Source organism: Trachypithecus francoisi, unplaced genomic scaffold, assembly GCF_009764315.1.
Source record: "Trachypithecus francoisi isolate TF-2019V2 unplaced genomic scaffold, Tfra_2.0 Lachesis_group17, whole genome shotgun sequence".
NCBI lineage: Eukaryota > Metazoa > Chordata > Mammalia > Primates > Cercopithecidae > Trachypithecus > Trachypithecus francoisi.
In genome coordinates this window covers 61,091,340-61,203,457 of record NW_022681462.1, presented here as the reverse complement: position 1 = coordinate 61,203,457, position 112,118 = coordinate 61,091,340, and the positions used below count along the sequence as shown (strand labels likewise).

At 41.1% G+C, this 112,118-nt stretch overlaps 3 protein-coding genes across 6 annotated transcripts; 2 read left to right on the top strand and 1 right to left on the bottom strand.

Moving 5' to 3' along the window:
* The first annotated feature begins 21,962 nt into the window (after positions 1-21,962).
* On the top strand, positions 21,963-63,326 carry RHOQ (ras homolog family member Q). Of its 2 annotated transcripts, XM_033175809.1 has the most exons (6): positions 21,963-22,526; positions 23,091-23,149; positions 56,344-56,508; positions 56,814-56,909; positions 60,574-60,673; positions 61,151-61,285. In XM_033175809.1, the coding sequence occupies exons 1-5, from the start codon at positions 22,385-22,387 to the stop codon at positions 60,616-60,618; spliced, it is 507 nt and encodes a 168-aa protein (XP_033031700.1). In that variant the 5' UTR covers positions 21,963-22,384; the 3' UTR covers positions 60,619-60,673; positions 61,151-61,285. The 2 variants fall into 2 exon arrangements, with proteins under 2 accessions (XP_033031700.1, XP_033031699.1); XM_033175808.1 differs by lacking the exon at positions 60,574-60,673 and having other exon boundaries at positions 21,975-22,526; positions 61,151-63,326.
* PIGF (phosphatidylinositol glycan anchor biosynthesis class F) lies at positions 61,508-98,501 on the bottom strand. Of its 3 annotated transcripts, none has more exons than XM_033175806.1 (7): positions 98,357-98,501; positions 96,323-96,571; positions 95,088-95,179; positions 93,657-93,773; positions 73,626-73,734; positions 68,893-68,997; positions 61,508-61,814 (listed from the first exon to the last, which is right to left on the bottom strand). In XM_033175806.1, the coding sequence occupies exons 2-6, from the start codon at positions 96,548-96,550 to the stop codon at positions 68,914-68,916; spliced, it is 630 nt and encodes a 209-aa protein (XP_033031697.1). In that variant the 5' UTR covers positions 96,551-96,571; positions 98,357-98,501; the 3' UTR covers positions 61,508-61,814; positions 68,893-68,913. The 3 variants fall into 3 exon arrangements, with proteins under 3 accessions (XP_033031697.1, XP_033031695.1, XP_033031696.1); XM_033175804.1 differs by lacking the exon at positions 68,893-68,997 and adding an exon at positions 63,037-63,119; XM_033175805.1 differs by lacking the exon at positions 68,893-68,997.
* Positions 98,502-98,564: 63 nt separating this feature from the next.
* Positions 98,565-106,736, top strand: CRIPT (CXXC repeat containing interactor of PDZ3 domain). Its single transcript, XM_033175810.1, has 5 exons — positions 98,565-98,719; positions 100,193-100,258; positions 101,357-101,411; positions 105,347-105,450; positions 105,736-106,736. The coding sequence occupies exons 1-5, from the start codon at positions 98,704-98,706 to the stop codon at positions 105,798-105,800; spliced, it is 306 nt and encodes a 101-aa protein (XP_033031701.1). The 5' UTR covers positions 98,565-98,703; the 3' UTR covers positions 105,801-106,736.
* The last annotated feature ends 5,382 nt before the right edge of the window (positions 106,737-112,118 follow it).

Genomic DNA, 112,118 nt, shown 5'->3' with positions numbered 1-112,118 from the left:
AAACTCCTGGCTCAAGCAATCTTCCCACTTCAGCCTCCTGAGTAGCTAGGACTACAGGTGCACACCACCATGTCCGACTAATTTTTTTTTTTTGAGACGGAGTCTCGCTTTGTCGCCCAGGCTGGAGTGCAGTGGCGCGATCTTGGCTCACTGCAAGCTCCGCCTCCCGGATCCACACCATTCTCCTGCCTCAGCCTCCCGAGTAGCTGGGACTACAGGCGCCTGCCACCATGCCCGGCTAATTTTTTGTATTTTTAGTAGAGACAGGGTTTCACCGTGTTAGCCAGGATGGTCGTGATCTCCTGACCTTGTGATCCACCCACCTTGGCCTCCCAAAGTGCTGGGATTACAGGCGTGAGCCACTGCGCCCAGCCAGTCCAACTAATTTTTAAATTTTTTTGTAGAGGAAGAAGTCTCACTTTGTTGCCCAGGCTGGTCTTGAACTCTTGGCCTCAAGTGATCCTTTCCCTTAGCCTCCCGAGGTGCTGGGATTACAGGTGTGAGCCACCATGCCTGGTCCTGGGTTTGCTGTTGTTGTTGTTGTTTTAAATAATAGCCATCCTAATGGATATGAAATTACCCATTGTGGTACCATTGTGGTTTTGATTTGCATTTCCCTAATGATAAGTGATACTAAGCGTCTTTTCATGTGCTTATTGGCCATTTGCTTATCTTCTTTGGAAACTGTCTACTCAAGTTCTTTGCCCATTTTTAAAATCAGGCTGTTTGTTTTTTTGTTGTTGTTGAGTTACAGAGGTTCCATCCCTCTGTGGTCCTGAGCACTCACCTCCAGCCACAAGCCAGTGCACTCAGTCAGCAGAGACCTGCATTGGAGTGTCTCCAGGTATGGACCGTGACCCTCTGGTGGACTGTGAAATCATTTAGTAGGTCATCACTGAATAAAAAGAAATGAAACCAAATGGAATAAAAAATCCAGAATTCATTACAGGTGATAAGGTTAAGTATTGTTATATCAAACCTTTTGTTATATGTATAGATATATGTGCACACACACACAAACAATTATGTATGTGAATGTATTCCAGTTCACAATGAAAAATGTATTTGTTACTGCAATTTGCAGGACAAGATTTTTGAGAAACACTGCACTACAAGTTAAATAAATTCACCCTTCTTAGAAAGCAGTGAAGCAACCATCTGTTGTTACTTAAGACGATCTTGGAGGGTCTCATGTACCCACTCAATCCACTTGTCAAAGTATTCACCCCCCGAAATAGCCCTCTTTGAAGGTGGGAACGGGGTGGTGGCAGTGATCTGAGAGTCTGGCTGCATGGCATATAAGCAGTCTATATGGCTAATAGTGGGCATGCCCCATGTGCTGTGTAGACACGGGGCATCACAGGATGGTGACTCCTCCGGGGCAGGACTCCCTTCTCCCACTTCATGAGGGTGGAAACCAGGCTGACCCTGGAACAGGAGGTCTCCCTCTGCCTTGGAGGCTCCATGGGCAGCATCTTGGTGTCACAAGATGCATCCGGGACTGGGCATCAGAGGCTCAGACCCCAGTCCTGATGCCACTCACAGGCTGGGCAATCTGGATAAAGGCTGACAATCTGCTTGAATTCACCTAGAGACACAAAACTACTTCTGTAAAACCAGGATGTTGATGAGGAGTCCTGTTTCCCTCACGGTGGAGCTGAGAAGGCCAAATAGTGGAAGAAGCAAATAAACTTTGTAAAGTGAGGGAGAAATATCAGATGCTGTCATTTACAAATCACCACTTCCCTGCCCATGGGCTCCCAGAGCTCCTCATTCTGCCCTTCCTTGAACCATACTCCTAGAGCTGCCTATGGAGAAGTTGACCCAGGCTGGAGGTCAGAGCCCCAGGAAGCCTCCAGAGGGGCTGAGGCTAGGTATGAAGTCAGCAAGGAACCCTGGGAAATAGCCCTTCAAAGGCAGCTGGCTGCCCAGGCCTCTAACCTGGAAGTCGTGGGTAGGGATAGCCCCAAGAGGGAGGGCAGGAACACCAGAAGCAGTTTCTACTAGTCCTCAGCCTCGAGTTACACATTCAGATGCCCAACACTGCTTTGATACTGACTTGATTCTCACCATGACAAGTCCTGGCTAGCCTCATGTTTGCTGTTAGACACAGCTCAACCTAATGCAGGGAAGGTACTGGTTTGCAAGGAAGAGACTGTACCCATTCAATGCTGTCCCTCACCACGCCTGGGGGCTTCCTCGGTGATCTTCTTGGGAAGAGGACTATTTCTGACCCACTCTGCACTCATCTCAACACTGCCCACAGAGTCTAGTACATAGCAGTAGCTTAATAATAATGATTTGACTGGGTGTGGTGGCTCATGCCTGTAATCCCAGTGCTTTGGAAGGCCAAGGCAGGAGGATTGCTTGAGGCCAGGAGTTTGAGACCAGCCTGGGAAATGTAGTAAGACCCCATCTCTACAAAAAATTTTTAAAATGAGCTAGGCATGGTGGTGTGCACCTATGGTCTCAGCTACTCAGGAGGCTGAGGCAGGAGGATCACTAGAGCCCAGGCGTTTGAGGCTGCAGTGAGCCGTGATTGTGCCACTGCACTCCAGCCTGGGCAACAGAGTGACACCTGTCTTTAATAATGATGATGATGATGATAATAATAATAATTTATTGAACCCATGGATGAATGGGTGGGTGGTGAGGAAGTCGTCTCCCCAGTAGACTCTCAACAATCTTAGGAATTTGCAACCTTCTTTGAGTTGAAGGAGAGAGGGGTACAAAGATGATGAACGTGAGGGTGATGCAGTGGCCTGATCAGGGCTTTCAGGGAGCTCAGGGCAGGAAATGTTTTTAAACCAGAAAGAAATTATTTCAGTATATTTATAACCTGTCCTCTTACATTGTTGCAAAGGGGGTTGGAGGATATCCCTGACTGTATGGCATCTGCTGGAAATTCCCACCTTTAATTGAAGGTCTCAGGATCACTCAGTTCAGGCCACAGCTGCACCTCTCCAGAATGCAGCTCGGTCTCCTACCACCTACATACAGAGCCCTCTCCTCTTCCAGCCCCAGGATTCCCTGGTCCCTACAGATCTTATGTGAGAGATCAGGGTGGCTCCAGGAGAGAAGCACTGGGCTGAACAGAAGCCAAGAAGAGGTTCAGGTCTGTGCACAGTAACGGGATGGTGCTGGTGGGTGGGGTGGTCATGCCCCCAATTCTGCCACTATCTCAGGGTAGGTCAGGCAATCCAACTTTCAGGAACCAAGAACCATCACCCTCCTCCCTTCTCTAATACTCATTTCAGAGGTCAAACAGTTTGTCATTTAGGTCTTCAAACACAAAGATTCTCATTATTACCTGCTTTCTCTGGCCACCTGCCCTGCACTCTCCCCAAGTGTTATTATATATGATACAATTATCAGTATGGTTGGATTTAAGTCTTTTATCTTGCTATTTATTTTCCATTTTAACCAGCTATTCTTTCTTCCTTTTTTTCCTCTTTTCCTGATGTATCAGTTTGTTCTCACATTGCTAATAAAGACATACCCAGGACTGGGTAATATATAAAGGAAAGAGATTTAATTGACTCACAGTTCAGCATGCCTGGGGAGGCCTTACAATCATGGCAGAAAGCAAAGGGGAAGCAAGACACGTCTTACATGGCAGCAGGCAAGAGAAAGCTTGTACAGGGAACTCCCCTTTGTAAAACCATCAGATTTCACGAGACTTATTCACTAGCACAAGAACAGCACAGGAAAGACCCGAGCCCATGTTTCAATTACTTCCTACCGGGCCCCTCCCATGGCACATGGGAACTATGGGAGCTACAATTCAAGATGAGATTTGGGTGAGGACACAGCCAAACCATATTACCTGACTTTTTTTTCTCTTGGTTGGTGGATACATTTTTTGAAATTGAGGTGAATTTAAAGTGAATATTTCAGTGGCATTTATTACATTCACAAAGTTGTGCAACTATTGCCTCTATCTAGTTTCAAAACACTTTTATCGAGGCGGAGCAAGATGGCCAAATAGGAACAGCTCCAGTCTCCAGCTCCCAGCGCAAGCGACACAGAAGACAGGTGATTTCTGCATTTTAAACTGAGGTACTGGGTTCATCTCACTAGGGAGTGCTGGACAATCAGTGCTGGTCAGCTGCTGCAGCCTGACCAGCGAGAGCTGAAGCAGGGCCAGGCATCGCCTCACCTGGGAAGCGCAAGGGGGAAGGGAATCCCTTTTTCTAGCCAGGGGAACTAAGACACACAACACCTGGAAAATAGGGTAACTCCCACCCCAATACTGCATTCTACCAAGGGTCTTAGCAAACGGGCACACCAGGAGATTATATCCCACACCTGGCCGGGAGGGTCCCACGCCCGCCCACGAAGCCTCCCTCATTGCTAGCACAGCAGTCTGCGATCTAACTGCAAGGCCACAGCAAGGCTGGGGGAGGGGCACCCGCCATTGCTGAGGCTTAAGTAGGTAAACAAAGCCGCTGGGAAGCTCGAACTGGGTGGAGCTCACAGCAGCTCAAGGAGCCCTGCCTGTCTCTGTAGACTTCACCTCTGGTGACAGGACACAGCTAATCAACAACAACAACAACAACAAAGCAGCAGAAACCTCTGCAGATGCAAACGACTCTGTCTGACAGCTTTGAAGAGAGCAGTGGATCTCCCAACACGGAGGTTGAGATCTGAGAACGGACAGACTGCCTGCTCAAGTGGGTCCCTGACCCCTGAGTAGCCTAACTGGGAGACATCCCCCACTAGGGGCAAACCAACACCCCACACCTCACACGGTGGAGTACAGCCCTGAGAGGAAGTTTCCAAAGCAAGAATCAGACAGGTACACTCACTGTTCAGCAATATTCAATCTTCTGCAGCCTCTGCTGCTGATACCCAGGCAAACAGGGTCTGGAGTGGACCTCAAGCAATCTCCAACAGACCTACAGCTGAGGGTCCTGACTGGTAGAAGGAAAACTAACAAACAGAAGGACACCCACACCAAAACCCCATCAGTACGTCACCATCATCAAAGACCAGAGGCAGATAAAACCACAAAGATGGGGAAAAAGCAGGGCAGAAAAGCTGGAAATTCAAAAAATAAGAGCACATCTCCTCCTGCAAAGGAATGCAGCTCATCACCAGCAACAGATCAAAGCTGGACGGAGAATGACTTTAAGGAGATGAGAGAAGAAGGCTTCAGTCCATCAAACTTCTCAGAGCTAAAGGAGGAATTACGTACCCAGCGCAAAGAAACTAAAAATCTTGAAAAAAGAGTGGAAGAATTGATAACTAGAATAATTAATGCAGAGAAAGCCATAAACGAACTGACAGAGATGAAAACCATGACACGAGAAATACGTGACAAATGCACAAGCTTCAGTACCCGACTCGATCAACTGGAAGAAAGAGTATCAGCGATTGAGGATCAAATGAATGAAATGAAGCGAGAAGAGAAATCTAAAGAAAAAAGAAGAAAAAGAAATGAACAAAGCCTGCAAGAAGTATGGGATTATGTAAAAAGACCAAATCTATGTCTGATTGGGGTGCCTGAAAGTGAGGGGGAAAATGGAACCAAGTTGGAAAACACTCTTCAGGATATCATCCAGGAGAACTTCCCCAACCTAGCAGGGCAGGCCAACATTCAAATTCAGGAAATACAGAGAACGTCACAGAGATACTCCTAGAGAAGAGCAACTCCAAGACACATAATTGCCAGATTCACCAAAGTTGAAATGAAGGAAAAAATCTTAAGGGCAGCCAGAGAGAAAAGTCGGGTTACCCACAAAGGGAAGCCCATCAGACTAACAGCAGATCTCTTGGCAGAAACTCTACAAGCCAGAAGAGAGTGGGGGCCAATATTCAACATTCTTAAAGAAAAGAATTTTAAACCCAGAATTTCATATCCAGCCAAATTAAGTTTCATAACTGAAGGAGAAATAAAATCCTTTACAGATCAGCAAATACTTAGAGATTTTGTCACCACCAGGCCTGCCCTACAAGAGATCCTGAAGGAAACACTAGACATGGAAAGGAACAACCGGTACCAGCCATTGCAAAAACATGCCAAAATGTAAAGACCATTGAGGCTAGGAAGAAACTGCATCAACTAACGAGCAAAATAACCAGTTAATATCATAATGGCAGGATCAAGTTCACACATAACAATATTAACCTTAAATGTAAATGGACCAAATGGTCCAATTAAAAGACACAGACTGGCAAACTGGATAAACAGTCAGGACCCATCAGTTTGCTGTATTCAGGAGACCCATCTCACATGCAGAGACATACATAGGCTCAAAATAAAGGGATGGAGGAAGATCTACCAAGCAAATGGAGAACCAAAAAAAGCAGGGGTTGCAATCCTAGTCTCTGATAAAAAAGACTTTAAACCATCAAAGATCAAAAGAGACAAAGAAGGCCATTACATAATGGTAAAGGAATCAATTCAACAGGAAGAGCTAACTGTCCTAAATATATATGCACCCAATACAGGAGCACCCAGATTCATAAAGCAAGTCCTTAGAGACTTACAAAGAGACTTAGACTCCCATACAATAATAATGGGAGACTTCAACACCCCACTGTCAACATTAGACAGATCGACGAGACAGAAAGTTAACAAGGATATCCAGGAATTGAACTCATCTCTGCACCAAGCAGACCTAATAGACATCTACAGAACTCTCCACCCCAAATCAACAGAATATACATTCTTCTCAGCACCACATCACACTTATTCCAAAATTGATCACATAATTGGAAGTAAAGCACTCCTCAGCAAATGTACAAGAACAGAAATTATAACAAACTGTCTCTCAGACCACAGTGCAATCAAAGTAGAACTCAGGACTAAGAAACTCAATCAAAACCACTCAACTACATGGAAACTCAATAACCTGCTCCTGAATGACTACTGGGTACATAATGAAATGAAGGCAGAAATAAAGATGTTCTTTGAAACCAATGAGAACAAAGATACAACATACCAGAATCTCTGGGACACATTTAAAGCAGTGTGTAGAGGGAAATTTATAGCACTAAATGCCCACAAGAGAAAGCTGGAAAGATCTAAAATTGACACTCTAACATCACAATTAAAAGAACTAGAGAAGCAAGAGCAAAAACATTCAAAAGCTAGCAGAAGGCAAGAAATAACTAAGATCAGAGCAGAACTGAAGGAGATAGAGACACAAAAAACCCTCCAAAAAATCAATGAATCTAGGAGTTGGTTTTTTGAAAAGATCAACAAAATTGATAGACCGCTAGCAAGACTAATAAAGAAGAAAAGAGAGCAGAATCAAATAGATGCAATAAAAAATGATAAAGGGGATATCACCACCGACCCCACAGAAATACAAACTACCATCAGAGAATACTATAAACACCTCTATGCAAATCAACTAGAAAATCTAGAAGAAATGGATAATTTCATGGACACTTACACTCTCCCAAGACTAACCCAGGAAGAAGTTGAATCCCTGAATAGACCAATAGCAGGCTCTGAAATTGAGGCAATAATTAATAGCCTACCAACGAAAAAAAAGTCCAGGACCAGATGGATTCACAGCTGAATTCTACCAGAGGTACAAGGAGGAGCTGGTACCATTCCTTCTGAAACTATTCCAATCAATAGAAAAAGAGGGAATCCTCCCTAACTCATTTTATGAGGCCAACATCATCTTGATACCAAAGCCTGGCAGAGACACAACAAAAAAAGAGAATTTTAAACCAATATCCCTGATGAACATCGATGCAACAATCCTCAACAAAATACTGGCAAATCGGATCCAGCAGCACATCAAAAAGCTTATCCACCATGATCAAGTGGGCTTCATCCCTGGGATGCAAGGCTGGTTCAACATACATAAATCAATAAACGTAATCCAGCATATAAACAGAACCAAAGACAAAAACCACATGATTATCTCAATAGATGCAGAAAAGGCCTTTGACAAAATTCAACAGCCCTTCATGCTAAAAATGCTCAATAAATTCGGTATTGATGGAACATATCTCAATATAGTAATAGCTATTTATGACAAACCCACAGCCAATATCATACTGACTGGGCAAAAACTGGAAAAATTCCCTTTAAAAACTGGCACAAGACAGGGATGCCCTCTCTCACCACTCCTATTCAACATAGTGTTGGAGGTTCTGGCTAGGGCAATCAGGCAAGAGAAAGAAATAAAGGGTATTCAATTAGGAAAAGAAGAAGTCAAATTGTCCCTGTTTGCAGATGACATGATTGTATATTTAGAAAACCCCATCGTCTCAGCCCAAAATCTCCTTAAGCTGATAAGAAACTTCAGCAAAGTCTCAGGATACAAAATTAATGTGCAAAAATCACAAGCATTCTTATACACCAGTAACAGACAAACAGAAAGCCAAATCATGAATGAACTTCCATTCACAATTGCTTCAAAGAGAATAAAATACCTAGGAATCCAACTTACAAGGGATGTCAAGGACCTCTTCAAGGAGAACTACAAACCACTGCTCAGTGAAATAAAAGAGGACACAAACAAATGGAAGAGCATACCATGCTCATGGATAGGAAGAATCAATATCATGAAAATGGCCAGGCCGGGCGCGGTGGCTCAAGCCTGTAATCCCAGCACTTTGGGAGGCCGAGACGGGTGGATCACGAGGTCAGGAGATCGAGACCATCCTGGCTAACACGGTGAAACCCCGTCTCTACTAAAAACACAAAAAAACTAGCCGGGCGAGGTGGCGGGCGCCTGTAGTCCCAGCTACTCGGGAGGCTGAGGCAGGAGAATGGCGTAAACCCAGGAGGCGGAGCTTGCAGTGAGCTGAGATCCGGCCACTGCACTCCAGCTTGGCGACAGAGCGAGACTCCGCCTCAAAAAAAAAAAAAAAAAAAAAAAAAAAAAAAAAAAAAAAAAAAAAAAGAAAATGGCCATACTGCCCAAGGTAATTTATAGATTCAATGCCATCCCCATCAAGCTACCAATGACTTTCTTCACAGAATTGGAAAAAACGGCTTTAAAGTTCATATGGAACCAAAAAAGAGCCCGCATTGCCAAGTCAATCCTAAGTCAAAAGAACAAAGCTGGAGGCATCACGCTACCTGACTTCAAACTATACTACAAGGCTACAGTAACCAAAACAGCATGGTACTGGTACCAAAACAGAGATATAGACCAATGGAATAGAACAGAGTCCTCAGAAATAATACCACACATCTACAGCCATCTGATCTTTGACAAACCTGAGAGAAACAAGAAATGGGGAAAGGATTCCCTATTTAATAAATGGTGCTGGGAAAATTGGCTAGCCATAAGTAGAAAGCTGAAACTGGATCCTTTCCTTACTCCTATACGAAGATTAATTCAAGATGGATTAGAGACTTAAATGTTAGACCTAATACCATAAAAACCCTAGAAGAAAACCTAGGTAACACCATTCAGGACACAGGCATGGGTAAGGACCTCATGTCTAAAACATTAAAAGCAACGGCAACAAAAGCCAAAATTGACAAATGGGATCTAATTAAACTAAAGAGCTTCTACACAGCAAAAGAAACTAGCATCAGAGTGAACAGGCAACCTACAGAATGGGAGAAAATTTTTGCAATCTATTCATCTGACAAAGGGCTAATATCCAGAACCTACAAAGAACTCAAACAAATTACAAGAAAAAAACAAACAACCCCATCAAAAAGTGGGCAAAGGATATGAACAGACATTTCTCAAAAGAAGACATTCATACAGCCAACAGATACATGAAAAAATGCTCATCATCACTCGCCATCAGAGAAATGCAAATCAAAACCACAATGAGATACCATCTCACACCAGTTAGAATGGCAATCATTAAAAAGTCAGGAAATAACAGGTGCTGGAGAGGATGTGGAGAAATAGGGACACTTTTACACTGTTGGTGGGATTGTAAACTAGTTCAACCATTATGGAAAAGAGTATGGCGATTCCTCAAGGATCTAGAACTAGAAGTACCATATGACCCAGCCATCCCATTACTGGGTATATACCCAAAGGATTATAAATCATGCTGCTATAAAGACACATGCACACATATGTTTACTGAGGCACTATTCACAATAGCAAAGACTTGGAATCAACCCAAATGTCCATCAGTGACAGACTGGATTAAGAAAATGTGGCACATATACACCATGGAATACTATGCAGCCATAAAAAAAGATGAGTTTGTGTCCTTTGTAGGGACATTGATGCAGCTGGAAACCATCATACTCAGCAAACTATCACAAGAACAGAAAACCAAACACCGCATGTTCTCACTCATAGGTGGGAATTGAACAATGAGATCACTTGGACTCGGGAAGGGGAACATCACACACGGGGGCCTATCACGGGGAGGGGGGAGGAGGGAGGGATTGCATTGGGAGTTATACCTGATGTAAATGACGAGTTGATGGGTGCTGACGAGTTGATGGGTGCAGCACACCAACATGGCACAAGTATACATATGTAACAAACCTGCACGTTATGCACATGTACCCTAGAACTTAAAGTATAATAATAATAAAAACAAACAAAAAAACACTTTTACCACTCCAGAAAGAAACCTCATATACATTAAGCAGTTGCTCCTCATTTTCCCTTCAAACCCTACCATCCCCAGCCCATAGCAACCACCAACCTACATTCTGTCTATGAATTTACCTGTTCTGGATATTTCATGTAAATGGAAACATACAACATATAGCGTTTTGTGTCTGGCTACTTTCACTTAGCATAACGTTTTTGAGGTTCATCCATATTGTAGCAAGTATCAGCACTTCATTACTTTTTACGGCTTAATAATATTCCACTGTATCAATATACCACAATTTATCCATTCACCAATTGATAAACATTTGAGCTGTCTTCACCTTTTGGCTACTGGGAATAGTGCCATGTGAACATGGTATGCACATGTATTTATTTGAGGACCTGTTTTCAATTCTTTTGGATATATACCTAGCTCTAGAATTGCTGGGTCTTATTGTAATTCTATAATTAACTTTTTCAAGAACCTTCTAACTGTTTTCCAGAGGTTGAACCATTTTACATTCCCACTAGCAATGAACAGGGTTCCAATTTCTTCACATCTTCACCAACACTTATTTCCCTTCCCCTACCCCTAATTATAGCCATCCTAGTGGGTGTAAAGGGGTACCTCATTGAGGTTTTTATTTACACTTACCTAATGACTAACTACTAATGATGTCGCATACCTTTTCATGTGCTTGTTGGTGATTTATATCTTGTTTGGAGAAATGTCTGTTCAAGTCTTTTGCCCCTTTAAAAAATAAATTATTTGTCATTTTATTGTTGAATGATAAGATAACTTTATACATTCTGGATGCTAGAGTCTTATGAGCTATTTGATTTTTAAGTATTTTCTCTCATTACGTATGTTGCCTTTTCACTTTCTTGATAATGTCCTTTGATGCAGAAAAGTTTTGTTAATTTTTATGAAGTCCAGTTTTCGTTTTGCTTTTGTTGTTATGCTTTTGACATCATATATAAGAAACTGTTGATCTATCCCCAGGTTTTCTCCTAAAAGTTTATGGTCTTAGCTCATATCTTTTGCTTGTCAATTCATTTTGAGTAGATGTTTGTATATGTTGAGAGGGAAGGATCCGGATTCATTCTTTTGCATGTGGATATCTAGTTTGTCTAATCACCATTTTTTGAAGAGACTACTCTTTTCCTAAGACCACTGAATGATCGTGGCATCCTCCTGACTTTCTTTTTAATTTTTTTTTTTGGGGGGTATTCCACTTTGTCTTTACTGTTGGCTTATTAGAAATACCTCTTTGCTTGCTTTATTTATTTATTTATTTATTTATAGTGATTGCTCTAGGTTTTACAACATGCATCTTTAATTTTTCTTAGTCTACCTTTGTTAGAGTTTGAATGTATGTATCCTTCCAAAATGTATGTTGGAACTTAAACCCCAAGGTGATGGTATTAAAAGGTGGAAACTTTGGGAGGTAATTTGGAAGTGGAGAGCCCTCATGGATGGGATTAGTGCCCTTATAAAAGGGCTTAAGAGAGTTTTTTGTTGTTTGTTTTAACCCCCTTTTCCCTTCTACCACATGAGGTCATAGTGTTTGTTCCTTTCCCTCTGGAGCATGCAGCAACAAAATGCCATCTTGGAAGCAGAGAGTGAGCCCTCACCAGATGCCAAATCTGCTGATTCCTTGATCTTAGGCTTCCCAGCCTCTAGAAGTATGAGAAATGAATTTTTATTATTTATGAATGACCCAGCCTATGGTAGATTGCTATGACAGCAGGAAGAGACTAAGACAACCTGCAGATGATACTCTACCACTTAATGTGCAATGTAAGGATTTTATAAGAATATAGTTCTATTTCTGTTTTTCTATCCCTTTTGTTATTATTTTTATAGGTTTTATTTCTACATGTTATAAACCATGTAATATACTGCTATTAGTTTTGCTTTAGATGGTCAATTGTGGTTTTTATTTTTAATTATATATATCTAATGTTATATATCTAACATTATATTATAGATCTAATATCATATTATATATCTCACATATTATATATCTAACATTATATATAATGTTATATCATATATATAGTATGTGTGTATATATATGCATATATATATATATATATAAAAATAGTTTGGGTTTTGTTTTATTTTTTTGAGACATGGTCTGGCTCTATCGCCCCGACTGGAGTGCAGTGGCATCATCTCAGCTCATGCAGCCTTGACCTCCTGGGCTCAAGTGATCATTCCACCTCAGCCACCTGAGTAGCTGGGACAACAGGAGTGTGCCACCGCACCCAGCTATATTTTTGTATTTTTTGTAGAGATAGGGTTTTGCCATGTTGCCTAGGCTGGTCTTAAACTCTCGGGCTCAAGCAATATACCTGCCTCAGCCTCCAGAAGTGCTGGGATTACAGGTGTGAGCCATCATACCCGGCCAAGATCAATTATGTTTTAAAGGAATTTTTTAACAGAGAAAGGAATGTCTCATATTTACCCATATATTTACCATTTCTTGTGCTCTTCATTTCTTTGTGTAGGCCAGTGGTTTCATCTGGTACCATGTTCTTTCTGCCTCAGAAACTTTATTTCATATTTCTTGTATTGAAGATCTTCTGGTTTAAAAAAAAAACTTTAAGCCTTTTGTTGTCTGACAAACATTTATTTTACCTTCAATTTTAAAGAATATTTCTGGTGGATATAGAATTCTAGATTGACAGTGCTTTCTTTTCCTTTTATCACTTTAAAGACACGATTTCATTAAGTTCTAGTTTGCATTATTTCTGAAGAGAAGTCTGCAATTATATCTGTCTTTGTTCCCTGTATAAAATGTGTCTTTTTTTCTCTCTGCTGTTAATTTTCTCCTACTTATTACCGGTCTTCAGTGATTTAATTACGAAGTGCCTCGCTTGATATGGTTTGCTTTGTTCTTATCCTACTTCGGATTTGTTGAGCTTCTTGGATCTATATGTTTATAGTTTTCATTGAATTTGGGACTTTTTGGCCTTATGTCTTCAAATCACCACCCTTAATCCCTTTCGAGGACTCTAGTTATGCGTGTACACTAAATCATTTAATATCATCTTAAGGTGATTGAGGCTCTGTGTTTCCATGTTTCTTTTGTTTCCTTTCTCTCTGCTTTAGTTTGGATAGCTTCTACTGTTATGTCTTCAGTGTCACAGATACTTCATTCCACAATGTCTAATCTACTGTTAAGCTCAGCCACTGAATTATTCATTACAGGTGTTGTATTTTTTAGCTCCACAAGTTCCATTTGGTTATTTTCTATGTCTTCCAGGTTTTTCTTCACTATGTTCATGTTTTCCTTTAAATCGTTGTGTTTATTTTAATTTTTTAAGTCCTTGTCTGCTATCATTATTATCTCTGTCATTTTGGGGTTTGTTTCTATTACATGATTTATCTCCTGATTTTGGGTTCTATTTCCCTACATATTTGCATATCTAGTATTTTTAACATTCTGAATTTAATGTTGTTAAATATCTGTATTTTGTTGTGGCTTTAAAAATGGTAAAATTTGTTTTGGCTGGCAGTTATGGTAGTAGTGGATGAACTTCCTCTTTTTGAGGCTGCTTTCTAAACCTTATTGGAGGAAGTCTAGAGTTACCTCTACTTTTCGGCTGAGTTAGCCCTTCTACTAATGCCTTACCCTTTGGGATTTCTGTTGAATTCCCTGGACAGTCAGCAAGGTTTCTTCACATCGGCGAGTTGAAACTCAAACACTGCCCAGTGAGCCCTAGGAACCAATCAGCTCACAGCTCCATGGTAGTTCTTTGGCTAGCACTGTGAAGTTTCACCATATGCATGTGCAGCTTAGTATTCAGCAACGGATTCAAAGGGATCCCAGGAGACTTTTTTGCTGTTATATTCTGTCCTCTCTGATACTCTGCCTTGAAAAGTCTGCTCAAGTATCTCCTCAACTCGGCAAGACCACTATGCTCTGCTTGGGTTCCCCCTCATTGTGCTACAATCTAGAGAGCATTTTCAGCAGAAAGTTAGAGTAATAGTAGGGTTTGCCCCATTTGTTCCCTGCTTTCAGGAATCACAGTCCTGTGCTACATGCTGTTCAATGTTTGAAAAGAGAGGTTTCATATATTCTGTTCAATTTTAAAGTTGCTCACATTAGAAAGGTATGTCTAGTACCAGCTATTTGGGTATAGTGGAGGTGGAAATCTCTACTCTCTCTACCTGAAGCACATCAATAAAGTGATCTGCTTCTCCAGTCCCTTCTCAGGAGCCTGGGTTGCAAGCAACAGAAGCTGTTTGTGGCCGATTAAACAGAAAAGAAATCTTAAAAGGATCACAGGCAGGTCACAGGATTGTAGAAAGGCTAGAGAAGCTGCTCAAGATAGAAACAGTGTCCAACACATGACTCAGGAACTAATTTGATGAGAAAACCACTTTCAACACCATTGCTTTCACCAAACCCTAGACATCCCATGTGTACGGTTGTCACTTCTGAACCAGGAACTCAATTATACCACAACCAACATCACCGCCTGCCCTAACGTGCCACTTCCTGGGTCAGGAACTGAATTGTGTACCCACCACTAAAGCTGCAGTCTCCAGAGACAATGTGCCCTGTATTTAACTCTAGCTACACTAGCTTTTAAGTCTGACAAGGAAAGCAAGAGTCTGTAATTTCAGCTTCTATAAGGAAGGGATATTCTTTTCTTCCCACCAAGGCTCACCATGTAGAAGATTCTTCAAACTCAAAATGTGGTTCTGATGTCCAGTGGCCAAAACATCCACTATGAGGAACAACCCTATGTGAGTCTTGGGATGGTTTTCTGGCACTCTTGGTACTGAAACACAAAATAAAATCACTAATTTCATTTTTGGAGGAGGGATCTGTGATCTAGCCTCCTTTGGAGCCTATGAGAGGAGACCACTCCTGAATCATATGATTATTCCATACCAGCAACCTGTAAGGAAATGTCCTTTGCTATAGTTCAGCAATGGGTGGTGATGCCATCAGTAATAATGAGTAGTCTCTTGAACTTAGGTTTTGGCAGAAAACAGTTAGAAATGAAAATGGCAAAACATTAATAGTGCTTGAGCCGAAGTTCTCAGAGGCTGGGCCATATTTCTGAGTTTCTGGTATGTGATGAACTAGAAAAAGAGATCTATGTACATTCTAACTGGGAATGAAAACCAGGCAAACCAATCCTACTGGGTTTATTTATCAGCCTGATCATTAGGAACCAGTGACCTTTAAAAAATTGCTGTGGTGTTTAAGTCATTAATACCTTAGCTCAGAATATTGTGCAGTATACATACACTGGAGCGCTAAGAGAAGAGGGTGCCAATGGAAGGTTTTAGTGGTAGGGAGAAAAATAGGGATAGGGATAGGTAGAGCATGTGGCAGGATGCTGTAGGGAAGGCCAATAGGCACCCTGGGGAGTGAAGAGGCTGCATTGTGAGGATTCTGGGCATTGTGGTGGGAAGAAGTGTTAAAGAATGACCATCATTTTATCTCCTTACCAGTGACTTCTGAAAAGATGGTTCAGAGAGGAAGAAGAATACAGGCCAAAATTAGGGATTCAGAGTCAGTATGGACTCCTGTATTGACAATCCACCTGAAATTTGGAACAAATCACAGATTTGATTTGGAGTCTTCTCACCTTCCTCTCCTCTTAACATTTGCCTCTCTCCTAAACTTCTTTTTTATTTTTTTTGAGACAGAGTCTTGCTCTGGCTCCCAGGCTAGCGTGCAGTGGCACCATCTCAGCCCATTGCAACCTCTGTTTCCTATTTCAAGCCTCCTGAGTAGCTGGGATTACAGGCGCCCGCCACCACACCTGGCTAATGTTTCTATTTTTAGTGGAGACGGAGTTTCACCATGTTGGCCAGACTGGTCTTGAACTCCTGACCTCAACTGATCCTCCCACCTCGGCCTCCCAAAGTGCTGGGATTACAGGTATAAGCCACCGTGCCTGGCCTCTCCTAAAATTCTTTTTTTCCAGTGTAGCCAGGGGAAGTCCTAGGAACTTTGACCCTTAAGCAACAATGTAGATGTATATTGCTGGTTGCCTTCTTAGCATGCATTCCCCCAAACTTGTCACCCACTGTACAGAAACCATAGAACCTGGGTAGGTGTGAAACCCCAGCCCCTGTGGGGGCAGGGCTGATAGGCCCAATTAGGATAGTCCCAACTCCTTGCTGCAGTGATGGTTTTAGGGATGGACAGTAGCCCAGGCCTAAGGCAACAGTCACCTGACAGTTTACTACTCACCATGATTGGTTCAGGGATGAACTAAGTTGAGCTAATCAGAAGAAGTCCAAGACTTTGTTTAATGAGTGGGTCAAGAGAAGCTCTCTTTCATTCTGGGAAACATGGTATATGGATGGTGATGCCTGGACTTGGTGCAACCATTTTGCTTCCAGGAAAGAAGGTATGCTAAGTAGAAAGTTGACCCATAGAGAAGAAGAAAAACTGAGAGATGTGCAGAAAAAAAAAGAGAGAGAGTTCTGATCAATTCATTCCTGAAGCTTGGACTACTTATGGATTTTTCCATAACAGAAGTCCATATACTTCCCTCATTGCTGAAGCTGGTTCGAGTTGAATTTTCTATGACTTGCAACCTAAAGCATCCTAGCCACAACACCAAATGATCCCTTGGAGTCCATTTTTCCATTTCCTAAGCAGACATGAGGGAACACACAAAATGATGCAAATGAATGTGTTTTAGAACATACTGTCCTCTAGAGTTCTAATCTCAGCTTGATTTAGACAGTCAGTTGCGTGGTTAGGAAACAATTGGAGATGGAAAGGCTTAAAAAACGAGGAAGAAGTCCAAAGAAGAAGTGGGAAGATAACAACAGAGGACATTAAAAAGAAAAAAAAAAAAGAAAGAAAGTAGATGAAATCATAATGTGGATGCCTCAAAGGTATTGTAAAAACCTTGTTCTCTCTCGCCTCCTCTGTCATCCCCACACTGCTAACAAGCCCTGTGATTCCATCATCCGAATCTCCCTGAAACCCACTGCCTCCTCTTCATGTTTACTCCCATGCTTGGGTCAGGCTGTTGTGATCTGTCTCCTCCTAGCTCTTTCTACCTTCACCCTTATCCTTTCCAAATCCATTTTCTATGAGTCCCAGAATGACCTTCTCAAATGACAGGTCTAAGCTTGTCATATTTTTACTCAAAAATGTTTGATACCTTGTCAATATGAAATATGGCAAATGCATGAGCTCTGAAGACAGATGATTTTGAAACCTAGCTCTGCCACTTACCAGCTGTGTGATTTGGGGCAAGCTTCTTTATCTCATCATCTATCTGAACTATAGTTATAATATTGTAATAGGATTCCTTTGGTTACTAGTTACAGAAAACTAAGCCCTACTCACTGGGTAAAAAAAGGGGAAGATTTATTAACTCAACTGACCAACTGGAGAACAGTTGTGCAACAGGATCTCGGGGATAATGTAAATCAGTCACTCACAGATGGCCTGTTTCCTCTCTGCCCTTTTTGATGGGGGAGTAGGGGTGGTGGTGGTGGTAGTGGTGGTGGTGTTCTCTCTCTATCTTTGCTTCTCTCTGCACTTTAGCTACATTTCCTTGTATTGGCTACTTTGTGAATGGCTGAAACATGAACGGCCTACAGCTTCCAGCCTCACATTGCCCAGTTCAGTTAGCAAAAGAGGAGAAACTCCTGCTGTGAATCCCAAATTCAAAATTCTCAGGCAAGGCTTGGTGGCTCATGCCTATAATCCCAGCTTCTTGGGAGGCTGAGGTGAGAGGACTGCTTGAACCTGGAAGGTTGATGCTACAGTGAGCCAAGACTGCATCGCTGCATTCCAGCCTGGGAGACAGAGTGAGACTCTGTCTCAAAATTCAGGAAACAGTTCTAATTTCTAATTGTCCCATCTTGAATCAGGTGTCCACCTAGGGCTCAACAGGTACCAGGGTCAGGATGTATAAGAAGATGGCAGCTTCCATTTAAACCACATGATTACAGAGATTACATTATAAAAACATTTAGCAGAAGCAAATGGTGCTGTTCTGGATAGACAAACCAATAGATGCTCTCTACAAAGTTTACAAGGTGGTTTGGGAGATGAAATAAGATGTCCTATATGAATAAGCACCAAATACCCGGGACCATAAGTGGATAAGGTATACAGCAGATGCTCTAGAAATTTGTGTTTATTCCCTTCATTACATTCTTGCTCCCAGAACCACTGCTTGCCTAGACAGTGCCTTCATCTTTTGCTACATAGTCCAAGGTTCCCCTCTGAGTGGATACACCCCTATGGGCACAGGGTTTGACAAACAGAAGTCATATCTGTGACAAGAAAAAAGTGCCCTTCTTGCAATGAACACAGCTTTGAGCTGGGGCCATGCCTTTGTAGTAAGCGTGTGGACCATATTTCTTCCTCAGTGGCCCTGTTGGTCCTGGCCTTTGGCCTTTGGACAGTGGAGACTGCCCAACCCATGCCAGACCCTGCATTCTTCTCTGTCTTTCAGAAGCTCATGGACTGCCTGCATTATATGGTTCCCAATTAAATACAAACTAGTTCCCCAGCACCACTAATCATACACTCTGTCCACCTTACACGCCTCACCATTCCCAGAAAGTTGTGTACTGTTCCTTCTTGCTTTGATGCAGGGCTCTTGGCCTTTCCCAGGCATTCTTACCTCACTCCCATTAGACTCTTAAGCCCCAGGTTAATTACATCACTTCTGCAAATCCTTGCTCAGCACACCCGGAGCTATGTACTAACTGCCTCCTCTGCACCTCCAGAAGCCTATTCTCTATTCTCTAGCACAGCATTGCTCACACTATATAGAGTGCTTGCCTGTTTGCTAATAAGTTCCTTGAATGCTTTAGCTAGAAGTGACTGTGGCTTTCCAGCTCTTTGTCCCCTGCCCAGGAATAAAATCTGGCATCTAACAGACCTCAATAAATGCTTGTTAATTGAAATATGGAATGAATTAAGTAGGGGAGGAAGGAGGGAGTAGAGGAAAAAGAGTAAGAGAAGGCTAATTAGGAATTTCACTGTTCTCAGCCAGGTGCAGTGACCTGTAAGCCCAGAACTTTGGGAGGCCAAGGCAGGCAGATCACCTTGAGCTCAGGAGTTCGAGACTAGCCTGGGCAACATGGCGAAACCCCACTCTACAAAAAAATACAAAAATTAGCCGAGCATGGTGGCACATGCCTGTAATCCCAGTTACTTGGAGGCTGAGGCTGGAAAATCACTTGAACCAGGGAGGCAGAGGTTGCAGTGAGCCAAGATCAAGCCTTTGCACTCCAGCTTGAGCGACAGAATGAGACCCTGTCTCAAAAAAAAAAAAAAAGAAAAAAAGAAATTTCGCTGTTCTCACACAGACCTGTGTCTGTTTCAACATTTGCACAAATAAAAGGAGAGAAGCAAGCAGACAGCCTATGGGACATTAAGAAACAAAGTCCTTTCTGTCTCCAATCCCTGAAATTTGAGAGCTTTTTCTTTAACCTTTCTTTTTTTTTTTTTTTTTAACCACTTGGACATTATCTTCTTTGCTCATGGGAAAATGAGGTTTCTGTTGAGGTCTGATTGGTGCTTCCAGCTAAGGCATTCATGGGCTGACGGGGGCATTCTGGATAGCCCCCCTCCCCATCCCACATACACACCAAGTGGGATCAGCCCCAGAGCTCTAAGGATTCCTGGCAGTCAGTTTAGGCATCTCTGTGGGCCAAAAGAATGAGGTCACTGTCACCAATGAAGTCACCACTGCATGATTCATCGGACATCAGTTCCCCACTTGGAGTGCTATGACATTCCCAGAGCTTCTCCTACTCTTAGTTCACATTTATAGATGAGAAAACGGAGGCCCAGAGAAAGGAAGTGACATGCTCAAGGTAACACTGCTAACCAGGGTCAGAGCTGGGACCAAACTCACCTCTCCTGGCTGAGTGCTCTCCTTCTCAATCTCCTGGATAGACCCTCCTTTCGGAATACGAGTCCCTGCAAATGCTGCCTGAACAAATGGTCCTGCAAGCGAAGAACGGGGTAGGCCCTGCTCTCTTTACCGCTAAGAACAAGTGGCAGAGGCCGGTCTTGAACCAGGAACTGACCTGAAGGCACTGTTCTGCCTTCCTCAACCTGTTATTCAGTCCATACAAAATATCTTCCAAGTTCATTGCATCGAAAGCAGCTAGCAATGCGCATTCCTACTCGCAGACACACAGGGCCAAAGGGTGGGGCCTGGGGAGAGGCTCAGTGACAATCTGCAAGGAACTTTCCGTTATTTCCGTAGCCTTCCTGGGAGAGTGGAAATCAGATTCGGAGTTTGAGAGTTCAGGCCTCCTGAAAAGTGAGGAATGGGAATACAACAGTGAGAATCTCCCCAAGTGTGCTCCGAGTCCTTGAGTACTGGGAGCAGCTGGAAGCCTTTGGGACAACCGCTTCACCTTTCTAGGTCTCAGTTTTCTTTCCTGCAACCTAAGGGTGATGGTCCAGTTGACCTCCGCGCTGCCTCTCAACGCTGCATTTTTCTAACGCTGTGAATCGATGAAAGGAAGCGATTATTCCTGGTCAGCAAGTTAAGGGGTGGGGTGCGGTGTCAGCGTGGAGTGCACCCCCGCCCCAGTGCCCCATGTTCATGCTACACTCTTGGCCAGTGAACAGGACCTGGCCAGACGGGTGTGTTCAAGCGTCGCCAGGCAGAGGGGCAGGGGTTGCCGCCTCGAGCACAGGCCAAGTTTCAGAGCACTAGAGTGTATCAGTTATCCGGGATTGCAACGGAATACCTGAGGGACACTGGGGACCGAAAGGGGACCTCGGAGAATGTGGCCTCCAGGGGGAGCCGAGGTACATTTGCCAGGTCCAGAGCCGACGGGGTATCCCTTTTCTTGCTGGTGTGTGTGGGGGGGCGTGCTTCAGTGGTTCAATACGCTGTATCTCCCTTAGTCACCGGTTTCATAGTAAATGATTCAAGCTCGTGCTACGGAAGGCGTGCGGTGGGGGTGGGGGTGGGGGTGGTGGTGGTGGGGGAACCACGCAGTAAGCCAGGGTCTCAGCTTTCCAGCTCAAGGACCCCCACCACCCCACGCGCCTTAAATTTTTTTTTAACCCTTTTGGTCTCTCTTCCTTGATTTCTAGTTTCGTTGTGCACTTAGAGGCCGAGAGGATGGCTCTGGCCTGCCGGGTGGAGGTGAAATATACATGTATAATTTGGCATGACTATTGCGTCATCGTGGAAGTGGTCCTGGTTCCCCGAGAGGCCTCCACATATTCTCCCAGCATTGGGGCCTTTGGACGCTTCCGGGCGCTGCGGGCACTTGCGCGAGGAGCCCTCGGCTTCCCAGCGCGGCTCCCCTACTCTCCTCCTCCCCTCCGCGGTCCACGGCTCCTCCTCCTCCTGCGCGCCCCTCCGCGCGGCCCTCGCGGGGAGTGAGGCTCGGGTGCGCCGGCTGGGCCGCGCGGCGGTGGCGGGCGGGGGCGCGGGGCGAGGGCCACGCTCCGGGAGGCGCCTGGGCCCGCCCTCCTCCGGGGCGCCGCGGGAGGGGCCCGGGCCGGCGCGGGGCGGAGAGAGACTCCTGGCCCCTCCCCTCCGCCACCCTCCCCAAAGTTGCCGTCTCCCCCGGGGCCGGCCGGTCTTATGATCCGGCGGATCCTCCTGGGGAGACCGGGCCGGGGAGAGGGCGCGGGCGCCGAGTGGCGGGGGCAGCAGGCGGGCGCGGCGACAGGGGCCGGGGCGGGGATCCGGGCGGCGACCGCGGCGGCGGCAGCGCCCCGGGCCCGCCGCCCCCTCCCCTCCGGCAAGGGGAGCCGCTGCATGGGGCCGGGGGGGCGGCCCTGCGGCGCGGAGCGGCGGCGACGGCGGCGGACCCCCCAGGCGGGCTGGGGCTGAGCCCGGGGCCGGGGCGGGGGCTCCGGGGGGACCATGCCCGGAGGCCGGCCGGCCGCAGCATGGCTCACGGGCCCGGCGCGCTGATGCTCAAGTGCGTGGTGGTCGGCGACGGGGCGGTGGGCAAGACGTGCCTACTCATGAGCTATGCCAACGACGCCTTCCCGGAGGAGTACGTGCCCACCGTCTTCGACCACTACGCAGGTAAGCCTCGGAACTGCTGACTAAGGGGCCGCTCCCCGGGCCGGGAACTTTGGAGCAACTTTGGCGGAGCCCCCTCGCCGCCTCCCCCGAGCGCGCTCCTCTCCCCTCCCCCGCCGCACCCTCTGCCAGGCGGCCGGCCCCACTCCCGAAGCTTCGCTCCTGGCGACCCCTCGCCCGCTGATCCACCCCCTCTCCCGAACTCGCCCCCCAAGCGGCCCCTGCTCCCCGCACTTCCTGCCCTTCGGCGCCCCGGGCCGTCCTCCTTGACCTTCCCACATCCCCTTTCTTACTGCCCCAAGGCCCCAGGGGAAACATTCGAGGGGACCGGGCGAGACGTGTCTACGGGACTTGGGAGAAGGGGTGGACGGCTGGGGACCACATCACACCCCGGCCCCTTGCCGGTTCACAGTGAGCCGGGCGCACGGAAAAGGGATGACATCTCGCGGGGAGCGCCCCCATGCCTCTAGCTGGGTTGGGAGAGGAGGGTCCGGGTGGGGAGCGAAATTGCCCCAGAGCCCAGGTCATTGTGAGCTTCTCTCCCCACCCCCACTTCTGTCCTTGCAGTCAGCGTCACCGTGGGGGGCAAGCAGTACCTCCTAGGACTCTATGACACGGCCGGACAGGTGAGTGTCTTGGCCTCTGGCCGACGCCCCCATCCTGTTCCCCAGTTCTTTGTGGCTGCGAAGGGCCTTTGGAAACCGAGGTGTCTAGGTGGGAGGGTGTGTCTGCGAGGGGCTCCCCCTGGATTAGGTCTTTATTTCTTGTATCAAGTCAGCAAATTAGGAAAACAAACAAAACAAACAGACCCGGATCAGCCCACCCATGTGAGCCCCTGGGCTGTGAAAGTTTTTGCCTGTGTGGGTCGTTCTGTGTGGCGCCTGGTGTGTGGGTCCCAACTCCTGTTGCAAAGTGGCAGCAGCCAATCATGAAGCGCCCTTATTTTTAGTTGCAGATGACCAGGTCTCCCCCCCACAGCCTCTGTCTGGTCCCTCATTGGTGAGTGGTCTGCCTGCCCAAGGAGCCTGATTGGTGGGAAATGGCATCATCTAATATGATGGGAAGGCATTTGGTCCTGGTTATGTTTATTACAACATCATTGCACTCTGGGACTCCAGTCCCTGAAAACGTAATTTGTGGTGTTACCGAAGGACCACAGGGAAAAAAGAAAAGAAACAACAGCCATCTAGCCACTCCCTGGGGCGGGGACGAAGGCATAGAGTTCGGTGTGAATCTTGGAGGAGGAGAGGTTCCCCCCGGCCCTACTTCAGAAGGACCAGGTGACTTTGTCTGGGTTTTCTTTGGGAGAGATTAATTGTGCAGAAAGAAGATGCACACTTTGCCCTGCAGCCTCTGGCCAGTGTTTGCAAATCAGAGGTGGCCAGGCTGTGCTTCTAAAGGACTAAGGTCTTCTCTCTGTCTCCCTGTCCCAGCTTCAGCCTCTTCTCAAACCCACTTTTGCTCTGGGGCTAAGCTGATTGTGTGTGATGAATTTTGTAGAATCCAGCACTATCATTAGAGTTGAAGACTGGCAGAAGTTTCCACATGTCATACAGACTTACGTCCTTGAGAACATAGGAGCAGCTGAAAGTCTTAGAGAATGTCTTTGGGGGAAGTCCAGTAGTAGAATTTCCTTATCTGCCAAATGGGGTTAAAAAAAATAAGATGATCCCCTTGTGCAGCTATTGTATGGCAAATGTTTAGCATTGAACCTGGCACATACTGTGTGCTCAATAGTGCTGTTCTTTGAAGCTTGTCTAGATTTGGATTTCAGAACTGTGATTAGAGTTTGGGTTAGATTCTGAAACATGCCTTGTTGAGGGGAGTGCCTTGATGTGACCTCTCATTTCTAAACTATTAGAGGAAGGTCTGAAGATAGAGAACTGCTGGCAGTTCAAGGTGCCTGAGGCCACCCCCTTTCACCAAAATGGCCCAGGTCAGTACAGCCAGTTCTCAGCTCTCCCGGGCCCCCTTGGGTTGCCTGCCCTATAGTCGTTATTCCTTCTACCTTCATTGAAGGATGTGGAGGGCAAGGGGCAGAGCTTGCTCAATCAACTAAGACTGACTTTTAAGTCGTGTTATTGATAAATAAGAGGTTGACTTTATTGGTTGAAAAGAGGAAGGTTTTTAAAAAATCGCCTCTAATTTGAACTTCTCACTACCTTCCTTTCTCTTATCTCCTTTACTTGTGACCATGATAATTTTTGACCGCACTCCCTGTTCAACAGGATGTGTATAGTCAGAGCTGTTCTAAGCACTTTTAACCCTACTAGTATTTCCTGGGTTTTTTCCTACATAATGGGCCAGGGGCAGCCACATGCAAATATTACGTTATTTAGTCTATAAAACAACCCCATGAGATAGGTGGTATTCCATTTTTGCGGTGAGGAGACAGGCTCAGAGAAGCTAGGTTGCTTGCCTGAGGTCACACAGCTACTGAGGGGTGTTGCTAGGATTGGGAAGGGGTCTGAATCTGCTCCAATTTGAAGTAGTTATACACACAGGACACCATGGGAATGCTGAGATGCCACAGGGTTGATTGGGTTGTTTGCGCATCCATAGATGTGGTACCTGTAGTCTTCACAGCCATTCTCTGAGTGGGTGATGGATGGCACCTCTACAGAGGAGAAAACTTAGATCCAGAGTCACTTGAAGTTGACCCCACTTACAAAACCAGGGCTTTCCATATATTGCCATAATTACTCTTTCCAGTGGAGGATCATAAGATATAGACCAAACAGGATGAACATATTAGTGAGGCTCAAATACTACTGTTCTCACCCAGTGGTGGGACACCTACTCTGTTGGCCAAGATGTGTGTGAGGCCCCATTGGTGTTTCTCCCAGTGTCTAGACTTTTGTTTTTGCATCAAAGCTAGCAATATTTCATCTCCCAGCATTGGAGGGTTTATTACTAATAAGCAACTTAGCAATGATGAGACCACATGGCAAGTGCCTGCTGTGTACGTGGTACTATGTCCAGGTACTTTTGCACCTGAGGAGTTCAAAGGAATGAATTTAAAATGGGGATCTACCACGGCTGATATCAGCATAGGGAGAAATGTCTGTCTCAGGTCTCTGTTCATGTGTTAGGTAGGAGATTTCTACATTGTACTTGGTCATTAAGACCTCAGGCTTCTAGGAATGTGTATCAGATTCATCTTACAATAATAATAAAAAATAAACATGTAAATAAAAAATAAAAAACATTAAGGATTTGTATATATATGTATCCATATACATATGTATGTATCTATATACATATATACACACACACACACACACACACACACACACAAATCCTTAAGCCTAGTGGGCAGCAGAAAAAGGTCCATGGGCTTTGGAACAAAACAGGCTTGGGCTCAGATCTCCACCTTAGCTAGTCATGTGATTCTAGCTAAATTATTTACCTTTGTGATCTAGTAAAAACGTGGATAATTAGAATCTACATTGCAAGGTTATAGGCTGGCTTTAACTCTTTAACATATTTAAAGAGTTAAATATGTTAACTTTATTAACATATTTAATATGAGGGAAGGAGGGAAGAGGGAAGGACTGAAGCCCAGTTTATACAGGTCCCAGAATATCCACACCCAGGAGGATGTGTGTTGAGGGTGAGTTTGGGATCCCTAGAGTTCCAGATTTAACCACTGTCTCAGTGTGTGGAAGTCCATTTAACATATTTAAAAGCAACTGATACTTTGTGCATAGTGGGTGAGTGACAAATAGTACAGGAAATTATTGTATTCTACTGTGGCAGTTTTGTGGGGTAAATGTTCACAGAGTGGAAGAGAACAGTGTATTGTGCCTGGAGTTGATAGAAATTCCACTAGAATGCCAGATCCTAGAACCTTTTCAACAGAGGTGTGGAGCAGCTTTGCACGTTATCACTCCCATAGTCCCCATTATGGGATCCATGGTTCCAAGCCCAGTGCTCCCTGCCATAGATGCCCTGTTGTATCAGATGGTTTTCTGTCTTAAGCAGAGCCCGTATCCCCATTGATGGAAGAGAAATAGCTTAGAGTTCTGTGCAGAATTTGACAAACAAGTAGGGTATATAGCCTTCAGCTGGTTCTACTTTCAGAGAGTTAAGATGGAATGAGGCAGCTCATGGCACTACAGGTCAGTTGTCTTCTCTCCAAAATGTTCACTCATGCATGTGGGCACTCATTGTATTTGAATAACAGCAACAAGTACCTCCCTCAGTTTGGAACCTCTAGTCCACTTGCTCACTCATGGTCCCTGCCTTAACCCCAGTCAAGTTCAAATCGAGCATCATTTGCCCGATTGACATATTAGGGAATCTACCAATCAAAGGGTGATTGTTGTAGATGACCTTTGGCTTTTTAGAGCAGGCTGCTTTCCACTTGACCTCTGCTGCTATTAGCAGACAGAGAGAATGGGAGAGAGAGTGTATTGGACTTCAGTCCCCATCATGTGCTCTGCCTGGGGACATCCCAGCACACTCAGAGCATCACTGCCAAAGGGCAGGTTTCCCTTCTGTTGGCCAAGCCCATGGGTGGTCTAGGAGCAGCTGTGACATTTTGACTGCCAAGCATTTTGGAGTGGAAGTTGACCGAGGCATCTTCCTTCTCACTGGGGGCCTTGCGTGTGTGTTGGGGGTGAGGTGTTGGCTTCCTGCCTGGACCTCTGTGGAGCTTCTCCTTTCTTGCCCAGCCTTCAGGACTTCGGTGTAGGCTCTGCAGCAACCCCAGTGTCTGCTCAGGGAGGGACTGGAGAGATGGGATTTTCCTTCCTGCCACTGCACTGTTTGGAGTGATGGGAAGTGGAAAGAGCTCTCCCTCTCTGTCCAGACAGGCCAGCGGGGAGCTGCCTGGCAAGCTGCTCTCTAGCTGTGGGCTCCAGGCTGATCTCTTAATCCTTGGCAGGAAGTCAGAACTTGATACTCGGGAGAGGGAAGGACTGAAGCCCAGTTTATACAGGTCCCAGAATATCCACACCCAGGAGGATGTGTGTTGAGGGTGAGTTTGGGATCCCTAGAGTTCCAGATTTAACCACTGTCTCAGTGTGTGGAAGTCCATTTGTGTGCTTTGGGATGTATTGTTTCTATGTCTGTTAACTTCAACACGCAAGTTCAGGGATGTGTCCATGACAGCTATAAATATCTTTTACTCTGTGTCCACTGGTGTTGCTTTTTCAATGACAAGTGAGATTTGTTTTCACTTGACATGACCCAGCAGCTGTGACTCCCCTGCATGCCCTCTGGGTGCCCACAAGGCACTTCCCCTACAGAAGGGAATCTCCACCGGAGGCAGGCTTGGCATGCCCCACCTTCTGCATTTCAGCAGAAGGGCCTGGCATGATGAGAAAGGGGAAGGAGAAACGGCCATGGGATCACCACTCACCAGGCTCCTCCTACCTCCAGGCAGGGCATCGTCACAACACCCTTCAAGGTAGACTTCTGCCAGGTGAGGAAACTGGGAACAAGTGGGCTTATGGGAAGCAGATAGAGATGTGATTAGGAAAAAGGTTTTCCTACTTTGGAGAAGGCCTGCAGGGAACATTAGTAGGGTTTAGGAAATGCCACTCACAACACCAGACTCTGGGTCCTTGTAGCCCCGTGTTCCGTCCTTGCTCAGCCCGGTGAGCAGAGCCTGGGTGGAATCCCAGCGTTCCTTCCAGGCATTAGCTGCAACAGGTGAGATGCTGGCACTGAGCATCCTGGTTTCCCTTAGTAACCTACTGTAGATTTGTCATCTGTGCATTTTGCTAACCTTTTTAGAAGCTATTTATATCTCCAGCCTGCACCGCATCACATGGGAATGCTGTTTCCTCCTCTGTGTTGGGAAGGTGGATAGCCTTTGTTGACTCCAAAGCCTTTGCCGTTTCTGAATGTCCTGTGTTCCCCTCCTTGGGACTCTGATGTGGGTTTGGGTTATGCCAGCTTACACTGTGGGCTGGCAGGCAAGGACCTTAGGGTGGGGGCAGTCCCCACCAGCTCTGGTTGGTCTCTGATTATGCCTCATAATCAGGCACATAATCTGTGCCCTATCCCCGTCCTGGACCTTTGATCTGTTTGGCTTCTCCACTTCCATCATGATTCTCCTGAGGTTTGGTGACATTCCCATGCTTTGAACGAAAGCTTCCCCGCAGGTATCTCAGGCATGAGTGTTACAGGTGTGCTGAGATGCCAAGCTCTCATCTTTGAGGGGCCGGGGGAGTGACAGCCTAAGGGGGTTGAGCATGTATTGTCAGTTGCTGTGGGTGCTGTGATGTGAAAAAGGTGGGAAGCATTGCTTTAAGCCCCTCAGGGTCAGAGACCTCATGGAGGATTGGGCTTTTGCGATTTTGTTGTGGAATTTGGGGTTTCAAGAGATGAGATCTAATGGTATGAAAACAAAGCAGCTCTCCCAAGATGAGATCTAATGGTATGAAAACAAAGCAGCTCTCCATGGGGGTGTTGGTTTCCAGAAAGGGCACATGTATTGGCAGCTGTGGGTGCTACAGAGGCCTCAGACACAACAGCAATGCTTCAGGAGGAGAGGGACGCAGTTACAAAGAAACAAGACGGAAGACCATGTGTGGCTCTTAAAAATTAAAATTCCTGACTCTCAGCTGAATTTCCTTTCTCTCTGACAGACTTGGCTTTGCCCTAATTTGGCACACTTGGGTCAGAGAGCAGCTTTCCTTGCCCTCAGCAATTTGCCATTCCTCTTTTAGTTTCTGACCACAGCGGCTTTGCATGTACGGAGGCCGGGCCGTCTGAGCTCTCAGGGGTCCCCCGGCTCCCTGGGTAGAACCCTCTCCGGCCTGCTGCCTGCCGGGACCTCTTGGATGCGTTCTTGCTCTCTTCAAGGGCAGTGTCTTTCTCTACCATGTTGCAGTGCTCAGCCCGGTGCCTGGTACCTTGTAGGCATGCAACAAATATGTCTTAAAATAAGGCGATTCTTGGCCAGGCAGGGTGGCATGTTCTTGTCTGTAATCTCAGTACTTTGGGAGGCCAAGGCGGCAGGATCATTTGAGGTCAGGAGTTCAAGACCAGCCTGGACAACACAGCAAGACCCCCACCTCTACAAAATTTTTTTTTTTTTTTTTAATTAACCAGATGTGGTGGTGCTTGCCTCTGTAGTCCAGCTACTCAGGAGGCTGAGGTGGGGGGATCACTTGAGTGCGGGAATTCAAAGCTGCAGTGAGCTACAATACACAGCTCTGTTGCACTCCAGCCTAGGCAACAGAGCGAGACTATGCTTATTTAAAAAAAAAAAAAAAAAAAAAAGAATTGATTCTCATTTGACTGTCAGCTTGTTTCTGCTAAAAGGTTAACCAAGGACTAAAGTCATACCTGCTAAATAATAGCATCAGCACAACCCCTTTCCTAGGAAAGCTTTGCTAATACAGTAGAAGTCTCCAAGGTTCAAAGGAGAAGCAGGCACGTAGGTATGGGACAGGCCACCAGTTTTGTCTTTCCACAGGCCCAGGGGCCTTAGTGATCACCAGTAGGGCTGTCTGTCCCCCAGCACTTTCTCAGACTCCAGCCTTTGCATATTTCCTGAGACCTCTTGCTCCCAGATCCCCTGAGGAGGAGACAGGTTGGCAGTGGAAAGAGTGTGGGTTTTGCAGCCACCAGATGAACTTCGAATCCTAGCTCTACCTCTTTGTAGCTGTGAGACCGTTGGCCAGCTGGCTCACTTGTGAGCCTCTCTTCCTTCTGTATGAAGTGACGAGATAATTTCTACCCTGCAGCATAGCTGTAAGGATTAGAAACGATGTATGTAGTTACCCCATAGGGCTTGGTGCTGCGAGTGCGGACCCAGCTAGCTTTGGGGGCTCCACACTGGCCCAGTTCGGTTGGTGTTGATTCAATGCCTGGTGTGTGCTCCCACCTTCCATGGGAGAAGGTGGGGGATCGGGCCACAGAAAGGTCCACTACACAGCTGGGCAAGTTCATCGTGTGAAATTGAGTGCTGCAGGCTCCCACACAGGAAGAGGTGACGGGGAGGAGCTTTTTGGAAGATCTAGGCTTACAGGAAGAGGTGGAGGCCAGTAGAGAACTGGTTGCCAGTGTGGACCCCCACATTGGACTGCCAGGGCCCAACTTCAGCTCTGCCGCTTCCCAGCAAGGGGCTTAACCTTCAGAAACCTGTTTCCTTATCTGTAAAATGGAGATTATAATAGTACCTCCGTGTGGGATTGTTAGATATGTCGGAGCTTCCCAGCTCCCAGATAAGGGATTTCCTCAGCCCTCAGGGCAGCTGGGTAGGGCCTGGGACAAGCCAGGGCTCAGGTTGTCCTACCGTGAGCAGTCTCACCTCAGGCATGCAGCAGTGGCTCTCCTGCCCCACCCCATGTGTGCTGAACACATGATCTCATTTTCTCTGTGTGCCATGAAGTGAAGTTTTGGGAAACATTGACCTAAATGAGTTCCAGCAGGCAGAGGGGTGTGGAGAGCTCATATCCTGAGTGGGAAGAGCAGTGCAGGGAGGAACAGCAGAGGGGGTGACCCTAACATGTCTTTTTATGGACCCCAGATCCCTGCTATCCGTGTCAACATGTGGAGCAGGGTTGATAACTAAATGATGGCTTTTCACCTGGTGACTGACAACTTGGTAATTAAAGAGATATTAATCTGGTGCTGTGTTGCTTGTTGATTTTAATAGAAAGAAAAGAAAGTGGGGGAAGGGGTCTTTATTGCTGTCACTGTTCCTTTTTGAGTGAATGGTGGGAGCACTGAAGCAGCCGCCTCTCCAGATCCCTAGATTTTCCTGCTCTACCCAGGCTCAGGGGAGACTGAATGGCTTAAAAGTGGCAGACTCATCATCAAATGACATTTTTACAGCACATAAAGCATGTTGCACCTGGTACCACCTTGAGTTCCCTCACCCTGCTCTGTGAGTAAAGGAAGCCAGTGGTGGCTGTCTCATTTTGCAGGTTTGGGGAGGTTAAATGACTCGCTCCAGGCCACACAGTTGGTAAAAGGCAAAGCCAAGATCACCAAGCAGGCTGTCGGACTTGAAGCCCTGGGTTCTTGATGTTAAGTTACTCTCCCTAATCATCTGGCCCACGTTAAAGGCCTCTTTTTTATCACACGCACTCTGTTGTTCAGCGTTTCGTGTAAAAGGTACATTCCAAGCATATCGCTTTTCTAGATAGAAGAGTTGGTGGAACATTGTGTATAGATGGAACACGTAAGGATTGCTGCTAAAACGGCTCCTACAAAAACTTCTTTCCCAGGTGACGTTAACGGGTGTTTTGTCAATGTGTCCCTAAACCACCATGCTTCCTCAAAAAGGAGCAGGCCTGAAGTGGCGTCAATGGCCCCATTGCTGATGCATGTGTGCAAGAAGCTCATGCCATTTGCCTAAAGCTGTGGCCCCTTCCCAGAAGAGAGGAACCGCGGAATGCTGTGTGGGGGGCTGTCAGGCAGGCCAGCTTTAGCCTGCAAAGGACAGGTGTCGTTTCTGTCCCATGGGGGCTACCTCAGGCCTTTCTTTTCTCCCTTCAAGGATTTCGTTATTCAGGGGAAGCCTACCTCTTCAAATCTGTTTGTCCCTCTTTTATCTGAATAGTCTCTGAATATGGCACAAAACTTCCTCTGCCACCTGCTGCTCATATTGTTTGCCCTCTTGGGCCATCCCCATTGCCACCACCTCTGCATGGGCTCCCAAATCCTGCCCGGCTGTTTCCTGTGGTGGTTGGCAAGCCTAAAAGAGAACATTCATCCAGTCAGTCAACATACATTTACTAAGCACCAGATCTGGGCCAGGGGCAGGTGTTAGAAGATCTATCAGGCACAGGCCCAGCCCCCAGAGGCACAGTGCTTTGAAGGGTAGGTCAACCATGAGTGGTGGGAGGGCAGTGGGGCCTATTTATTGGGGGCACAGAGGAGCAAGGCTTATCCTTCCAAGGAGGTGAAATGCTAGTAAGAGTTAAGTTGAGTAAGGTTGTTTCCACGAAAGTTGTTTTTTAACTGGAGAAAGTGATCAGTTTGGATTCTTACATGTACTAGATGCTCAGCAAGGCTTTGAATGGTGGCACTGGTTCTCAAAGTGTGATCCTCAAGCCAACATGGATTTCCTGGGAACTTGTTAGACATCCAAATTCTTAGGCTTTACCCCAAACCCTCTGACTGAAAAACTCTAAGAAATCTCTTTTATAAAAGCCCTTCAGGTGATTCTTATGCAGGCTAAAATGTCAGAGCCACTGAATTAAGGACTGTACGCTTCTGTACCTGCTCTTTGCAACCCACCTCCACCCCCTGCCCCCTGCCCCCTGCCCTCCGTAGCACATCCACCCCTGTCTTACATACACGCTGTCCCTGGAGTGCAGGGAACGTGAGTTATTTTATTCTTTTTTTTATTTTTTCAATTTTTAAAACAATGTTGTGGGTGTATAGTAGGTGTACACATTTGTGGACCATGTGAGATGTTTTGATACCGGCATGCAATGTGAAATCAGCACCTCATGCAGAATGGGGGATCCATCCCCTCAAGCAGTTATCCTTTGTGCTACAAACAATCCAATTACACTCTTTGAGTTATTTTTAAATGTACAATTGCGTTATTATTGACTATAGTCACCCTGTTGTGCCATCAAATAGTGTCATGTTTTTTTCTAACTTTTTTTTTTTTTTTTTGAGATAGAGTCTTGCTCTGTCACCCAGGCTGGAGTGCAGTGGCACAGTCTTGGCTCACTGCAACCTCCACCTCCTGGGTTCAAGCAATTCTCCTGCCTCAGCCTTCCAAATAGCTGGGACTACAGGTGCCTGCCACCATGCCCAGCTAATTTTGGTATTTTTGGTAGAGACAGGGTTTCACCATATTGGCCAGGCTGTTGCCAAACTTCTGACCTTGTGATCTGCCCACCTCAGCCTCCCGAAGTGCTGGGATCACAGGCGTGAGCCACCATGCCTGGCCCTACCTATTTTTTTGTACCCATTAGCCATCCCCACCTCCCACCAAGCCCCCAGCTCCACATCCCAGCCTCTGTGCCCATCCTTCTACTCCCTATGTCCATGAGTTCAATTGTTTTGATTTTTAAGATCCTACAAATATGAGTTTGTGTCCTTTGTAGGGACATGGATGCAGCTGGAAACCATCATTCTCAGCAAACTATCGCAAGAACAGAAAACCAAACACCGCATGTTCTCACTCATAGGTGGGAACTGAACAATGAGATCACTTGGACTCGGGAAGGGGAACATCACACACTGGGGCCTATCATGGCGGGGGGGATGGGGGAGGGATTGCATTGGGAGTTATACCTGATGTAAATGACGGGTTGATGGGTGCTGACGAGTTGATGGGTGCAGCACACCAACATGGCACAAGTATACATATGTAACAAACCTGCACGTTATGCACATGTACCCTAGAACTTAAAGTATTATGATAATAATAATAATAATATAATAATAAAGGATCCTACAAATAAGTGAGAACACGCGATATTTGTCTTTCTGTTGCTGGCTTGTTTTACTTAACAAAATGATCTCCAGTTCTATCCATGTTATTGCAAATGACAGGTTCTCATTGTGTTGTTTTTTTTAATTTATAAATTTTTAAACCCCCACCCCCACAAAACACACCCCGATACACCCTCATTTCTAATTCTTTACACATGGTTGAGATTCTCTGTAGTTACTGGAATGAGTTGAATGATTCAGCCATGGGTGCTGCCTACCCAGTTCACCTGGTGGAGAAGGGCCGCAGTGCTATCAGGAGAAAAAAAAATGGAAGCAGAGTTTTGTGGGGTACCTTGGCTCCATTAGTGTGCTGTGGCCCAGGGGTGTGTGCCCAGTAGGCTCTGCAGGTATTTCTTGATGAGGTCTAAACACCAAGCTATTTCTCTCCCGCATATTAAGGCACTTGATAGACAGGACGCCTGGACAGGGCTCTGTTCATTGTGGCTGAGGTTAGCACTCCTCTGGGTGGTGACAGACCCTGTCCCTTAGAAGGGTGGCAGCTTGGTCTGTGCTAAATTAGTTCCAAAGCATCAGATGGGCAATGACGTCCTTTTTGTGTTAACACTCCCCAGGCGGGTCACAAGGAGTGACTGGAGGGAGAGGAAGGGCTGTGTTACTCAAACACCCATCTTGCCAGTAATTACTTCTTTCCTGGCTGACCTCTGCTTCCTGCGCAAGTGTCCTCCCCTCCCGTTATTCTCCTGCCCTCCTCTTTCACATTTTTTTTCTCTCTTTTCCTTTCTTTTCTTTCCTTCCTTCCTTCCTTCCTTCCTTCCTTCCTTTCTCTCTCTCTCTTTTTCTTTCTTTCTTTCTTTTTCTTTCTTTTCTTTTCTTTCTTTCTTTTTTTTTTCAAATTTGTTCCAATCTAGAAAACCCATCCTCTTTCAAATGACATAATGATTGGGATTATAAATGAGTTGGCTCAAAGTGTGCCCCCTCTAGGAGCTGCCACTGAGAGAGCATTTCATTTGGAGCGTCCAGTTCAATTAAAATTCCATTTAATCCAGCTTACTTTTCACATGGTTGTCTTCCCCAGTGAGCTGATTACCCGGAGGTGTTTCTAGCAGCCTCCTCAGCCCTGGAGGAATGGGGAAGGGACTGGACATGAGGAGGGACAGAGCAGGGAGATGCTTCCTTCGGACAGGGACTTCGTCCAACAGGTGAGAGCTTTGGGAATTCATCCACTGTGGAAAGTGAGAAGTCCAACTGAGGCTGAGGCACTCTGTGACCTCCTCACCTCTGACTCCAGCCCTCTAGAAGTGAGTCCCTCCTTAGAATTTCTACTAAGTGAATTGTCTCCAGGCTGCACTCTAGCATTTGGTTTTATTCATGTGTAAATCTTTGCTCCCCATGCAGATTGTAAACTCTTCCCCTTCCTGTCCCTGCAGGACTGCATGTAGCACATAGCACTTTGCACAAGTGTTGGGGGCCCCAGTAGGAACTAGGTGTGTGTTAAATTTAGGGGGGTCTGGTGGTAAGATTATATGGAAAGAACCTTTCCCATGACTTTATATCATCTCCATATTGGCTTTCCTATCAGCTCATTTGAGAGGGGATTCTGACCTGTCCGGACATTACTAAGTGACTTTAAAGCAGGTTATAGGTGGCGATTTGAATGCATTGACCATTTAAGGAAAGCGGGACTCACTTCTGGACTCACGAAGCTCATTAACAGACAGGCCGTCAGGTCTGTTTGAATGAAATACTGGCACATGGCCTGTGACCCTCTGTGACAAGTTGGAGGAGGGGGACATGGTGAGGATGCTGACCTGCTCCCTTGTGTCTTGACCGGAAGGGAGACCCAAATGCCTCCTGTTGTCTGAACAAGGTAGTATGGAAGTATCAGCATCTAGGCAAGCTGGTATTAAGAAGAAAGTAATTAATCAGAGAAATTGCTGTTTTATCAAACTGCTTCATATGTAAGTTTCCTCCTCTTTCCTTTGTTTTCTTTTTTGAGACATAATTCAGAGAACACTTTCAAAACCCCATACCCACTGACAGTCGCTCCCCACTATTCCTCCTTTCCCATCTCCTGGCAACCACTAATCTGTCTTTCTATTTCTATGGATTTACCTATTCTGGACATTTCATATTAATGGAATCCTTCAATGTTTGCCCTTTGTGTCTGACTTCTTTCACTTTTAACATTTTCTAAGGTTTACCCATGTTGTAGAAGGTATCAACATTCCATTCCTTTTTATGGCTCTGTGATCCTTCTCTTTACGTTTTGTTCCTTTTTTCAGTGGTTCTTCCATGTCCATTCTTTCCCAGGCTGTGGGGACTATTTTCAGGGCTTCAAGGTAAAAAGTGAAGTTCTGCTAGTTGTGCACTTGTGGTGCTGCCTTTGCTCTTAGGCTCAGGTAGAGGCAAGGGCTGATCTCTTCTCTACCCTTCTGATATTCTTTTTCTTAAAAAAATTTTTTTAATTTACTTTTTTTGTGCCTTTTAATGCTTGGGTCTGGAGCTTCCAGTGTTCTTGTTTTCTCTGTGCCTCTGTTCATATTCTCTCCCACCCCAACCACACCCTAATAGCTTTACTTATCAAATATATGAGTATCCATTAAACATAAGAGTGAGGTGAGGAACACAAAATTCCATCAGATCGGGTTCTTTCCCCGTAGGAGTTTACAGTCCAGTTGGAAGAGAAGATGAATAGAGCTGGCCAGAATGCAAGTAGAAAATGGGACATGCATATAAATCATGAAATGTGAGTGAGGAGTGTTACAAAGGTGCCCGACTACTGGCCTGTTTGACCTGAGCCTCCCAGAAAGGCAAGGTTTCTGTGGGGCCATTTAGATTCAGAAACGATTTTATTGGGGCTTTCAAGGATCATCAGGTACCTGGGTCTGGTTTATGTTAACTCATAAGAGATCAGCATATAAATGAGGTTGCCAAAGAGTTAATCTACCATGTATCCCCAGCGGAAAAATGGACAAGACATAAACCAATAGCTCACAGGAGAAGAAAAACAAATAGCCAATGAAAACACACTCTGTAAAGACATGGGAATAAAAACTTTGTTTTTCAACCTATCAAGTTGAAAAGGAGAAAGGAAAGTAAATACTCTCTGCCCCGTTTTTTGGGAATGAAAACTGAAACAACCAGTTTGGAAGTTAATTTGCCAAAGACTCTTTAATTTGCAGTGATCTGATTTTATGAATTTATGCCTAGAAAACATTCAGCGTACCCAGAGATTTACATAAAATGATATTCTTCACAGTGTTATTTATAATAGTGATAAATTATAAACACATTGATGTGTAGTAAAAAGGGAGTTGCTAAATCACAGAATGATTTATATTGGAATAATCACAGCCATTAAAAACTGCCTTCAACAGATATTTAAAGAAATGTGAAAAGGCTAATGATGTGTTAAGTGTGAAAAAGCAGGAATCAAAACCATATATAAATATATGTATAGTATGATTAAAACTTTAAAGAAAATGCACATGTATAATATGCAGAGGAAAAATCAGAACAAAATAGTCAAAATGTTAAAGTGATTGGTTCTAGGTGGTGATAATGAATAATTTTAGAAACTTACTTCTTTATACTTTATTATGATCCCCAATTTTTAAAAAAAAGTCATTTTATTTTTATCAAACTTATATATGCAGATGGTTTAAAGAGTCAGCAGTTCTGGAAGGACTTATTATGAAGAAATAAAATATTCCTTTTTACTTCTCCTGCGGAAAAGACATTTCCCACTACCCTGAGACAACCACTTTCAACTCTCTGCTGTTTATTTTGATAACAATTATTCTCTATTGAATTCACATGATGACTGATGATGCCTTAGCTCCCTTTCACACATATCTTCCACTTCCTATCCACCTTTCTCCAGGAGCTATATTGTAATTTCAGTTTGACCACTGATCAGTGTTTATATTTTTATGACTATTCACAGCTGAGCCATGTAGTGTACTATGACTATATTTTTCTTCTTGTACCACTTTCTGTTTCTCAAGTGAACAATTATCTTGTTGCTTCCCTTACTTGGTTTTCACTGTATGTCTCAGCTATTTCATGCAAAACTCACCCTCCCATGCAGTCAGACATATCAAGTATTCTGTCAGTTTCTTCTTTTGCAGCCATTCCTCCTGAGCCTTCTAACCTGCTCTAGCTGGGCTGGTGCCTCTTGCCTGCTGCACAGCTGTTATCCTGGGATTTCCCTTCATGTTTATTAGGATTCTCTTTGCCTCTATCTCTTGTATTAGATCCCCGTTTCCAGGATCTCAGGTCTTAGTGGCTTATTTCCTCACTTTGGTGGAATGTATATTTTATTAGTTTCCTGAGAAAAGAGTCATTGTAGGCAACTTTTGGGATACCAGTATGTTTGAAAATGTTTTTATTTCCTTTATACCTGATTGATACTTTGAAAATAGACTGTATTTTTTTCCCCCTTTGGAATTTTTAAGGCATTGTTCCATTGTCTTTCAGCTTCTATTTAAGTTGTTTAGAAGTCCCATGCCAACCTGATCCCTGATCCGTTGTCAGGAACCCATTTTTCCTCTCTGAAAGTTAGGATGTGCCATTTTAACCTCCTGAAATTTCACAATCATAGGCTTTGGGGTAGGGCCTGACTGGCTACCCACAATCTGGAAACTCATATCTTCCAGTTCTAACAAATTTTCTTGGATTATTTCTTTGGTTTCTTTAGTTTCAGTCAGTCTCCTCTGTTACCCTGGAACTTCTACTATTTAGATGCTGGAGTTGCAGGAATGATCCTCTAATTGTCTTATAATTCCTTTCTATCTTTTTTCTTTATTTTGGGGAGAAACAGAAACTTCCTCAAGTTTATCATCTACCCCTTCTATTGTGTTTTTGAAATGTGATTCTATTTTTAATTTTAAAGTGCCTTTTCCTGTTCTCTGGATGTTCTTCTTTTTTCCTTTAGCATCTTCTAAGTGGTTTGGGGTTGTTTTGTGTGTGTGTGTGTGTGTGTGTGTGTGTGTGTGTTTTGACAGGCTGTCACTCTGTTGCCCAGGCTGAAATGCAGTGGTGTGATCTCGGCTTATTGCAACCTCCGCGTCCCAGGTTCAAGTGATCCTCCCACCTCAGCCTCCTGAGTAACTGGGACTACAGGTGCATGCCACCACTTCTGGCTAGTTTTTTGTTTGTTTGTTTGTTTGCTTTTTTATGGTAGAGAGGAAGTTTTGCCATGTTGTCCAAGCTGGTCTTGAACTCCTGTGCTCAAGTGATCCACCTGCCTTGGCCTCTCAAAGTTTTGGAATTACAGGCATGAGCCACTGCGCCTGGCTAGTTTGTTTTTTGATGGTATATCATCTTTAATTTATCTGAGGATATTAATGATAGTATTTCAAAGTTTTTGTCTCTCTGTGTAGTCTCTAATTTTGATCTCTTTCAGGTAGTTCTCAAATGTCTATTTGTGTTTACAAGAGTGGCACTGAGCACATGAGAAACCATGTACGGGCAAGGCTGGTTGACTCTGAGCTTCTTTTAGGTCAGGGTTTCTCAGCTTCAGTACTGTTGACATTGGGGGCTGGATTGTTTGTTGTGGGGGGCTGTCTTGTGCACTGTATGTTGTTTAGCAGCATCCCCAGCCTCTTCCCCCTAGATGCCAGCAGCATCCCTCCTCCATTGATGGCAATCAGAAATGTCTCCAGATATTGCCAAATGTTTTCCTGGGGCAACACCAGTCCTCACTCACCCCACCCCCAGTTGAGAACCACTGTTGTAGGGTGATCTGTTGGGGCCTTTTATTGGGGAACTATAGTGTTAGCAGGTATTGGTCTTCCCCCTTGGGCTAGTCATATAAACCAGGAAAGAATCTTCTACTCTTCTGCCTGAGGAGTTCATCCTGGGAGGCAAGTGAAAGAAGCAGGGTGTTGGAGGGGGGGGTCTCAATTTTCTTTGTGTACCACCGTGGCCTTGTGTGCTTCGACTGGGCTTTGTGTCTTCCATTTGGGGAGCCCTAATTCTGCCCTTACCAGAGAATAAGTATCATCTGCCTTTCACCAGGGTCTGGGAACATTTACCATGACAGGGAAGGGGATAAGGTATTAAAAAGCAAACTTGTTCCACCCTCTTGCCTGTAGCTCCGCGTTCAGTCCAGCTGCAAAAGCAGGCGCTCTTCCAGTTCCCATACGTTCAGACCCTCAGGGAGGTCTGCCGTGCAGTCCAGTGTTGATAACTGGCATCTCATTGCTGGCTCCAAATTTGGCTCCCTGGGCCTATTAAGTCAGTTCCACTTGTTTTTTTGTTTTTTTTTGCCTTTTAGCTTCTAAATTTTGTTGCTGTTATTTCTTTTCCTATTTGTTTTGTCCTTGTGGCTTTATGTTTTTTAAAATAATTACTGTACATGTTAAAGGATTTTAGAGAGGTCCAAGATAAATGCATGTGTTCAGTTGGCTGGGATTTAACCGAAGTCTTCTCTTTTTTTATAGTTAGAAACGTAAATATGAAGAACAAAGTTACAGTGGTGGATATTCTGTTCAGGGCCAGGCTCCTGATGAATTCATAAAGAAGTTGCTTGGCATACAGGCTTTGGAGCAAAACGAGTTGGATTTCTGGGAGGAGATTTCTGTTTCATCCAGGTCCAGGGGACACGTGATCACGTTTTCTTTCCATACAAGAGCATGACTTTCTAGCGGCCAGGATCTGTTGTGTCCACTAGCTCCACCATCCGCTGTCTTACTGTTGGACAGAGGTGGATGGACACTAATATGATCATTATGCAATTTCTACTTTGCTAGACTCTGTGTAGAGTCTGTATAGACCATGGCTTTTCAGTTAACATATTTTTCAGATAGGCCAAAACATACTCTATTAGATTTTAGCTTTCTTTAGTTACATTGCAGTCACCTTGATTAGATTTGGGTGTTTTCAAGTGTCTCAGTCATCTGAATATAAACCATATTACAGATGACTAATAACTATTACAAATTGATTTTCATTAACTTAATTTTCAAAATGTAGCCCTATCTCAAATGAGAGTGTCCTACTATAGACCCCATACACACACACAGACACACACACACAAAAAACCCTGTATATATATATCTCTAATATATAATATGTATTATTATAGATATATTAGATATATATATGTATATACAGGTGTGTGTGTGTGCGCACATTTATATGTATATATATACACATATGTGTGTGTATATATATATACACCTTTGATATATGTATGTGTATATATGTGTGTGTATATGTATATATGTATATATACCTTTGATACAGGTATCAAAGACATTGACCAGGCAGGAAAGAGTATGTCCAGCTCTAGGGATGGTGGGGGAGGGTCTGGACAGTTTTCTTAAGTGAATAGCTGGTATGTGTGTATGTTTTGGGGTGGGAAGGGGGCCCAGGCAAGACAGAGTATTCCAGGCCAAGAAAAGAGCACAGAAAGAGGCATGTGGGAGAGGCGGGTGGACGGGGAGGTGCGGGAGCAGCCTATGTTCATTCCAGCTACAGATTAGTTGTTCATTGGAGAAGCCATTAAATCTAAGGTGGGAAGAGGAGTTTGATGACTGCATGGCCAGTCTTGAACTCTGAGCTAAATAGTTTGAACTTCTAAAGGGCATAGTCTTCTGAAGATGGGTGCCTTGTTGGAGAGATTAACAGAGAACATCCAATAATACCTATTTTTCCACATAGCCTTTTCTGTCAGTCAAGGGCAGATGTATTCTCTCCACTCTGAATCCCTGTGGCACTTAGCATCAATGGCTCTTGGCTCTTGTATTCATCTGTGCCTACATTTGAGGCTTCCTTGAACCCATTTATCCCATTTGGCCCTAACAATGACATTAAAGAGGTAGGTCATACTGTCTACTCCTCCCTCTGCACCCCCCTTTTTTAGTGGATGAGGAAATAGGGTCAGAGACAGGGAAATGACTTGAACGAGATTACATACATGGCCAGTGAGAGGCCGCCCTGGACCTCGGGCCAGGCCCTCTGACTCCAGATCTGCATTCCGCTGTTCTCGTGACATCCCCTTGCTGCCAGTGTCTCACTGGTTGCTTAACTAAGCCAGTGACTCTTTGAAGGGAGACTCACACGATTTGATTTTCCAGGCAGCACATAACACAGGCCCAAGCAATGGAGCACAGGCTCTGACAAGACTCACTTATTGGCAACACAGGGTGGGGATAGGAACAGGGACCTAGCAGATTCCTATTGCAATTTCACCAGACTGTAGGGTCCACACCTCTTACGTTTGAAACTCCTTGACTCCCACCGCTGCCAGCCCAACTGCTCCAGTGATAGTTCCCACCACTTCACCTAGAGCCTGGCTGGGCTCAGCTGCTGCCCTCACTGCCCTGGAGAAAGAGAGAAATGATACCACCTGTCGCATTGCTGACTCTAAGGCTTTTATGAGAATACACAAAAGAGAATAGATACTTGAAACCACTGAATGACAGTGTATCTGGTGATTCTCTTATGAAGTTTTATTGTTGCTAGTTTCCTCCTCTGTCTGTACTGTTGCTTCTCTTTGATTTTGTCTCACTGGCTCTTGCTTTGCTTCAGAAATGGCACGCTTCCCTAGCTAGGTCCTTTCGAGTAGGAAATCAAGAAGTTGAGCTGCTAGATTGTCTGAACTTCTTGGAACAGAGAGGATGCTAGTGTAGACATGTGTGCATTATTGTACAGGGAGCCACTGAAACCTGCCTGCTGTGTGCAAAATGGGCCGAGAGGACTCCATGGCCACATCAAAGTCCATGTGCATTTGACTCTTTTCCCTTCCCAGGTCTTAGTAGCCATTGATTTTTTTTTTAAAAAACGTATTTGAGATATATCAGTTTAGCTATTTTCTCAGTATTTTCATAAAATACCTGACTTTAGTCCTTGCCTGCCATGTAAACATACACACTTATTTAAACCAGCAAAATTTCTCAGTGTGTTTGTTCTGAAGTTAATTTCACATTCAGTTCTCATTTTCTGCCTGTTTATTACTCTGCCCCAAATCTGCTGAAACTGAACGGAAAAGGAACACTACTCGGTGGACATGGTTATAAATTAGCAGCCAGCACATGTATTAAGTGCCTTTCATACCCTAGCTCATTTGTTTTCCCAGCATTTAAGAGAAGGCTCCATTAGTAGTCCATTTTATAGATAAAAGAAACAGAAAAGGTAAGTAACTTGCCCAGGGCCACACAGCTAGGAAGCCTGACTCAGAGACTCAGGAGGTCTGTGTCTGAAACCCATGATAGACTACCTGGTTGAAACAAAGAGGGGGTGTGTGGGAGAGGGTCCTACACTCATTGTTAGGAGAATTGCATTCCCACTTCATTCCTACCCACCTCTCCGTGTGCCTCTGGACGGGTGGTGAGCTTCTTTGATCCTATTTTCTCATCAGTGAGGTGGCAGCTGACCTATCTCCTAGGCTGACGGTGAAGACCCAGTGGGTAGCATGGGTTGCTGTGAAAGCATGAGCAGGCACTCTTCTGGGCTGGGAAGTTACATAGGCTGTAGTAATGTGGTGAGACTATTTGTTTTGTGATAGGCTGGGAAGAGCCCCACGGGGAACTGTCTGTAGTATAAAAGGGCCAGAGCTGGTGGGAAGAAGATAAAGGGAAGTAATACAGAACAGGCAGGGGGAGGGGGAGGGCATCAAACCCGTGCAAGGAAGATAAGCTGTGCTCAGTGGTGATGAATGCATATTGTGAAGAGTTGATGTCAACACATCAACTCTTGGCCTCCAGGGACTTCTTGCAGGGTAATTCTGCAAGAATTTTCTGAATTTTCAAAGAAATCTAGGTGAGTGTGTATGTGTGCATACACGCGCACATGTGTGTGGGTACCTGCAAAGCAAGATCATATCTTTGCACACTTGTGGACCTGTGTGTATTTCTTTCCTCTTTTTTTTCTCTTTTTCTTAATAGAGACAGGGTCTCCCTATGTTGCCTAGGCTGGTCTCACACTCCTGGGCTCAAGGAATCCTCCAGCTTTGGCTTCCCAAAGTGCTAGGATTGTAGGCGTTAGCCGCCGCACCCAGCCCCTGTGTGTATGTTTTTAAAATTGAGGTGAAATTTACACAACATAAATTTAACCATTTTTAAGTATATAATCAGGCTGGATGTGGTAGTTCGTGCCTATAATCCTAGCACTTTGGGAGGCCAAGGCGGGAGGATTGCTTAAGCTTAGGAGTTCAAGACCAGCCTAGGCAACACAGTGAGACCCCCATCTCTACAAAAAGTAAAAAATTGGCCAGATGTGGCAGCACGTACCTGTAGTCCCAGCTACTTGGAAGACTGAGACAGGAAGATTGCTTAAGCCCGGAAGTTTGACTCTGTAGTGAGCCATGATTGCACCACTGCACTCCAGCCTGGGTGACAGAGTGAGATCCTGTCTCCTGTCTCTAAAAGAAAAATTAAAAAATAAAGTATACAATCCAGTGGCATTTAGTACATTCACAGTGTTGTCCAACCACCAGCTCTGCCAGTTCCGAAACATTTTCATCTACCCCTCAGAAAGTGTGTGTGTTTTTGCAAGGGCCTGTTCTGTTCATGCGTGACTAGGAGGACATCCTGATTTCTCCTGCTGGGAAGCCATCCTCGTCCTCAGATGGCAGATTGCACTGTATGCATTTGTTTGGCCAGCAGAGGGGGGCTCAAGTATTCACATGCCACATGGGTTTGCTGGTCATGGCTTAACTCCTCTGTGCACTCTGGCTGCCTCATCTGGACAGAGGAAAGCAGCACTGCAGCCTTCATCTGAGTGTAGTTACCGGGGTCTTCTCTTTGCTGCTTGGCTGCTTATCGCTTTTGTCTATTATAAGAATATGTGCAAGTATGTATGTCAACGGGGGACTTCAGCCTCTGTAGGCCAAGTGTTGAAAAGGGTGAGAGGGCTGCTCTGGTAGAGGTGTCAGACCTGGGATGTCTGTACGCCTCCCTCTCCATAGCTAGTGCTGGAGATAAGTAAGTGGGGTTCTGGGACTCAGCTGTCGCATAGACCCCGGTGGTGATAACAGAAAACACGGCAATGGCCTATGTAGAGGGGGCCCTGAATAATCTCCATGAGCTGTCGAGATAGGGCCACTGAGTGGTAAATCCTTTTATACTATGGGCGAGAGGAGGTGGCGAGCAGCTGCAGAAGCAGGAGGCGGGGCAGGAGCTACCTTGGACAAGCCAGTGAATACTTTGCTCTGATTGGACAACCCAGGTCATGTGCCCACCAAAACCCAGTGACTTAGTGGGAGGGGCAGGAGTGGGGAATGAAACTCAATGATTGGCTTAATCCAACCAGGGACTCTCGATATAGCTAAGTATGGGGCCAGGGTCCCCAGGGGCATGTGTCTGAGTAGAGAAGGGGTGGGGGTCCTGAACTGAATCAGAGTTTTGGAAAGAAGGAGGAAGTAGAAGAATGCTGGATAGACAGTCAGCTGTATTCTCCATACCTAGATAAGACAAATGTCAAGACAATGCAGAAAAAGTTGTGGTGAAAAGCAGCAGCAGGAACTAAAATGCTTAAAGCATCACTCAGTCTAAGGCTCTTCTATTAAGAGCTCACATTATTCAGGGAGGTGGATTGGACCCATTGGTGTGCCACAGAAAAATGGCCCTGCTCACGGGAGGCAATTTGATATCTGGCCGAAACTGATGTCAGCAGCCAGATAAATTAATCTGTTACTGGAGAGAATTCAGGTATTTGATCCACTTTCTCAAGCTTTGTAGCTGGTGAAGGAGGTGCAGCTAGCACTGTGCAAGCTACCTGCACGATGACTGCAGCTGACTTTTCTCACTTCACCTTCCCATGAGCTACCATCATTCATTCAGCAGGAATGTAATAAGCTGCTACCATAAGCCAGGTCTTGAGCAATAGTCCCCTGCCCTCAGGGAGTCCTGATGCAGAAGGGGAAGATGCAGATCAGAAAAGAGGCAATTGTATTACAGTGTAAACAAACAGGATGACAGGAGAAGCTCCTGGTGCCACAGAAGTGTGGAGCGTTGGGATGCTTAAGCTGAATTGGGGGTTCAGAGAAGATCTGCTGGACGAAGTGATTTCCAGACTCAAGCCTAGAAGACGAGTAGGAGCTCCCAGGTGAAGAAATACGGAGAGAGAAGAAACAGGGAGACTCGCTGGGCAGGTGACTGCTTTGGTATGTTTGTGTTAGGGGTTGATCCTGAGAACTTTCAGGTTTCTGGCTTGTGCACCCTGATTGAGTGGTGATATCTTTTAGTGAGATGGTGAACACAGGAGGAGTTGCAGTTTTGACTGGGAAGAAGTGAATTTAGTTCAGAAATGTTGAATTTGAGATGCTTCTGGTTCAGCTAAAAGGAGGTACATAGTAATAAGCTAGTTCTGGAACTCAGAGGCAGAGACCGCTCTGACCACCTGCTTGACATCTCAAGCTTAACATATCCCAAACTGTCCTCTTGAGTTCTCTCCCTATGGTGCTTCTCTACCCTCAGTCTTCCTCGTCCCTCTAAAAGATGTCACATCATCTAGATATATCCGGAATGTATCTAGAATCCACCATTTCTCCAGCTGTCAACTGCTATCCCTTAGTCTAAGCTTCCATCTTCTCTCAGCTGAATTACTATAATAATCTCTCCCCTTATAAGCCTGCCTGCCTCCAATTCATTCTCCTTGAAGTAGCCTGGATTGTCTTTTTCAAATTTTGTGACTTTTTTGCGGGGGTTGTGGGGGAGGTGAGGGGGGACTCACCTTTTAATGACTTTCCATTGCAGGTGGGCCCTGGTGGTCCAAGCTGACTCCCTCTCTCCAGCCCCACCTGTCACCCTGGCCTTTCCCTATGGTCTTCAGTATGTCAGGGCTTTTCTGCCTTGGGACGTTTGCGTACACTGTCTTGTCTGTCTCCTTAAGTGGTCCCTCAGGTCTCAGGTTCAATGTCATCCCTGCAGAGAGGTCTTTCTTGCCTGCCCAGATTGAAACTCATCTTCCTGGTTATTCTCTCTCCCAGAACCTGGCTCTTTTCCTTCATAGCACCTGCCCCAATTTGCATTTATAGTCATTTTTGTCCCAATTTGTTAAATGTCTGATTTGATACCTCAATTTTATCAGATCCATCTCCCATTTTTTTTTTTTTTGAGATGGAGTCTCGCTCTGTTGCCCGGGCTGGAGTGCTGTGGCCAGATAGCTCACTGCAAGCTCCGCCTCCCGGGTTCCCGCCATTCTCCTGCCTCAGCCTCCCGAGTAGCTGGGACTACAGGCGCCCACCACCGCACCCGGCTAGTTTTTTGTATTTTTAGTAGAGACGGGGTTTCACCATGTTAGCCAGGATGGTCTCGATCTCCTGACCTCATGATCCGCCCGTCTCGGCCTCCCAAAGTGCTGGGATTACAGGCTTGAGCCACCGCGCCCGGCCTCCATCTCCCATTTTTATAACAAATACTTCCTTTTTACTTATCCTCAAATGAAATCTGTAGATAATATAACCTCCCTATACATGGAATTTTAAATCAGTATAACGTCCTGGCAGTGATATGGAGGAGAAATAAAAAGGAAAGTAATTCATCATAAAACTATTTATTTCAGTATTAAATTCCTAAACTCCCAAGGCTGACTACTCCAGAAATCATAATAAAGTAATCAGGCCTGCACCTATTAGGTAAAATGACCATGAATGCAACAGTTAAAAATATTGGCTGACATAGTTATGTTTTTATTGGTGACTCAGATGCTGAGAGCAGTGTTGCCAGTGGCATGTGATTTTCTGTGATGGTAAGTAACTCCTGTGATGTTTGTTTTTTCTTTTTCTTCTTCTTCTTCTTTTTTTTTTTTCTTTGAGACAGGGTCTTATTCTATCACCCAGGCTGGAGTGCAGTGGCATGATCTCAGCTCACTGCAACCTCGGTGTCCCAGGCTCAAGTGATCCTCCCACCTCAGCCTGTCAAGTAGCTGGGACTATAGGCACACACCACCACACTTGGCTCATTTTTGTATTTTTGTAGAGATGGGGTTTTGCTATGCTGCCCACACTGGCCTTGAACTCCTGGACTCAAGCCATCCACCTGTCTCAGCCTCCCAGAGTGCTGTGATTACAGGTATAAGCCGCTGCACCCAGCCTCCTGTGATGTTTCAAATAAAATAAAGTACAATCTTTCTCCTTCAATGTGGACTGAAATTACCTTCCTAGAAAATTCATTAAAGTCTGAGGGCCATGGCTCATGCCTGTAATCCCAACATTTTAGGGGGCTGAGGCAGGATAATTGCTTGAGCCCAGGAGTTCGATACTAGCCCAGGCAACAGAGCAAGACCCCAGTCTCTACAAAAAAAAATAAAATAAAAAATATTTCTGACTAGCTGGGCATGGTGGCACACACCTGTAGTATCAACTACTCAGGAGGCTGAGGTGGAGGCTAGAGCCCAGGAGGTCAAGGCTGTAGCAGTCTGTGATCACGCCACTGCACTCCAGCCTGGGTGACAGAGTAAAACCCTGCTCCAAAAAAAAAAAAGAAAAGAAAGAAAAGAAAAGAAAAAGTTTAAAAAATGCACTAAAGTTATGCCAAAAAAATTTATTTTTATATATGCAGCAGAATCAGGTCCTAGATGCATGCAATTATAAAAGGTGTTCCATGGCGAGCAGGTCTATGCAAACCTGCCTTCAAAGGCCGAGGGAGCTGAGAGGCTGAAGAAAGAGGCTGACAAATCCAGTTTCTCAGAAAGAAATATTTAATACAGACTTAGAAACAGAAATGATGTCTAGGTAGGCCAAGAGATGGTGGATTCTCACAACCAACCTCTAGAAAGTATCCTTTATATACTCTGCTTTTAAGGTAAAGACACAGGAAGCTCATCATCCCTCAGACTTCCTTTAGAAACTCATGACCACTGGGGAGGTTATGAGGGCTTATCTATGCTACTGGAACACCTTGAATTGTAGGCATCAAACATTGGTCATCATGGCAGTTTTACTTCAAGGTGGCCTCACTCTTGCTATGCAACAGGCTGTTTTCCCACAAAGGAGTTTTTCATATTTATGAATGTCTAGCAGTACGCTCACTACTCATGCGGGCCTGGGGCTGTTTTTCCTCATACAGGTCATGTAGCACCACGGCTCCCACCCTTAAATGCTAGCAGAGCTGCCCCATTCATTTTGACAATTGACAGCGCCTCCCAAATGTCTGAAATGCCTCCCCACCAGACATAGGGTGGTACTGCCCTAGCTGAGAGCCCTGTGCCTACTCCTCTGCTGTACTCTACACGGCATGAGGGCAGGGTTTGTGTTGTGTTCACTCGTCTATATACAGCACTCAGCACCTACTTGCCAGATATTTGTGGAGTGAATGAATGACTATTCTATCAACATGAAATTTGTACCAAAAAGTTACGAAAGGAATATACCACATGGAAATGTGACCAGACATTTACCTTCTTTCTGCATGCTTTAGGCCAGCTGACCTCTGTTTTAGTGCAAGAGACTTGTAATTATAGCTCCAGACAATATGGAATTTCAGCTCTAAATCCTCTACAACTGGGGAAGTCACCTCACCATGCACAGAAGAAATAGCACTGGCTCCGAAGTTGTGGTTTGTCTTTTTTTGGAAAGTCAGGCTTGTCTGCCGAAGAGCTCGAAACACTTGACCAGCTCTCTCATTTATCTTAACATGTGTATGCTATATTTATTCTCCCTTCACAGATGGGGAAGTGAAGCTTGCCTGAGGGCCATATTTAGCTTAAGTCTTGATCCTCTGCCTTGTGGTGGTCAGCTTAGATAAAATGGAATCCTAAAACTTGATTTTTATCCCGTAGTGTGAACCTCCTCCCACATTAAATCTGCTACTAGGGCTGCTCACAAGGGTAAGAAGTGTTCGTTGGAGTGTTTTTCATCATCTGACGTGGCGATCTTCTAGTTCAGTGCCCTGCTTTTAGAGATGAGGAAGTGCCGGTTCATCACAACACAGTTAGATAATGACAAGGCCAGTCCTCTAGCTGGTTTCTTTCTGCCCACCACATGTAAATTTTCTCTCCGTTTCCTCCAGCCAACCTAAACAGGAGTTACGATCAGTCAGGTGGCCAGAAGGAAAGCACAATGGAAAAGAAGCCCAAGATCTGGTTCCCTAGCTCCTAAATAATTGGTACATTCATTAGGAGGCTGACTTAGTATAAATCAAAATATATGAAGATGACAGTAGCTAAAAGTAAAAAGCTAAACCTTTAATTTCAAGGATTCTTTTAGTAAGTGCTAATCAGGCCAGTGACATATAAATACCATTTCACAACTGAACCGAAAATTAAAAAAGAAAACACCAAATGTTTGCAAAGTTTTTGAAAAACAGTGACCTCTTAATAATTTATAGCACCTAAAAAAAACCTTTCTCTTCCCCAAATTTTCTTTAGTCCAAGAGTCCTGGGAGGTAGTAGGAAGTGGTAGGCAAATTCAGTAAACTCATCACTGGTAAGTTTTGAACCAAACTTACCAAAGTGTTTTCAAAAGGGACCCAACCCAGCTTCCTTGAAAAACAGAGTTATTTTTAAGGAGGTAAAAACTGATATTTTCATTTCACAAAGTTAAAATGAACTCAAAAGTATCAAAATGACTACACAATAGAAATGAGGTTTCAGGCCAGGCGCCGTGGCTCATGCCTGTAATCCCAGCACTTTGGGAGGCCGAGGTGGGCGGATCACGCGGTCAGGAGATTGAGACCATCCTGGCTAACATGGTGAACACCCATCTCTACTGAAAGTACAAAAAATTAGCTGGGCGTGGTAGCAGGCACCTGTAATCCCAGCTACTCAGGAGGCTGAGGCAGGAGAATTGCTTGAACCCAGAAAGTGGAGGTTGCAGTGAGCCAAGATCGTGCCAGTGCACTCCAGCCTGGGCTACAAGAGTGAGACTCCGTCTCAAAAACAAAAAAAAAAAAAGACAAGAAAAGAAATGAGGTTTCATAGGCTACTCTGACCAAGCATTACCATAGACACATGATATATAAGTTAGATAGAGGAGAAAACAGTTTGCATTCTCAGAAGCTGGCTTCATGACATGTGTCCTCTGGGCTTCTGTGTAGCACCCTTTGAAGGGCTGAGGGTTTCAAGAGCCTGATGCCTGTTTTGGACTTCTTGCTAGAAACAGATGTTATCTATCAAGATTACTACTGTGTGCCTTGGAAGTGACACAGAGAATTGCTACTGCACGGACCACAAAGCCACCACTTTTCAGGGATATTCTTGCTTAGTTGTCATACGTTTTATATCTTTCTTCAAGTAGTTAGAAGCTGCTTTAGATTTTGGAAGGCTGGGACTTATCATTCTAGGTTGTTTCTCATTCTAGGTTGTTACAGAGGAAAACTGTAGTAGGTTTTGATAAATGACTATTTCCTACATCACAGTACTATCCTGCATTATTTGGGGTTGCAGTACATTCCTATAGTACTTTATGGTCTTCAAAGCATTTGTCGCTGACAGTCTCCCATTTTTCAGACAGAGAAACTAAGGCCCTAAGGAATAAGGGACTGGGCCAAAGTCACATCGCTAGCACATTGGATACATTCAAGTTCTCTCTCTTCTGTAAGGACCAACTCAAGTACCTCTTCCAAGAAGTCTTTAGTGTCCTCTCATTACTATTCTAACTTGTACTATCATGTTCATATACATCTTGTCTATCTTACCATGAACTTCCTAAGAGCGAAAGCCGTTATGCATTTGTGTGTATCTCCTCACCTATCAGAGTTATTCCTCTTGGGTGCTAACCTGACGCATGTTCCCACACCAGCCTACAGTTTCCTTTTCTGGGCTGTGGCTTTGAGGTCTGCAAGGCGCTGGAGTGGTGTCCAGGCACATTGTGGGCACTACTGCACATTCGAGTGCATTGCCTTATTTTTAACATACAGATACTTAATGAGAAAGCTTTGTAAATGTTTACAAGGTGTTTTGCAAATAGATGTTATTTGAATCTCATCCTTCCCTCCTTTATTTATTGCAGTTAGCACTGTTCTGGGCACGCAGTAAGTGCTTAGTGATGTTTCTTAAATTAAGCGTTTCTGTATTCACTTGTTCCAGCTTACACTTTTATTCCCTCCTATTGTTGTATATGACTGTCTTTTTATATGTTTATGTCTTGAATTCCCAACTAAACTGCAAGCTCCAGAGGGCTATAGTCTCAGTAAATCTTTACTGATTGCTTTTAAATGACACATGATAGCATTCCAGCTAACAAAGCATGACACAAGGTAAATCATCCAATGTGAGTGTTTTTATTTAAAATATGTTTTGGATATGTATTTTAAAATAGACATACCCATCCTAAAAACATGCATTTTAAACAGAGATCACTAAGGTGGGAGGGAACACCCAGGTCCACATGAAGGGGACAAAGAATGGTGCAGAAGTGAGAGGCTCATGGGCACTGCTGGCTGAGCTGCACACAGAAAGGGGTCTCCAGCTGATGGTCGTTGGCTACATTTCTCTGTGGCACTGGAAGAGCTTTTGTTTCCTCTCAGAGCACATTTCTTTCGTTTTTTGTTTGCAGATTCTTGTCAGGTGGTAAGTGTATGATTTCTTTTTTTTTTTTTTTTTTTTGAGACAGGGTCTCACTGTGTCACCCAGGCATGTTCATGGCTCACTGCAGGCCCAAACTCTTGAGCTCAAGTGATCCACCCACCTCAGCCTCCTGAGTAGTTGGGACTAGAGACATGTGCCACCATGCCCAGCTAATTTTTGTATTTTTAGTAGAGACAGGATTTCACCACATTGGGAAGACTGGTCTCAAACTCCTGGACTCAAGCAGTCTTCTCACCTCAGCCTCCCAAAGTTTGCTGGGATTACAGGTGTGAGCCACCGCGCCTGGCCATGTGTGATATTTTTGAAGTAAGGTTGTCATTATCACACATCGAGGACTCTTCAATGAGGGAGAGCCTGATCACTAAACTGCCAGAACACACTTAAAAACTTGATACTTCTGGTACTTAGCCAATTGGTAAGAAGCTAAAGAGTCTGCCATGCAGTCCAACAGCCATGTTGACTAAACTCACCAGTTCTTTCATTGTTTTGATGTTGAACAGTTGTCTTTAATACACTTCTCTCTACTCCTGAGAATGTTCTAGTTACCACGCTGAAATGTTTAAATACCTACATTTTAAAATTAGAACTAAAATATAATTGGTTTGTTAATTAGGAGGACACTGGAGAGTTGGCTTTGAGAAGTTGTGACTTTGCTAAGTTGATCTTTTAAAAGTAAGGGCAGTTGCTCTACATTTGACTTCTTTGTGTTCTCAAATATAAAATATATGGCTTGAGATGAAAGATTCTGCACACTTCCACTTATTCATTCCCAAATCCCACATTTCATATCAAATTCACTCAGGATACTGTGTGATGGATATAAACCATTTTATATGATGCAGGGTACAGTATGCACAGGGGATAATTTATTTTCTAAATTTGCTATTATTAGACTTCTAATTACTTGGCTGGATAGAAGTAGAAAGGTCTCATTCTTGTATTAACTGCCTTTTTTTTTCTTTTTTTCTTTTTGAGACCGTGTCTAGCTCTGTTGCCCATGCTGTAGTGCAGTGGCACAATCTCTGCTCACTGCAACCTCTGCCTCCTGGGTTCAAGTGATTCTCCTGCCTCAGCCTCCCGAATAGCTGGGATTACAGGTGTGCACCACCACGCCCAGATAATTTTTGTATTTTTAGTACAGATGGTGTTTCACCATATTGGCCAGGCTGGTCTCAGACTCCTGACCTCAAGAGTCCCACCTTGGCCTCCCAAAGTGCTGGGATTACAGGCACGAGCCACCATGCCCAGCCACTAACTGCCAATTATTTAGCCAGAGATGATAGGCAGAAGAAATTCATTTTACATAGTTCAGACTTAAGAAGTAAATTTCTCTCCAAGGAGGTCTAAACATACGTGTGTGTTTTATTTTGTAATAGCCCCAGTTTTTCACATTTTAATTATTCAAACAAAACCTGCAATTCAAGAAATATCTAGAAATGATTGGTCTAATTGTCCTCCTTTGTGCCCACATGTCTCTCACAGAGGAAAGTCAGGATTCACTGTGGTTATGAAAGGAATCTGTACAATATGTTTACCTTCTGTAAAATATTTGGATTAATATTGTGAAGCATCTCTAGAGAACATGGCATTCAATTAGTTTTTATTTCTTGTCATCTCTCACTAGAGAAAGAGTGCACACTTCTGTTTCCCTGAGGAGGTAAACTTGCTTGAAAAGTAAAATTTCCATTAAAATCTCTAATTTGGCTTTCTTAAATATAAATCCATTTTTGTTACATTTTAAATAGTCTTAAGGCTAAGTGACTAATTAGTACAGGAATAATATATCATTCTCTTTTATTCATCTGAAAATTATACTGTCTCGAGAGACCTGAGTTTTGTGTGTTTTGATTTTATTTCTTACTAAAAGACTTCTTTGTGATTGGAGGGAGCTGCAAAGCTGAGGCAAGTGTGGCACTCAGGGGACCCTGCGTGGATTTGCAGAGGAATAAGAGACTCGGTTTCCCATGGGATAAAGAATTTATGTTAAAGCATTGAAAGAGTTCTTTGATGTACCAGGTGCTATGCGGAGTGCTTTAGTTGCATTGTTTCATTTATTCCTCATAACCCTATGGGATAGTTTCCCCATTCCTATGTCTGTGAGAATTGGAAATCTAAATATGGATGAGCAGTGCTTTTTAATGAGAACACCCCATTACCCAGCCATGCCAACTGCAGGTTTGCTCCGAAGTATGGAGTTGCTGGGTGGGATGCTAAGATGAAATACTGTTTCTTTCTTTCTTTTTTTTTTTCTTTTATGGACTTGCAGTTTGAAACAGGCAGTAGAGCTCAAAAACTTCATATAAGGCACCCAATCGTACTGTTTAACACAAACTGATTTTTAAAACGTTAACATTTCAAGAAGTCTTCCTCTAGTGACTGTCTGGGGGTGTAACATGTTTCACACCCACCCTATTTGATTTCTTCGTTGTGAATTTCTTAACACCAGAGCACTGCTTTAATCAAAACCATTTAGAGGCATCCACTTTAAAACATAAAAGTTGCAGAAGATTGGGGGTGGCGTTTCCCCTGTTATCCTGTGATAGCCAACACCTGAGCAATCTTTTCATGCCCACAGCTCCAGATTATAGGTGTGCTCTCCAAAAGCATCGCAGAAAAACAAAAGGGTTACCCACCAGTCAAGGGGCTGAGACGTTAACATACTTGAGTTGAAAGTTGTATTATGAAAAATGTCAGAAAATTGCATGAAAGGAAAATTGTTCCATGAGGGAAATACTACTGCTGAAACTCCAAGTGGAAGATGATGTTTTTAATATTCCCTTAGTTCCACATTTGTGTAGTTCTGTAGTGAAGCGAGTCATTTAAGAGGGGAGGTGGCCCAGGCTAAAAATAAAGTTTCTTTGAAACCAGATGAGAGTCTAGCTATGCCAAAAATGGAATCCGGACTCTGTTCACTCTCGAGAATGTAAATAAGTAGAATTTTGTGTCACATAAAATAGTCTATGCAAAAAAGCATATTCACTGCCTTTTGTGATAGAGACTAAAATAACCATCAGGAGTATAGCTGTTCTGGGGACTCTGAAGCAACAGTGTAAAATGATATGGTAGTCTAACGTATTCTAATTTAGAAAGATGTCCAAGACAAAGTGCAGAACAGCAAGTACTGCATGATTTCATTTTATATACAGACGTACGAATATGTACAGTTATTGGTATATTCATGCATAGAAAAAGAATTGGAAGAATAAACATGAAAATATTAGGTAGAGGGAATGGAAGTTGGAGAGTAAAGGAGGATTTTGGTGGATTTACTGTATATGTTTCTCTTTAAGTTTTCACATACACACACACACAGAATTAATAAAACTATAGAAACAAGGAAAGCAAAGCTTGAAGGTCTCAGTGAAGCTGTATAGTGGTTAAGAGTATAGACTCTGGAGTAAAAACTGGCAGGATTTGAATCTCAGCTCCTTGACTTACTGGCTGTACATCCTTACACAAGTAATTTAACTTCTGTGCTTCAGTTTACTCAAATGAAAGTCAGGATTAAGGGTTCTTGTGTCATATTGTTGTTATAAGGATTAAATAAGTAATCCATGAGAGAGCATATCGACTAGTGCCTGACACATAGTAAATATTCAGTATGTATTAGTTATTATAAATTATAATACTTAGGCAATGTCTAGCTATATTCAATTCTTTGTGCAAACTTTTTAGTTAAACATGTTTTTAGTGACAGCATTAGTGATCATAATGTATTTTTCCAAAGTTTTCATTGTCATTGTTAATGATATTGTCATTTTTTTTTTTTAACCTCACGCGTGTTCAGAACTTCACAAGGAAGAATAACAAAAACAGAGTTATCTGATTTTACATAGAGTGCCATACATTCCACTAGTGGAGTAGTCCTGCATTTGCATCTTGGACCATGTAATCTGATGTACATATTATTAGTACACGACAGAAATGTAAATACATAATGAGGCTTTTCTTTGTTCCTTAGGAAGACTATGACCGTCTGAGGCCTTTATCTTACCCAATGACCGATGTCTTCCTTATATGCTTCTCGGTGGTAAATCCAGCCTCATTTCAAAATGTGAAAGAGGAGTGGGTACCGGAACTTAAGGAATACGCACCAAATGTACCCTTTTTATTAATAGGAACTCAGGTACGTCTGGTTTGAGTTTCCTCATTTTAGAATAAGCTCTTTGGCCTGTCTTAGGGGTTGCTCTCAGATAAACAGTCCCAAAGCTGAGCAAATGATGTGAAGTGTTTAATCTCAGCTGCAAGTTAATGAGTTCGATCATATTTTTGGAAAAAATTGTGCCAAAAGAAAGCAATTATATTCCTGGTTTTTAAAAATTAAGTTCTTTTGTTTAATCTTTTTTTGGTATGTGGGGATTAAGTGGGATTACATGCTTTTTCTTTAAAGATTTGTAATATTATCGGACATTATTGACCTTTCTTAATTAGATTGATCTCCGAGATGACCCCAAAACTTTAGCAAGACTGAATGATATGAAAGAAAAACCTATATGTGTGGAACAAGGACAGAAACTAGCAAAAGAGGTAATGGAACACTTACAGAATTTAAGCATGAATGTAAAAGATGCTAAGATAACAATAGAAGCTAACATTTATTGTGCATTTACTGTATGCCAGGCACTGTGCTGAGTGCTTTACATGCATTATCTCATTTAATCCTTGCATGAACTCGGTGAGGTAGGTCTGTTTCCCCTGTTATACAGAAGAGAGAGTGGAGGCTTGGAGATGTCAGATAATTACCCCAAGATCCTGCAGGTAATAAATGGCAGAGTTGGGTTTCAGTCCAAAGCCTGACTCCTGGGCTGAGGCTCTTACACCTGTACTACATTGCCAGTGATATTTTCCTAAAACGTCACATATGGAAAAAAGCATTGGAAATACATGTCACTACTTTCAACCCTTCTTCATTACTTAAACATTTGCACTGTGCCAAATCAGCTCTCTTAAGACTCATTGAGTTAGACAGTGGAGCCACCTAGGATGACAGTTTCAATTTGTGGTTAAAACCAAAAAAATGATGACTAGGTTTGCAAAGAAATGTGTTGAAATTTCTCCAATCTTTTTATGAAAAAAGGATAGAAAATACGAAAGTTCTAAAAGTATCTATAAAACAGTGATGCATGCAATACCTTGTAGCTTATCTTCCTTTGTGCCCCAAAGCTAGGTTTACTTTGTCCCTTTTTCCCCATTTGGCCTTAACATTATTGGATTCTATTTTTTTACATGTTGTGATTTCAACAGGACTTTTGTGGAAACAGAATCCATATATGGTCTTTTTTGTTTGTTTGTTTGTTTGAGACGAAGTCTCACTCTGTCGCCCAGGCTGGAGTGCAGTGGCTGGATCTCAGCTCACTACAAGCTCCGCCTCCTGTGTTCACGCCATTCTCCTGCCTCAGCCTCCCAAGTAGCTGAGACTACAGGCGCCCGCCACCACGCCTAATTTTTTTTTTTTTTTTTTCATTTTTAGTAGAGACGGGGTTTCACCGTGTTAGCCAGGATGGTCTCCATCTCCTGACCTCATGATCCGCCTGCCTCATCCTCCCAAAGTGTTGGGATTACAGGTGTGAGCCACTGCGCCCAGCCCATATATAGTCTTTTAAAATGTAATATCAGGAGACAAAAGAAAGCGAGAAAACTTTTGGAGGACAGTTTTTCCTAAAGCAAAAAATAAATGGCTTTACTAACAAATCACTTCAGAAATTCCATGTATTCAATTTTGTAATCTTGGGGAGAGAAGAAATTTCTAAAGGTTATAAAGATATAAGTCATAAATGAAAATATTAATGATTTAACTGTATAAAAACTTAATACCACATCAAATGCCAGATATAAAATGAAAAGTCATATAAACTGAGATGGATGGCAGAAAATTGGGTTAACATCCTTAGTATATAGGAACCTCTTGCATATGAGTTAATCAGAAGACACAGATTCCAATAGAAAAATGGGCTAACAATGAAAAATTCACCTCCCAAAATGCAGATTGCCATTGAAGATAGGAAATATGTTCAAACTTATTAGCAGTCAAATGTAAGCTCAATTTGCACCTATAGAATTGGCAAAAAATGAGAAATTAATTATAATACCTGCTATTCCAAGGGTGTAGTAAAATGGACACTCTGTTGTACTGGTCGTTGAATCAAAGCAATCTTGACAATATGCAAAATCCTTAAAATCATGGACACTTTTGATCAAGCAATTCCATATGTAAGAGTTTATCCTAAGCAAATCATTAGGATGTTGGTCAAAGGGTACAGTGTTAGACAGGAGGAATATGCCTTTTTTGAGATACACTGCACAGCATGCTAACTATAGTTAATAATGGTGGTGCTGGGCGCAGTGGCTCACACCTGTAATCCCAGCACTTTGGAAGGCCAAAGTGGGTAGATCATTTGAACCCAGGAATTGGAGACCTGCCTGGACAACATGGTGAAACCCCATCTCCACCAAAATAAAAAAAAAGCCAGGCATGGTGGCGCATGCCTGTAGTCCCAGCTACTTGGGGGCTGAGGCAGGAGGATCACTTGAGCCCAGGAGGTGGAGGTTGCAGTGAGCCAAGATAGTGCCATTGCACACCAGCCTGGATGACAAGAGTGAGACCCTTTCTCAAAAAAAAGAAACAAAAACAAAAACAAAAAAGGGGGATTGCATATTTCAAAATTGCTAAAAGAGTAAATTTTAAATGTTCTCACCACACAAAATGGTATTTAAGGTGATAGATGTTAATTATGTTGATTTAATCATTTCACTTGTGTGTGTGTATATGTATATATAGATACTGCTTTTTACCTCATATATAAAATTATAATTTGCCCATTTATATTTAATAATAAAAGTAAATTATTAGGGATGTGCTTAAAGAGAGCTACAAAGATGCTGAATTGTTTATAATGGCAGAAATTCCAATCTATTAAAACTTCATACTAAAATATCTGCTAAGATTTCATATTTGTTATGTAGTTAAAGGGAAAAAAGTAGTTGCAAAACAATATGATCTCATTTCTAGACTCACCAGCATTTGGCACAGTTGCATCCTTCTTGAAACTTTCTTCACTTGGCCTCTCTTGGTTTTTCTCCCCTCTCATTGGACTCTGCTCCATCTCTTTACCTCCTTGGTCCCTGGTTGGAGGGCCCCAGGGATGAGCACTCAGCTTTGTGGATGTCGTCTTCTATAGCTACACTCCCTAGGCCTAAATGAGCTTCTGTCAGTCTTGTGGCTCGCACAGTCTATAACCAAAGATTCTAGACTTCCATCTCCAGCCTGGACCTCTTTCCTAAATTCTCAATTTGGTCATCCAGCTGTTTACTCACCAAGTCCATCTAGGTGGCTGAGTATCTCAAAATCAACATGTTTAAGATATGATTCTTCTTTCTCCAAGGCTGTCCTCCCAGTTACTCAGGTCAAAAGCCCTCAGCTGGGCGTGGTAGCTCACGCCTGTAATCCCAGCACTTTGGGAGCCTGAGGTGGGCAGATCACCTGAGGTTGGGAGTTGGAGACCAGCCTGACCAACATGGAAAAACCCCATCTCTACTAATACAAAATTAGCTGGGCATGGTGGCACATGCCTGGTAATCCCACCTAGTTGGGAAGCTGAGGCAGGAGAATCGCTTGAACCTAGAAGGTGAAGGTTGTGGTGAGCCGCTATCAAACCATTGTGCTCCAGCCTGGGCAACAAGAGTGAAACTGTCTCAAAAAAAAGAAAAAAGGCCTGAGGTTATACTTGCCCTTGCTCTTGCTCTCATACCACACATCTAGCCTTTGGCACAACATACCTTCAGAACATATCCAGAATCCAGACACTTTTATCTCTTCCCTCTATCACTTGGTTCAGGCCTCCTCCATCTCTGGCCTGCTTTACTGGAATAGCTTCCAACTCACCTTTCTGCTTCTGCCTATGCCCCATGGTCATCTGTTCTCAACACAGCAGCCAGGGTAAGTCTTAAAAATGTAAGCCCAATCATGTCACCGCTGTGCTCAGAATCCTGTGGTCCCCAGCTCAGATTAAACGCCAAAGTCCGCACTGTGGCCTACAAGCCTCTGTTCCCTCTCTGCCTTACTCATTGATCCCCAGGCCTCCTGGTCTCCTTGCTGTTCCCTCAAAGTTCTGAGAACCTTTGTACTTTTGCTGCTCCCTCTGCCTGGAATGTTCTTCCCTATGGATATGATTCATTCTTTCACTCTTTTCAGGTCTCTGCTCAAATACCACTTTCTCAGTGTGATCCTGTTCCTTGACTACTCCAGGCATACTCCTGCATCAGGATCTATCTGCCTGGAGCTCTTCCACTAGGTATCCCTCACTGCTCAAACTTCCCCATTGAGAAGCCTCCCCCGACCCCCACTACCACTGTCCTCAGCACTCCCTGCCTCCCTCACTCTGCTTTTTCCCCACAGCATTTGCCACCATCTGCTCTGTATTCCCTCCCGTGTGCCTCTCACCCAGCAGATGTCAGCACATGTGGACACCACATAGCAGGGACTCTGCTCTTTTGTTCAGTTCACTGATATATCCCCAGGACCTAAACAGTGTTTGACATATAGTAGATACCCAGTAAATATGTGGTGAATGAAATAATTTTTCATAGAAAGTCTGGAAGGACATATACTAGTATTTTAAAATTCCCCTCTCGGGGGTTATGAACATGGACGATGAATGTATTCTTTCTGCATAGCTGTATTTTATAATTTTCTTTATAATGATGTGCTTATGTCATGCCAATTGTATAAACATGATTTTATATATTTGTGATTTTTTTCTCCCTCCCAGATAGGAGCATGCTGCTATGTGGAATGTTCAGCTTTAACCCAGAAGGGATTGAAGACTGTTTTTGATGAGGCTATCATAGCCATTTTAACTCCAAAGAAACACACTGTAAAAAAAAGAATAGGATCAAGATGTATAAACTGTTGTTTAATTACGTGAGAAACATCTTCAGTGGCCAAGGAAACTGTCCATTTCTCTCAGAAAGCAAATGAAATGCTACAGCTATACCCAGACCTTTTATAGGTAATGAAGCAGTTCAAAACTTGAAAGAAAACAAAACCTGTCCTCAGAATTCTATAAAGGTTATTAAGAATGTTCCTTAAAGGTTTAAGAAGCAGTAAGCAGCATCTGAAGCCACAATCTATTATAAATACTTTATTTCAACTAGAAGGTACAATCTCTCAGGGGTTTCATAGTTTAAAAAGCTACAATCACATCATGTTGTAACTACATAAAAAACAGTGCTGTAAATGGAACTGCTTGGCTTTGACCATACACATTTCTGCACAGCCCTTACAGAATCTGCACAAAGAAGTATCTCCCTTTGCTCCAGTTAATTGTTCTTGTATGTAAGTTGCTTTCTATTCCAGTATATCCAGAGTGGTGAAATAACAAGGCCAGCCACATAGCCAAAGGTCGCTCCAAGCGTACAGGAGATGGGCCATACCTGAGGAGAGAATGTATGAGATCAAAAAAGAACAAATGTTTTTATTATTACTTGAGCACAAGTGTAACCTAAATATTTCTATATTAAAGCTTAATGTGCTTTCTTAAAGAATGCCAAAAGTGTAATAAGGTCATAATTGCATTTATCATGAACACTAAAAATGTACACATTTTAGTTAATGTGCATTAAACTGTAACAAGGCTCTGGCAATTGTAGATTTAGTTTGACGCTCCCCAAAGTGCATGAGACATATGCTAAAATTACAAATTAAAATTTTGGGTCAGACGTTGCCATAATGCTGGACTCAATTTAGCTCTCTGAACTAGTTGGTAATTTTTTTTTTTTAATTCCCACTTTGGCTGTGTACATCAAATGAAATGAGAATTGTGTATGTTGACCAAACCACAAGAAACTCTAAGTTGTGTTAAAGAGGGAAGACCTAGAATCCAAGCATGTTACGTGAAAATTGTAACAGAGCAGCTGCTTCCACCTTTCAGGTATAGATGTTGGAACCACAGCAGAAGTTATAGAATGACAACTATATACACATCTAGAATGTAAGTTAAACAAAATACCGGCTTCCAGAGACCCATTTTCTCCAGCCATATTACATTAGGCTAGAAGTAATTAATTTTGAATTATTTAATCTACAAGCAGTGCATGTGTTGGTCCCTAAGTGAAAGGCTCTGCTTAAAAAAAAAAAAAGTTGGAGAAAAATTTTCGTGTTCTTCTGTGAAGCTTATTTGGTACACTGGAGCCATTTCTAATCTTTCTCTGGGGGGAACAGGCCACAGAACTGTGTTAGAGGTGAACCATCTTAATTACTAGTTCTATTACCTAATTCAGCTTCCTTGTTTGGTCTGCTGTGGATCTGCCTTATTGCATATGCCATGCATCAGATAATGGTGTTAGACAAAGCTTCATTGTGAACAACCTAATGCATTTTAGAGAAACAATCTCATCTACACATTTTTTTCTAGCCTTTCCTACATTTAAACTTGCTGTTGCCTAAATTATAATTTTTTAAATGTCTTTGGTGGGCTTCTGTTAATTCACATGACTTAAGCTTACAGCTATGTCTACTGCACAGATTGGGTAATGGAACACTAAACTTTTATACTTGAAAATGACAGCCTTAAATGCTCATATCAGTCACAAATCTAGGATGTACTGTCTTGTTGTATGTGAGCTTTGTAGAGATTTTTTAAAATATAAGCATCACCTTTCCATTGAAGAGTGGAGAGAGTCTACTGGATGACTGGCCAGGAACTTTCTCTCTGCATCAGACATTTGGATGTCTTCTTTCTTCCAAGAAATGGTGGTTCACATTAAGTATCATGGCCTTATGTATGCTCAAATGGAATCTTATGTAACTTTCTTATTTAATTTTGGTCTGCTATTTTTAGATAAAATTGAAAGGAATTGTATAAATCAATTAACATATTAGCTAAGTTGTCCAACACATGGTATAAAGGAATTACAACAGTAAACTATTATACATTTCGAACTTGCCTTTGGGGATTTATGAGGATTTTTTTCGGGGGGCTCCAATTCATATCTCTGAAACCCTTCACACTTGGTTTACTAGCCATTCAAAGTTAAAAGTCTAGAATTTGTCCTGCCCTAACAGAAACAGATTAGGAATCTGTCGACACAAACTGGTGTCACCTGTTTCGTGACTGGGTTTTGGTTTCCTCATTATAAATATGGGAGGTAGAACAGAGGTCTCCAGCGTCTCTCCCATTTATCACAATAATTTTCTTATTCACAGTAATCATTGTTGGACGTTACTTTTTCAGTTTCACATTCTCGAGATGGTAAAAATCATGTATATAGATTATCAGAACTCTAAAGCAAAGATGACTGTCGCATCTGAAGCTGAGGTGCCTTAGGTACTCTACTGACCTTGATGGGTTTAGAGTTCCCTATTGCTTATCAAGAGCTTTTTAATTGCTTTGGTTCCTTAGTCTTTTTGCAAAAACCCTTCCTCTCACTTCAACTAAAAACCAAAGACTTGTTTTCTGTTAATAAGCAGACTAGAGAAAAATTGCCTTATTTTCAGATGCATGTCTTCATTAAAAGCTTAGGTTTCAACAGAAAATCAGATTAATCACTGAAATGACTATTTTAAACTAGTGAAATATCTGGGAAATAAACTGCTTCAAAAATATTTTATTGACATGAATTTTGCTAGTGAATACAAATACACTGCCTCAAATAAGGCCATGTATGAATGCACTTACAAGAAATTTGAGTTAATCAGTGTTTGCATATAGAGAATTAGTTCTAAAGTTCTTAAAAATAAATTTAGGGGCTCCCTGAAATCTTATTTAATACTTTGCTAACTTACACTCTTGTTTTATCTCCACAGGTACATTTTAGGTTAGCTCATGGTGAATTCTATTTACAATAAGTAGAGCTTGGATTAATGGGTTTTGTTATGAATTATCTTAGTTACTTTAGACAGTGTTTCCATTTGATTTTTAACTATTTAAAATACTAAATTAAATACCAGTTTGTTGGTTGTTACTTTTAAATGATTGTTGCTTTAACAGTGTCCCTTCTTAACACATGGGGTTACAAATAAAATATTATGCATAGTTTACTATCTACGTAAAGCACTGAACTTTTTACCTTGGTAGTTTTCATTTACTACCCTATGTAAACATTTGGGATAATACTCTTTCCTCTGTTTATGCTGAGAGTCTACTAGTCATTGGCAAAGTATGAGTCCCTATACTCTGTTAAAACAGCTCCCTGTTAAAGTGTAGGGAGAATAGTAATCCCTCATGAATCCCAGCTAGATTCCAATTTGGGTTACTAAATTGTACTTTAATCATTTTGTAATTTCAGTATGGCTCTTTGTTCTCAAACACATACATACCATCACACACATTCTTTTTTTTTTTTTTTTTTTTTTTTTTGAGACGGAGTCTCGTTCTGTCGCCCAGGCTGGAGTGCAGTGGCCGGATCTCAGCTCACTGCAAGCTCCGCCTCCCGGGTTCACGCCATTCTCCTGCCTCAGCCTCCCGAGTAGCTGGGACTACAGGCGCCCGCCACCTCGCCCGGCTAGTTTTTTGTATTTTTTTTAGTAGAGACGGGGTTTCACCGTGTTAGCCAGGATGGTCTCGATCTCCTGACCTCGTGATCCGCCCGCCTCGGCCTCCCAAAGTGCTGGGATTACAGGCTTGAGCCACCGCGCCCGGCCACACACACACATTCTTTAAACAGCTGCCACACTTCACCACCAACAGAATGCCAAAAATGAAATGTTAAAAAATTTTATCTCATGAAGGGTTACGGCTTGGTTATTCATGTTATGTAAATCAAGAAGTGCATGCCATCCACAAACTAAAATGTGGACTGGCTTTGAGGACTGGTAAAGATGGGTCAGTCATTGTACTTACAAGAGTACCTGCTTGGCTTTCCTGAAATAAGCATTTCTTAATTGTAACACTGTCATTTTTTAAAAGAGAATTTCTAGGGGCCAGGTGTGGTGGCTCATGCCTGTAATCCCAGCACTTTGGGAGGCCGAGGCAGGTGGATCACGAGGTCAGGAGATCGAGACCATCCTGGCTAACACAGTGAAACCCCATCTCTACGTAAAGTACAAAAACTTAGCCGGGTGTGGTGGCGGGCGCCTGTCGTCCCAGCTACTTGGGAGGCTGAGGCAGAAGAATGGCCTGAACCCAGGAGGCGGAGCTTGCAGTGAACAGAGATCATGCCACTGCACTCCAGCCTGGGCGACAGAGAGAGACTCCGACTCAAGAATTTCTTTAAGGGCAGTTTTCATGATTTTTGAAAATCAAAACAGATTAACAAAATAGGGAACAGCAAAAGGAGAGAGGCTGCCCACTAAGAACTATTCCTCAAGCAATTTCCTACTGATTTCCTTATAATTATTGTAAAAATTTTAAAACTACACTATGGCAACAGAATTCATTTATAAATCCTAGCTTAATCATGTATTTTCATAATTAGATCCTAAGGTTTTCCTTTAAAACTATTTCCTTATCTCACATATAGAAATGTTTCTATTCAACGTTCTTCATGCCACAAATAGGATTTTTTTAAAAAGTGGTATCTATTAAACACATAATTCAGCTGCAGTGCTATAAAGATTTCTCTAAATTATGGTAATCTGAGATGGCTTTATATAATTATTTTGTTTCAAGAAAATAGAAAACTTAGAACAAAGGCATTCATGTAAAGGAAGTCATTCACAAGTGTTTGCCACCTAAATGACAAGGGCCCAAGCACTGGAGGCCAGCCTGGGCAATACAGTGAGAGTTTTTTATAAATTAAAAATTTTTTTAGCCAGTAAATAGAGGAAACAACCTATGGTGTATAATCAAATATATTACAACTCAAGTGGGTAAAATTATTAAAATTACCACGAAGAAGAAAAATCTATTTAAAAAATAAGTGGTATATCAGATGTTAAGTGACCTTGGCCAGCTCATTTTAACATCTGAGCCTCCGTTTCCCAATCTACAAAACAGGGACAGAAGTACCTACTATCCTTAAAATGCAAGGCTGAAGTAATCTCTTAAAATTTGTCATGAAAGCTATAAAGTACCATGTATCAGTATTCTGTATATTACATGTTTTAACTTGAAAAAATTAAACTTACACGAACAGTATTTCTCGGTCACTGACACTACTATGTAAAAAGTAGAATCGGCAGTTTAGAACAAATAGTTCATGAGTAATATGTTATACTGTGTGGTAGGAAGTGGTAGGAACTATTCCCTTACCCTTATAAAGCAATCATCTTTTTTTTTTTTTTTTTGAGATGGAGTCTCACTCTGTCGCCCAGGCTGGAATGCAATGGCACAATCTCAGCTTGCTGCAAGCTCCGCCTCCTGGATTCATGCCATTCTCCTGCCTCAGCCTCCCGAGTAGCTGGGACTGCAGGTGCCTGTCACCACGCCTGGCTAATTTTTTTGTATTTTTAGTAGAGACAGGGTATCACTGTGTTAGCCAGGATGGTCTCAATCTCCTGACCTCGTGATCCACCCGCCTCGGCCTCCCAAAGTGCTGGGATTACAGGCGTGAGCCACCGCGCCCGGCCGTAAAGCAATCATCTTTAATACATGCTGTTCTTCATGTGAAATGTCTGTTACAAGAGCAAATTCAGGAGCTATACAATATAGTGGCATTACGTTAACCATCTGTAGCCTCACCTCAGGAGGAGGAATGATTCCCTGCTGCTAGCTGTCATTTTTCATAAATTTTAAGAAACAAAATAAGTACAGATAGTGGTTTTAAACTAATCATTGGTAGGCATTTGTGTTAATTTTTCAAGGCTCATATGAATGACTCCATTCATTCAAAACTATTTATTGAGCTCCTACCTTAACCCAGCAGTTAAAGGTGTAAACTAAGATTAAATTATTTAATTTTGGATACATTTTAGTATAAATTCTTAAAAATGTGTTCCAATATAATAAATATTACTTATAATTTTGGGGGAGATTTACACTGTCACAGACAACATGGAGAAACGGACCTATCTGCAAATCAGAACACCTGCAGACATTTAGAACAACTCACGACCATTAGGATTACTGTCTCTCTCTCCAGATAAAAAAGAAGATAAAATCTAGTTCTCAATCTCTCAAGAGCTACTTTTCAATGTTTTGTTGATTGTGCTTATCACAAATTTGCATTTGCATGACTGAGAGAGTTCATCTTCCGAAGCCTGCTGACCTACTGGTTATAAATAATCATTTATATTCTCCTCCAAAATTGGTCTTGAACAGTATGTTGTTCCAGATATTCCTAAAGTAAATGTCATTGTCTGATACAGGAATACATGCACAAATGAATCTACTCATCATGATACATTTCTCTAGTTAAAAACCTGCACTCATCCATGTATACACTCTTCTGTGACGAAGACTACTACTTTAGGAAGAGTTATTTGCGAAGGGGTGTGTAGTTCCTGGTCTGGAATTCTTGTTAAAATGACACTAAAAGGTCCTGGTCACAACTCATGCAAACGAGTTAACTTAACTTGGCCAGCATTATTCTCTCTCACATGAAAGTCCTGTTAGCAGAGCATTATCAACATGATTACCCTACAATGAACATGCCTTTTAAATCCAAAATCATTTCATGTCAGTTAAGTGTTAACACATTTTTCTCATGCTTGAAACATAAACCATATTCATATAAATGAGTATTTTATTTTGGTCTAAAACACAGTATCATCCCTTTGGTAATGGAAATACCAATTAATGTAAAAACCTGCAGCTCTTCAAGCAATCAAATCCATAATCTTAGTTTTAATTTACCTCCAGCATTTTGCAGTAATTCAAGTAGTTATAATCCTATGATTTCTAGTTTCAACTTATGAAAGAATTATCTGTAGCATCTGTGACTTTAGGAAATGAATATACATATTTCACAAATATTAAATTTCTAACCTGGTAAAACTGAAAAAAAAAAAAAAAAACCCAAAATTGTTAAATACAACAATTCCTCATTTATCTGGTGTCTGATGGGAATAAGTACAAATGTTTTAAAACAACTTTAAATTGTTTCAAAGACAATCTCAGGTGTCTAAAATTCAAAATCTCCAAATTCAGTTATTTAAAATACTTTATATCAATTTTCCTTTTTACCTTCATAAGAAATAAGAGTCCTAGAAGAGACTTGATTATTTGGTTCAAATCTTTTTAAAGATTGTAGCACTGAAGTCCATAGTTTAAAGGCATGTGTGGATTTGTTAGGGACAAAAGTATTGCATATTAGCTTTAAATATTCTCTTACAAATAAATTATGGCCTAAAATACAGACACCACCACAATGGTCAAGGCATTTAATTAAAACAATGTGGGGAAAGAAATGAAATATAACTACTTTAGCTATTCCAAAGAGACCTAAGCTATGACCATTTTTTAAAAAGAAAAGCTATGTTTTAGTCTCCAGCAAAGAAAAGAACATGGTGCCGTGGGGCTCTCACGTGAATCTGAAGTCTTTCTCTTCCCACCTGAGTAATGCTAAGCAAGATATGTATTCCTCCCCTCTCACACTTTGACTTTCTAGTGTATAAAATGGGAGTGAAACCTACCTTGCACTATGGCTGTGAGGATTAAGTTACTCGTATGACAGTGCCAAGCCCCATGCAGGGTACACGGAGAGATCTACAAATGCTACATTTTCTTTCTACTGTCATCTGAAATGTCAGACAGGATTGAAAATTATGTGAAATCCAAAGACCCTAAATTGGTATAACGAAATACCAGAGAAACAGATAAATTAATGGTCCACTCCACCAATTGAAAGACTGCTGGGCAGAAAAAATAAAACTGAGACAATTAGCATATTCTCTAATATATGAGAACTCAAATAAATAATGGAATTTGCACTATGGAAGGCTAAAAATATAGTCATTAAACTATTTCTTTATAGTCACTAAACTATTTCTTTTCTAATGTTACAGGCTCACAAACGCCTGTCACATTAATTAAGTAATAACCACATGTCAGGTGCTGAGCTAGATATTTTAGAGGGATTTTATTATTTCATCCTCACTAGCAAGTGACAGAGCCAGGATTTCAACCCAGTAATCTGATGCCAGAACTCCTAATCATCATGTTACCTGCCTACCCATTAATAAAACATGTGAATTTAAAAACCTCATGGTCAATTTCCTGTGCTCAGAATAACTAAAAATATTTGTTAACCTTCCACTAATTTTTTAAAACATGAAATACTAGCCATGTTTTGATAAGACATTTTCCAGATGAAAACCTCATAGCTACATATTCTATGAAATATTTACAGCATATTAAATCTAAATCGCAGTCCAAATCTAAATTATTAAATAATTAAATTCCAGTCCTGGGTGTATTTAAGTGTCTGTTGTACTTACTCACACAGAACATATGCCTTGCATACAGTAATAACAACAAATACTTATTGATTAGCTATTTAGTTACAGCAGATAAAGAATCAAATTATAAAATACAAAGGTTTTCTGTAGTCCAAATATTTATTTTGTCAGCAACTATAAGCTTTCTCCAGAAGTTGAAAAAGGCTATCTGGATTATGGGAAATTCAAATATTTGTTTTCTTGCTGAGATTTTAAGGCAAATAATTAAGGGAGAGGCAAGAAGGTACTTTCAAATATTAAAACAACAACAAAGATGACCAACAGTATAATGGGTAGCTACCCTACCATATTCTCTTTAACCATATCCCCTTGCTGCCTTCTACAAAAGAAAGGCTTCCTCCAACTATAAAGATGTCTAATCTTTCATCACTTGCCATTATTTAAAATCACATAAGATTTATATTAAGTTAAAAAACTTTTTCATTGAGATCACATATTTTCAGTGGGCCTTTCCAATCATTTAATTAAGAAATTATTTTAAACATAAAAATATGCCTGAAACAGCTTATTACAGAATCCACATCACTGTAATCTATGGTTGGCCTCACGAATGTTATACAATGATTTGAGTTCAAAGTAAAGAAAACTGAAGTAAAACATGTAGTAGATTTTGTGGGGTTTTGTGTGTGTGTGCATGTGTGCGTTTTTAAAGGTATAATTGCTTAACCAGACATTCCTGTTTCGCTGACTGGAATATAAATAAAACCAGAACACAATCCAGAAAAGCTTGCTTTACCACAAACAGATCAAATCTGTATTGGGCTACAAGGAACACAGAACAAGAATCGCTTCTTAATACATGTTCTATTTTAGATAATAAAGTATATTACTGTATTGTCTTCTCATGAAATTTTGCTCTAACAACATCTCCACTTTTAGGAAATGCCATATTCCCTTATCTGATTTATTGCTTCTCTGGGAGATTCTGTTCTGTGGAGTTAGAATTATTAAAAAATAACAATAACAAAAACCAAGCAACCTTGTTTGCTGGAAATAAAAAGTGAAAAAAAAAACCTCATTTCTTTAGTTTATTAGTAAATAACTGCAAAAAGGGCAAGGGGCAGATGAGTGCTATGCGAATAAAATATTTTTAATTATACATCAATTCTATCATTCCCTCAACAATACATTTCGTAATTTAAAAGGTTTACAGTGAATATGTGGGTCATTAACTTGGAATATTCTAAAAACCACCCAATAGTAAAGATAATTACACAGCCAGTAATATTCCAGCTGAATGAAACGCTCTTAATGGAAACCAACACTTGTTATGTATTTAAATTAGTTTTAAAATTAAATTAGATTTCCAGCTAGCTAGAAAATCTTTTTAAAAAGTCAGTAATTCAAATGGAAACTTTATATTAATTTAAAAAGTAATACCATCAATTTGGATCTAGTTCATCCTTATTGTTAACAAGCACTGAGGCAGAAAAATGAGTCATCAGCTAAAAGTCTGAACAATCCCAAAATGGGTGATTGAACTGTAAATAACTAAGATATATATTTTCTAAGCAAACCTAAACATGTATTTTATAAAGCATACATATTCCCCTTAGTTCAGTTTCTACTTCTGCACTGTCTTGTAAACAGAAAAGACTTACATTATGTGTAATATATCAAACCTTTACACTCATCTATATACAAAATGATACATTTATTATATATTATCTTACTAACTCATTAAAGCTGATGTCCCATAGTGCTTTATCAATATTTTCTATTTAGATTTAATTGCATTACTTGAAAGTAAGGAATCTACCCAGTTTCAAACAATTTTCTGTGTATACTTTTCAATGATTTTGATTGTCCTCCAATTTAGAAATCACTGACACTCTGTTGAATGATATTAAGTATGGATGACTTCTACAAGACGTCAACAACTTAAGAAACCTTTACTAGCACCAAAAACTTGGGATGAGTATCTGTAACGATACACACCCCAAACCTCCAAGGATTTCTCTAATATAGTGATGAAGAGTTAAAACAGGCAAGGGCAAACCTACCAGACTTACTAAACATGAAAGAACAATTTGACTTTCAGGGAGACACAACATCGAACTGAAAGCACAAAGAATGGAGTTAAGGTAGGCAGTTATGTGCAAGGCACACAATCTGGATCCCACATTTGGCAAATGAGGTATGTATCAAAGATTTAATTCATCAATTCATTACCTAGGATTTTACGCTACAGAGAAAATTGGACAAATATTCAAAGATGTATGTTTAATATAACCATATTTGATAAAATATTAATAATAATGAAATAGGAAATAACCTAAATGTTCTTTAATTAAAAACAGGTACAATATTTTACACAAATAATCGAATATTACATATATGTAAGTTTTCATTGACATAGAATGAGCTCCATAATATACTGCTAAGGGGAAAAAGCAGATTAAAAATAACATGAATATTATAGTTACAGGCATGGAGAGAGACAGCTGCAAAAATTATCACCAAAAGGAAATGGAGGTTTCCTCTGGGTGGTTGGGGAGGAAAGTAATTTTTACTTTCTTCCTTAGAATTACTAATATTGCTTAAATTTTCTAAATAAATATACATTATCTTTGTGATCAGAAAAAAATTCTCTTCATGTTGGAAAAAGAAAGCACATTTATTTTTTAACACCATAATTCTTTTTGGGAGTAATTACTCTATGAAAAAAATTAGAAAAATTCATGAAGCTATAGATTCAAAGATTTTATCACAGCAGTGTTTATTATCATAAAATACTGGCAATAATCTAAATGATCAATAATGTATTTGTTAAATAAGTTATAAAGTAACTATATAATGGCATACTACAAAGTCATTAATATTAAGATAAGGATACAGTCATCACTGTTAAGTTCAGCGACCTTGGGAATGTTACATACCCTCTAGGTGTCAGTTTCCTCATCTGTAAAATTGGTATAAGGCCGGGCGCGGTGGCTCAAGCCTGTAATCCCAGCACTTTGGGAGGCCGAGACGGGCGGATCACGAGGTCAGGAGATCGAGACCATCCTGGCTAACACGGTGAAACCCCGTCTCTACTAAAAATACAAAAAACTAGCCGGGCGAGGTGGCGGGCGCCTGTAGTCCCAGCTACTCCGGAGGCTGAGGCAGGAGAATGGCGTAAAACCCGGGAGGCGGAGCTTGCAGTGAGCTGAGATCCGGCCACTGCACTCCAGCTCGGGCGAAAGAGCAAGACTCCGTCTCAAAAAAAAAAAAAAATTGGTATAAAAAGAGCCCTTACTTTACAGTGCTTTAACTAGCATATCAGCTTTATCTTATTGTGATACAAGATGAAAAATCTGATGTTTGTGAGCTGTCTTGATAACACAGGCCACTGCTGCAAAAATTACCTTGCTATCTGCTTCTAAAAATCTCAAGATGAACATTCAATTTGGCCATCAATCAAGTTCAGAAAATGTGAATATAAGACCACAAGGGCAATAAATACCAAAGTTGAAAATAGGACATTTCTGCAACTATTAACCTAATTTTCAAAAATTCCTATACTGGCTGGGCTCGGTGGCACACACCTGTAGTCCCAGCCACCTGGGAGGCTGAGGCAGGAGGCTCGTTTAAGCCCAAGCACTGGAGGCCAGCCTGGGCAAGAGAGTGAGAACCTGTCTATTTTTAAAAACAATAAACTGCCTATATACAATCACAAAATAAGCTTGTTTATTCATCTATACATGTGTAAAAAACAGTGCTAGAAGATAAAACCAGGGCTACCTAGACGCCTGTGGCACTGGGACAGTCCCTATTAAGAAGTTGCCCAGATTACGGTGACTGACAGAATTGGTATCCCTACTTAATTGAACAACAGAACAATTTACATATACATACTAGTTTGCTTCATCAGTTTTACTATCATTGTACAAACATTTATTTTGTTGCTCTAAGTAACTGAAACCAACCTGCCATGGTCTTTCCCAGTCCAGCGGAATAGGAAGTGCTCCAAGCCATGCTCCTACAAAACTGGAAATTGTAGTCATCTGGAGACTATTCTCCCATATGGATGTAACTCTGTGAAGCACAAATTGGTACATCATTGATGGTACATACATTAGCTGCTGCAGAATCCAACAAGCACTAGCATACATTATCAGTATACATATATTTTCTGTAATTTAAAATGAAAATCTCAAACTGACATATAAATATTTACCATGAACTATTAATAGTTACTTGGTAAGAAGATATAAATGTTTTCCATCGGAAAGGTAATATACAGATGTAGTAGGAGTCAAACCATGCTAAAGAGCATTTGTAGAAACAGCTAAGTCCTCCACCCCTATCAACTCCTGGTTCCTTTCCCCACAGGCAACTGCTATTACCAAATTATTACATTTTCTTCCAGAAATATTTTATACATGCACAAATACACACATAATTTTGTTTTGAAGGATATATGTATATTTGCATAAATACACATGTACATATGTGTATTTCTTCAAAACAAAACTCAGATGCATCATGTTATAAACCGAATTTTGCTTGTTTTTCCTTGGTAACAGCTGTAATAGTATTCCATTGTATGGATGGTGCATCATTTATTCAACCAGTCTTTCTTTCTTTCTTTTTTTTTTTTTTGAGATGGAATCTCTGTTGCCCAGGCTGGAGTGTAATGGAGTGATCTCAGCTCACTGCAACCTCCACCTCCCGGGTTCAAGCAATTCTCCTGCCTCAGACTCCTGAGTAGCTGGGATTACAGGTGTGCACCACCACGCCCGGCTAATTTTTGTATTTTTGGTAGAGATGGGGATTCATTATGTTGGCCAGGCTGGTCTCGAACTCCTAACTTTGTGATCCGCCCACCTCAGCCTCCCAAAGTGTTGGGATTACATGCATGAGCCACTGCACCCAGCCTCAGCTAGTCTTTCTTACATCACATTTCATTTATATAAACCAATTCAATTTACTTGGCAAGAAACAGGCAGAGAACAAGAACAAAATATTCAAAAGATCTGGTGATTTTGCCTACCATTCCTATATACTAAGTGCACATCGGAGAGTGTAAAGGTGGAAAAGACTTAATTCTGCCATTCTCTTAGTAGGTGTTAGTTTCAGCCTGGCCCTCATAGTGTGAACACTTCATTGTAGAACAGGAGTCTGGTTACAGTCAGGTAAAAGCCCACTGCAATGCAATAAGTAGGGTCCAAATGTTCAATTGTTTAAATTGCAAGGTGAAGCTACTTTGAAGTTAATGAAAAGTAGCCTCTTCTAGATAGTATGGGGGAAAACATTTGTTTTGTTAGATGATTTATTTAATTAGAAACAGGCCAATTATTACACGCAAAATGTACACTGAATTTTAAAAGTCGCAAATGATGACAAGTCAGTTCACAAACCAATCCCTCTATCATCCATCCATCTCATACTCCCCAACTACACAAGGTAAGAACCTTAGCTTCTTTCCATTGAAGCAGGGCTAAGAACAGGCTGGAGCCAATCACATGTATCCAGATTTGTACTATTTTTAGGGCTTTATTGTTCTTTTTTATTTCATATAACACCTGTAAGTTAGCTTTTTCAACTAGCATTCAATAGAACAGAGATCTGTTCCAATGTTGGAAGGAAAAACTGGCCAAGTTCAATGTGAAGAGAACTGTACCGTTCAAGCAATTTAAAGGATTTTCAAAGGCAATTTTTGACTACATGTGGCTGACAATGTTGACTAAGCTCCAACTTAACACACACCTCCTCTATACTGTAATACATAAAGTGAAGACACAAGGTGTGGTAGAGGTTAAGAGCAGAGATTACTTTCTGTTGGGAAGAATTCACTTTTTCTATTTTATGGAACAGGAGGAAGTTAAGCTGGATTGGAAAGAATAGGTAGCGTTAGGTCTTAAACTGGAGGACTGGAGAAAGAGCTGCACTGCAGACAAAAGAACATAAATCAGATTGCTAAAGGCCAAGTGGAAGTACGAGAAATAAGGCTGGAAAAGTAGGGCAGAGTTAGGATTTTTTGTTTGCTTGTTTTTTGTTTTTTTTGTTGTTTTTTTGAGACGGAGTTTCGCTCTTGTTGCCGTGGCTGGAGTGCAATGGAGCGATCTTGGCTCACTGCAACCTCCACCTCCCGGGTTCAAGCCATTCTCCTGCCTCAGACTCCTGAGTAGCTGGGATTACAGGTGTGCACCACCACGCCTGGCTAATTTTTGTATTTTTAGTAGAGACGGGGTTTCATCCATGTTGTAGCATGTATCAATATTTCTGTCCTTTTTATGGCTCAATCATATTCCTTTCTATGGATATTCCACATTTTATCTATTCAACAGCTGATGGATATTTGGGTTGCTTCTGCTTTTTAGTTATTATGAATAATGTTGCTATGAACATTTATGCACAAGTTTCTGTGTGAGCATATGTTTTCATCTCTCTTGGGATTACACTTAGGAGTGGAATTGTTGGCTCATATGGAAACTCTAATCACTTGAGGAACTAACTACCAGACTCTCCCAAAGTGGCTGAACCATTTTATATTCCCACCAGCAGTGTTTGAGGATTCCAATTTTTGCACACCCTCCATCATGACACTTGTCATTATCTTTTTTTTATTACAGTCATCGTAATTGGTGTGAAATGGTATCATGGTGATAGATTTAGGGTTAGGATTTTAGAAAATTCTTAAATGTCAAACTAAGGAACCATGAAGGTTTTTAATCAAGACAACTATATGATCAGAGATATTTCAGTAAGATTTATGTGGCTGGGCGTGGTGGTTCACGCCTGTAATCCCAGCACTTTGGGAGGCCGAGGCAGGCGGATCACAAGGTCAGGAGTTCGAGACCAGCCTGGCCAACATGGTGAAACCCCCATCTCTACTAAAAATGCAAAAAATTAGCTGGGCACGGTGGCAGGCGCCTGTAATCCCAGCTACTCGGGAGGCTGAGACCAGAGAATCGCTTGAACCTGGGAGGCAGAGGTTGCCATGAGCCAAGACCACGCCATTATACTCGAGCCTGGCGACAGAGTGAGATCCTGTCTCAAAAAAAAAAAAAAAAAAAGATTTGTGTATCTTTCTAACCTCTAAGTTCCTTGGGCTAAGAGGCAAGATCCATGCCTTCACATATTTCATGGTTCCAGCACACTTGTGGCCATCTTATGTTTATTAAAATAAAAAGTATGATCATCCGAGAGGTTGCCCTCTATTTTGCTGTAGCCAAGTGTTTATGATCCTACATACAATAAATGTAGAAAAAAGGGAACCAAGACCTATTGTTAAAAATAGAAAAACTCTGTGCCCTGTCTTTTTAAAGTAAAAATTTTATATTTATCAAAATAATATATGTGACATCTTTAAAGTAAAGGAGTACAATTAAACTAATATTAAAACAGTAGTCTCCTCTTCCATCCCTCCCGACTCCTGATGTCTGCTCCAAGGCAGATATTTTCTTTTTTTTTTTTTTTGAGACGGAGTTTCACTCTTGTTTCCCAGGCTGGAGTGCAATGGTGTGATCTCAGCCCACCGCAACCTCGGCCTCCCAGGTTCAAGCAATTCTCCTGCCTCAGCCTCCTGAGTAGCTGGGATTACAGGCATGCACCACCACGCCCAGCTAATTTTGTATTTTTAGTAGAGACAGGGTTTCTCCATGTTGAGGATGGTCTCGAACTCCTGACCTCAGGTGATCCGCTTGCCTCAGCCTCCCAAAGTGCTGGGATTACAGGCGTGAGCCACTGCGCCCGGCCTCAAGGCAGATTTTTTCAACCTTTTTGCTGTTTCTTCTATTTACCTCAAATGAAAAAAAAAAAAAAACCACACATACATTAAGTATAGATTTTTCAAGATTAACTTACTTTCTGCCTTCTTCTATGGGAGAAGAGGATTTAGCACCTTTTACCTACAAGCTGCCTACCTCCACATACACATTTCTCCCTGACTCATGTCCCTTCTACAATGGTAACATCTCCTCCTTTCAACCGAATCAATAGGAATGTTCTACACTATGATGATTATAAAACTGCAATCACAGTGAACCACACAGTAAACCACAATCATACATTTCTTTTCTCATAGTAAATATAATCTTTAATTGTCCATGGATGTTAAGAACTGCCTCTTGGGAGGCCGAGACGGGCGGATCACAAGGTCAGGAGATCGAGACCATCCTGGCTAACACGGTGAAACCCCGTCTCTACTAAAAAATATAAAAAACTAGCCGGGCGAGGTGGTGGGTGCCTGTAGTCCCAGCTACTCGGGAGGCTGAGGCAGGAGAATGGCGTGAACCCGGGAGGTGGAGCTTGCAGTGAGCTGAGATCCGGCCACTGCACTCTAGCCTGGGCGACAGAGCGAGACTCCGTCTCAAAAAAAAAAAAAAAAAAAGAACTGCCTCTTTTTCACCCCTCAGTTTGCTTATGTACCTGTCATTAAATAATCTTCAAATATTCCAAAGAAGCTAAGTAACACCTCCAAATGCTTGATCTCTTCTCCCTGCTCCTTCCATCTTTTTGGAGCCACCTAGGACTGCTGCACAACTGCTGTGTTTGCGAATTCCCTTTGCCTCTCTTAGTTCTTTTGGATCTGCTCTTTCCTAAATTCCAAGACTTTCTCCGTCTATGTTCCTTTTTCTTTTCTTTTCTTTTTAAGCACCTCCTTTAATAGATTCCTGAGAAGTGAATTTTCTTTTTCAGCACTTCCTTCCAGAGATTCCTGAGAAACGGTACATGGAAAATAGATTCTTAGAGATGTCTGAAGTCTGAAAATGAATTTACTATAATTTTTGGGAATCGTTCTGCCTCGGGATTTGTGGGGGGAGGGTTGTTATTTTTTGGTTTGTTTGAGATTGAGTCTCACTCTGTTGTCTGGGCTGGAGTGCAGTGGTGCGATCTTGGCTCACTGCAACATCCGCCTCCTGGGCTCAAGTGATTCTCCTGCCTCAGCCTGCGGAGTAGCTGGGACTACAGGAGCCCACCACCATACCCAGCTAATTTTTGTATTTTTAGTAGGGACAGGGTTTCACCTTGTTGGCCAGGCTGGTCTCGAACTCCTGACCTCAACTGATCCGCCCACCTCGGCCTCCCAAAGTAATGGAATTATAGGCGTGAGCCACAGCGCCTGGCCCTGCCTCAGAATTTGGAAGGCAATGCTCCACTGTTTTCTGATTCCCATTTGAGAAGTTCAGTGCCATTCTGGTTTCCCATCCTCTGTAGGTATCATGTTTCTCTCATTCTCTAGAAACTTTTATAATAATCAATCTCTTTATTCCTGGTTATCAAAAATTTCCCAAAAATGTGTTTTAAAGTTTTTTCATCCACTGTGCTGAAAATACATGGGCCTTCTTAATCTAAAAGCTCAGGTATTCTGGTTCTTAAAATTGTCTTCTATTTAAAGACCTTGTTTATCAGATCACTTAAGAATTTCTTCCTTACTCTTTTGCTAGGAATATTATTATTTTGAACTAATTTCTGCTTTTCTTATCTTTTAACTCATTCTGCAATCTTTGCCTTTCTGTTTGACTTGGGAATCTTTTCAACTTTTGTCTCTACTTCCGCTGAGTTTAATAGTGTGTTTATTTCCCAAAAGTTTTCTTGTTCTCTGAATATTAATTTTGACTGCTTCCTGTTCACCTTTTATGGTAAAGTTAAAAAAAGTAAATTTTTTTTTTTTTTTTTTTTTTTTTTGAGATAGAGTCTCGCTCTGCCGCCCGGGCTGGAGTGCAGTGGCCGGATCTCAGCTCACTTCAGCTCACTGCAAGCTCCGCCTCCCGGGTTCACGCCATTCTCCTGCCTCAGCCTCCCTAGTAGCTGGGACTACAGGCGCCTGCCACCACGCCTGGCTAGTTTTTTTTATTTTTTAGTAGAGACGGGGTTTCACCGTGTTAGCCAGGATAGTCTCGATCTCCTGACCTCGTGATCCACCCGTCTCGGCCTCCCAAAGTGTTGGGATTACAGGCTTGAGCCACCGCACCCGGCCAAAAAAAGTAAATTTTTAAGTTATCTTCTGTCTTTGTATATTGCCTCTATTTCCCCTGAGTTTCTTTTTTGTTGTTTTCATTTCTGGATTTTATGTGAGGATTCCTCAAATATCTGGTGATTCTTTACTTGTCATTCTACTTAAAATATGATGTATGAAATGTCCAGACTAGGCAAATCTACAGAGATAGGAAATATATTAGTGTAAGCTTGTCTAACCCATGGCCCATGGGCCACATGGCAGCCCAGGACGGCTTTGAACGTGGCCCAACATGAATTCATAAACCTTCTTAAAACATTATGAGATATTTTTTTATAATTTATTTATTTATTTATTTATTTTTTAGCTCATCAGTTATATCGTGAGTGTTAATACTGCATGTGTGGCTCAAGACAATTCTTATCCTTCCAATGTGGCCCAAAGAAGCCAAAAGACTGGACACTCCTGTAGTGGTTGCCTGGGCCATGGAGAGATGAGTGGGAATAGGGGAAGACTGCTAATAGTCATAGTTTCTTTTTGATGTGGTGAAATGTCCCAAAATTAGATAGTGGCAATGGCTGTACAACTATGCCTATACTAAAAACCACTGAATTATACACTTTATGAGTGAATTCTATGGTATGCAGTTATATTTCAATAACACTATTTTTAAACAACAGCAACAACAAAGTGAAACATTGAATAGTTGACTGGATGTTTACAATGCATAAGTAAGATAATTCAAGCAGGGGGATGCACAGAACTAGGGACTGGGTAGGAACCCTGACTTTCCCTTAGAGAATCCCAAAATGTCAGTATCTGTAAGTTTTTCTTTTGTACCATTTTCCCTCGAAAGAAGTATTTCAATATTCTGCCTAGATGGTATAAGCCTGGCTCCCAGTACTTTGGGCCAACCAGGAGAAAGGGGCTAGCTGTAAGGTGGGGACTCATGGTTTGAGATGTAGGATTTCATTTAAAACTATTCCTTGAAGAGGTTGTACCAAACAGGCTCAGTATCTGGGGACAGCCAGAATAGTTGGGGATATGAGGAGTACAATTATATTTTCTTCACTGCTCCTCCCTGCACTGTTCAACTTCCATTGCTTGTATTAGTTTTTATTTATATTGTTCTGCAACTCTAATTCAGTTATTTTCTTGATATAGTGAGTCCCTTTAATGTACAAATTGGAGAATCCCCTCATTTGTGGAAACTGTCTTCTATCATATCTTTGAATCATTTTTTATTGGGTAATTTAGAGACACTAACTAGTCTTATGTTTGTATCTCTTTTGTTTCTCCTCTATATTTATCACATCTTCTCTAAATGCTTTATTCTTCCCAACCCCCTCCCTACCCCTCATTCATTTTGATTAGCTCAAACCTTTCTTCCATGCTAAAACCTGACTTTCTAATTTGTCTGTTTCTTGATATTTCTAACTTATGACCCATAATAGTGACCTTTGCATTCTCAATTTATTTCACTAATTCTGCAATCTTCTTCTCCACGTCATTTTGTTTCATGATCTCCTCTTTGCTCTTAATTTATTCAATTCATATCCTTAGTACTATTTTTCATGATAAACTGCGTGGAGGCTTTTTTGTTTGTTTTTGCTTCTAGGGTAGCATTTTCTTTCAGGCCAGATTCTTCATCTTCTGCATGCCCTTTTTCCTTCTTCTATAGTGCATTTTTAGGGTTGTCATGCCGTTTCTTTTCTCTTGCTCACACTTCACATGGGCACACTTCCTATCTTAACTAGCCCCAATTCTCCCTGTGTTGAAGCTGCCTTTTGAAGACTGGATGTTATTTTCTACTGAGTTTTCTGTAACATGAGTCAGGAAAGAGAATGGAGGCAGGGAGGCTGGGTAAGATAAATGTTCTCTCTGTGATTCAGTTAGTAATATTCCACTGAAATTTAATAAATGGTGGTTCTATAAATCAGACTTAAAAATTCATGGCCAAGGCTTAAGCCTCCTCTTAGAAATCAGATGAAGCTACTATAGTGCACAGTCTGCCCCCTTGGCAGACCCCTGTAGGTAGCAGCCCTGGTAGATTGATAAGAGGTAAAGAGCCCTGATGGGGAGTCAGGGAAACCCACACTCTATTGGTAGGAATATGTATGCGGGTATACACATATTCTTCAAATTAGAACTTTAGTTTGACAGTGTCTATCAACTTCCTTTGATCTAGGAAAGTTACTCCAGTAATCTAGTCTACAAAAACCTTTGCACAAGAATACAAAGTTATATGGTACAAAGATATACCTAACAACATTATTTAAAATCATGAAAATTTGATAATAAACCTTAATAGGAAATTAGTTAAATAAATCATGGTACATGGAATACTTGTAATGATGATTAATTGCTCAACATTCATCTCAACCCTGATTAGACTAATTAATTAAATACTGATAATCCCATTCTGTTTCCCAATGATTAGGAAAACTCAAGGAAGAGAAGCTGCTGCCATCCCACTACCAGCCTGAGGATAATAACAAGGAGAATCAGTAAGAAGCACAGCCATACCATAACTATCTGTATCTAGAACCATCCAATCTCCGTTATGTGACATAATCAGTTTCCTTATTATTCAAACCAATATAAGCTTAAGTTTTATGTTACTTACAGAGATATACTAGCTAAGAATACTATGCAAGAAGAGGTAGATCACACACACACACAGATAAGGATGTTCATAATACATTAGTGGGAAAAAAGTTATAAAGCCATGACTAGTTTAACTATTTTTAAATTTTATATATATAATACAAAATTCAAAGAACATATAAAATCTGCTAGCAGCTGTTCATTGCTTCTATGATAGCATTACTAGGATCTTTAACTTTCTATATTTTTCTATTTGAATTTTTACTACAAACATATATATACATTATTTTGTAATAAATAAGATAAAAAGAATAAAATAGGTAAATTCCTTTCTATTAACTAATTTCTAGCATCACTGACATTGATGTACTCTCATTTTATAAGTTTCCATAATAAAGCTATTTGAATTCTACGGTTATTGGCTAACTTTTTCAAAGTTAAGGAATATATGCACAGTCAATAGGGCTCAGAATAAATAAATGGCCTCCCTGTGAATGAACTTAAAAAGTGACTAAAGCAATGTTACAGACCAATCTTCATGACACTGTGCTCCAAGTACTTGTCCAAAATATTTGACTCCACTGGAATTCATTACATCAAATATTAATTGAAGTAAACAGGCCATTTTGAGTGCCTACTACATGCCAGACACTGTATCAGGCACCTGAGGATAGTTCATAGTAAACACTCATGGTTTAAATATGCTGTCATCAGAATAGTGTTTGTTTAAATAGATTTAATTTTTTGAACTGCTAGTCTCTTCAGCTAAAAAAGAGACACTATACAACTCCTCCTAGTGGCTAAAGGTATTTTATAAAATTCTAATATAAATGTTTTCCTTCCCCACTGAATATTTAAACAAATGCCTCTTTGCCACTAAATTTTTTTGCCCACATTTATACTAAATTACCTAATTTTTATATGAATAAATCTTTGGTCACTCACTATATTTTCACTCTTAGTGTCCACAGTGGTTGCTTCAATATAAAATCTATTTCAATATAAAGATGACAAAAAGAGGCCTGTTGTCTTTGTCTACACAAACAGGTGTTATTGAATGTTTTCAGCTTGGCAATATCAGTACTATTCAGGAATCTATTTAGTTCACCAAAAGTGATCAGATTCTAACTTTCAAATAACAGCATAAAAGAACTGATAAGTCAAAAAGCAAGTTTCAATGAACTATACAGGTGTATAGTAGTCAGATTAATACTTTCCTTTATAAGAAAAGTCTGCAAATGAAAAAAATAATTTTAATGCCAATGCAATAACTGAATTAAATTGGTGCAAACTGAGTATATTATTTAATAAGTATACCAATAAGAAGTTGGTAAAATATTTTAAGAAACCAAATGACTTTTCTACTTCCAAGTTTCTTTATAATAGCATTCTTTTGTTTTGTTTTCCCGCAGTAACTTAACATTTACTGTAAGGAGACATCTTGTTAAAATAGTGTCTTTTAGTTATGTATAAAATCCCAATAATATCAGAATTGATCCTTAACTCATAGGATGTAGTTCCTACACAGTTCACAAGCTCAAAGCTTTGGTGTTCTCTGTCTTCACATGATTATCATCTGTTCAACATAAGTTTTCTATAAACATGCAAATAAATACATTAAAAATTAGTATATAAAGTTATTTCACTTAAAAAATTATAAAACATTTATATTGATTCAACACTAATTGAGATGTCATACCAACTCAAAATTAGCCTATTCACACTGAACATCTGAATTATTCATATTTCAGTAATACTAAAAGGGCTGTCTTTAAGTTAAAAAAACACACACAAAACTCTACTGTGTTTTACATATTAAAACACAGGATGAATGATAAAAATATTTAAAGTTCTAAAATCTTCACTTGATACTTCAAGTGAAGTATTTAAATACTTTTTATTAATTAGAACTACAGCATAAGAACTTCAAACTGAAATTTTAATTTCTGCTCTAAATTATTATTAAGTAGGAAAAAGCATGTATTAGTCATGTATTTTGTACAACCTCCTTAAATAATTAAATAGAGTTCTTTGAAATTAAGTTGTGACTCAGGAAGTCCTAGCTAGAGCAATCAGATGAGAGAAAAAAATAAAGGACATCCAAATTGGAAAGGAAGAAGTCAAATTATCCTTGTTTGCAGATGATATAATCATATATTTGGAAAAACCTAAAAACTACCAAGAACTATTAGAACTGATAAACAAATTGAGTAAAGTTGCAGGATACAAAGCCAACATACAAAAATCAGTAGCATTTCTGTATGCCAACAACAAATAATCTGAAAAAGAAATAAAAAAGTAGTCCCATTTACAACAGCTACAAATAGAATTAAATATCTATGAATTAACTTCACCAAAGAAGTGAAAGATATCTATAATGAAAACTATAAAACACTGATGAAAGAAATTGAAGAGGACACAAAAAAATAGAAAGATATTTTGTGTTCATGAATTGGAAGAATCAATATTGTTAAAATGTCCATACTACCCAAAGCAATCCACAGATTGCAATCCCTATCAAAATACCAATAATAATCTTCACATAAATAGAAGAAACAATCCTAAAATTTATATGGAACCACAAAGACCCAGAGTAGCCAAAGCTATCCTGAGCAAAAAGAACAAAACTACAGGAATCACATTACTTGACTCAAATTATACTACAGAGCTATTGTAACCAAAACAGCATGGTACTGGCATAAAAACAGACACATAGACAAACAGAACAAAGAGAGAACCCAGAAGTAAATCCATATATCTACAGTGAGCTCATTTCATCAGAGATGCCAAGAACATACAATGGGGAAAAAGCAGTCTCTTCCATAAGTGGTGGCAGAAAAACTGGATATCCTTATGCAGAAGAATGAAACTAGACCCCTAACTCTTGCCATATACAAAAATCAAACCAAGATGGATTAAAGACTTAAATTTAAGACCACAAACTATGAAACTACTAAAAGAAAACACTGGGGAAACTTTCCAGGACACTGGATTGGGCTAAGATTTATTGAATAACACCCCACAAGCACAGGCAACCAAAGCAAAAATGGACAAATGGGATCACATCAAGTTAAAAAGCTTCTGCACAGCAAGAGGAACAATCAAGAAAGTGAAGAGACAACCCACAAAATGGAAGAAAATATTTCCAATCTATCTATCTAATAAAAGGTTAATAACCAGACTATATAGGGAGCTCAAACAACTCTACAGGGGGAAAAAAAACCCTAATAATCCAATTAAAAAGATGGGCAAAATATCTGAATAGACATTTCTCAAAAAAAGACATACAAGTGGTAAACAGGTATATGAAAAGGTGTTCAATCTCACTGGTCATCAGAGAAATGCAAATCAATACCACAATGAGATATCATCTCACCCCAGTTAAAATGGCTTTTATCCAAAAGGCAGGCAATAACAAATGCTGTCGAGGATGTGGAGAAAGGGAACTCTCATATGCTGTTAGTGGGAATGTAAATTAGTACAACCATTATGGAGATCAGTTCTCAAAAAAACAAAAACAGATCAACAGATCTACCATATGATCCAGTAATCACATTGCTAGGTATATACCCAAAAGAAAGGAAATCAGTATATTGAAGAGATAGCTGGACTCCCATGTTTATCACATCACTAATCACAATAGCCAAGATTTGGAAGCAACCTAAGTGTCCATCAACAGACTAAGGGATTTTTAAAAATGTGGTACATACATGCAGTACTACTTGGCTATTAAAAATAATGAGATCCTGCCATTTGCAACAATGTGGACAGAACTGGAGGTCATTATGTTAAATTAAATAAGCCAGGCACAGAAAGGCAAACTTTGCATGTTCTCACTTATTTGTGGCAGCTAAAAATTAAAACAATTGAACTCATGGAGATACAGAGTAGAAGAATGGTTGTTACCACAGGCTGGGAGGGGTCGTAGTGGGGATGGAGGGTGCAGAGAATGTGATTAATGGGCACAAAAAAAGTTAGAATGAATAAGATCTAGTATTTGATAGCAAAACAGGGTGACTATAGTCAATAATAATTTAACCATACATTTAAAAATAAGTAAGAGTATAATTGGATTGCTTGTAGAACCATACATACAGAAGATAATGCTTGATGTGAATACCCTGATGTGATTATTATGCATTGTGTCTGTATCAAAATATCTCATGTACTCCAGAAATGTATATATCTACTATGTACACACAAAAAATAAAAATTAAAAAATAAAGTTGTGATTCAATATAAATAATGCTAACTATGTATTGGAGCAATTTCAGTATAACTAGTAATTTTTTGTGAATATTTCATATTATCACTGCAAAACCATCAGATCTTTAAATTTTTAAATATTTTTGCTTAAAAGTGAACATTTAAGAAGGCAACCTATAATGTTCAACAAGTCAATCTATCCAATTATTTCCTAGCTTATTCAAAATTTGACATCCTTTCCACAGTAAAATTTGGAAGTATAATAAAAGTATTAAGAAGAAAGTGAACTAACTCTAGTGTATGGTGGAAACATAAAGACTTAGATTCTTCTCTTAGTCAAAGTTCAAATTAACTTCACATTATATTAAATGAGAAACCAGCCCTCCTCTATAGTTATCTATGCACTGCACTCCTTGGTCTGTCACCTAAACGAGGAAGAAATACTGAGACAAACTGCAGTAAGGATTGAAAATATGATATATAAAATGTTCCGACATTTTTTAATCCACTCAACAAACATTTCTTGAGCACCTACTATTTGATTTCATTCATTTCACTCAGTTCTGACACAGCCCTGCGAAGTATATATTAGTTTTATTCTAATCATATTACATATAAGGATATGTGAAGTTAAGTAGCTTGTCTAAGATCACTTGGCTGCTAAGTAGTAAAAACAGGGCAAGAACCTGTTTTCTGATACTCAATTACTGGAGTCATCTAACTTCTATACTATTTAATGATCTAGATTCCAATCCCAGCTCTACTACTTCCTGGCAACAGAACTTGGGCAAATCACTTAACCTGTCAGCTTCCTAGGTTCTTCATCTAGAAAATGGTGAAAGTGAGTATCTCACTAGATTGCTCTGAGAAATGCTATAACAAAAATGCTTTAAAAGTTATTAAAATACTTTTGCATTACTATTTCATGTCATGTGCTATGTGATATTATATGTTTTATATTACGAATTGATACTTTTTAGCCATAGTCCTCTGGCAACTAGGCTGTTCTCCAATACGTTGGAGATTTTAGAAGGACAACTTTTGCAGTCTACTGAAGTTTAGGTGACATCAGAGAAATCTAGCAACTTCCTGATATAAGCCTACTTTCCATAAGCAAGAAGTTAAGTACTGGCAAAATCTAACTCATTATAACTTTTATTTTGACTAGGTAGTACATTAATGTGGTTCAAATTTCAAAAGATAGCAAAGGATATTCAGTGGAAAGTCTCCTTACTTTGTCCTCTAGTTTCTCAGATCCCCTCGCAAGAGACAACCAGTTTTATCAGTTTCTCATGTGTCCTTCCAGAAATATATGTGTATCTATGCCCTCTGACAACTTTTGACATAAATGGTAGCATCCTGTACACATTTTTTCACCTTGCTTTTTTCCACTAATATATCAGTAAATAAAGAGTTTTGTTTTGGGTTTTTTTTTTTTCTGTTTTTATGTGTTTAGTTTTTACAAATGCATAGTACTTCACAGGGTGGGTTAAATTTATCCTAACCCTATCCCTTACTAAAGGATATTTAGGTAATTTTCAATGCTGAAATGAGTAATCTTATATATTCAACATTTTGTAAGTGTACAAGTATATCTACTGGATAAAGTCCAAAAAGTAGAATTGCTGGGTCGAAGAAGTGTACTTGTAATTTTTACAGATACTACCAAACTGCGCTTTATAGAGTTTGAACACTGGAGCTTGCTTCTCAAACCCTTAACACTACCATGTGACCCAGCAATCCCACTCCTAGGCATACCCAAGAGAAATAAACACATATGTCCATAAAAAACCTATACACAAATGTTTGATGCAGCTTATTCACAACAGTCAAAATGTGGAAAGAACCTAGATGTCCATCAACTGATAAATGGGTAAACAACATTTGATATATATCCATACAATGGAATATTACTCAGCCACAAAAAGGAACGAAGTACTGAAGCATGCTACAATATAGATAAACCTTGAAAACATTATGCTAAGTAAAAGAAGGCAGTCACAAAAGATCACATATTATAAGACCCAATTTATAACAAATTTCCAGGATAGGCAAATCTATAGAGATAGTAAGTAGATTAGTGGTTGCAAAAAACCACTGAATTGTATATTTAAATAGGTGATGTGTACGGTATGTGAATTGCATCTCAATACTGTTTTAAAAAATACCCACCTCCCAGCTACCTCAGTTCACTACGTGTCATGAGCCACACACACCCACATCTGGTGTTAATTTTCCCTCAGATTTCCAACAACCATCTCACCACTTCGCAATAACTCACAATAGGCAACCCTTCTCGCGTCTATTTCCAGAAGCAAACCTTTGCCAAGGAAACCTTTTCCAAGGAAAAGTACCATGTTTATTGTAATATTTGGGTGTAGGCACACCTTGTAGATACTGCAGATTTGGTTCCACACCACCAGAATAAAGCAAATTATACAATAAAGTGAGTCATATGAATTTTCTGGTTTCCCAGTGTATATAAAAGTTATATTTCTACTATATCATAGTCTATTAAGTAGGCAATAGCATTATGTTTTTTAAATGCACGTAATTTAAAAATACTTTATTACTAAAAAATGTTAATAATTATCTGAGCCTTCAGCAAGTTGTAATCTTTTTGCTGGTGGAAGGTGTGGTCTTCATGTTGATGGCTGCTGACTGATGAGGGTGATGGTTGGGGAGGCTGTGGAGATTTCTTTTCTTTTTTTTTTTTAAGATCGAGTCTTGCTCTACTGCCCAGGCAGGAGTGCAGTGGCGCAATCTCAGCTCACTGCAACCTCTGCCTCCTGGGTTCAAGCAATTATTGTGCCTCAGCTTCCCAAGTAGCTGGGATTATAGGCGCCTACCAGCACGCCCAGCTAATTTTTCTTGTGTTTTTAGTAGAGACAGAGTTTCACCATGTTGGCCAGGCTGGTCTCAAACTCCTGACCTCAAGTGATCTGCCTACCTCAGCCTCCCAAAGTGCTGGGATTATAGGCATGAGCCATCGCACCCAGTCCGCAATTTCTTAAAATGAAATTTTAACCATGAGGTTGGTCGCATCAATTGACTCTTCCTTCCAGAAGATTTATCTGGAGCACGCCATGCTGTCTGATAGCGTTTTACCCAGAGTAGACCTTCTTTCAAAATTGGAGCCAACCCTCTCAAATCCTGCCATTGTTTTATTAACTAAGTTTATGCAACATCATAAATCCTTTTTTGTCATTTCAACAATATTCATGGCATCTTCACTAGTAGATTCCATCTCAGGAGACCATTTTCTTTCTCATCCAGAAGTAATTCCTCATCTGTTCAAGTTTTATCATAATGTTGCAGCAATTCAGTCACATCTTCAGGATACTGTTCTAATTCTAGTTCTCTGGCTATTTCCACTACATCTGTGGTGGTTTCCTGCACTGAAGTCCTGAACCTCTCAACATCATTCATGAGGAACAGAATCAGCTTCTTGTCAATGTTGATATTTTTATCTCCTCCCATGAATCACAAACGTCCTCAATGGCATCCATCTAGAATGGTGAATCCTTTCCAGAAGGTTTTCAATTTACTTTTCCCAAATCCATCAGAGGAATCATTATCTATGGCAGCTATAGCCTTACAAAATGTGTTTCTTAAGTAATAAGACCTGAAAATCAAAATTACTCCTTGATCCATGGGTTACAGAATGGATCTTGTGTTGTAGGCATGAAAAAAACATTAATATTCTTGTACATCTCCAACAGAGCTCTTGGGTGACTAGGTACATTGTCAATGAGCAGCAATATTTTGAAAGTATGTGTGTGTATATATATATATATATATTTTTTTTTTTTCCCTGAGCGGTAGGTCTCAAAAGTGAGCGTGAAATATTCAGTAAACCATGTTATAAACAGATGTGGTGTCATCCAGACTTTGTGGTTCCATTGACAGTATACAGGCAAAGTAGATTTAGCATAATTCTTAAGGACCCTAGGATTTGCAAAATGGTAAATTAGCACTGACTTTAACTTAAAGTCTCTAGCTGCACCGGCCCCTAACAAGATAGTCAGCCTGTCAAGCATTGAAGGTGCCACTAATTTCTCCTCTCTAACTTTAAAAGTCCTAGATGTCATCTTCTTTCAATAGAAGGCTGTTTAGTCTACATTAAAAATCTGTTATTTAGCCACCTTCACCAATGAGCTTGGCTAGATCTTCTGGATAACTTGCTCCAGCTTCTACATCAGCACTTGTTGCTTTACCTTGCACTTTTATATGATGGCGATGGCTTCTTTCCTTAAGCCTCATGAATCAACCACTGCTAGTTTCAAACTTTTCTTTTGTAACTTTCTCATCTCTCTCAGCCTTCACAGAATTGAAGAGAGTTAGAGCCTTATTCTGGATTAGGATTTGTCTTAGAACGTTGTACCTGGTTTGACCTTCTGTCCAGACCATAAAACTTTCTCCCCATCAGCAATAAGGCTGTTCCACTTCCTTGTCACTCACATGTTCACTAGAGTAGACTTTAAATTTCCTTTAAGAACTTTTCCTTTGCATTCACAACTTGGCTATTTGGCACAAGGGGCTTCACTTTTAGTCTATCTCAGTTCTTGACAACCTAACTTTTTCATTAAGCTTAATCACTTCTAGCTTTTGATTTAAAGTGAGAGACATGTAAACTTTTTCCTTTCACTTGAACACTTGAGAGGCAATAGTAGGGTTATTAACTGGCCTAAATTTGATATTTTTGTATCTCAGGGAACAGGGAGGGGAGAGAGAGGGAGGGTGAGAGAGACAGAGAGAGAGAGAGAACGTCGGTAGGTGAAGCAGTCAGAATACATACAACAATTATTAAGATTGCCATCTTATATGGGCACGAGCCATGGTCCCGCAAAACAATTACAAAAAGTAACAGCAAAGATCACAGATCACCATAAAAGATATAATAACAATGAAAAAGCCTGAAATATTGTGAGAGTTTCCAATGAAGAGAACACTTGCTGTTGGAAAAATGGCGCTGATACATTTGCTTGATGCAGGGTTGCCACAAACCTTCAATTTATAAAAAACAGTATTCGAGCAATATCTGAGAAGTACAATAAAGTGAAGAACAATAAAATCAGGTATGCCTGTATTTCGTAACCATTTTACATGTGTAAAACTGTGCTACCATTTTTATTAAGGTCCCATCTTCTCTTTACATGTCGCTGATGAATTGTTTTAGTGTTATGCCCTAACTCCATCTTTCCCATAAGCTCTGTGGTTTTTATTGCCCATTTTGTACAGTGTAGTGATTTTTAGGAACACACAGGCCACATTACAGCAGAACTAACTGTAAAATCACATGACACTATCTCCCCCAGATACACTCATTATTAGATATAGATTTGAAAACTGGAGAAATCACTAATCCAACAGAATAAGATTTCAATCCAATTTCACTATTTAAAAATTTCAAACTAAAAGGTTAAAAGCAATTAATACCATTCGGGATATTATGGTAATAATGTAGAAAATGCTTTCAGTTGTTACACTTCTGTTTTCTAGAGACTTTATGAATATTAGAAGACCGTTCCAAGGGAAAACAAACAGTACTAATTCCTTTTTTTTTTGAGGCAGAGTCTCACTATGTTGCCCAGGCTGGGTGCAGTGGTATGATCTCCGCTCACTGCAACCCCTCCACCTCCTGGGTTCAAGCAATTCTCCTGCCTCAGCTTCCCAAGCAGCTGGGACTACAGGCGCCCACCACCACGCCCAGCTAATTTTTGTATTTTTAGTAAAGATGGGGTTTCACCATGTTGGCCAGGCTGGCCTTGAACTCCTGACCTCAGGTGATCCATCCGCCTTGGCCTCCCAAGCTGCTGAGATTACAGGTGTGAGCCACCACACCTGTCCCAAATAGTACTGATTTCAAAGGGAGTAAGTCAGTAATTTATGAAGCCAAGCTATTCAGCATGCATCTTTTGCTGTCATTGGGCTGTAACCTTTCAAATCACACAAAAATACCCTGTTAATTTCAGTTTCAATGCTTTTATCCATTCTCCTTGCACAAGATGGCTTTCTCTTTCTTCTTGTTCTCACCAAATCATATACTCTTGACTTAAGTCCATCATAGATCATTCCCATCTTCCCCTCCATTCTTTACTGATGCTCTGTCCCTCTGAGTTCCTGCAACACTTATTGCTGGATTTCCACATTTATAATCTTATGTGATTTCCTCATTTCATTTTTGCCCCTTGAATAGATAAGCTCCTTAGCAAAAGAATCCTCCAATAAGGCCGGGTGCGGTGGCTCACACCTGTAATCCCAGCACTTTGGGAGGCAAGGCAGCGGATCATGAGGTCAAGATCAAGACCATTCTGGCCAAAGTGGTGAAAATCTGTCTCTACTGAAAACACAAAAATTAGCTGGGCGTGGTAGCGTGCGCCTGTAGTCCCAGCTACTTGGGAGGCTGAGGCAGGAGAATCACTTGAACCTGGGAGGTGGAGGTTGCAGTGAACCAAAATCACGCCACTGCACTCCATCCAGCCTGGGGACAGAGCGAGGTTCCGTCTCAAAAAAAAAAAAAAAAAAAAAAAAGAATCCTCCTAATACTTCAGAATCCACACAGCCTAGCATAACACAGAGCACAGAGTCAGTGCTCAAGAAGTTTTTGCTGCTGGGTGATAAATAGGTCAGAATCAAATAACCTTCTGGCTTTATTAGCTAGATCGCCACTATTTCTGGTGCATATCAGTTCAATGACTTTCAAGAAGCTAAAATTTTAACTCAGTCATGCTGAAGATATATACGGCCGCCAAGGAAATGAAATCCCATAAAACTTGCGCTCTGGTATCTTATCGCGAAAAAGGCTAAACAAGAAATCATCCTTGTTACACAACACATTTTTAGATTGTGGACCCCATTTCTACCTTATAAAATGTATGTAAGCTATTTTATTTACAGCAGTTTTATCACAGTACCAAATGATCCCAGAACCACGGTTTGAAAGCTTTCTATTAATATTTCTTCTTATTCTTCTTCTTCTTTTTAAACAAACAAAAGGCTAGGTGGAATTCTACCATATAGAAAAAAGCAGAGCTGATCTTGCTAATGTGGAGGGAGGGGCTTGTAGCTCTGCCTGCCCTGTCCCCAGGCCCCAATTGCAGAGGCTCCTTAAGGCATCTCTGAGCACCATCAGCAATGAGAAGCACTCAGAATAATCAGCAAACTGCCACGAATAGAAAAATACTTCATTACTTTTTTTAAAATTTCAATATCATTATAATATAAAATTAAAACTTACCCATTTCTACTGAAAACCCTTAGCCATGCTTTGAGGTTTGGTCCTAACAAACACAAGCAAGGCACAGTAGTAAAAGTAGACAAAATAACTGCAAATAAAAATGTTTCCAATGCCAACCTGGAAAAAAAAAAAGATTAATTTTTTAAAAAGTGTTAAAGGTACACATACACATATATAATCATTATTATATAAACAAAATATAAAATGTCTTCCTCCGCTTTACTTTGAAAGGTAACATAAGTACCTCCAAAATGATGACTATAAATAATTTTACTAGCAACACAGCTTTAAAAAAACAATCTAGCAAATATTTCACTTTAATGATAGATTTCAGAAGTGTTAAAGACCCTAGGATTCATGCTGAGACTTTCACTGCAAAAACAAACAAAGAACCAGAATCCATTTCTAGATAGTTAGCTTTCTCCTCAATAGTCTCTGGAACTTTCTCTACAACTAGTGGTTCAATGTTAACATCTATTGGAACCACCTGGAGAGCTGGATAAACTAAAGATTGGCGGGGGCTCTACCCCTAGAGTTCCTGACTGAAGCTTGAGTATCTGTATTTTGATAAAATGCTGATGCTGCTGCTTTGAAAACCACATTTTGAGAACCACTGTGCCAGACACATTCATTCTACTTTAAAACGGATTAGACAGGAATCACCATTTCCCATTACAAAAGTCTTGTTCTCTCCCATCTAGGAAAGAATAACCTGTCGGTTTAGTGTGTGTACGTAAAACTATTTATAAATATGTATGTATATATAAAAAACGGTATACTTAGCAACACATATATATGTGTGTATATGTATATGCATCTCATCACTCATTTCACCATGATCGTTAATCACTGGTAAACTGAAGCTTCTCAAATTATGATAAACATTTTGTAAGAAACATTCATGAATTTGGTTTCTAAGAATTTGAAATTTGTCAGTTCAGAAAAAGTGTTATATTTTATCTTTAAACTATAAACACTACCACCAGTATATTTTGTATACACTTAATATACAAAAATATTAAGCATTTGAATACAGGAATCTATTAACTTTTGTTAAGAAAAACTCCATTCAAGTACTTTAGAATCACATTTATAAGAACTGATATGCTAACTGTAACTAACTTACACATATAATCATAGTAAGTTCTCTCAGAGGTTCTAAGGGCCAAATATCTATTGGTATAGTATAGTTTCTCTACTCTCCCTTCTCCCAACATGTAATTGGATAATAGAAGGCGAGGTAACAAGAGTATTTAATAAATTAAGTTATTCTGCTGTTTTTTAAAAAAGAATAACACTGCTAATGGTGTTGGTGCCCTTACTTGATCTATTAATGATGCACATCATGGTTTTTCTAGTTGCTAAGAATGAGCACAGTTTGGTAAATGAATGTTTCAAAATATAAATTTAGGGTAAAAGTTTCAAACTTACTCTATTAGTGGTGCTCCATATAGAACAAAAATTACGTGAAAGGAGAAACAAGACATAAGAAAGTAGATACAGCATTTCAAAAATCTGGTTACCTAAAAGAGAAATGAATAACCTGAAGACTCAAGATAATGCCTAAAGGAAAATAAATTCTTCCATTTTATCTACAAACACAACTTGTTCCCATAATGTGTAAAACAGTTCAAATGTTCTTGGGTATACTCAAATCAGATCACATGTCCTGTACCCAGTCACTTACACAGCCCTCGATACAGACTAAAAAAGCCTAAAAGGCAAATATCACCCCCCGCCCATATTCCACCCATCCGACCTACATGAGTCTAAAAGAGGTTCTGTTTCCATGATAACATACAGAGCTATGTCATTAATCAGTATTTATTAAATATTGATTGATATCAGAGCTAGTATACAAAAAATACAGTATTATGTGATGACAGAGGAAATATCTGCAGAAAATAACAATTTTTTTCATTTTAAAACAAAATTCCTGGGAAAATTGCACTAAAAAAGCAAAATACTAAAGAATTCTTGAAATCACACTCATATTACACGACCCGTATGAAAAAAGACCTGAACATCTACAAAGAAACATGAGACCTTCTTGATTTGGAGCTTAAGAATATATAAACATAACACATACATTCAGCTTTTCCAATCATAGGCAGTAAATGACCTAATAGAGCTTATAACACAGTAGAAAATAATGTTAAGTATGGACATTATTAGTAATAGCCAAGTGAATATCTACTGCAGTGAATATTCTGGACAATTGATTCTAATATCTGAAAATTATTTAGTCAAGGAAGGCCATGTTGGAAATAAGCATTACCACAGGCTTATATTGCAATTTCTGAAAAACCCATTAAGTGGCTTTCAAAAATGCAAAAATAAATAAAAATAAACTACAATGTCTTATTGAATAAGGTTTAAAGATAGACTGTCACATGTATTTATTTTCAATGGTGACATAAAACAATGACTATACAGGCTCACAATATTATCATAAGCTCTGAAGAAGTCATAATTCCACAATTAATGCAAGGCAGGGATCAATCAAACATTATGGGCAGCCTTCCAGCAAGTAACTTGGTGGGAAAAAATCAGGTTCCCTTTACTCACTGTAAATAACCTAATGAAGACTTGATGAATACTTTATTCTTCCATTAAAAGAAGCACTAGCTCCATCCAAAAACCAGTTATTGAGACATAAGCCTTACCTTGTGTGATAATGAACTTCTTTTAGAGGATGTATTTGGTTTCACTGCTAAATATAGTACTAGATTGACAGCAGTTACAAAACCAGAACAGATACACAACCATGTCAAGTGTGTTTCCAATATTGAGAAGTTCTCCAAGAAGAGTGACGGAATGAAGACACTTAGGATAATTGAAAATATGCATAAAAGATGGGTATACAGTAGTCTCTTGATATCGGTGTCTTTCATGGTGTTTTCTTGGGTGGCTAGCTAACGAAAAACAAGAGAGGAAGAGCATATGCAATAATGACTTTTTCCATTGTCTTAAATGTTTCAACCCCTAAAAATAAGTCATAAAGTCAATTTGCTATGACCAATGTATTTGTTTCAAAACACAGAAGATGCAGACGTGTAGATGCACATATAGACTTAACTTTTTATTCTACCTTTGATTTTTTAATATGGTACAAACATCTCTCAGAGCCTAAAAAAAACAAATTTACTAATTTCTTTAATATTGTGACTGGTTTCTGCAAAAGGGTCATGTCCTAGGACCAATAAAACAATTCATTTAAACTTTTTTGGCCAATATCACAGAGATGAAATCAACTGTGTAGATTACATTATCTACTGCCTGTTGGAATTACAACCAAAGTTTATTTATGATGTTTCCAGAATGCATAGGTTATAATTCCAACAACCCCAAAAATATAATTAGGCTAAATTGCTGGTATTTTTTTTACTCTTGTCTAACATTACAGTAGTTCACATCTTCTAGCAAATGCCAAATGACACCAAGTGCACACTCGAATACTCAAATGGTGGCCAGTGGAATCAAGAGTTCAAAGAGCACCACACTAAACTAAGGGATCCCGATGCTTCAGAAATACCAAGATGACAACGTCTGTTACAGGTGTTAAATTCCAACCAAAAGTAGAGCACGAATGGAAGGAGGGAAAACAAATTACTCGCCTCTAAAATACACGTATTTAAATTACCTGAGTTAATTGTACTGTTAAACAAGGACTTTATTAATTTAAAGTAACAGTCAATATGTTACACTATGGAGAATATTCCAGAAAATAGAAATATCTCAGAAAAAAAATACTATACATACACACACACGCGCCCGCACGCGGAGTAGCGCCCACTAGTGTGAAAAGCAGAAGGGCGAACCTGGGCCTTATCCTAATAGTTCTCATTTAATTCACCCAGTGCTTTTCAAAGACAGATATTTTACTGATAAGGAAACAAGGCAAACAGGTGAGGTGGTCCAAGGTCCCACACGCTACAGCCATCTCTCTGGCATAAGGAAATACACTAGGCATGAAGAAGCAAACGGATGGCAAGAAGGGACAATGGTAAACTTTCCCATAGATTCTCTTCAGCTGATTGAGGGAGGGCAAGGGGATCAGAAATCCATTCTCTCAACAGATAGCCCTTCAGCCATTTTTCTGAGCCATCCTCGGAATCGCAGCTGCCATCAGATGTGGATGTAATACCGTGAGCAGGTACCAAACTCTACCGTTTGCTGAATGAATGAAGGAACCAGAGTAGGCAAAGTGGGAAACCAACTCCCCTGGGAAACCAGCACCGTGTTAGGCCCTGGCGTGCCCCCAGGGCGCCTGCAGGGGTGCCACGGGAATAACGCGGCCCACCTCGCCAGGCACCGCAGCGGAGAGAAGGCTCTTCAGAGCGGCCCCCAGAGGAGCCTTCACGGGCATCGCCGCACCTCCACCGGCAGCTCCACCCCACCCCTGGTCGCTGGGGATTCTGCCCGACCCTAGGCCGGCGCGAGCGCGGGCAGCGAGGAACCAGCTGAGAAGCAGGATCAAAGAGCTGGGGAGTTGGAGACAAAGAAAAACTGGGGGACAGAGGCAAAAACTCGGATCCGAAAGGGGGTCTGTCCATCAGGGCACGCCGGAAGAGTGGCGCTCGAGCTGACGGCGAGAGCCGGCGGGCCGGGGCGCCGAGGCTCAGGGCTGCTTCGGCAATTCGCCGGGGTGGCTTGCACCCCGGGAGGCGAGAGCGCCTGGGAAGTCCAGCGGGGCTTACCTAACTCTCCCGCCCGCGGAAGGGAAGCGGGGAACTACTGCCTCCCACCATCAGGTACGACGGGCGGCCCAAGCCCACGCGCAGACGCAGGGTTGTGGGGCGGAGACCCACGGCCGAACAGCCAGTCGCAGAAAGGGAGGGGCGGGCAAATGGGGCAGCCCCACCTAGCCGCTCGCGTTCATTCCTCCCGCAGCCTTCCAGGTTTGGGGTAGGCGGGAGCGGTGGGCTTAGAAGCCGGAAGTGGATTGACGTAGCCCGGAAGGGGAATATTTCCCAGTTACCGTGTTGATGTTTTCAGACTGCTGCTGCTGCTGCTGTCGCGGCTAGGGGAACTGTCGTGGGGAAGGATGGTGTGCGAAAAATGTGAGTTAAGGGGCCGCTTCTGCGGGAGGAGGAGGCTGGGATAATCTAACTGAGCTCTCCCGGGAACTTTGCCTTCTCTTTATTTTTTCGCCCACAGGTCTCTGATTCTAGCCGCTGTCTTTCTACCCTACCCTTTGACCATTTTTGCACCTCCCCAATGACCATACAGTCCTATATATTTTGTACTCAGAGTGGTCTCAGTTCTGCACCTCCCTCTCTATTTCCATTGCCTTCCCCCACCCCCAGATCTCATCGGCTCCCCTCCCATATAAAAATGTTCAGTTAAACCCCAGCGACACCTTTCCCTCTTGGCAATTCCTGGCCTTTCCTTTTTATTCGTGTAACAAATACTGTACTCCTGCCAAATGTTAGACACTGGAACCAAAGACTTAGGACTTTGCCTTATTCATTCTCGTTAGTCATTATGCCAGGATATGGCTTAGAGTAAACCCAGAGATGTTTGAATTGAACATCAACGTAAGTGCAAATTATTATTTCCCTAATTTAAATCCTTTAATAAACTCTCAGTGTGCCGAGAATAATTTGGGGATTCTATATTTGGAGCCTGGCGTTCAGTACCCTCCACACTAAGGCGCCAACTTATTTTTCCAGCTTCATTTTCACTGACCCTCATCCTCTTCACACTTTGACCAAACAAAATACTCTTTGTGCGCATGTGTACTCTAAGCTTTCTATGCCTTTCCTCAGAATGTGTCCTTTATCTAGTTTGCCTTCATCCTCTTTACTCCTTTTTGTTCACAGTCCTGTTGCCACATATTCAAATCCTCTCTCTTGCCTTCTCTCCAAACTTTCTTTTCTTGGATTTCCTTAGCCAGGGTTATTTTTTCCTGCATGGAATTTCTCCTAGTACTTTAGTTCTCAATTATTGTATCTTTTATTTTTTAGCTTACACTTTGGTTGAATGGTTCTTTTTGGGGGATGGTCTCTGATCCCCCTGAGAATCTGATAAAAACTGTAGACTTTTGCCAGGAAAAAAAAAAAACTGAAAATATAAAAGGTTTGTGTACAACTCCACTTTGTTCACATATCTCTTAAGATCCACCTGGGGAACCCAGGTTACAGATTGCTGTTAAATAAATTAGTATACTATAATCTCATTAAAATTTTGTCTGATTCATCGCTTTATTTTTCTCAGCACTTTGTATAGTTTATACATCATAGATGCTTAGTAAATAATTATGGAACAAATAGATTTATCGGATTTGTTTAAAGTATAAACAAGCAGTAAAAGCTTATTATAAGCCATCTTATTATCCTACGAATTTTACTGACGGTCAGTCATTCATTGCCCACAGTTAATATGAGTCTAAGTTGACTGGCTGCTTTCCCAGCATTAACAGGCTCCTACGGTAATAGCATTGATAGTCGATGCCATTGTGAGCCTTAGGCACAATGTAATGCACTTATGAAATAGTAAATTTTAATTTTCCTTTTACTATCTTGTTCTAACAGGTGAAAAGAAACTTGGTACTGTTATCACTCCAGATACATGGAAAGATGGTGCTAGGAATACCACAGGTATTTCTTCTTTTAGAAAATAGGAATTTAACCAAATACTGTGAATAATATTTTAGCTTTTACATTGTTTGTACAATGAAATGTTGTATGTTCAAAGTATTTTATCTATTAAATATTAAAGAATATTGGGTCCCCAAGTGATTTAATATCTTCTATTTAGTTCTCAGTTACTTGTACAGGTTCCTAATATCAGGAGATAGCAAAATTATTAAATGATTGTCAACTGGTGACAATATCACAGTATTTGATTGTCACAGTATTTGATTTGATTCAGCTTATTTAGAGTCTGTATTTAATTTCCCCACTCTTCTGAGGAGAAATTGTTTTAAATCTTCTGATTTTTATATTCTTGAATAAATAAATGCTTTAATCCATTTTACCTTCATTATCATTAAATCCTTATAATGAAGTATTTACCTTCATTATTATTAAATACGTATAGTAAAGTATGTTTTCAAAGCGTAGACAAATAAACATTTTCATTATATTCAAGGTCTATGACACTGAAGTAGTGGCTTCTAGATTTTACACTATATAGAGTAAATATAGACCCATTCCTAAAGTACTCCCTTGAGTCTGAGAAATAAAATGATCGTATTTTATACAAATTTTTTTTTTTTTTTTTGAGACGGAGTCTCGCTCTGTCGCCCAGGCTGGAGTGCAGTGGCCAGATCTCAGCTCACTGCAAGCTCCGCCTCCCGGGTTTACCCCATTCTCCTGCCTCAGCCTCCCGAGTAGCTGGGACTACAGGCGCCTGCCACCTTGCCTGGCTAGTTTTTTGTAGTTTTTTTTTTAGTAGAGGCGGGGTTTCACCAGGTTAGCCAGGATGGTCTCGATCTCCTGACCTTGTGATCCGCCCGTCTCAGCCTCCCAAAGTGCTGGGATTACAGGCTTGAGCCACCGCGCCCGGCCACACATTTTTACTGTTTCCCTAATAAATGTTTTCTTTTTAAGCAGTGTCTTAATAGCCTACTAAATGAGGATTTAAAAATTAAATATAGGCTACTATTTTGATAGAAAGTCAAAGAATGAACTTTTTAATGTTTTATGTTAAATGTATAGAAATAACCCACTAAAATATCTTTTATTCTGATACAGAAAGTGGTGGGAGAAAGCTGAATGAAAATAAAGCTTTGACTTCAAAAAAAGCAAGGTGGGTAAGAGCATCCATAGATGGATCATATAAATTTCCTTTCTTTTAGTGTTAAGTCTGCTGGAGTGAATTTGATGTGCATCATTCCATTTGCAATAAAACATAAAGGGAGGTGGTTCCTGGCACTCAGAACCAAGCTATCTGTTATAATCCTGCTGGTTTTACCTTGTTCCTCCTTGCTGTATCAATATATGAAGATATTAGTGTTGTTCTCTTACAGTTTCACCAGAAAACATGACTTTTATTTTGTCTCCTTCTTAATTATCCTATGAATCAGAGACAGCAGGGAAATGTGGAAAGATGGTAAGCTTTGGAGTCAGACCTGAATTTGAGTCTAGACCCACTGTCTAGCCTTACGACCTTAAGCAAGTTAAGCAAGTTTCTTGACCTTTCTAAACTTTACTTTTTCCTGAGAATTGGGGTAAAAATGTCTCCCATCTTAAAAACAAGTTTTTGATACCACACTTTATTAGATCCAGTCTTAAAATTTCTGCTGGGTATGGTGACTCACACTTGTAATCTCAGCACTTTGGGAAGCCAAGGCAGAAAGATTACTTGAGCCCAGGAGGTTGAGACCAGCCTGGGCAACATGGGGAAACCCTGTCCTTACAAACAATGGAAAAATCAGGTGGGTGTGGCAGCACGCGCCTGTAGTCCCAGCTACTCAGGAGGCTGACATGGGAGCATCACTTGAGCCCAGGGAGGTCGAGGCTGCACTGAGCCAGGATCGCACTACTGATCTCCAGCCTGGATGACAGAGTGAGTCTCTCAGAAGAAAATTCCGTGAACCCTTTCATCTGCCATCCGATTTCTTTGCTCCCCTTCACATCAGAGGTTTTCCAAAGTCTTATCTAGACACTTTCTCAGCGTCCTTAAGTACCTTTCCCTCTTTTAGCCCTTCCAGTCATATGTTATCCCCACAAAAGCCCTGAAACTGTTCTTGTTGAGATCACAAGCGACCTTTAAAACTGATTCTGTTCTTATTTAGCCTCTTCATAATTCTCTCATGTTATTCTCTTGGCTCCTGGGACCCCACACTCTCCTGGTTTTCCTCCCAACTCACTGGCTATTCCTTCTAATTGAGTACTTCAGAACTCAGTCCTAGGCTTTAAAAATTATTATAAATTCATAAACTCTCCTAAAGTGACTTTAATCTACTGGCTTTAAATTCAAGCTATATGTTTATACACACACACACACACACAATATTATTATTATATATATAATAGCTCCCAAATTTATACCTCTGGCCTGAGTTCTCTGAGCTCCAAACATATATCTAGCAGCTTATCTGACATACCTCATTTAATGTCTAACAGGCCACTTCTTTTTCCTTCCATCTTCTCATCATAGTAGCACCACTGTCTAATCCAGTTGTTCAAGCCTAAAAGCTACAATTCCTCACTGAGTCCTCCCTTTCCCCTGCTTCCCCTATCCATCAACAAGTTCTTTGGATCTACCTCCAAAATGTAAAATGTAACCTGAAACCACCTGCTTCTGTCCATCTTGCTGCTATTGCCCTGTTTCAAACCACTGTTATTTCTTACTTGGAACTGTAATAACTATTGAACTATCTTCCTGCTTCTCTTTTTCCCCGTAGTTGTCTCATAGTAACAAGAGTGATCCTTGACAAAGTTCCTTTGCTTAAAACCCGCCACTGGTTTTCTTTTTCACATAGCATAAATTCTAAGCCTCCTACCATATTCTTACAAGGTCCTCCTTGATAGGACCCCCCGCACCTCTCTGGCTTCGTATTGTACCGCACTGCTCCTCACTGATCATACGCCATCCTCGTTAGTTCTGCCAAGCCCACTCCCATCCAAAGATTTCTACTTGCTGCTGTCCCCTAGGAGTCTTCTGTTAGAGCTTATATGTCTGGCTCCTTCTTGTTGTTTGGGTCTCAGCTGATGGGTCACTTCCTCAGAGAAGGTTTCCTAATCAGCATCTAAACTAATCTCTTCTTTCGTTTTCCTCATCTCTGCCTTAGTATCCTGTTAGAATTTTCTCTATAATGCTACTATTTGACAAGCTTGCTTGTTTTATTAGATTCTCTGTTTCCTTACTGTTTACCTCTTCTCACTAGAATATCATCTGATGAGGGCAAGGACTTTGCCTGTCATGTTCATCTTTGGTATTTAGAACAGTAATTGGTACATAATAAGCACTCAGTATATATTTGCTGAATGAATAAATACCTGTTTTATGATGTCATCCTGAGGATTAGAAATAGCAACAATAAAGCCTTAACTACATACAGTGCCTGGCACATAATGAGATCTTTAATGCAGAGTCACACTATATGTTGTTGACTGACTTATTGATGTCTTTGAGGACCATTCAGATTTTGTTGACTGAGCTATTATTTGTACAGATTTTATGGTTTTATATACTTCCAGTTCCTTTATGCTCTCAAACTTACTCTGATGTCATTAAAAAGTAGCTGTTATTCTTGGGTACTGTCTCACTTTGGAAAATGTACTACAGTATTGCTTTGAATCTGTGGTACTGTTATTTATAAGATGCATTGTTACTTTAAGAAAAAACTGCCAGTTTTAAGATTTCCAAGGTTAAAATGTGTGTTTTTGAATAATAAAATATGGTTTTAAGAAAAAATAGCCTCTAGAAATACATGTCCAAACAAATTGAACTTATTGAAAGGAAGAAGAGTACCTATCTTCACTTGTGGGGAATAAAGTGATATTCTCAGCCAGGTGCGATGGCTCACACCCTGTAATCCCAGCACTTTGGGGGGCCAACGCAGGTGGATCACCTGAGGTCGGGAGTTTGAGACCAGCCTGACCAACATGGAGAAACCCCGTCTCTACTAAAAATACAAAATTAGCTGGGCACGGTGGCGCATGCCTGTAATCCCAGCTACTTGGGAGGCCGAGACAGGAGAATCGCTTGCACCTGGGAGGTTGTGGTGAGCCAAGATCACGCCATTGCCCTCCAGCCTGGGCGATAGAGTGAGATTCAGTCTCAAAAAAAAAAAAAAAAAAAAAAGTGATATTCTCTGTGGTTTGGAAAAATTAACCTTTGTAAATGGGCCGTTGTGCTATACCCAAGAGGAGACGCTAGGTCTAGGACAGTGTTTTGTATCCAGTATATGAGGATCATTACAAAACTCATTTTGTAGTTAGGGAAGCACATTTAAAGCAGAGTATTATTGCCATTTAGGGGGAAGTATTTGTTTTTTTTCACTCCAGTCACTGTAAGATGGCATTTTTATATAGTAGAAGCCCTTTTATCTAAAAGGATTGAGTCAGTTAATTAAAAATGTCAGCTAATGTAAGCAGTCATTAAAAGATACACATACCTTATTTTAAATTAAAGCACATAACTGTAGATGTATTAATCATTTGGTATTGAAACAAAGCCTTTTGAGCGTAAATCAACTGATAAGTGCTCTACATGATTGTCATCACAAAAATCACAATCAGAATATGTTCAATATCTTTAAAGTGGAGCAAAAATTGATGCTTGAGGTGTGGAGTTCCTTTCCTAGTGATTTTCCCCTAGTTGTCAACAGTTGTCTTACCCATACCTAACTCAATAGCAATTCCGATTATTCCTAGTCATCCTAAAGTAGTCACTTAGGTTTTATGGAATCAGTCACTCTTTTTGCACCCACACTTCATCAGTTTCCATAATATTTTTGTCACACAAATAGAATGACAGATACAATTGATATAAACACGTCAAGAATAAATACTGTACAACTGACTATAAGTATATATCTCACATGGATGGAGCAGGGCAGAGATGTACAGGCATATCAGACAGTAGCCATCTGGAATGGGCTAAACCCATCAATTGCAGAGGTTGATGGAGGGATGAAGAGCATGGATTAATCCTGTGTGTTGCGTAAGTGGGGTTATTTAAGAGTGTGTTTCTAGTGTAATATACAATTTTCTCTCTTTAAAAAAAATTTCTAGATTTGATCCATATGGAAAGAATAAGTTCTCCACTTGCAGAATTTGTAAAAGTTCTGTGCACCAACCAGGTTCTCATTACTGCCAGGGCTGTGCCTACAAAAAAGGTAAGTTTCTTTTAATACCTTTTTTCTATTCATAAAACCTACTTCATTTGCTGCTGATTTGGTTAACAGAAACAATGTAGCCTGTCATAAATTCTGTTAACCAAACACTCTTTATCCTAAGGCAAAATAGACCCTAAAACCTGTTTATAATTAAAAGTATATATATATATATATTTTTTTCTTTTCTTTTCTGATGCTGTTAAATTATATTTTAAGCTTCAGAATTGACTTAAACCAACAGTTGGTATTATGATTTGATTGATCACATATCTTCTTTTGTTTCAGGCATCTGTGCGATGTGTGGAAAAAAGGTTTTGGATACCAAAAACTACAAGCAAACATCTGTCTAGATGTATTGATGGACTTTCTAAATGATTTTACTTTCTGCCTTGAATTTTCAAGGCATAGATGTCAACTTACAGAATAACGTGTTTTAAGACAATTAAGTTTAAACCAGAGAATTTGATTGTTATTCATTTTGCTCTCATGCTCTAAACAGCAGCAGTGTAACTAGTCTTTTGCCGTAAATGGTTTTTTCCTTATGAGCATTTTATTGAACTAAGTGGCAAATTCCATGAAAAATTTCTCAGTTCTGTATGCACTTTTATTTAACATTATTCATGTAATTCTCCCCAACACACACTTTATTTATAGATACTGCAAAAGTGAGAAGGAGGTAATAGATATTTTGCTGTGAATTTGGCATCCAAAGTTAACAGTTCTCCCCTCACTCCCTTACTCATGTCAGAGTTATTAGAATCAGTAGCCTCTTAACTAATTGCAGTTTCATAGGATGTATAAATGTTTCAAGCCGTTATTGCTGAATGGTTCTTTAGTTATTAACCTAGACCCAAATCGAAGACCAGTTTTTATTTGTTCTTGCCGCCAAAGTGCCAGTTCCTTTAATATGTGACCAGGAACACAAGGAATATCCATATGTCCAAATAAACACACTGAATTTTAGAAAAACGTATTACTTTGAATTCAGATTGTCATGAAAACCAGAACAGTGTTTGTCCATGTTGCATGTAATGAAAATAAATCCCTACTCTTTGAGAAAAGCTCTTTGAAGCAAAAACCAAACTTTTTTTTTTTTTTTTACCTCGTGTCTTGCTCCCTAAAAGAAATAAATAAAGCAAACATCTTGACTCTCCCTTTTTAAAATTTCTTTGTTTGTTTGTTTCTTTGATACAGGATCTCACTCTGTTGACAAGGCTGGAGTGCAGAGGTATCAGCAAGCTCTCTGTAGCCTCCATCTGCTGGGCTCAAGCAGTCCTTCCACCTCACCCTCGTAAGTAGCTGGGGGCTACAGGTGTGTGCCACTGTGCTCAGCTAGTTTTTATTTTTAGTAGAGACGAGGACTCGCTATGTTGCCCCAGCTGTTCTAGAACTCCTGATCTCAAGCAATCCTCTGGCCTCAGCCTTCCAAAGTGCTGGGACACAGGTGTGAGTCACAGCACTTGGCCTCTCTCTCTCTTTTTTTTTTTTTTTTTTTTTAATACTACAGGTTTCAAATGAGTACTTTTCTTATGTTGCCTTCAGAGGTTCAAGACTTCTGCTTTTAAAATCTGCAGGCTACTATGGGAGACCAAAAAAGCATTCCCCATTTCCAACTGCAGTATGTATAAATACGTATCACTATAAAATGTGTAGAATAGATAGTGTGATAAGATATATGAATGGCATTTTTATTGGTCATAAAATTTTGATGAAAAGCATTTAAAGTTCTAACTTTATAAGGCTTTTCAAAATGTGTTTTTCTGAGATACCTTGTTATTTATTCATATCCACAAAAATTACAAGGATAATGCAAAATATAATAAATAATTTCTCTGAGAGCAGGAAGTATCCTCTCATGCTTAATCAGTTTGAGGTTTTTAATTAAAATTATAACACGGGGAACTCATAACAGGACCTGGTCAGAGAGTGTCTCAGAGCCATTAAAGATTGGATTTGTTGACTTGGAGAAAAGTACATTTCTCAGGGATCAACTGGAATCTGGACTTGCCTAACTCACATTTCATTTTTTTTTTAAATAATTTCAGTTTTTATTTTAGATGTAGGGAGTACACGTGCAGGTTAGTCATATGGGTATATTTTGTGATGCTGAGGTTTGGCGTACAAATGATCCCGTCACCCAGGTAGTGAGCATAGTATCCAACAGTTGGTTTTTCACCCCTTCCCTCCCCTCTTCCCTCCGGTAGTCCCCAGTGTCTGTTCTCATCTTTATGTCCATGTGTGCCCATTGCTTAGTTCCCACTGATAAGTGAGAACATGCGGTCTTTGGTTTTCTGTTCCTGTGTTTATTCACTTATGATAATGACTTCCAGCTGCATTCATGTTGCTGCAAAAGACATGATTTTCATTCTTTTTTATGGCTGCATGGTATTCTATGGTGTATATGTACCAGATTTTCTTTATCTAGTCCACTATTGATGGACATCTAGGTTGATTCTGTGTCTTTGCTGTTGTGAATAGTGCTGTGATGAAAATGTAAGTGTATGTGTCTTTTTGGTAGAACATTTTCATTTGGATGTATACCCAGTCATGGGATTGCTGGTTTGAATGGTAGTTCTGTTTTAACTTCTTTGAGAAATCTCCAAACTGCTTTCACAGTGGCTGAACTAATTTGCATTTCCATCAGTGTGGGCGCATTCTACATTGCACTGGCTTCTGCATTGTAGAAGCATTCCCCTTTTCCCACAGCCTCACCAGCATCTGTTATTTTTTTGACTTTTTGATAATAGCCATTCTGACTGGTGTGAGATGGTAAGTCATTGTGGTTTTGATATGCATTTATCTAATTAATAATGTTGACCATTTTTTCATGTTTGTTAACCACTTGTATGTCGTCTTTTGAGAAGTGTCTGTTCATGTCTTTTGGCATTTTTTAATGGTTTCTTGTTTGTGTGTGTGTATTTTTGTTTTTGTTTTTGTTTTGAGATGGAGTTTCGCTGTTGTCACCCAGGCTAGAATGCAATGGCACCACCTCAGCTCACTGCAGCCTCCACTTCCCGGGTTCAAGCGATTCTCCTGCCCCAGCCTCCTGAGTAGCTGGGATTACAGGTGCCTGCCACCATGCATGGCTAATTTTTGTAATTTTAGTAGAGACAAGGTTTCACCATGTTGGCCAGACTGGTCTCGAATTCCTGACCTTAGGTGATCCACCCACCTCAGCCTCCCAAAGTGCTGGGATTACAGGAGTGAGCCACAACACCTGGCCACGAGTTACTTGGTTTTTGTTTTCTGAATTGTTTTAGTTCCTTACAGATTGTGGACATTAGACCTTTTTCAGAGGCATAGTTTGTGAATATTTTCTCCCATTCTGTACGTTGTCTGTTTACTATATTGATAGTTCCTTTTGTGGTGCAGAAGCTCTTTAGTTTAATTAGGTTCCACTTGTCAATTTTTGTTTTTGTTGCAATTGCTTTTGAGGACTTAGCCATAGGTCTTTCCCATAGCTGATGTCCAGATGTTATTTCATAGGTTTTCTTCTAGGACTCTTATAGCTTGAAGTCTTACATTTAAATCTTTTATTTTTATTTTATTTTTTTAGACAGAGTCTCCCTCTGTTGCCCAGGCTGGAGTACAGTAGTGCAATCTTGGCTCACCACGACCTCCATCTCCTGGGCTCAAGCGATTCTCATGCCTCAGCCTCCCGACCTAGCTGGGATTACAGGCGCATGCCACTATGCCTGGCTAATTTTTCTGTTTTTGGGACAGGGTTTCACCATGTTGGCCAGGCTGGTCTTGAACTGCTAGCTTCAAGTGATCCACCCACCTCAGTCTCCCAAAGTGCTGCGATTACAGGCATGAGGCACTGCACCTGGCCCCTTACATTTAAATCTTTAATCTATCTTGAGGTAATTTTTATATATGGTGAAAGATAGAGGTCCAGTTTGATTCTTCTGCATATGGCTAGACAGCTATTCCAGCACCATTTGTTGAATTAGGGAATCCTTTCTCTGTTGCTTATTTTTGTTAACTTTGTCAAAGGTCAGATGGCTGTAGGTATGTGGCTTTATTTCTGTCTATTCCATTCCATTGGTCTGTGGGTCTGTTTTTATACCTGTACCACGCTGTTTTGGTTACTGTAGCCTCCTTATAGTATAGTTTAACTCAGGTAATGCGATACCTCAGCTTTGTTTTATTTGCTTAGGATTGATTTTTTGGTTCCATATGAATTTTAGAATGGTTTTTTTTTTTTTTTTTTTTTTGAGACGGAGTATTGCTCTGTCTCCCAGGCTGTGACTGCAGTGGTGCAATCTCAGCTCACTACAACCTCTGCCTCCCAAGTTCAAGCAATTCTCCTGCCTCAGCCTCCTGAGTAGCTGGGTTACAGGTGCCCACCAACTATGACCTGCTAATTTATGTAATTTTAGTAGAGATGGGGTTTCATCATCTAAGGCAGGCTGGTCTTGAACTCCTGACCTTGTGATCCACCCATCTCGGCCTCCCAAAGTGCTGGGATTACAGACATGAGCTACTGGGCCCGGCTGGATTTTTCTAATTCTGTGAAAAATGATGTTTGTAGTTTGATAGGAATAGCATTGAATCTGTAGATTGCTTTGGGCAGTATGGTCATTTTATTTTTTTTTTTTTTTTTATTTTTTTTTGATTTTTTTTTTTTATTATACTTTAAGTTCTAGGGTACATGTGCATGACGTTTATATCATGTATAACTCCCCAATGCAATCCCTCCCTCCTCCCCCCTCCCCATGATAGGCCCCAGTGTGTGATGTTCCCCTTCCCGAGTCCAAGTGATCTCATTGTTCAGTTCCCACCTATGAGTGAGAACATGCGGTGTTGGTTTTCTCTTCTTGTGATAGTTTGCTAAGAATGATGGTTTCCAGCTGCATCCATGTCCTACAAAGGACGCAAACTCATCCTTTTTGATGGCTGCATAGTATTCCATGGTGTATATGTGCCACATTTTCTTAATCCAGTCTGTCACAGATGGACATTTGGGTTGATTCCAAGTCTTTGCTATTGTGAATAGTGCCGCAATAAACATACGTGTGCATGTGTCTTTGTAGTAGAGTAATTTATAATCCTTTGGGTATATACCCAGTAGTGGGATGGCTGGGTCATATGGTACATCTAGTTCTAGATCCTTGAGGAATCGCCATACTGTTTTCCATAATGGTTGAACTAGTTTACAATCCCACCAACAGTGTAAAAGTGTTCCTATTTCTCCACATCCTCTCAACACCTGTTGTTTCCTGACTTTTAATGATTGCCATTCTAACTGGTGTGAGATGGTATCTCATTGTGGTTTTGATTTGCATTTCTCTGATGGCGAGTGATGATGAGCATTTTTCATGTGTCTGTTGGCTGTATGGATGTCTTCTTTTGAGAAATGTCTGTTCATATCCTTTGCCCACTTTTTGATGGGGTTGTTTGTTTTTTCTTGTAAATTTGTTTGAGTTCTTTGTAGATTCTGGATATTAGCCCTTTGTCAGATGAGTAGGTTGCAAAAATTTTTTCCCATTCTGTAGGTTGCCTGTTCACTCTGATGGTAGTTTCTTTAGCTGTGCAAAAGCTCTTTAGTTTAATTAGATCCCATGTGTCAATTTTGCTTTTGCTGCCGTTGCTTTTGGTGTTTTAGACATGAAGTCCTTGCCCATGCCTATGTCCTGAATGGTACTACCTAGATTTTCTTCTAGGGTTTTTATGGTATTAGGTCTAACATTTAAGTCTCTAATCCATCTTGAATTAATTTTCGTATAAGGGGTAAGGAAAGGATCCAGTTTCAGCTTTCTACTTATGGCTAGCCAATTTTCCCAGCACCATTTATTAAATAGGGAATCCTTTCCCCATTTCTTGTTGTGTCAGGTTTGTCAAAGATCAGATGGCTGTAGATGTGTGGTATTATTTCTGAGGACTCTGTTCTGTTCCATTGGTCTATATCTCTGTTGTGGTACCAGTACCATGCTGTTTTGGTTACTGTAGCCTTGTAGTATAGTTTGAAGTCAGGTAGCGTGACGCCTCCAGCTTTGTCCTTTTGACTTAGGATTGTCTTGGCAATGCGGGCTTTTTGGTTCCATATGAACTTTAAAGCCGTTTTTTCCAATTCTGTGAAGAAAGTCATTGGTAGCTTGATGGGGATGGCATTGAATCTATAAATCACCTTGGGCAGTATGGCCATTTTCACGATATTGATTCTTCCTATCCATGAGCATGGTATGTTCTTCCATTTGTTTGTGTCCTCTTGATTTCACTGAGCAGTGTTTGTAGTTCTCCTTGAAGAGGTCCTTGACATCCCTTGTAAGCTGGATTCCTAGGTATTTTATTCTCTTTGAAGCAATTGTGAATGGAAGTTCATTCCTGATTTGGCTCTCTGCTTGTCTGTTACTGGTGTATAAGAATGCTTGTGATTTTTGCACATTATTTTGTATCCTGAGACTTTGCTGAAGTTGCTTATCAGCTTAAGGAGATTTTGGGCTGAGACAATGGGGTTTTCTAAATATACAATCATGTCATCTGCAAACAGGGACAATTTGACTTCTTCTTTTCCTAAGGATACCCTTGATTTCTTTCTCTTGCCTGATTGCCCTAGCCAGAACTTCCAACACTATGTTGAATAGGAGTGGTGAGAGAGGGCATCCCTGTCTTGTGCCAGTTTTCAAAGGGAATTTTTCCAGTTTTTGCCCATTCAGTATGATATT

Bases quoted from the DNA above. Each gene is read 5' to 3' on its own strand.
- RHOQ (XM_033175808.1), top strand. From the start codon at position 22,385: ATGGCTCACGGGCCCGGCGCGCTGATGCTCAAGTGCGTGGTGGTCGGC. The intron at 22,527-23,090 runs GTAAGCCTCGGA...CTGTCCTTGCAG, and splicing joins CGTCTTCGACCACTACGCAG to TCAGCGTCACCGTGGGGGGC. The intron at 56,509-56,813 runs GTACGTCTGGTT...TTTCTTAATTAG, and splicing joins TTTTATTAATAGGAACTCAG to ATTGATCTCCGAGATGACCC.
- PIGF (XM_033175804.1), bottom strand. From the start codon at position 96,550: ATGAAAGACACCGATATCAAGAGACTACTGTATACCCATCTTTTATGC. The intron at 93,774-95,087 runs GTAAGTTTGAAA...TTTTTTTTCCAG, and splicing joins TATGGAGCACCACTAATAGA to GTTGGCATTGGAAACATTTT. The intron at 63,120-73,625 runs GTTGGTTTCAGT...ATTTCTTGGAAG, and splicing joins ACTGGGAAAGACCATGGCAG to AAAGAAGACATCCAAATGTC.
- CRIPT (XM_033175810.1), top strand. The intron at 100,259-101,356 runs GTATTTCTTCTT...ATTCTGATACAG, and splicing joins TGGTGCTAGGAATACCACAG to AAAGTGGTGGGAGAAAGCTG. The intron at 105,451-105,735 runs GTAAGTTTCTTT...CTTTTGTTTCAG, and splicing joins GGGCTGTGCCTACAAAAAAG to GCATCTGTGCGATGTGTGGA.